Genomic DNA, 144,179 nt, shown 5'->3' on the forward strand with positions numbered 1-144,179 from the left:
TTCTTGAGTAGTAAATCTGTGATGATAAGCTGTGTTTATAACCCACTTAGCTTTGTAAACTAAAACTGGGTACACTGTAAGATTTTAAAGTTAATAATTTGGGGAAGATTCCACAGTAAATTAATTACAACAGACTCATAAGCAAAGCTGCAAAGTTATTGCTTGAATTATGTGACTTCTAAGCAAAGTTTAACTTTTACATTTCCAGTACTTTACCTTACTGACCTTTCGTATGATTGTTTTCTAATGGAGAACCTTGTCACAAAACATTAAAATTAAGTCTTGTTCAATGGCAGCTGCAAAAGATGATTTGCCCTTTTGTGAAATTCTACACAATTTATACACAGCCTCACTGACCTTTCTGTAGCATAACTGATATGTGACTTCTCTGACATTTAAAAATCAAGGTACCAACAATAACAGTCTGACTGAACCATACCTCCTATTGAAAGCTCTTTATCATGTAAAATGTTAAGCAAAAATTAAGTGAGGAATTACAAATACATATGAATATTAGAGTAACTCTACTGCAGTGCCCAAGGAAGGAATTTAATCCTTTGCTCTTTGGCATCCACACTTAAAAAAATGTTTTAAATTTGAAAAACAACTATCAGGTGCAGTCCATAAAAGGAAGTTTCAAATACACTGGTTCCTCTGCAAATGCAGGGCATGTCCTTTGGGTTGGAAGGAGGAGGAAGAGAAGTAGCTCTGTACACCACTGTAAATTGAGGAGGTTGAAGTAGGCGATTCATTTGAGAAAAAGGATGTCTACAAAGATTTTTAGAAGTTCTCTGACTTAACAGAAACATCAAATTTCTCTAAATGTACAACAGTTGGGCTGTTCACAGCATTTATAAATGAAAAAAACCTGAAATAGGCTGGCTTGCATTATTTACTTCTCTTTCATTGGCAATAGATACATGAAATCCTTCCTGATTTGTTTTATTTGTTATCCTAGAGGCTGGGTCAGGCAGGAAAACACAATCTGCTCTAAAACTCACCGTCCATTCATTTTCTGAGAATATTATATATCCCTTGTGTATTCCATGAGTGTGTGTAACCTTCAATCCGTTCTCCAATAGTAACATAAAATAAAGAACAGGACTATGGTTCGTATACAACCTTTTAAAAAAAGGAAGAAGAGAGAAAGAAAATAAATTTAACATTTGGGCAGTTATTGCATCATTAAAAAATCCCCAAACCCTTATTGATTCATTATTATCTCGTGAGGATACAAAGCAAAAACCAGAAGCACAGATATTGTATCTAATTTACTTTGAGAGTTTTATTGCAATCTATTTTCACAATTTCATATGAAGACTTTTTGTTAATAATGTTCTTCTCATCTGCTTCTCTACCTGACGCTCATGTAAGTTAACAATTGGATGGTTTCCTCCTGATTTTTAAATTGCAAGCATCCAGTTATTTTAGCTTTGAGCCAATTCTGTACTTCAGAATATTCAATCTTGCTGACATAAGTTAAAAATGCAGAATTCTTATTGCATAATTTATTAAAATGTTTAGAAACATGATACAATTCAATGTGACACTGGAATACTAACTCAAAGTATCACATTTTCATTAAAAATGTGCACAGTTGCCAATACAAAGAGTCTTGATCTGTTAAAATATTTTCTTTTAAATAAACAGCTAAGGATAAAAAAAAATTATTGTGGCACTTCAGTAAATGAGATTTTCCTTTTTTTTATTGCATATTATAATGCTCAAATCAACACACGTTCATTACAGGGGATATGCTTGCAATCGTATCTTATTTGCAGGGCAAATCATCTCAAACTTTCAAAAGCAGCTCATGTCAGGGTGTCAGTCGTTTGGGATCCCGTGGGAACATGGAGGTCTGACGAACGTTATGCAGCCCCAGGTACAGCATGGTTACTCTTTCCAGCCCTACAACAAATGAAAAAACCCCATCAGTATAGTCTGCCTTTTGTTCAAAACTCTTTAAGAAGCTAAAGGTACTTTATACCTACAGGCAGCCTCACGCAGTAGTGTGACCAAAGACTGATGCGCATGCATTAGCACATCCAACTACAGAAAGGAGCTAGAACCAGAAATTACGGATTTTACGTACAGTGCTTTCTGCCACGATACAGGCTTCATCTGGAACACGTATCAATAAGCAATGGTACTCGAGACTCAACCCTGCTCTGAATCGCTTCAGACTCTCAAGAAAGATGGTGTAGAAAATTGAAATGGGAAGCGGGTAATGGGGAGAACTGTACCTTGAATACAGTAACAGAATTATAATCCAAACCAGCCTTAACAGATTCAGAGGCGTTAAGTGCTATAAGCAACTACAGTAAAAAATAGGGAAGTTCATCCCAAGCCGTATGCAGTACGAAAATGTAGATTCAGCAATACGTACCCATGTAACTATCTACTGATATCTTTATGATAATGAATATTTCAATGGTCATTATGTTCTTTCTTCCTGAACTCTTAGAGGTTATGTGTGTACTGTGGAACATGGAAGGATCTCCTAATCCACTGGGCTACATACGCACCCCAGCCCTGCGGAGATGAAACCCAGATGCATACTAGTTTTCACGCACTGCCCTCCTAGGTTAAGGTTTCCATCTGAAACAGCCGGTTTTATTATCCCTGCATCTCCTGTTTGGCTGGTATGCAGAAAAGATGTAGCTTCAGCTTCCTTGATGTCAGTTCTGACTGGCCTAAATGATTTTGGACCATCTGCAAATGCTGCATCTCTGCTGCTCACAAGTACTGCACGATCATCCACGCTTACATCTTGTAGGTATTTCAAAACAGTTGTCTCAATAGCATATCGCAGATCTAATGCATTTACTGAAGGCATACTTATGATTTTGTTCTGAGAACACGCTGAGAATGTACTAAATATACTTCACAAAAGTAAGGCAAGCACAGAAAGACCAAATCAAAGAAGTCACGTTTATTGAACAGGACCTACAAAGTCTCCTACTACCATACGCATGAACATATTTCATCCTGCTAATGAAAGCAATGTGCATAACTATAAATTGTTATCATTAAGATGCCTAAAATCTTTTTTTTCATTTTAATATGTAAAATACTCACACCCAAGACACGAAGCCTCAGCACCTTCAATGAAGCAATTAGCATCAGCCAAACCGATCAGTGACATTCAGTCAAATCACTGAACAAGACAGAAGCAATCCCTTCTCCTCACTGCAGAACAGCTTCATCAAATGCACTAAGAGACCAGTGCCTTCTGGTATTAGTAGGCTATGATAAATCCATACATAATACAGTATTTTCTTGCCTCCTTACATTTTCCTCATTGGTCAAATTTAAAAGTGATGTGCCTGGCTAATAAAGCAGCATTTCTTCTTCTTTCACCTACTTTTTAAACTTGCCAGACTGTGCCATTAATATTTTGCCTATTTATTTTATGATAATGATTACATTTTAGCTTTAGATACATAGAGCCCCACTCATTTACCTAACAAGGCTACTACTCTGAATTTTACATTGAACCCTGCTTGAGACTGAGCAGTTTAAATTAAGCTCAGGCTAACACAGAACAAAATAAAATACAGATACTTACCTATTCCACCACCTGCGTGTGGAGGTGCACCAAAACGAAAGGAATCGATATAAGCCTTTATTTTCTCCAAATCTAGAGAGGAAAAGATACGTTTCTGACTTGCTCAGTGAACCCCAAGCCAAACATACAAACGACTAGACAACTGCAAACACAACAAAAAAATTACGAATTTAACTTACATACTAACAGTGGGGATTTACTCATTAAACGTATAAATTATCCAGGAGTATCTAGAAATTATGACTATAACAGTTTTGTTTTATAACTTTGTTAATAACTTAATCAGGGAAGAAATTTGAGAATTGAGTAAGAGCTAGGCCCAACTGTTTATTGCAACTTACGGAAAATGGTGACTTCTTGAATAAACTGCAGTGAGAAAGCAAAGATTTAGCAACTATTTTTCCATCTTGCTACAGTGGGAGCTACTCCTTTTTTGCTACTGCCTACCTGCCACTTCACTTGGCCATTCACTGAAAGTATAAATTTAATCTACATTTTACTCTTGGGTTCTCCACCTGATTTACTCTTTTACCCTTCTATAATTAGCTGGCCTTGTCCCCGCTGAGTCTTTTGGGTTTTTTTAAATTTCACCAAGGGAGACTTCTTATTTGCTCTCAGTTCAGTGTTTAAGAAAGACAGTCAACCAAGACTCTGCTAGAGTACTCTGTAAAGAGAGTACAGAGAGGCAGAACTGAATGAGACTTGTTTGTCTACCCTCACTCTGTTGAAGGTATTTCCTGCATTACATTCTCTAAAGTCCTCGGAAACAATTCCTTTTCATCAAGGTGTTGCTGGGAAACCAACTAGTTTCTTAATACCACCACTCTAGATTAAAATGGTTAAACAGAATTAGATGAATTAGCATTAAGAATGAAACAGTACTGTGAGTCTGCCACATAACAAATTCTGCCCCAAATTCTTCCTCTTAAGGAAAGAAATGCAATCATGATTTATATTCTTTTAAATTCAGCTTCATCTTGTTTGACTTATTACCGATGCCGTGATGCTGTGCTCTTTCTGTCAGCAGCTGAGGATCGTGAATTCTCTGAGCTCCAGACAAGATCTCTTCCCCTCTCATGAACATATCATAAGAGTTGGAGTTTTTCTGGAAAAACAAAGATGAGTTTGTTTCCTACCTACAGTTGCTCCATCCTTAGATGGCACATATATGCCTCTCGATAGCTTCACTTATGAGATCCAAAGCTGTGCAGTAGGAATACAACGTATTTGCAGTCTGCCCGGGAATTACAGCCCTTTGGCTCCTCTAATTAGATTGGAGTTGATTTAAAAAACAAGTTCATCCAAACACCCTTTGAAAAAACATTACACTTGCATAGAGTTATCCCAGCAAAAGATGCTCTAAGGATATTTACCCTGGATTTAGGAATAAACTGGGGAATTTCTAACATTGTAAAAAAGCCTGTTTTCTGTTACAGTGTCTGTTGCCCTGGAAGAATGTTTTTGCCTCTTTTCAGCGATGGCAGCAGTGCTATGACCATGGAGATCTCTTCATAAAGCTCTCCCAATTTTAGCTAGATTTGTTTCTTTCTGGTATGTTTTCACCAGTGAAAAGTAACTGTAAACATTTTACAAGTCACGTAACACAGATCTAATCTTGTTATCGGAATTTTAATTATAACAGCAGATCATATAAATATAGCTTATCTATTATTTTGTCAAGTTATCCCTACATGGAATAATTTAAACTACAAAAAAACCCCATAGACAACAACAAAGAATTTTACTTACAGGGTTTACTGGGTCTGGCATTGTATAAAAAGGCCTCACAGCAAGAGGATATTTGTCAAGAATATAGAAGTCCGTGTCATACTGAAAGAAGGTAATTTAAAACAGTTAATACAACAGAAAATAATGTAAAGAACAAATTAAAGAGGAAGACCCAACCAGTGAATCTGTGAAATATAATAAAAAAAGATCTCCCTATAACTTTCCACAAATTTCATAGCATTATCTTAAAGAATAAGTTATCGATACAAGTGGTGTACTATTTTTCAGTTTTCCAATACTACTTCTAGTGTAAACTTACAAATGTTTAGAAGCAAAATGTCTTGCTGTAGTAACAGGTACTTATTTTTTTTGCCAAAGATCTCATCTCCTCCTATAGATTTAGTAAGAATCTGGTTTGTTTTGTTTGGGTTTTTTTAATTATCGTAAGAACTGGTTTTGGAATGTACTATCCTGTTTGATGTACTCAGTGTAACAGATGATAGAAGTAAATATAAAAGATTGAAAATGGTTTGAAACAGCTTATTAATGACAAAGACAAAACTGTCAGTAGATTAAATAACCAGCAGCAAAATGGGAATGGAGTCAGATAATTAAAAAATGCTTATGCTAATCACAAACTTTTCACAATTTCTGCATGTTTTGAGATACTGTATTCTCAATCAGCGTGTAAAAAGTTGTTTTACGTGAAGCAGCCATTTATACCAACCCAATGGCTGCACAACATCAGGTTTCACATTCAATGACAAACTTATTTATTCTAAAATAATTGTTACCTTTTCCTTTACCAGGCGTCCCAGGAGCTTTTCATTAGGTGTGCTGAAAAAGATTATCACAATTAAAATTAAGTGATTTAAACTTGTACTGATTATATAGTTCATAAAGCTAAAAAGATTTCAAGTAACAGATCTGCTACATCCTATCCTTTATAAAATCTAGTACTTGTTTCTGAATGTTTTGGATTGCGCAGACAGAAATTTCAGAAATAAACTGTATTTATTTCTGTTCCTAAATATTTCATATTGGTCCTAGAAATCCCTTAAATTAACTGATACCTAAAGATATTCTTGCTCTTAGTATAACTACTTCCTAGTCACCATATTCCGCTTACTGAAGAATTGTGTACTCTATTTCCTTTGGCAGACACCTTGTGCAGAAACACCATTAAGCTGTTGCTGAGGAAATTACTTTGCTCTATCAAACTCTTACAATTGAAACTTCTGTGACGCACAGATCGTTTAACTGTAAAATCACACATTATCATAATGGCACTGGATATATTATGGGAAAGAACAGAAATGGTTTAATTTATTAAGTGTCTGTAGAAAAGTTCACATATAATTAGTTAAATAAACCCATCTTTCAGTAAATCAATGGGAATGCAATGACGATCGCTTACTCATTTGCCTGAGAGGTGGAAAGAAGAAATGGGAAGGTGTTACTGAAAAGAAAGACCTTAAGACTGAAGAATATTTTTGTTTAATCCTATTCAAAGACAAGTGACAATTCACATGAAGGACTGCAATTGTTAGAAAAACAAATGCTTCTTATCCTTAGAAGGTTCAAGTTACTCTCATTTTATGTTGTAAGTTATTTCCTTTTGGATTTCAGAGTGTGCATTTATAGTCTACGTTAGAAGAAAGGACTTTTTCATATCCATTCATTTATTTGTCAAGAGGTCTGGATATGAGTACTGTTTATTCCTCTAAAAGCTTGCGGTTCCTTCTTGAGGGCTGTCAGTTGCACAGTACAAAACTGACACTTTACTACCACTTTCTCAAGAGTCTGACACGTTTGTGTACTGACAAAGTACCTCAGATCTTCTTCATCACCCATCTCAACACCAGCCTCTCTAAGCATGGCCACAGCTTCGCGGTATTCCAGCCTCAGAGTTGGCTCCAAAAACTTAAATGGCTCACACGGGAACTGTTTGTTCACTGTCTGAATTTCGGTTTGGAATCTATATAGGAGGAAACAAGAACAGAAGCAAAATACAAAACAATCAGGAAATGTACTCTTCTTGCAATGATTTTGCCATGGCAATACAATTGTGCCACAAGAGGTCCCTCTTGCAACACAAAAAACTATTCTAAAGCCACTTCTGGAGAAATCCTGTACAATCCTAATGAAATGTTTCATGTAAGTTAATGCATCTACTTCAGTGATATACATGTTAATATTTTACTATTACTTCTGTTTTATTGCTTTTGTAAGAAATAATTGACTAGGTCAAATTTTCACAGTAAAGACATCAAGAAATCATCCCTTTGATTTGTAATATTTACCTAGGTTCTTCTTTGATTTGACTAATATCCTATTTCAAATATAAAAGAGAAATTTCCTTCTAGACAGATGAAAAGATTTGCATTTCTGCTGGCAAGATGGTCTAATTCGTAAGCAAATGAAAACCACTTCCTAAAGTTCTGGCCTGGCTTTTTAATGAATTAGACTGCGAATAATGGAAAATAATCTTTGCAGCTTTCATGGCAGAGATGCAGGCTGTTACAATAAATTTGGTTCAGGAAAACTTTCTTAGATAGTTAAGATTAATTTCAAAATATTACAATCAGTCTACCCATAGCGTCACAAAAAGAAGGACATTTTAAATTAATGATGGATCATTTCTATTAGGAATTCCATTCAACAGTAAACAAGTGCTCTCAGTGCAAGCTAGCAGACTCTAGGAGATGCAACTTGGGCTAAAGATCAACAGTTTGCTGGCCTATGGCTTGAATGAACTTTAAAAGCCAGGCACAAAGAAATAGTTAAGAGAAAAGCAAAAATGTTTGTTTTGAAGTTCTGTTGCAAATCAGATTACTAACGCTTATCAGACAAGCTGAGGATAAAATGCTCACCCATTTCATACCACAGTGCCAGAGATCTCAAACAAACGAAGTTGCTCATGAAATGGAAAATGCTCTCATTACCTTTCCTGAAGTCCCTTGAATATCTGCACCAAGGTATCTGCAATCTCATCTACCACTTCATGATAGTGATAGTTAAAAGCCATTTCAATATCCAGACCAACAAACTCAGTCAGGTGTCTGTGTGTATTGGAGTCCTCAGCTCTAAATACTGTAAAATTAAACAACAGAAATACTAACTGACCTGAAACTATCATTCGATTTTGAAAAATAACACTGACAATCAATCGCATCAGCATATGGATCAGGCAGACAATGTTGTCTTTAGACACGACAATTCTCACTGAAAAACAAAAAGAAAACTATCTCCCTCAGAGCATTATTTGTAACAACAGGGACAGCATTATTGTAGCTGTGGTGCTCAAAGGATACAAGACAGACAAGACTTGTAGAGAGGCCGTACCTCTTGTTAGACCAACCGACAGAAGTGGAAAAAACAGACAAGCTTTCAGGCACACCAGAACTTTCAGATTTGAAAACCACCTTTTTCAGAGGAAATGGACTTGTGCACGTGTGTGTGTTCTGGGTGATTTTTTTTTTCATATATATGAGTCTAATATAAACATGTCTTCCTATAAACCATGACTCATTTGTCAGCAATTAACAAGAAATTTAAGATCTTCTGAATCACTTGCATTTTTTTTTTTATTTTATAAGCTGTTACTGACTTGTTTTCCAGCATTTCCACCTTATCTTTAAACCTGTCTTTGAGGTCTTAGAAAAAAAAAATTCTGTATTACCACCTAAAGAGGCCATGTTCTATCAGCTTTTGAGAAAGAGAGAGCATGAGACTGGAAATTATTAATTTTTTATTGTTTACTGACAGCCCAGTTAAAAGTATGCATTTTCTAAATCAAGTTGTTTGGTGCATAGACAAAAGCAAGGGATAAGTATATGATAATATGCAATCTGATGTACATAAAACCTAGCTTGCCTGTTTTAACTGCTTTCTGCTGGGCAACTAAAGACAACTAGGCAACTACTGGGCACGGTTAACAGGAAACCATGGCTTCAGTAATCTCAGTGTTGTTCCATGTTTTACTAACTTCATCATATTATCAATTTCCAATCCAACTCAATTCTTTCTCCTCACAGGTAACAACAGACACTGGAGAAGGGTACTCAGCCCTTACTTTAGCATCTTAGTTTTGTTCCAGCAACTTCTCTGTTGACTTTACTCTCATTAGTCGCCCCAACTGAAATTTGTGTTTGGTAAGTGAAACTGTATTAAGTGAAACCATCCAAAGCTTTCAGCGTGCGTGTTATCTTATTTGTACCACAGCTGCTAAAAGCCATCACTGCACACTTCAGACTTCGGATAATCCAACGCTTTTCTTACCTGGTCCAACGCAGAAAACCTTTTCAAAGTCAGCACATATACACATCTGCTTGTACAGCTGTGGGGACTGAGCCAGGTAGGCACTGCTTTTGAAGTATGATACAGTAAACACATTGGCTCCTCCTTCACTGGCAGCTGAAAAGCAAATGCTTGCAGTAATTATTAAAATAAAAATGTGAAAAATAAATCAGAGGTACAACAATAGACTATTGCTCTTACATTTAGAGATCAGAAGGAGATTTTTCTTCAAAGCGTATTTCCATTAACGCTAAGGGAAGTTTTGCAGCTCTGTTTAAAACGTTACTATTCCCAGCTGCCCCTCACTTTTGAGAGGTAACGGCAGAGAATAGATGCTTGTACCACCACATCTACTTGCAGTCCAACATTTCTGTGGAAACCAATCTTTATCAGTGATGTAGGCTTCCAGGGGTTAAGTGCAGAGGATGAGATGAAAATGCATATCCTGTTTTGCCAAGACCATCCTCTCTAACTGAAGGCATAAATATCTCTCAGAGCCAAAACTAGATTTACCAGAGGACAGTTACCAAAGGTATACAGCTTTTTCTCAGTTTGAGGCAGTTTTCACAGGAGGTTACCTTGAGAGAATAGGAACCAAGAGCACATGCATTTCAATCCCTCACTGCAAACTGCCTACCAAACTATCAGCTGAGTCACTTTACCTTTCCATTTCCCAGTGTGGGATATGAGAGTTACAGTTGCCTAACTTGCTAACAAAAGCATGCCAGAGAGAAAGATTGGTTAATAATCTTTGAAAGTTCTAATGCTAAGTTAACTCTAAGCAAAGTACTTATTATTATTATTACTAACCATTCCACTGAGATTAATGTTTCTTTTCTCTCATTACTGCTACTGCCAATGAAATTCAGTGAATATTTACAGGGTTTTTTTTTAATACAGATAACTTCTAAAATCTCAAATCCTAGAACAGCTACCATATTTAAATTTGAAGTTTAGTAAGGATTACATCGCCTTAACTTAGTTATTTTTACAAAATATGATCTCATTCAAACAATAGGATGCTTGCTTGCTTGCTTTCAATGGTACACTGCGCAGTAAGAATAGCACACTTCCTCAAAGGTCCTACATAAATAAACTACTTGGGAGTCTTTAGTACTTCATGCTGTTTCAACTGTCTCTGTAGGAAAAAAAGTTATTTAATCTTATAGTTCAATGATACTTTCCATGTTGAAAGAATAGTTGCTTACATGTATTTTGTTAAAAATCCCTTTTTATCTCAGTCAAGAGCTGTCTTCAAAAATATAAAGCCAGAAGTATAAAATTCAGTAAGCAAAATGTAGGCATATAATGAATGCACATAGAGTGAGAATAATACAAATATTCTGCCCTACATTTTCCATGCCGTATGTCTTAGTGACCTCAAGAAAACCTCAAACACCAGTAAGACAGAAGAAAAGCATCCATCTGTACATCAAGTAATTTGACTTTTGAAAACAATACAACAGAACTAGAAATAAAATCTATGTTTACAGACTTTTAGTCAGGCTGCAGTTGTTATGCCACACTTTCAGAAAAATGACCTGCCACCTTCTATTCAGCCATACGCTCATTGCTAAAAAAGTGACATACTGTATATAATGGCATCATCTTTTATACCATGATAGGTTTGTTGTAACTTCTTTATGATGGAAGCTGCTTTTAATCTAAATTAGAGTGGAGGTTTTTTTGATACAGGGAATGGAACTGGCAGTGCTCAACATTCAGAACATTGATTTGAAGAACAATGCATATGATCAGACATCTGTATTTAACCAAATTAAAACCTTAAATGAACTGTAGAGTACATAAATCAGGTATATATAATATTTGCCTTCTTATTCTTTTAGCATCCAAAGCCAGGAGAAGAGTAAGAACAACTTTTGATACCTGCTAGAAGAAGTTTGCTATGCTGCATCTAAATTAGAAATAGAACTTCATCTTTTTTTGAATAAAAATCTACTACATTTTTGGCCGATAGGTATGCTGAGCAACTGGAAAAGAAGCAGACCTGTAGCTGCTGGGTCACACATACAATACCTGAAATGATTTTGGGAGTCTGAATTTCCACAAATCCCTTGCGAATAAGAGTTTCTCGGAAAAGCTGACAAATACCAGACTGAAGGCAGAAGATTGCCTGGCTAGTGGAGGTCTATAAGAAGAAGATAAAATAATGAATCCTAAGTTAGTTTTTCCTGACTCTGTTACTTTTTCTGGACAGCTGGATGGATGAATCTCTTCTCTTAGGAACACTTGCTTATTGTATTTGCCTAAACAGAGAAAAGTGCAAATCGGTGATTGTTTATTACACAAAAAGAAACAGCAAAGGAAACAAGAGAAACTCCTTGTTCCAATTTATGGCATATTCAGTTATAAAAGAGGCACTATGGTCAATTCTACATTTAAAGAATCACTGATTTATGAGATATGCTTCTGCAAATAAAGGTTTTATAGTAAGAAATTTAATAAAACCACTAAACCTATTAAAAAGCTTTCAGCACACTGAACTAGAACGGCCGCAGTAACATACAGTGCATGATAAAAGCAAAGCCCTAAATAACCTAGTAAGACAGAAATATTTGTTTCTATTAAAGACTACCAAATACAATGTTTTTCATGCAAAAAAACAGCCACTTGTTAACCATGTACAACGCTGCCACAAAAACATCTCAAAACCAAGGTCTAACCTCCCAGCTTTTAAAACAGTTCACATAACAACTGATCATATCAACTGCAGTTCTTCTGTCTTTTCAAAATTTACTCCAAAAGTAAATTTAGCTGAAAAGCTGAAAACAAAAGTAGATTTAGCTGAATTGATCATCTTCATCATTTTGTTTATGTACGTGACACAGTTAAGGCATTAGCTGGTTAGCAAATACCTACACTCTTAACACTCTTGGGCTTTAGTGCGAAGAAAAAAAAACCCTTAGTGAATGCTGAAAACACTGTGATATGTCAACACCGAACCCATATCTGATTTTGTGCCTGCAGCGTTTAGACCTGACAGTTAGCAACCTAGAAGCGTATATAAAACCTAACGAATTCTTGCAAACAACAAAGAGAACGGTTCTTTACGACAAACTGCGTCATAGCACTGTTTACTTCTCCTTTCTGAAAGGTACCCAACTTTTCAGTTAGACTAAGAAGAGCCTTGTGGGCTTTTTCACATGACTCCTACCAAACCACAAAACAAAAAACCCCCAACCAAAACAAATTATCTAAGCACCCAAATTTAGACAGTCAGTCAGTAGATATGCTGAAATAAAGCTACGTCCATCATCTCTGCAAGATAAAGATATCACTTCACTGAAAAAATAAACGAGAAAACTGTAATAATACTGCAGATCTGCAGTAATTTGGAGTTACTTGCAATTTTAGCTGACCGATAACATATCTCAGGAGTGTAAGTGGTTGAGACTAGTACATAATAGCTAGCAGCTCTCACTGTCTGATAGCATTAACCACAGTCGCTACTCCCACTACTTTCAAAATGAAGGAAATGAGGTTTTGAGCAACAGTTACAAAAGTACCCTCAAAACTTTTTCACCTTTTTTACGTGGGTCTCCCAGAATCAGACATATGCTAAGACTTCGCCTGAGTTCTGGGCATAATTTGGCAGTGTTACAACAAAGCACTACAATGATTCAAAGAGATATTTTATTTTATTATTTTTTTTCTTAACCATCTCCTACTTAGAAGGTGAAAGACATTTTCCAAGAGATGACAACTTAAACAGTCACATTTGGGCTTACCAACACAGTTTTGATAAACTGGACAAATTTCTAAAAATGCTAAGAGATAAAATGTGTGACATTTATTTAAAGCGGGATGGTAACAACGCCTCTCCTACCCTTCAGATGAACCATCACCAGTTTCATGCCAGAGCAGGTAAGAATGCAGTTCTAAATCATACAGTCCTAGGAAAAGGAAAAATGGTTGCTAAACCCAATCTGAAAGCAATTGCTTGGTCTGACCTAAAAGCAAGCACAGAAGCACAGCCAGTTAATAATGAACACAGTTCTCCACTAACAACAGTAACAGGTAGTAACTCCTCCTGGTTTTAGTGAGGATGCAGAGCAAAGACTCTGTCTTCCTAATCCCATTGATAATGATAAATTATGCTTAAAAAGTAGTATTTATGAAAGCAGCCAAATTCACAGATCTGGATACTGAAGCTTTTATTTAACTACAGACCAAGGAAAGAACAAGCAGCAATTCTCAAATTAGATCTGACAAGACCACTCTCCTTTCTACCTAAGGTAGCTGAATTGCAGTGCCCATCCATTCAGAGACTGCCAACAAGGATAACTGTTGAGAATTTGTGACGCTGCAGTCTCCTTGTAAGAATTAAACAGGCCAGCAAGACATTTGAGATAACCTCCTAAAGAACTGCAACCGCCAACGTGCAGTGGAGTCAAATGGGTGACCTCAAAAAGTTTTATGTGCCACTACAACTTTCCAAAGATTTTAAAGATGATTCTGTATCTACACATGGACCAAAACTTTTCAGATTTAATTACATCCTTTGCATTGGTATAATGTTTAGGACAAAAAGAGAGTGAATTTATCTGAAAATAATTTAAGCTGCTGTCTTGTCTTTATCTGAGATGCTGGTATGTATATTACCCCATTTGGTACAATGGTAGGTAACAGTTACCATTTGAGCTATCACACTTGGGTACAACACAGCAAACTAAAGACAGAGACAGCTGTCAGAATGAATTAATTTTTACTTTTGCCTTAAAAAAGATTTTGCCATGGCATTCTTTTCCTTTTATGCTAATAGGAACTCTTCCACATACATACTGACAAAGTATCTTACTTGAGACTATGGCAAAGCCAGTAAATATTCCTTCAAGAGTTAAGCAGAAACAGAAACAAACTTAAGTCACTTAAATGCTGTTGCAGTTAACAGGGTTAATGTTTTAACTTGGTCTGCAGAGTTGATTTTACAAGAAAACTCATTATTTTTAATAATCACCTTTGTTACAGACAGCAGAAAAAATGTTTTAGCTAACAATGCTGAAATATGAGTTTCGGTCAGAACCTCACTCTAATTTACCTGTGTGTTTATTATTTAACGCCACAAAGGAAAATATTAATAATAATAGAACAGAGCATATTTTACCACTATAAGCAAGATTATAAGAACAATTATCACATTACGTTCAGCACAAACTGCAGTGTGTCATCTCAAACCAGGACGCAGTTAGAATAATGGCTGCGTGCGTGTTGCCAGAGACCAACAAATGTGTTTCCACAGAATTGAGGGCAGTTAACACCTCATGTGATCATATCTCAAAGAGGTGCGACTGAGGCACAGACCTGCAAAGCTGCGAACTTTTCTTTTTACTCTCAGATCAGCCGTACAATTTGTTCCACGCTCACCTCAGTTTTGCTTTTCTGTTTGCCTGCTATAACTACCCATCTTCCACCACGAACAATCACTAAATACACAAAGTAGGCTAGATAAAAAGGGAAAATAATGTATTCAATATTCTTTTAAGTAATATACACTATTTTAAATAATGCAAATAATTTTCCAATTCCTGTACTATATATATGAGAAATGAAGGTTTTGCTAGGAAATAGGATTTATGTTAAATAACAATTTTTTAACCCCAAAGTGACTGAAGTAAAATTTTATTCACATTTCAGTGTTACTTATAGCATAAGAAGATATAAATATGAAGTTTGTGGTCTAAACAACTGGGACTGTGTTAAGTCTTCAGTACCAAATCACTACCCAAATAAAATAAACTGTACACCTGCTTGTTCATTATAGCTTGAATTCAGTCAGGAAAAAACACAGCTTTTGCAATGAGTAAATTGAATTCAACACAATGAAATCAAGCTTGAAGTAATCAAGTATTCTGAAAAAAACTGCATTAAGATCAGTGTACAGTTGGATTATCATATAATATAGTCTGACATCCATAAACTACTAAAAATACAGTTTAATGTTTACGCTCTACCCTGAGCAGTTTAAACAGGATAATATTGACCCTAAAAAGACTATGCTTTGTCTCACTGAGCTGTGCATTAGCAGGCACAATTACAGCACCAGGACTGCAAAATGCATATAATTCAAGTCAAATCTGGACAGATACTGTTAAGATAAAAACCCTGCTGGACATCAAAAATAAGCCAGAGCAAGGACATCAGTCAGGTCCATTGTTAAAACTGGATGAATCTGAACTGATTTTTTCTTCAAAGGAAGACAAACTGAGAAGCAAAACCTAAAAAATCTGTGCTTCACTTGTCTTTCAAGATGAAGATGAACTTCATCGTTCATCTACCACAGATCTTCATGAAATATGGTTTCTGTAGGTGTTTTTACAGACATAGAAAATCTACACATCACTGAATACTTCAGTTAAACTTAAGAACAGCAGAAAAATAAAGATTTTAAAACACAATCAGTGTTCCAGTTGGCCTTTTTTAATTGTTCCGATAAAGGAACAGTAAATCAAACATCTCTAGAATCAACTGGTTCGACTTTCATTAAGCTATCATGAAAAATACTTAGGTCAACAGTGGTTTCCTCATGGTCACCTCTGGTTATGTGAAAGAAAATCTGGTCTAGACAAGGACACTTCTTTCATCTTACCAGCTCTCTTGTCTCTACACCCCCAATTTTTCTAGGCCACAAGTATGTGATCTGCGTTTTATGAGTTAACCCATCAGGAACAGATTCATTCTTCCTCAGTCATCATTCCTTGGAAAGGATTTTTAAAACCTCTCCACCCTAAACAATCACCATTTTCCCTCCACACATCAGAATAACAACTACAGCAATACCTTGCGATCTTGGCATTTACGTACTTCCCACCCCTAACATCAAAATAAACTACTAGATACCTCTGGGAGATCTTTGACAGCAACCAAAATGCAAGGTTGTTAAAAAATACAGTGCACTATTCAGTCTATTTTCACATGTACACACGAATGGAAGTCTTGCAATCTTTGTAGAATACTTTGCACATTCCATCTCCACTAATGTAATTTCCTTATTATTAATTGCACTCCTATTGCATCATAATCGAACTCTCCTTGCTATACATCATAGCTGGATGGAGTGATGCTATTTTTGGAAATCCAGTCCCTTTCACTCATGCAATAACTGAGTTTCACAGCTCCACTTTATCATGATTTGGTCCTATGCAATGAACTCATTGGTTAATCACTACTTAAAATTAGTTAAACTACTTAACTACTTTGAAGACCGTATTTAAATAAAATTAAAAAATAATTTTAGTTACACGCTAAGGACTTTTTTTTAGTCTGAGTCTAGCCAAGATCTATGCATTTAGTTTGTTAAATCTTTCTCCAAAAAAATATTATCTCTGGTTTTGATGTTTGATGACCTCCTTCTTCCTTGAAAAACTGGGGCACTGAGGAAACCAGAACTAGATGGTGCGCATATCTGTGGCTGGACTTCCTCCCACACTTCTAGGAACAGATCATCTCAGCATCTCTGTTGGGACTATTCTATTAACATTTCTTCCCGGCTGCCCATCATTTGCTTTTCCTAGAAGGAAGAGGTAAGGGAGAGCAGACGCTAACAATGGCTTCAGATACCTCTCTGAGCTTTTAACACATCATGTCTTCTAATCCTCCTTAGAACATGCCTACTTACGCACTGCATTTGGAACACTAGGGGCTCTCTGAAGTCCCATTTGTACTACAGCTCCAGTCTATGCAGGCAAATAACTGAAAATCAACTACTACTTTTGGGTTGGTGTTTTTTTCAGTTATTTTGAAGGACAAACTGCCTTCATGTCCCTGCTCTTGTGATTCCGCTGCATGCAGTCTTTATGATGTGCACATACATATATACATACGTATTCTCACTGGGATTTTCTCTTTCTCCATTAAATACCTTTCCTGCTTATTTAGCTCTCCCTTTTAAAAAACAGGCCAAAGTAACACATAATTATGTAGAATCTTCTTTTGCACAAGCAAAGCTCCTGCAGAACAAACAAAGCAAATTTATGAATAGGCTTGAGCCTACTGTTCCACACAGTAAGCTGCTTTTGTTCTGAAACAAATAATGAAAAGTGCAACAGTAAAGGCACACAGAAAGGTGACACAGTCAGAGACAGAAACTTTTCCCGTCCATAGGAGGAAGGCAAGATAGATACCTAAGCCTAATCAAGGGAAAGCTGTGGCCAGATTACATCCAGACACAGGTACATGCAGAGGGCGAAACATAAGGCATTGAAGTACGGAGATTTGACATTTCATCCCTCCATGAATTTTGTAAAGAGTTAACCTGAACTCCTGTTCAGCATGAAATAGCTGTTTAGCCCCACATTGCGGCACCTGTTGGAGCTGCGGAGAAAAACAGCTTCTGCAGAAGGCAGAGTTGAGGTTCAGACCTAGAAACAAGGTGCCAAACATTGCTGAATAAACGATACACCAACAATGGTTGGGACGTATAAGTTAGAAAAGGTTATAGCAGCATCCACTTAGCTCACCAGCTGTACCCTTCAAGCAGAACACTGACAACTAATTTTCTGTTACTGTACTAGCAGAAGTATGTAAGAAGTATTGGGAGAGTCCTGCTGGACTACTGAATGTGTACAGGGATGGAAGAATTTTAGCCCACCCCTTTCTGTTCCATCTCTTATGTATATTCTGGCATTACAGTCTTCCTTCCTTTTCCTATATGCCTTAGGTTTTACCCTGCAGATGCCCTCATCTGAATTACAGCCAAGAATACTTTCATGCCATTACTTTCAGCTAGTATTTTTAACTGTTATTTCCCTTTGTGTTATTATTTCTCTGTTCTGTTTGGAGTTCATGGCTCTTTTCAGTTTATTATACAAGTATTTCATGAATTTAATGGGTTTTCTTAAGTTTCTCTGGAATGCTGTTGAATAATTTTCTTCACCACCAGAAGTTCCAGTAAAACTTGCACTTTGAGCATCCCAGAGTTCTCCCTTCGATTTAGTACACTGCCTTACCACTACCATAAGTCAATGATCATTTAAATGTTTTTCACTTTCAACCATTAGTATAGAATTCTTTTCATCAAAGGCTTAATTTAAGACACAGATGAAGAGACCAATATGATGAGATACTGAGTAACCTGAAAAGTAACCAGGAATTGATGTTGCTCAGTATTATTGAGCATATATTGACATAAGGTCAAGTTAAAAGCAATTAACTTTGGTCCAAGTAAAACAATTTGCAGAAGTAGTTTTAGTTGCTGAAATAAGGAGATCAGATGTTCAAACGCTTTAAGCATCTCAGTGACAGAACTTTTCCAAATTTTCCAATAAATAACTGACTTTTTTGTTTTATTTCTCAGGTCTGTAGAATGATTTACTGAGAAACTGCCATTATCAGAAGGCTGAAGGCAGTACTAGATACACCATAAAAATGAGCTAAGCACACTCTTAATTCAAGGAAAAGTTAATCAAAATTTTATTGTGGAGAGCCAAATATGGGAAAAGACCAGAAAGCCTCATGACAGTATGAACAGTTAGTTACTTACACACTTAGTGTTAGTTGCTGTTGAATTAAAAAAGAAGAACATTTCTGTAAGTGATTTAGTAGATACTTTTTTGCTGCTGATCAGAAAGAGTAAATATTTGGAAGGTTATGAATTCACAGATGTCTGTGCCTCTACGACTTGGATGAAGAAAGATGTTTCAGAAAAAAAAAGATATTAATGCTGTGGAAGAAACAAAGAGAATGAGATTGGTATCATGGCCTGGTACAATTTCATTTGCGAGACACGCATTGCAGCACCTCAATTACACGTTAAATTCAAAACTTCCACCCTATACTTCAAAATTGCGCTCTTAGTGCAGTTTTTGGGTATCAGAGACTACATCTGAGAATAAATGTTGTCTCTAAATTGTCCCTATTCAGTCACTTTTGACTTCTGGAAATAAAAAAGCCCAGATGTACATGGCCACGTGCCAAATCCTACATGTTCACCTTTACACTACTAATCCATGTTCTTTGATTAATGCCAGGAAAGGTGAACATTTAGGATTAAAAAACCTTGTGTTTTCACAATGTCACTCACAAATAGAAAAATATGTTGTTGATTTTTCCTGTGGCCAACAACACACTTCCATCAAATCCACAACTTTTATTGCTTCATTAGAAAGATGAAGAATAAACACTTGCAGGCAAGCATGCAACACAGCACGTTCCTTACCCTCAGATCAATGACTCTGTTGTCCAGTCTTGTATCTTGGTTTACAGTAGCTCTTCCATCCTAAACAGTTGTGCAAAAATACATTATGAATACATACACCTCCAAAAAAAACCCCAAAACCAAACAACAAACCAAAATCAATGGAGAAAAACATCCTTTGGCTAAAAGCCAAGGGCTACTTCTAAGTTCAGTAGAATTTCTAGATGATTCTAGAAAGAACATACAGCAAATTGGCAGCATAGCAAAGCTTAAGGTGTCACTTCTCCCACCGGTCACAGGCAGAACCGAACTGTTCCAGAAGACACACACACAAGACTGCAAACCGTATGGGTTTTGACCTACTGTAGTTCAGCAGACATGAAAGCTATACAAATTTTTAACACAGTTCTGGAAAACGTAAAGGAAGTAAAATGCAAGCCTAACAGACCCTCAAAATCACTGTGTTAAGGAAGTTGCCTGGCTTTCATGCTTTTGTTCAATTACAAAGAAAATAAAAAGTATTTGAGCATGCAAAGTTTTCACCTCCTCTCCTTCCACTTCTGGTCGAACAGCATCATCCAGCTGTAAGGGCAGTCGGGGTTCAGCTAAACTGATCACATAGATCTGAAATTGAGAAAGGAACAGAAATAGCATAAGACTCAGCTCAAAAGGAGGTGTGATTTACAAAAGGATATTTCTGGCATAGACTTGAAACAGTGTTTGCATACGCTGCTAGCTGTAAAACTGTGATTTTATTCAAACACTTGAGATGCATGGGTGCATTCTCATTAGAATACTGGAAATACTTAGTTCTTATTTTCCTTTTGAAAGATTAAAAATGTCCTTTTTTCTTCTGGGAAGCATCGAATTGAGCAAGTAAACACTGCCTGAGGGGCAAGCCTATTGGCATCAACGCCAGACCTGAAACTACTAGATTTCATAGAGTTTTAGGTTCCAATTCCAGCAACATCATCCTGTTCATCTCATTGTTGTTGTATTATTTATCATCTGATTATATTTGAAAGAGCCATTTCAGATTGAAAATTTGAGATACCTAAAATACAATCAGAGAATGAAAATCACCTTGCCTTGCAGTCTAGTCATAGGTGTAGTGAATTTGATATTCTTTCAGAAAAATTAAGCATGTGATTAATCTGCACATATATTAAAACACGTTTCTTCAAAATCTGCAGATTTTCCCAATGCTGTTAGCTAAAATTTACTTTACTGCTCTAACTATAATAGCCATTGTACTCTACTCTTGAGGTGACTGTGTTTCAGCTGTATTGTAGGCACACGTTTTGGTTGAAAACCTTTAGAAGGAAAGGATATTACATAAAGGTTTAAGTACGCTTTCTATTTAAACAAATTATAAAGTTGCACTTCCTCCAGCCCTGCAGCACAAGCTACAGGAATTTTAGATTTCAAGAGCTTCCATATTAAGCCAGTGCCTTACTTTTGCTGAGAATTATGCATTCCATTCCATTGTACTAAGCTGGATATTGTAACTTTCTGATAAAGAAGAAACTTCTGACTTGCACTTAAAAAGAAGCAGACTTTTTATTACAGGATCTGCTGCAGTAAAGAAACAAAAACTAGAATTACAAGCATTCCTAGACAAATTATTCCAGTGAGATACTTTATTTTACTTGGTACTGTAATTCAAATGGCAGATAAAAATAGGAAATTCTAAAAATCAGATCTCTTAGAATCAGAAATGTTTCATGCTTACGTATGATACACAGAAATTTGTAGTTTAAAGCAGTTTATTTCTCTGGTATGGGACTGCTTATAACAAAATTTATCTATGTAGATAGACAGACAGCCAAGACACATAATCTCCCAAACAATTAACCATTTGCTCAAAAATTTACCCTTTGAACGTGAAGCTCAACATCTTGCTGAGTACAGCCTCCGATTTTCTGATGTGCTTTCCTCACAACGCCTTCTACATCCACAATGCTCTCTTTGTTGATGCTGTCAATAGAGATAGCATAGGAGGCTTACTAAATTTCATCGCACACTGCAGACTCAGTACTGAGCACCAGGACATTCATGTACTGTATGGACTGATGGAACTACAAAACATTAGGTAAAGTTACTTATTACACAGATAATAACCGAGTAATTAAGGACTTCGCTAAAATATTTCCAGCCACAATAAATTCGAGCTGGGATGGAAGACTTGTGAGGGAAAGAATTATGATTAAGCTTAGTGCTCATTCCTTCTTTGTGTGTGTATACATAAGCTGACAAGTTGCATAGTTCTTTTTCTAGGCCACATACACTCTTGTATGTGTTGGCTGATGCAATTATCTGAAAGATGTGTCTTAACCAGCAGAACAACAAACTGAAAGGAAGTCCTAGGTCTGGAGGGGAAAATCAAAACTGACTGAGCTTGTTTAAACTACATGACTTGTTACTGAAAGACGCAAGATGCTTGGAAGTCATTTCTCTACAACAGGGGATATTTTAATTGCTCTCCGCTAACAGTCACTAATAGTGCATTAAAACACCATATAACATCTTGAAAGTCATCCAGAAATAAGATATAAAGTACGCGTGCTGTAAGCAAACAATAACAAAAGCCTCAAGGGTCATAGGTGAGAAAATAATTTGTACGAGCAGTTTTTATTTAGGCATTTAAGGTACCGGACTTTAAAACAGTAATTTTCTACAGACGATCTCACCCCCACTAGAAATGCATTTTCGCTCTGTCTCTTTGCTAGCCTGCTTACAAAAAGCCAAAGATCAGAAACCATTTCTTTAATTTTTATGGAAAAATAACTGTTACGACTAACTAAGACTGAAAAGCACTTTATGTACATCGCTTGACCACATAAGCCCTTGGAAAGCAGGAAAGTAGCGGGCCCACAATTTAACTGCAAATGATAAGAGGACTTCGTCAGACAAGCCAGCCACTACTGATCTCGGTAAAACAAAGAGCAATTAACAGTCTTCAAGTTCACAAGTTTGGCCCCTCTCCATGCCCACAAAACCTAACCCACAAAACCCATACAGCTAAGTTGGAGGGTGGTGAGATAAATATTTATATGCACAGGAGGTGTTACTGAGAGGCAGTAACCCCTAGTTAAAGGAGGTACAGACAGAGTACAAGCAGGTACAGCTGATAGTAACTATAGTACTAATCACTTCCACCTGCATCAGTTTACCTATCATCGCCTAGAGTAAGTCTACCTAAGAGCTGTGAAGAAAATCTAGGTATTCCAGCCCTACAGTCTTTTTGTACAGCTACAATAAAACCACATGAGAAACTTATTAGCATTTAGAAGTTTCTCTTTAGAAATATCTGTGTTTCGAATTAGTCATTGTCTCACATTTTTAAAGTAGGATTTACCCAGCTAAACAATTAAGTTTATCTTTTTAGTTGATAAGCAAGACTTAGCTTCCTTCTCTGATAAAGCCCCAGTGATGTGGCCCAGAAGCAGCTGAGGTACAAATCACCAAGGGCTGCCAACTACGACTGCTTGCTTGCCCTGCTCTCTGCTATTCCTGAAGTAACCGTATCAGCCCTAAGAAAAGCTAGACGGATCTTTGGTCTAACCTAAGACAAACTTCTTAATATTATAAAGCTGAGCTCAAATTTAAGTTATCCAACAGAATTTTTGAATAAAAATGATCAAAATTTTGAAAAATCTGATAATATTAAAGTAACAGTGGAAAATTCAAGCATCAAAATGCTCAAAACCTACCAGCATAAGTTAAGTAAATTACAACTAACTAAAAAAAAAGCCAAATCGGAGCATTTTAATTGATTACACTATTTCTTTGATGGTAATACTTTCAGGTGATAGAACTCATTGGCAGCTGCTCTGAAAGTTACACAGAGCATGAGCATGATGCTTCATATGCTTGACTTGCTTAACCATTAGGTAATTCCACGTACTACATAAAATTTGTGAATATTATGCTTTTCCGGTACAGTTACACTTTAAAAGAGCTACAGTTGCACAAATCAGTATGACAAACAAATGACTAAATTTGTACAAAGCAGAGGTCGACAGCAGGCTTTAAGTAAGAATTCATTTAGTTAAGGGTGAGCCTCCATTCACCTCCATTATTTAAGCAGAGGCAACAAATTCAAGAAAGACAAGGAGAAACGACACTAGGTACTTAGAAGTATACTCTCTTACAAATGATTCTGTTTAAAACTCCTTAAAAAGACTGAGGCAGCAATACAATGCTTTGGATCCAAGAGAATGTGATGACAAGAACCGCACAGAGAATACAGATCATGCTAAAATAGTATTTGGCGTAAAATTCCCTTTGCTTTTCCAAAAAGTGAATGTTTAAAAGAATAAAAGTTTTACTCTTATGCTAACTTTTTTTTCCCCCTAAACAGTTCTCCTCTGTTTTTCCTTTTTCATGTCAACATTTTGCCGAATGCCCAGAAAACACTACTAATGACATGAATGCCAGTGTCTTCATAGGCAATATGTTTCTAATCTGCTGAATAAAAGCCCTCTTACTAATAACTGCAAATACTGTTTTAAATTGTTTTAAACTTCCGGAAGCAAATTCTCTGCACCGTGAGAAAGAAAATAATAGTTAAATGTAAATGTGTTGTATGATGGATTCATAATCAGATTACGGATCCCATGGCTGAGAACTGGTGTTAGTGAAGTCATTACAGAGTTTTGATCAGAACATGCACAGAATTCAAGACATGCAAAATGGTACCAGCTTAAAAATACAGGAAGAAACTGACTTTTACATCATTGTAACTGTAATATTGCTTTGCAAACTTGCATAACAGAACCTTAAAACCTTGCACTTTGTGATTAAATGTACTTTTTCTCTCTTTCTCTTTGCAATTAAAATGGTAAGTTTCTTGGTCTGGGGCAAACTTTAAAATCGTAAAAACCCTTAGCCATTAAATTTGCCATAACTCTAAGATGTATTTCAACTCAGTTCCTGCCTATGTAGATCCCTGTATCCAAATATGCCCGGGCACACAAAAGCACTACAAAATTTTCTACTGCATATGATGATCTTTGTATTTACAAACATTCATCATTAACTTTCATTTGATAATTGGAAAATATGCTTTTGCTCATTCAGACTATATATCTAATCTGGTGTGGAAGTAAAAACTCGTGTTTTGAGTTCTGTTTGAACTGTGCTCACCAAGATCTAGTGCTGGGAAAACCTGAAGTCCATAACATAGTGCATCAAATGGAAACCACAGAAACCTAGAAGGTGCTGCTTTGATCCCAACAGGTAATTCCAAGAATGTTACCGAAAGGGTAATTTCAGTTCAAGTTACAAGAAGAAACAAGATGCTTTAATTAAATGCTGGTAACTACAGCAAAGCGTTCTCTGCAGCAGCAGCACTAAGTAACCTAGGTAATTTTTTGATAAAATTCCCCTGGGTAACAAAAAAACCCCAAACCAACCAAAAAAAGTGAACAACTAGCAGAAAAACATGCCAAAGCATTTCCATTAAAGACAACAATATTTCTATCTGTAACTAATATTACAAAGGACTAGAAACTAAATTAGGATGCATGATGCATTAAGAAAAGACAAATGACATCTTTATATTGTTTAATCCTTAAAGGAGCTATTGTAGTAATAGATTCATAAAGTCCAATGCTAAAAAATTCCCCCATATAGCAAACTGCTTCTTTATATGTAATGTTCCTTCCAAAGAAATCAAGACTATAATTACTAAAATGTCCACTAGATGCCTTATGTCCCTCTTAATTATCTGCATGTCTATTAGCCAAGACTTTCTCTTTTAACCACAGGATTGCATTATTGCAGTCTGTATGACAACACCTTTCATCAACAGCTTGATGTTGCAAGCTGAACCCCATGGGGGCCTCCCCAAGTGAATCACAATCAACATTTTCTTGACCAAAAGTCTGAAGAATTGGAAGAAACTTAGTTATTTATAGGCTTTAAATAGAATATGTTTTACTTAATGGAAGCATCTATACTTGTTCAGATGTTTTCTTGTTTATTCTTCAACACTGTCTTCTGTAAGCAGACTGCACAAATTATTATATTAATGCATTATTAAATCTAAAAATAGTAAATAGTTTTCATTAAACATAATAATCAACGATCCCTTATCTGAACGTCGGTGAAAGCTGAAGGCAATAGTTTACTTAGAAAAAAATGAGTTCACTTTGTAAAGAGTTGAAAATATAAACATTTTATACTCAACTCAGTAAGAGCAACAGTAATACTGGCTGCACAAGTACAGTAAGGACCCATTAAGCCCTCTAAAAGGGGAGGTAACTGACATTGTATACATGAAGGCCAGGTAAACACCTATTCTGATTCTCTTAATTCTAAAAATATAATAATCTGTTTCCTGTACCAACATTCTAACACCCGGATGAACCTGGGTATCTTCTGGGGAAAAAAAGCCTATCTTCTTTTAAAGATTTTAAGTAACAAAATCTGCTGCACATTTTTAATCATTTTCATTGAAAAAAATTCCACTTTATTTCCCTTATGAGTTTACTTAGCTTCACCATCTGTTCATTGCATCTTGTCCTACCTTTGTATCTGCAAAGCAAAGAACCCTACACTAGAGGACCATCAGATTGGGATTTAAATTACTTAGTAATTTCTCCTGGATAGAATAGAGAGTTTTCTTTAGTCTATAGGAAGACAGATTTGCCTGACCACATATCATTTCATCTTGCAGCTTCACTATCAACCTTTTCCATTTGACATATATTCAGACCCAAAGACAACAAAAATGGACAAAATATTCCAGAAATGGTGTAATGACTGACATATATTACATTAACAGCATTTTATTTCTCCTTTTCAAAACTCAAGAGATCTCTTAGCATAGTAGGTAAGAGAACTGCATGGACTCCTGTTAAGTCAGTTATTTATCTATCATGATCTCACATTTCCCATCACTTACTTTACTGCATATTAATCCTGAACATATACAAAATCTGAACTAATGAGCACAAAGGTACAAACTCACACTGAAAAACATCAAAGTGATTATTCTAAATGAACCCTGGTTACTATATAATCCTACCCCCTAGTTTACCATTCCAATTTCTGTCACCAGTAAACTTAACACCCGCGATCTGACATTTTCTTCAAGATCATTGATATAAAAATTAAATAGAAATGCATAAAGAAAATATTTCTGTAATATCCAGCAGTTTTGCTGGCATCACCAGTTTATCTAGCTGATGAACTTATGTGTATTTTCCTACATTGTGAAGTATTTTCATACAGGTTTACCCATTTTTGTATTTTTTTTAATCTCTTTTCTGGATTTTCATTCTCTAGCCTACTATAAAGAGCCACCAAGTTACTTCCTGAGGAAGGGTACGTTGGGCAGCTAAATTAGAATCTGTGAACCACCTCTCCCCACTGCTGTATCATAACACATCATGTGGCTACGGCAGTGGGGAAGCGGGGGGAAAAAGCTCAATGCTGGTATAAAAAAAAAAGAGAAAGAAAACCAAAACTGGCCACACCCTATACTTTATGGAAAAAAAAGAGGGTTGATAAATTACTAATCTTACCACTTGACACCTCTGCTGGCTGAAAGAGATACTTAACTCTCTTTTATACAGCATCCCTTGAAGCACCAGGCTGAATATTTTTTTTCTGATGAAAGACATAAGAACTCCACAGCTGCCAATCCAGTGTCTCGACTGGCTCTATGTTGTTGGCTATGTATGTTTTGAAAGTTCAAGTAGAAACTTTTCATGGCTAAACTCACAGAAATTTCTTTGTAAAACTGAGTTAAACCTGTATTAAGTATCTTTCACTAAAGAGAACTCACATTCTTATGATAATGGAGACAATTGGTGTTGCTAGACCACAGAAGGTTATGAAAGTTCTTGGTTTCCATGTGCCAATATATAAAAGAGGAACTGGTTTGTTTATTATTTATGAAAATTTGTACAAAAAATGCTCATGATTTAATCAGTTTTCTCATTAAAAATTCAAGATCCAGAATTTCACAAACTATTTTAAAAAAAGTTTTGGACCCAGTATTAAAATATGAGACAGTAGCACATTAAAAATAACGTTTATGTACTAGCAATGAAAAAGCTTAGTTTAAAAATGTAATTGAAATGAAAGGTATTAAGTTAAATGTTTTCTTCAATAAATGTGTATTGCCTCTTTTAACGTGTAGGAAAACAAGAGGAGATGATAAAAAAAGACACTGAGAAAGGCAGAGCAACACTACAGTTATTTTTAGACATCTAAGACCAGCCTCATCGGCTAGTAATAATGGCACTATTCCACAACAGCTGAAAACTGGCAGGAAAGTGACTGCAGACAAGGCACGTAGTGTTGCTGTGCTTCAGGTGTTACTGAGACAGTGACCACGAGTGCACCCAGAAGCCAAGGAACAGCAGCAGCCTCCGAAGGACAAGAGGCAGCTGCAATGGTGATATCAGACAAAACTGTAGAAGATAAAACATCGGAAAAAGTGAGAGCACGGCAGGATATTAATAAAATAGGTTTGTTGGTGAGAAGGAATTGTGAGAAGATGATTGCACTAATGGTGTTAAAAAAACACAAAAGCAAACTCCCAAAAGAAGACCCAGAAGGCAGAGAAAGCTCTATCATTCAAAGCACATGACGATAAGCATGTAAGCACTTCAGAAGCACAAATAACAAGGAAAACATGCATGCTATAAATTATAGAGGCTGAAGTATCAGGATTTAGCTAGATCATGCTAAAGCATAGTACATAAAAAAATCACAAAAAGGAGCAGAATGAAAAGTCAAAACACAATACAAACATTTTGAGCCTGGCTACTCAGAGGAAATCAGGTCTGTCACATCAAGAAAAGGGGGGAGATGACAGGGAGCTGAAAAGAACCTAAGGATGAGGTTCCATCTGATTTAACATCTCACTGCTGCCGGAAGAGAAAGGAGCTTTGGCCTCTACTCTTTCCAGATAACCTTTTCCACTGTTTACTACTCCTTGTTATCTCTGGACCTCCATGACCTAGTTTAAATCACTAACCTGACGGAAAACTAACCGAGTAAAAAAAGAATAGTGAATAAAAAAGTCACAGAAGGCTTCTAAGTGACAGAGTCAGCACATGGAAGAAAAGAGTGAGGACCAACTTCGCTCTCATGAGCTCCTAACAACTGAACTCTGCCACTCATGAAATGTAAGAAATTCAGTTGTGGAGGAAAGAACCATGAAGAAAACTGAATCAGAGAGATGCTGGAGAGAACTGGAGAATAGGAGAGTGAGCATCACAGCTATCTGCATTGTTTTGCTGTTCTGTAGTGCAAGTTTGTCGAGAGAGTACAGGCAGACTGTTGGTAGGTTAGAGGGAGATGAACTGGGGAACAAGTAGATTATACACTTAATTCTTTTCAAAGATTTTAAGCGCTGGAGAGAACAAACTATTTCATGAAGAAACAGAACACTCCACTTTGGCTCACAAACACCTGTAAACAGCATGCTTCACACTGGCACTGCCAACACCAAGCACCGCCAAATGACAAACACTGCTGGTTCTGTTTTCCCGTTGCCTTGAACCTCATCAGCAGAAGCATTATCCCAACCTTCTTAACTTGGCTTCTGGAAGTCTATACTATAATGAATCCCTCCTCTCCCTGGCATATTGAAGGTTGAAGGCTGTATCACTTTTGCAGCTAATTAGTGGGGGCTCCCTTCCCAGGAATGAGACTACTGCCAAGAACTACACAGAAACAACTCAAGTGCCACATGTCAAACATATTATTGCACTGAATTGATCCGCATTTCTATTTGTGAACAAGGAGATATACATGATAAAAAGCTCTACTATAAAAACACCTTTGTCATGCAAGCATATTTAGTACTGGACAACCTGAAAGCACAATCTTGAGGCAAGTAGCAGGTGAAGGTAATTTTTTATCTTCAAGAACAAAACAAACGAAATAACTGAATTTGCTGCAACAAACACCTGTTTAATTGGCAAGTCTATTACCAACAAAAAATATTTTAACTAGTAACTTTAATCTCTCATTAAACACTCTAGTGCCAAAAATAAGGTGTAAATTAAGATTAATTCAGCGCACAGAAGCTACTCTTTATTTCTTCAACTCAGTAAACCACTTATAATATGGAACTTCTTCACACCAGTTCTAGCTATAAAACGTATTACTACACTGCACATCTTGTAAAGAAAAACTCTGAACATGTGCAGACACACACAAACACCACAGACAAAACGAAGTGTCCCATTAAGCTCAGCTTGCCAGACTTTTTGTTAGCCAGCTTGAAAGTAAATGTAGGTTGTCTATGGCAAGAGAATGCTGCTTCAGCAGTTCAGAATGAATTTCAAGCCTGTTCTCTACTTTATCTTTTGTCAGTGTAATGTATTCAATGCAATAGTGAGCTGACAATTTAAATAACTACATTTTAAAACAAACGAAGCATTGATGTTAATGTGTGAAAATGGTCCCAACCCCTGGGAGTCCTGGTTCCCACCATTGTTTACTCTGACAACAGGATATAATTGCTTACTTACTTGGCAGCAAACTTTACCATCTGCTTGCTTGCATGCTGTCCCACAGCCACAAGAGCCTGGATATTAAACTGCTGCTGACGCAGGACTAAGAAACACTGCTTCCCTGAATACAAAGGAAAACAACACAGGTGTATTAAGGACAAGTTACTCGAGGTCTTTGTGAATGAGAAAAAATGCTTTACTACTTTAATATTAAGCTGAGCTTTTAAGGGTGGGGGCGTGTCTCTCTGTCCTTTGCTGTCCCCCCTGCCCCCAAATAGCTACATCAAACTAGTCAGCTCTGCATGTCCACACACACACCCCAAACACTGAGATAAATCAAGTAATTCTGCCTTACATCTATAAGCATGTGAATGGACATTTTCTAAAAATAACAATAAGCCTTCCAACATAAATAATAGGTAGACAAACCAGAAACCAGAAATCTTAACGTTAAAAACATCTATTATTCTTCAATTGCAAGAAGAAAATTGTACTTTCCCTTGTTGCTTTGCTCACAACTACTTCAAGTCTACATTATTTTACAAGAAGTTTTTTCTCATCTTCTCAAATTAAAGCTGTAGAGTTCACTTTACAAAGCTGCTCTGAGAGAAACAGGCTTGATTTTGCACCACAGGGACTAAATCAACAATGCTCATTCTATAATACACTGCGCATTCAAAATGAAGAGGAACAAAAGGAGTATTGATTCTGGTGAATGACAAGAACCTAAAAGACCCAAGTAAAAATTCCTGTAAGAGCAATTTATTCATGAACAGCTTTGGGAAAAAGAAGTTAATAGAAATTAATAATAATTTACAAAGAACATAATGCACTTTGTTGACTTTTAAAACGGGTATTTCCAAGTCAACAAAACTCTTTCTAGTCTGTTTAGCTGACAGTTATAATCACTTCATATTTCTCCTCACATCTCTAATAATCATTTACTCCTAAACTTACACTTAAGGAAATAACAGTGATTTTAAACACTTCTTCCTCAGAGAGAGAAATTAACAACAAACACTTCATTGTTGTACCAGTATCCGATAAAATGCATCAATACAATTTTAATTCCAAGTTCTGACTCATAACATTTCCATTAAAATGGTGAGAATAGGAAGAAGCCAGAAGCTTTGTTATAGATAGCTATTTCCCAGTTATTGTTGACTTAGATTATAAAACATTAGAATCAACATATATCTCACTTGAACATTGACACTAAAAAGCCAGTTGCAGTTTTCATTTGTAATTATGTAGATTACCATTCCTGACACATAACTGCAGATAATTTAAACAGTATCAGAAGATAAATGCAGAACATTTGACACACAATCTGATGGAAAGAAAAGCAAACATATAAAGCCACTACAAAATATTATTAAAAATTAACATTGCAATTGTTGGAAATAACTAACCTTGTCCTATGATTGTGATTTCAGAAATGCAACAAAATTAATTCCATATTTTCAGAAAGCAGAATACACATATTTCCGTATTCCAGAGGCTGTGACATCTAAGTAAAGAAGCTAATATGGTATAAGTGTATGTATTTCTTGCAGGCAAACATTAAGCCACAAATTTAAATTAGAAAAGTACAGGCTTCAGATATTAGATAGAGCCTTCAGTGGTATACATGTCTGTGTTTCAGATCCAGCAAGTCAACAAACAAAGCACAATTTTTCCATAGGACACAACATGCTAAGTTTCTTTGGAGAAGCTAGGCGTATCTTTGACATCTCAATATTTCTTACTTACAATGTGGTTTGACAGAGTATTTCTTAGCGTGCTGGTTTTGGCTGGGGTAGAGTTAATTTTCTTCATAGTTGCGAGTATGGGACTATGTTTTGGATTTGTGCTGGCAACAGTGTTGATAACACAGGGATGTTTTCATTATCGCCCAGCAGGGCAATATTTGCACAGAGTCAAGGTCTTTTCTGCTCCTCACACCGCCCTACCAGCGAGCAGCCGGGGGGTGCACAATAAGTTGGGAGGAGACACAGCCAGGACAGCTGACCGCAACTGACCAAAGGGATATTCCATACCATAGGACATCATGCTCAATATATAAGGCTGGGGAAGAAGAACGAAGCGGGGGAACATTCAGAGTTATGGCGTTTTATGTTCCCAAGTAACTGTGACGCATGATGGGGCCCTGCTTTCCTGGAGCTGGTTGAACACCTGCCTGCTGATGGGAAGCTGTGAATGAATTCCTTGTTTTGCTTTGCTTGCGTATGCAGCTTTTGCTTTACCTATTAAACTGTCTTTATCTCAACCCATGAGTTTTCTCACTTTTACCCTTCCAATTCTCTCCCCCATCCCACCAGTGGGGAGCGAGTGAGCGGCTGCATGGTGCTTAGTTGCTGGCTGGGGCTAAACCATGACACCTAGAAAACAGTATTTGTCTCCATAATTTCAGTCACAAATAATTTAGCAAAATAGGACTGAAGTTTCAGCAATGATGTATTAAGTGTTCAAACAAAAAACACACAGCTGAAGACAGCTACAATGTCACTCAACTATACATATTTAAGGGGAAGATAGTGAAATAAATGGAGGGACCAGCTATCACACTAATCAGAAACAAAAGTTTGGCACTTGTTCTTAATCCCAAACACTTGAAGTCTCTGAAGTATCTGCATTATAAAAAGGACTCAAATCATGAGTAAAAGTAGTTGTTTTCATGAGGAAAGAGGATGTTTTGTGGAATATAACCATTTCTAATCACACAGAAGATAAGTGATCAAACAAACCTCACTGATAGGAATAGTTAAAATATCAGTTACAAAGATTGTAGGAGGAAACAACTTTTCCCAAAAGAGCTGAAGGCGTGCAAAATAAAGTATCAAAAAGACAAGCCTTAATCAAATCTAGTTCATGATTAGATGCCTTTCCAGATCAAGAGACGGAAAAAAGGAAGCATGAGAGTGAGAAAAAAATGCGGATTATGGCATGTTCTCCATGTGTTCCAAAATACTGACATGGTATTTAAGTGAAAAGCATAAGACCAATTTTACTCACATTCAACAGTAAACTACTCTTAAGTTTCTATAAAACAAACCAATACTGTGTCCCACAAAAATGCCTAAAAAGATGAAAAGTTTCAAAAGAAATTTGGTTAAAAAGGTCTGACTCAGCCTAATGGAAGGAACTTTTAGCCACTGAATAAATCAGACACCACACAGAGAATCCCATCAAAAGTAAGCACACAAAACCAAACAGGAATCCATTTCCTTTCTTAGATGTAAGTACCAAATGACGTAAGACCTTATGAGAAAAAAGGACGTAAGGGAGGAATTTGCATAAAGAGTAAAAAATGTTTGGTCATATAAATTAATACATTGCTAGTTAGACATCTCCCAGCAAAGAGAAAACTTTCTATGGTTTATTATAAAATTTCATCCAGTATTTAAATTGCTCTTGGTGGTACTCTTATTTTCAGACATACTATTTTGATGTTTTATAAACCTTTGCATTCATAAACCAAAACCAAGTTCAGGTCTAACATAATGTGCAAGTCCCAGCTGCCTGGCAGAGCCCAGACTGATTTCCCAACTGCTTTTCAATAATAAACGCGATCAGTAGCTCAGGCTGCTTTAAAATAAGGCCAGAAATAACATTTATTCAATCTACGATGAAAACCACAAGGCCCCAAGCACTTTAATTTTAGTACAACCCACAGAAATTCCCAACACCCCATTCTTTACACATCCTTCAGTTAATTTCCATTCGGCTTCATGAGTGGCTTGCTATATGAGACAGCTGGATTCTCCAGTTGTTCACATTTTGGGTTTTTTGGTTTACTGGTCAGAACTAGACAGGGTTAAATAGAGGATATGTTGGTTATTTAGGAGTCATATTCAAGCTTCTGAGAAAAACTAAAGCTATTTTTGTGTAAGATTTTCCTGTTTCCTGCAAGACTTTCCTTTCCATAACAGTAGGAATAGCACCACGATGTGTGTGGGAAAGGCTAATTATTACTTTTTACTCTGAAACATTTGCTTTTCTTGTAAGATTCTTTCCCCCAAAGCTTAAGTAAACACGCATATGGCATTTCCTAGCAGCATTCCCTGGATGTCAGAATTGCTCCGTGTTGTCAGACCAACAGGGAACCAGAAGAACAATCAATAAATTGAGAACACTTCATGCCCATAATCAAATCCTTTTGCTTTCATTCTTCAGGTTGTGTTAAAAGAGTTTTGAAAATAAGCACTGTGATTTCATTAAAAAGAATAGTCTTTCCTGAGGTCAAAGGTGAAGGATGACAAATGGCTTCTTGTAAGTTAATATTGCCATGTTACATACGTGTTACCTTGATTGAAGTCAAGGCGTATGTCATGCAAAATATCATGTATAAATGCAATACAGAGACAGTAATAAACAACCATTGACCTTTATGTTTTTTTAAAGTCTGCATAGACACCTGTCCTTAGTATACTAAATTCTGTTAATAGTCTGAACTCGTCCTACAATTGCAAAAGAAAATACCATAAGGATACGCTTATTTGTATACTGATAGTAACATTTAAATTAAATAGAGCGTCTCCTGTCTGAATAACTTCAAGCTGTAATGACCAAGGCTTTCACAGCTTTTGGGGTTGACAATTTCTATACATAGCACAGAGAGACACTACAGAACTACTGAGGAATTCACAGAGGGCTCCTTAAATTTAAAGATTCTAATACAAATTAAAAAGTACATTACATATATATATTTAAATGCAGTTCCTTATTTTACTGACTGCAGTACAGACACTCATTAAGAGGGACGTTTTTTAAGAAAATGAAGCCTCAAAAAGAGGAATGAATCTGCTATCTGTGACAATATTCTGTACTGGATTCTCATCCCTAATTTGCATTATTCCCAATTCTAAGACCACTGTTAAATTTCATCTGTGATGATAATTTCTTTATGCTCTTTTCTTTCAACTCTTGGGAAGACAAAGTATTTATATCTCACCACAGAGCTGCCAAACACAACTGAAATCAGTACAACAGTTGTCAGCAACTGAGGTCAACTGAAAAGGCCAAAGCCTATTTAAGTTTGCATATGGCGAACTGATCTCCAGAGAGAACTTCTGATTCCAGGGAAGAAATCTGGCTGTCAGACAGCCAAGTATGACAGCCCACACTACTGAGAACCTATAAAAGGATTCTCCCTTTGTCTTGTTAAAGAAAGATATGTTTCTTATTTTAAGTTCAAATTTCTATAATCAGATACTTGTAACTGGAAGTAAAAATACTGAAATTTTAACGCAGATTTTTGTTTCCTGTCGAAGAAAAGGTGTAGTGAAAATATTCATACTCAGCAGAATAAATATGGACTGTCTGACAACTGATACATTTATAATAGAAGTACATTTTACAGTAGAAGCTTGTAACGGTTTTATCTCACAACCATTAACGTTCAAAGGAGAATGACTATAGTATTTTTAAATTCCTATTATTTACAATTGTCCACACATTATTTAATAATATGATAAAACCAAAATTCACTTTTACTACAATGTAATAGTAATACCCGATTCCCACTCAACTGAAAATAAAATTTCCTTTTCCCCCCTTGGGAAGAGAGGTGGAAAAAAGAGAAAATAACCAGTCAAAGTGAACACTGAGTAATCAGGTGACAAAGTCTTCTTTTAGTAAGTATTGTATGCAAGACATAACTAACAGGTCATGAAGCCAAAATAAACATTCAGGTCATACTAAAAATACAAGGAAATAAAAATAAAAACCCTGGAGGCATCTCACCTTTAGCTCTGCTTGTATGAATTCTGCCACGAACCCAAACCACTTCATCAGCCTTCTCCACTGTCAAGTCTTTTATTCGAATCAAAACTCTATCTGAATTATAGAAAAAAGAACACATTTTAAAATGGTTTTGATTTTTTTGGAGCAAAACATTTTTCACTTTGAACTCCAAATACATTTTCTATGATTGATAAAATTTATAATAAATCCAAAACAGTAGATTTTGTATCTACAGCATAACAGATGTACTGAAAACACACAAGATCCCATTTCCTTTCTCAGTGAATTGTACTTGATCAAGTAGTTTTAAATTGGTTCAAGCTTATTGTTTGACTTATATAGCAGGGTCAAACTGCACTAAAACAAAAGCAAGACTTACTGTAGTTCATGGATGGCAGAACCCAGCATGACTACACTATTATTGATAGGACTTCACTATGCTGCACTGTACTACCTGCACTTACTAGTGTGAATTTCTGCTAGCTAAGGCATGTCTGCGCTGCTCCACTGTGCAACGTGAAAGTTGGTATGTGGAACACACGAAAACAAAGGCTCAGAGGTGACATGACTATTCTCTGTATCTACTTAAGTAGGCTGAATATCACTGTAAAATAATTATTTAAAACAAAGAAGAGAAAGAAACCACAAATAAATGTGCATTAGAAACATAAAAGCAATAGCATTTTGGAGAAACAGGAGTATTACTGTGTAAAACCAGTAAAATTTATTTTAAAGGAGAATCTCTTTGACAACCTGATCAAGAACGACTATCATTGTAGGAGCCAGGATTCATCAGAAAGAACCCTTCAAAGTACACAAGAAAGCTAAGTAACAATAGGAATGCATGATTTGGAAAGGACGATTTTGGATAGTAAAGGAAAAAAAAAAATTATCAACGAAAATATTTTTAAATAAATCAGGACTTTAAAAATTGTATACAACCATTATGCTGGCTGCATGCCACTATTCCTTGAAATGTACTTGTTTAATCGTATTTTTCTGTAGATTTTTGGCCAACTGTATTTTTGCATGGTCTCAAACCATGCAACATAAGAAACATTTCTTGTAACATCTACAAATCAGTTAAAGGTATACATAGCATTGCATAGAATCTCAACAGTTCTAACAGCTACATGTACTCATTTACAGTTTGCATGTGGTTAAAAACACTGCTTATTAGGCAAAAAAAAAATCTTCACAGGAGATATTGATCCTTATGAATCTCTTCCAACGCGAGACATTCTCTGATTCTATTCTATGATTCTACGATATGTAACAAGCAAATTCACTCTCTCTGTCTTTCACCACAGACTTCTCCCTTGTTTCAAAATAACATTAAATTTACTAAGACACTTCCACTCTAGACTTTTCCTGCCAGAACTTTTCCCAAGTTTGCCTACCGCAGGTTACCATCTGCTCTTCTGGACTCCTTCCCTCTGTCTCTGAATACCAGTCACAGCTTGCCCTCCAAGCCTATTATTTGGCACTGGGAATTTTAGGGGGTTGAAAATGTTTATTAGCTTATGCTCAGGGCAATGTAGTGTTTTCTTCACAGACACACATCAAAACCAGAACAGAATGAATGTGCACGGAGAAGCATGATAGGAAATTGACTCAAGTATATTAATAATATATGTGTGTGTGTGCATGTGCACGCGCACTGGGAAAGGGAGAAAGGGGAATAAAGATGTTATCACTTGCCAGCAATTTCTGATGTTCAAACTTTATCAGTATAGTACTATAGGAAACATGCAACCAGCACAACTCATAAGCTTTAGCATTTCTAAGAGTTTGATATTCAGATGGTTAAAATTACCTCAGTCAACTTAAAACTGTATTGTTAGAAACTTAAAACATTTTCCAGGCACAAGCATAAAGACAGAATGAGGTGTTACCCTTTTTATGGATCCTTAGTGTTTCAGGAACCATCTGCATTAGATAAATATTTTTAAGTGTCTTTTGGATACAGAATGGTTCATGTTTCATCAAGACTAAACAAGACACCTTTAACACAAAAATTTGTATATGGTATGAATTTTTGAAAACTATTTCACCTTTCATAAAAAAGGTAATAAAACAATATCCAAAAAAGAGACATCATAAAGTCATTTTTTCCAACAGCAGATCACAGAATGGCTGAAGTTGGAAGGGACCTCTGGAGGCCATCTGGTCCAAGCCCCTGCTCAAGCAGGGCCACTACAGCCAGTTGTCCAAGATCACATTCTGATGGTTTTTTTAATATCTCCATGGAGGGAGACTCCACAACCTCTTTGGGCCACCTGTGCCAGCGCTTGGTCACCTTCACAGTAAAAAAATGTTTCATGATGTTCAGAGGGAACATCCTGTGTTTCTGTTTGTGCCAGTCGCCTCTGGTCCTGTCCATGTGCTCCACTGAAGAGAGCTAGATGTAGCAACTGCTACATCACTTTATTTCCCTCCTTCAACACTTCCCAAATCTAGTCTTCTTTTCCTCTCATTTCTAAGATGCCAGTAGTTCATAATAATGTCTACATTTATTAGTGTAAGCAATCATTTGTCACTCATTTTCTCTTGTCCAGCCAACACACTGTAGCTCAAATCTTCCCTCTGTACTCTCATATATCATTTCACCTGGAATTCCTTTCAGTTCATCTGTCTCTCTTCCATGATAAAAATTAAGCTTCTTGCTCTCACCTTTAGGGTCCTCCCACCACATTCTTCAGACTACCACCTACTTGTTCTTTCACAAATGTAAGCTATACTTACATTTCTGTCTTTGTGCCACATAAACACAGACAAATAATGCAAAAATAAAAGATGTTTTAAACTGTGCTACAGTTGCAGTGAAGACAAGGGAACAAAGATTTTAAACAAAGTTCAAACAAAACACTCTGTATGTCTGAAATTACACTTACAGCTCCAATTCAATACTCATGCTATCTCACCTTCATTGCCACTCTGAATCATGTTTAAGGGGAAACTTTTTGTTTCCTTCATGTATAGCACAATCTCTTCTTTTCAACGTACTAAATACCATTATCTTTCTCTCAGAACTCAAACCTCTTCTAAACATGGGAAGAGAGGATAAAAACCCAAAAAGCTGTGTGGGTTATGCAAGACAAAATCACTTTTCCACCCCCAGACCTCCATTCCCCACCTGTCACATCAGCCTGTTTACTGAGTTCATTTATCTTGCATCATGGAGTTTTGAACAGTATGATCAATATTTCTGCTCTCTCTGTGAAGTGCCAGCATTTGAAAAAGAGAAGATAAGTTTAGTAAAAAAAGCTGAATGCCAAAAGCAGTATAAGATGAAAGCAGCTTCCAGGGAGGGAAGATGAAAGTAATGGGGCTGAAGGGAGAAAGAGGGAAAGGCAAATAGAGTTTTACTAGCAATCATAGCCTCAAGCGGGCAGGAAGGACTATAAGACATGATGTAACTGGAAGCGAAAACATCAGATAGCCAGGGCAGCCAGCATTAGCAGAAGAAAGACTGAAGTGGGCCAAGAATGAAGGCACAGGTGTGTGTGAGATCAGCAGAGCAGGGTGGAGCATCTATGCAACAGCTTTGTAAACATGTGAAAAGAGTTTTAATTTGCCTGCAGAGGAACAAGAATCTATGAGTATGGCAAAAGGACAATAAGCCTATCCCTTGGAAAAGGAGAATAATTTGTTCTGATCATTCTAAGCTTTTTAACTTCCCATGTCCAGCCAGTGTCCTCAGGACAGTGCAGCTACTACAGCAAGCCTAAAACCAACAGTGCTGCAGACATCCAACTGAGCTCCTACCCACGTCTGTGCTGTCTGTATTGTCTGTTAGCTCCAGTTACCAGACGGTATGTGGATCTGCACGTGTCATACCACAATTCATTATTCAGACTTAGGAATGGCACGTACCCACACAGACTTCAGAAATAAACAAAATTAATACACTACAAACAGATGGGAACATCCGCATTTGTGCTCCCCCGCCACCCCCTGCACCAAGCAGTAGTTCCTCCAAGACACTCAATGCAAGCAGAATACTTTGGGGAAAAGCAGATGCTACTGATACCAAGTGATGACTTCAACCTCCCGTGAATCCTTTGATAAGAGCTCTTCCTGGCAGGAACTACTGAATCTTTAAATAAGAGGGCATTAGTCTCAAGGAAGGGACTAGGCTGATCTTCAACTTTTTTATTGTAGGCCTTTCGGTTTTTGTTACCTAATTTTGGTGCTCTGGATAACCCTCTTCTAAAAAATGGAACAGCAGGAGTATTGTAGGTTGTTATTTTAAGCCCAATGGAAAACCTACTCAATCCTGTCCATACACTGCCTGAGACTTTTTTTTTAAACAAGGATTGAGGATCAAGGGGACAACAGATCTAACTACCGCACTCAGCCTTTTTCATATCATTTTGTGAGGCTTCTCAACATATGTTTTCTCCATAGTACTTTTGAGTATTTCTTTTGAATACAAGAAAGTTGGCAGCATAGACTTTCTCCATGAGAACAGAATTTGATGCACCATCTCTTTACGGTTACGCCATTTCTTTACGGTGAGGGTGACAAAGCACTGGAACAGGCTGCCCAGGGAGGTTGTGGAGTCCCCTTCTCTGGAGATTTTCAAGACTCGTCTGGATGCAGTCCTGAGTGATGTGCTCTAGGCAATCCTGCTTTAGCAGGGGAGTTGGACTAGATGATCTCTAGAGGTCCCTTCCAACTCTGAAGATTCTGTGATCTCAATCTGCCAGCTTGGGTCTCCCACACAGTTTTTTGCTACGGGGTGTGGAACTGGCAGAGGAAACACAGCTTGCAGAAATTCTAATGAGCCAGAAAGTGAGTACAGAAGAGTGCAGGAAGAGGAGGTCCAACAGGGCAATCTTGCAGCCTGCAGTGAGACGTGCATGTTAACCAGTCAGATGCTAACTTGGAGAAGTTACATTTTTCTTAATATTATACCTTTTAGGTTGCGACTGCTTCTCCTCCTGGCTTTTATCAGGAATAGTGTGGCCAGCATGACTAGGGCAGTGATCATCTCCCTGTACTCAGCATTGGTGATGCTGCACCTTGAATACTGCGTTCAGTTTTGGGCCCCTCACTACAAGAAAGACATTAAGGTGCTGGAGCACATCCGCAGAAGGGCAACAAAGAACTGGTGAAGTGAAGGGTCCAGAGCACAAGTCTTATGATGAGCGGCTGAGGGAACCAGGGTTGTTTAAGCTCGAGAAAAGGAGGCTGAGGGGAGACCTTATCACTTTCTACAACTACTTGAAAGCAAGTTGTAGAGAGGTAGGCGTCAGTCTCTTCTGCCAAGTAACAAGCGATAGGACAAGAGGAAATGGCCTCAAGTTGCATGGGGGAAGGTTTCGATTGGATATTAGGAAAAATTTCTTCACCAAAAGGGTTGTCAAGCATTGGAACAGGCTCTCCAGAGAAAGCCACGTGGCTGAGTCCCCATCCCTGGAGGTATTTAAAAGATGGGTAGATGTAGTGCTGAGGGACATGGTTTAGTGGTGGACTCAGCCATGCTAGGTTGACGGTTGGACTTGATGATCTTAAAGGTCTTTTCCAACCTAAATGATTCTATGATTCTATGGCTGCAGACCAATTTATGGATTGTTACGTGGTTAAACATAACTGTGGATGGCTGTGTTCCTGCCCCTTCCAGCAGCCATCAGACCTGTAGTCAACTTCTTTCACTTTGCTAACCGGCTAAACAAGTTGTTATTATTAGCACGTTGAAATGGATCAGCAGACGACCCAGCATCAGGAAGAGGGAGACCACAGCATCCAGCAGCTGGGCAAGCTTACAATGTGATTTCAACTTTAGTTCCCTTTCTTTGACAGTTAGTATGTATTTTATTCAATAATGACTGAATAGAGTCTCAAGTGATTTTCTTGTCCTGTTACATTCTTCACATAATGTTCCCCTTTGGTATGATTGCTTTTGTGGCTCCTCCTTTTCACTACATTCTGCATTTCCCTTCCTAAGGGAGGTCAACCAAAACAACCATTCAGAGGAGAGAAAAATCACCTTATGACAGATGATGTTCCTTTTTTACATTTCACTATGAAGAAGTTACAAGAAGCCAGTCTATTACCTTCCCTCGTTCCTGTTTCATGCACTGAATAATATGAAGATTAATATTTCTTGGGATGTTGGCCTGGGAGATTGTTCTCTAGCTGACAAGTCTTTCTGAATCCCAATTCCCTATCAGTAGAAAATGAGGATTTCCCAAATCCACAATGGTGTGAATAATGATAAAATCCATAAATATTAATATATAATATTAATGGATTTGGTGCTTACATGCAGGAGTAATGAAGGCTGCAAAAGCAGACAGATATCCTACCCAGAGAGAGACCTGTTGAAGTAAACCATAGCAGAACTTACTCCAACCAAACAAAAAATCTTGACATCTCAGGACTCGGTACATTATAAATAATAATAATTTAATCCAAAAAGTCAAGCCTGCAGTGATGGACACAGACAGAAACTGACACACTGTGTAGAGCGTGGTTCAGGCAAGGACAAAGACTGAGATTCCATAACCTCTCCAGACCCAGCTCCAATATCCAACCACACTCATGATTTTTTTTCCTTCTATCTAATCAGAATTTCCTGTGTTCCAACTTGTGCCCATGACTTCCTGTACAATTACCACACACCTTCAAGAGTCTGCCTTTATCTTCTCTACACCCTTCCATTAAGTACCTTTAAACTGTAATAAGATTACCTCCCAGCTTCCTCTTCTCCAGGCTGAACAAGGCCAGCTTCCCCCAGCCTCTCCTCAGAGATTCTGTGCTCCAGTCCCCTGAGCAAATTGGTAGCTCTCCATTGGACTGGCACCAAAATGTTACCGTCTTCCTTGCACTGGAGAGCCCAAAAGTGGACATTCCAAATGCAGCCTCATGACTGCCAAGCGTATTCAAATAAAGGGAAAGAATGGCAGCAGGATTTGAATGAAAAAGTTTGGTAAATGATTTCTCAAACAAGTACTGAAGATATAATATACTTCTTTTTTCCTTCTCCACCCCCCCTCATTTTTTAAAAAACTTTTTTTGTTTTTTTTAACTGACCTGGTTTCTCTTGGGATTGTATCATTGATGACACTCCATATCTTTCCTTAGCATAATCCTAAAATGGAGGTGAGAAACATATATCAAAGAAGCATACATAAAAAGATGAACGAAATCATTAGAGAGTTAACTGAGGTAATACAGAAGAATCAGCTATAATATTAAAGTCAAGAAATTGTGGTTTAGACTCTTAGAGATACACAAGTGAGAGTGTGTATCTCCTTACAGTGTGCCCTGTAAGGAGAAAAAAAATCCAACAGCAAACATGCATTAGGATCATTATTTGCAACACAGTAGTTTGTGTGAATACCTCTATAAAGAGCCTACTCCTGAAAAAAAAAAAATGAGACCTACCGAAGCAGATCCATTGCTAACTATTTCCTTCCCATATTGAGGCACACTAAGAAACCCAGCAGATCGCCTGACTGAATACAAACACAATCTCTTAGGCAAGACACAGGGGGATGTGGCCTTTTCATCCAAAAAAAGATCACAATTCTGGTTTCCCAACTAAGCCAACTCATTTCCAAATAAAAAAAGCTTTGGCTTATTTATGTTATTCTATTCAATATATGAACCTAAGTTAATTCTAAATACTTTACTTTGGGGGAGGTGTGGTGTATTCATTTCTCTGCTTTTGATGAATCGTGGCCTATGTAATTTTACAGAAGCCACCTATACTCAGAATCCCTTAGTGCTGATGCATTTTTGGCCTTTCAACCGCCAGCAAATTTTATTTTATAACAAAATGAAGTGATGCTCGTTATTAATACTTTTTGTTTGTCTCCTGAAGAAATACTGGCCTACAGTCTTTCAGCACTGATCCGTGATCTTCATGTACAAGACAGACACACCTGCCAGGTCAGCAGGAGCCACCAGTGCCCCTGCAGAAGTGGCCTGCTGTGGAGCAGCTGCCCAGATGTTTCTGTAGGGAACTGACACTGGGAAAGGGGACGGGGACAGGCCTGTGCCGTTTCTCATCGCTCAGGCAGGGCCTCCTCCACCCGCACACGCGGAGCTGGCACTGCAGCGGGGCTCTGCAAGCGCTGTGTGACTGGAGAGGGGCTAAGACCTTTCTTCAGTGAATCACGGACTGACCGGGCCCAGCGAAGGGGGGGGGTGGACAGGCAGGGCAATAGCAAAAGGCAGCTCTGCCCTTGGACCCGGCCAACACCCCGCCACCCCTCAGGCCGGCCCTCCCCACCCCGCTGCCGCCTGCCCCCTCAGCGCCGGCCCCTCGGGCGGCTCCAAGCCCGCGCTAGGCCAGACCCTGCCCCTTCCCCCTCTCGGCACGGGCAGTCTCGACGCCGCGCCCGCCCGCCCCCTCCCTCCCTGCGGAGACCCACATCAGACGCCGACGACTCTTCGCTCTCCGGGCGGCGGTCCTGGCCCTGGCCCTGGCCCTGGCCGCGGCTGGCAGCGCTCGGCATCTTGCTGCGACCCCTCACCGCTCGGCTCGGCTCGGCTCGGCCCGGCCCGGCCCGGCCACGCCGCTTCCGCCCGCCCGCCTCTCGCGAGAGTGCCGCGACGCCCGGACTATCGCGAGAGTTGGGCCGCCACCTCAGCGCGGGCTTCTCCGCCCCCCCCCGCCCCCGCCCCCGCCCCCGCCGCGCGAGGGCTGAGGTTGGTGTCGCTTCCCGCCCTGCCACAGGCGAGGCTGCGGTTTTGCCGCCCCCCTCCTCGCCTCGGGGGGCGAGCAGCGGCCGAAGCGGTCATTTTCGCCAAACTGCCACCGTCCCGGTGAGGCTCAGCGCCCCCAGCCCTGCCCTGACGCGGAGGGGAAAGCTGCCGTGCCGCGGCGGAGGTGTGCTGGGCTGGGCTGGGCTGGGCTGGGCCGGGCCGGGCCGCGGGTGGGTTTGGTCCCGGCTGACACTGCTTTGCAATCCAGCATGTTACGGCCTGAGGTAACATGTTGGACTGCGATGTGTCTAACTAACGTGCTTGGCTCAGCTTGGTAGCCCAACCAAAGTGCACTTGTGTTCTATCTTGACAGTAAACTTGGCTTGCCAGTGCTTATCCTTACAGGGAAGTGATTGTCCCCCTGTGCTCGGCACTGGTGAGGCCCCACCTCGAGTGCTGTGTCCAGTTTTGGGCCCCTCACTACAAGAAGGACATTGAGGTGCTGGAGTGGGTCCAGAGAAGGGCAATGGAGCTGGTGAGGGGTCTGGAGCACAAGTCTTTTGAGGAGCGGCTGAGGGAGCTGGGGTTGTTCAGCCTGGAGAAAAGGAGGCTGAGGGGAGACCTTCTCGCTCTCTACAACTGCCTGAAAGGAGATTGTAGAGAGGTGGGGGTCAGTCTCTTCTGCCAAGTAACACGCAATAGGACAAGAGGGAACTGCCTCAAGTTGCACCAGGGAAGGTTTAGATTGGATATTGGGAAAAATTTCTTCACTGAAAGGGTTGTCAAGCATCGGAACAGGCTGCCCAGGGAAGTGGTGGAATCATCATCCCTGGAGTTATTTAAAAGACGTGTAGATGTGGTGCTTAGTGACATGGTTTATTGATGGTTTTTGTCGGGGTTAGATTGATGGTTGGACTCAATGATCTTAAGGGTCTTTTCCAACCTAGACAATTCTATGATTCTGTATCCTGACAGCAGTTTAGTCTCCTGTCCCCTTGCCAATCCCACTGTTTATTATTAGTTAGCTAAAACCTAAAGTAGATCTGGTAATTTGGGGAGAATTAACATTATTGCAAATCCAGGTGTTTCCCTGCAGCTGAGTGCTTAAATCAATGCTACAGTATTGAGGCCAGGCTTTGCTGCAGGTGCCAACTTTCAAATGGCAGAAATCAAAGTTGCAAGCAGCTGCTGAATCCTATGGCCGTAGGTTGTTTATTCTGTGCAGGATGAGAAGAAGGAGTTAGCTGTCCTGATTTAAATTGCAGTTCTGAATTTTCACATTTGACTAACTAATCCCTCTTGTGGTATCGATTAGAGCTCTTGGTTTCCTGTCTTACCGTTGTTTGTTTTACAGCACTTTGTACTGCACTGGTTCAGCATCTCTTCTCATGGGAATCCCCTTGCAAAGTTCCCCTTCTGCCTCTGTCTCAGAGAATTATGCACTTCACCATAAGACCGCATAGCTTTCACAAAGTCCTTCTCATGCAAAGGACTATTGCAAAGAATTACGATCCAGTAACAGAGAAGGCAAATCACAGTCAGTTTTCATACCTACTCACCACAAGAAACAAAGTTCTGGTAGTAGGGTATCGTGTGGTGTACTTAAATGCTAATGTAACGGTAACAAAAACATGTGGATTTCTTACAGTGTGTCAGTTGTCTTTTCTGTTACCTGTCACTTAGAACACAAGCCCGCGCAGAACCACTGCTGAACCTTAACTAACAGACAGATGCAAATCGCGTGCCTCACCGCGGAGTAGACAGTACCATCTGTACGACAGAATGCTCTGTAATTCTCGGCATTTCACTGACTTTGCTGCGAAATTCAATCAAAACAAACCAACCCTGTAACCCTTATTTTTATGCTGGGAGCCTTCCAATAGTGAATAGCATAATGAGTATTTCCTCTGGGGCAAGTAAGCTGAAGGTGGTTCTGAAGGAAAAACCCTTTTAATATAATTAAGGTATTAACTGAAAACAAAGTATGGCAATTTAAAGGGCACTGTAGCTAATTATTCCATTGCCCAACTTTCAGAAGAAGCATTTTCCAGAGTTCATGGTCTCAGGTAATTTGTCCAGAATCCCTTTGTCTTGCAATGCAGAAACAGGGTTTTTTGAACAAAATTTTACAATACACTGAAAATAGAAAGATAAATTAATTTTAGGAAGAATTACTGACTAATTATTTCATATTTGGTTAAATAAACCCCTCAAAATTCTCCAAAATTTAATTTGGGTCTGCAGCAAAAATTTATTTTTCTATATCTATCTCACTAAACTTATTACAAATCTTCTGTTAAGAAAGCAAAATACTAGTGCAGATGATGTAGCTCATCTGCTGCCCCTTCTGTTTCATTGCACTATTATTGAAAATCATGTAATTGGGGCAGTACCTGCAGTGAACCTTAGAGTGATAAGTATGAGCAAAGCTGGTGCTGGGCCTGGGTGGGAGATGGAGGGGCCGGGGGACCTGCCGGGCGGCCAGCGCTGTCCCCTGGGCCTTCACCGAGGATTACCAAATGGAAATGACATCATGCACAGCCAATCGGGGAGGGCCCAGGGGTCCAGCTGGATGGAAGCCATATTCCACTTAAGTAACAAGACATGACATACCATGTGCTAATGCTAAATAATTTATCCCTCAGGCATATAGTGAATTGCAAAGCCAAGCTGAGGCCTGGTCAACAGTTTGTAGTTTAAATTAAAATTGGCTTTTCCATCTTAAAGGGAGGGAGGGGGTTGTCAACTGTTGTGATCAAAAGTGGAATGCAGAAATCTGGGGTCTTCTCTTCTCTTCTCTTCTCTTTTCTCTTCTCTTCTCTTTTCTCTCTTCTCTTTCTATTTATCATGCAGGAAATATCTTAGAGCAAGTCTTAAGTCACTGTGAATAAAGATATCCAACATATTTGTGAAACTTAGGCGTTAGCACCTGTAATACCCTAAACTGAAGCTACTCCAAAATTTGGTCATATGTGTATTCATGTTACAAATGTTATATGGGCGTCTCCATAGCAGAGTTGTAAATATGTCTCATTAGGAATCCAGAGGCATTTGCTTCTGCTTACACTAAAGATCACGCCCAGTCAGCCTCTCTTCTGGATGGTTTGAACTAGCAGTTCACAGAGGCTGGATATGATGTTAACCACAGCATTTCATTGCCCGCTGTTGGCTACTGGAACTCACAGCGTAGCCTTTCCAACACAGTGGTCCAGCTAAGCTGGGCCAAACCTTTGACATACTTTTGTTAAAATACAGTGCTGATTTCACTTAAGAGCTGGGTGCCACAATATGCTAAAGAACGCTTCCGCTGAAACCACGAGAAGTTGATTGTAGTCAGCACCTTCCATGGTATATCCTTACGTAGAACTTTACAAAAATGGTGGCTCAAATATTCTTTAATCTTCCAGTGTACTATTGATCAAGAAATGAACAGTTAAAATATACAGCATGTTGCTGTGAAGGAGATAGGAATTGCATTTAAATTATTTTAGGATAAGAAATTAAAAGGACCTCTGGCTTATGGAATAAGTGAGGATATATTTACTTAGTCTCTACATGTTTGGCTAGTTAAAACCTGGAGAGCATGAAGTGGTACAGAGTTAAAAGGAGCATGTGGAAAAAAATACAAAACAAATTGGTAGTGTCTCTGAAAGGTCTTCAGGGAATTCAGCTTTATTGCCACAATAGTACACTTCCCAGTATGCAATTACTTGTTGTCATGGAAAGGGATTTTGAAGATTTCTCTTATTTTGGATGCTGCAAAGCAAGCTTAATTTAAGTAAGAGGTTGCATTTTATTTTTCCTTTCCGTATTTGTTTGCTTATCTAGGTTCTTGTATGATTGTCAGGCCAGTGTCCAAATTCCCTGTAGATAACAAAAAGAGAAAAAAAAAACCACTGAAAATATGCAGCAGCAGCTAAAAAATGAATATGTTACTTATTTTTTAAGTTATGTAAGTTCATGGTGTGCATTCAGTGATAGGGAAAGCTCTTCTATTAATAATTTTCAACCTTGGCAAAAATGCATATTTGTAATTGATCATTCTTTTTTTACTCAAACATTTGTACAATGAGTAACAAAGCCTTTGCATCTAAATCCAACTAGGAACAGAATTTGGCAAATCTAATTCCTTCCTGGATTTTCGCAGCTCTACTTCCTTTAGGAAGTTTTTAGTCAATGGGAAACAAAGGCTTATTGAAAGGATTAAAGTTACAACTATTCTCTTTGTTTTAGAGCTTCAATCACGGTTTTCCTCTAGTAAACAACATTTGCAATTAATAAAACTTCTAAAAAAACAGGAACTTTGGGGAAGTACGTGCTTATGATAAGTGGCAGGATTTCTTTTAACAGAACTCTATACAAAGGTGTAGTCTTTTTAAGTTAAGACAATGATAACAATTGAGTTTCTCAATGCATTTTAAAAGTGTTCCTTCTGATAAACACAAGACAACATGCTGTACAGTCAGGGATGGGCGATACATTTAAATGGGATATATCTTGTCAACAGTTTATTGTGTCCCAAAATGATTTTAAATAGCTGCGAACAACTCACATTTCATATCATGCATAAACCTAGTAATCATGTCTTACACAATGAAATATCTACGCCCATTGGACATACAGTACTGCATATATTTATGAACTATTACCCATAAATTGTTTATTGTTTCCTTTATATGATGCTTGAAAGGGATTTGGATAGCAGTTATCTGAGCATGAATAAGAACACACGGAATATTTAATCTTTGTAATTTATCTTTTACCGTTCTTATGTCATGAAATATTTTATGAATATTTTCATGTTTATGTCAGCTATATTTTTCTTACTCGCTTTATGTGTTTACTCCCAAGGAATTATCTCCTGTCAGAGGTAAACTGAGGGAAACATCGGGACATTGTTGATGGCCCTCCCTGGAGGGCAGTGTGGAGCTGCGGGATGGTTGGGACTGACTGTTGCAGGAGACATTTCATAAACAGCTCAACTGTTGTTCTCACCCAAGCGTCCAGTTCTTTTTCTTGGGTGGCTTATGTCCAAAGGGTGCTGAAAACAGCAATCTGGAGAATAAAGGATCTGTAGTTCTGTCTGGCCCCTTAAGTGCAAGCATATTGTTGTTTCCTACGTGCCATTCTCATTTACAAAAAGCATCTTAAGCCATTGTATCTTCCTGTGAAGTGAGAGTATCTTTGCGAACCTCTAACGCAGAGTCAACTTACGGTGAAGTTATAAACCTTTAGAAACAGAAGGGTTTAATGGGTATCCTGACTCAGACTTTATTTCAGCATCAGGAACAGTGCTCTGTTATCAGTAGAATGTGACTCATGCACCAACATAAATCTGATCTTTGTGATCATCCATTAAGAGTAAGTGTTTTTTATTGCTGTCTGAAACAAACAAGAAACAGAGACGAGTCATCTAAATGATTAAATGTGACACAGAGGATGTTAAGTACTATTTTTCAGACATTTTCCTGCAGCAATCATGAGCTATTTTGTAAATAAAAGTGTGTTACTTATTAAGGGTGTTACACCAGACACTCTGCATGTATAGATTGAATCAGGCTGTGAAGATAGTCACTTACAAATTTGTAGGTTAGTGTAAATGGACAGACTGATTCCTAGAGGAAATAAGCGTTAGCATGAGAACAACAGCTGAAGTAAAATCCCATAAGCCAGGAAAAACAGCTACACAATTACACTAACAGGTGGTTGGTTTCAAAACAAATTTCAAGGTCTGACAGCTCTGTGCACCTGCTTTGAGCTGATTTCTTTTAAGGACTTGGATTTGGCATGAACCATTGATAAAAACCATAATTCTTTGTGTCTGAGAAAAGTCATCATTACCATATAGTGATGATAAACTACTAAAGGCTGCTAAAAGTAGTACTCAGCCAAAAGGTAATATGGGTCATTCTGCACACTCTGTCATTATAGCTCAAACTTTTCTCTACCAGAGAGCTTCAGGCAAACGCCGTCAGGATCAAACCTCTCCTTCTGTAAACTGAGATAATTCCATCTCACCAGGGTGGTGCGATTTGAACTAGGTACGACTCCAGCCTTTGCCTTCACCATCATAAGAAAAATCAAATTTTATTTGATAGCGGATTTTGACAAAGATATTCAACAAATTATTTTATAAAGGTTGTACTCTGTCTTCTAAATTTCTTTTAATTATTAAAATTTAATTTGGGGAGGATTGTTCTTTGCTTAGATTTGTTCTCAGTTTATAGGCATTTTTCTTGAGCCTTGGACAAAAGAAGGATGGTCATTTTCATTTTGGGGGGAGAACCCCATGCTTTTGTCATTTAAACGTCTGTACTGCTTGTCCTTTATGGATGGCTCCCACATATCAGTAAAAAATAGTATAAATTTTGAATTTGATCAGAACAGATTGATAAATGTTTCTACAGAATTGAGATTTTCAGAACAGTCTAAATACCTAGAAAATCAAGTTCCTCTAATTTTCAGGTAGTAGGATTATATACAGTGCCAAGTTTATCACATCTCTGTAAGATTTGGGCCTTCATTTTGAACACCTCACTTTGGAAACGTAACGTGTTTTTATGTGATGCAATCCTGAGTTCTAGAAATGTGTTTTGTTAGTTTCTTCTAGAGGGAGCAGGAAGAATATCATGCCAATTTTCAACTTCAAGCAACTGGTGTGATTAAATGATATGCGTACCTACAGCCTAGTGCGTTCTGGGAACACCAGTATGATCTGCACACGATGCAAACTGCAGCTACTTTCCACTGGTGTACTTCCTCTCTCCTCTTGTCTGTTGAGCAAAACTTGTCAGCATTTATAAACTTTATGGTGTTCAAGATTGTAGGGAGTGCACACAGAACTGCTGGTTTAGTTCTTTAGTCTACATTTTGCTGCTTTTTGTAAGACATAAAATGATAAGTAAATGGTTCACAGCCAGTACCAGAGAAACATATAAACAGGATGATTAACGTGGTATATCCCATCTGCTTTTTACAAATGAAAATGCAAATCTACATCATAACAGGTTTTTGTTTTAGCTGTCCTTCGTTCAAAATGACTAAATACATTACCTGACAGCAGGGTTGGGGTTTTTTTTTGCTGAAGACTGTTTCTCAGACCTTGATAGATTACTCCTTTTTTTGGATTGTTGAGGACATTCCTGTTAATTTTGCTTGGCTGCTGTATGATTTAACTATGTGATTGTCAAGGTCTTTCTGTTAGTTTTTCCATATTTTTGTATTTATATTCTAGATTCCATGATCTGTAGACTTGAACCCATCTAGTGGAAAATAAGATATGAAAGATACTAAGCTACACCACGTGGAACAGACTTAAAATGTACATCTTTCAGTTTGCTGTATCAGTTATCTAGGTTTGCAGTGGTTTTGCCTTTGCTGCAGTTATTCAGCTAATAAAGACTTGGGTGCCCTTTTTTTTTTGATTGTCAACTTAAAACACACTAGCACAAATCCAAAACCTCATCTGCTTTCCTTGACGAGGAGGAGTTAGCAAAGCTGAGCATTAGGTTCAAGAACTGGGTGCAAGGTTTTATCACTTGAAGGATCAAGCTACAGAAAAAAAAAATTAGAGATCATGTGGGTGAAGAACCTGAGGATCTGCAAAATTTCCCTAATAAATATCTAACAGCAAACCAGGGACAATAGTCTTTTCTAGCAGTGAGAAGTACCACAGTACTGTCTTAAAGTACTTAAAGAGACTGGCTGCCCACAGTACTGTCTTAAAGATTAGGTTCTGTGGTAATCTGCATTTACACCAAATTAAGTTCAATGTGAAGCTGCACCCTCAGACTGAACTACCCCTATGAATGCACCCCTGTCCATTTCAAAGTCATCCAGGTTAGCAAAGCTCTGACATTTGTTTAATCTAACCTGGCTGACCATACTTGAAATGCTCCTGTGAACAGACGGCATAGGTAAGGGTTATCAGTTTCCACTGAAGGGCAGTGTGATGAACAATTGAGAAAGAGACAGTGGGCAGTAGTTTGTGTGGGACAGCTGTTTGCAAAGGCATGATTGTCTAACAGTGTGAATCATTCTGAGAAGATGTGCATCTTTCTGCATTTGGAGACTACCACTATGCTTACTGCACTGCTGTGACTAACAGTTTCTTTATCCAGTATGAAGGATGCTTAGGGTTGTGTTATATTCTAATATATCATTAGATTTCAACCTGCTATGGAGTGATCCTTTGTCACTTTCTTAGAATGCGGCTCTAAGCTTTTCAGAAGGTCAGGACATCTCAGAACTTAGCTTTGAATGCTTTTTTCAGAGACCTGACTGTTGAAGAGTGCTCAGATTTTAAACTGAAAGATTTGACCCACTTTGGAGAGGAAGAAGAACAAATAGAACTGGAAGTGGAAAGGTCACCTTTAATAGCACATGAACTGCTTCTTAACAGGCTTTACAATTGCTTTGTTTCTTCCTCTCCTAGTGCTGTAAACATGACTAGCCAAAGGAAGACCTTAGAAAACAACTCAAGGAAGCTATGAAGTCTGTTGAGAAAGCAAAGAAGCCAGCTGGACCCGGTTAGTGTTAAACACAACATTTTCTAATACTTGTAGTGGAAATAATTTCTCCACATTTCTCAGTAGCTACGCATCACATATTTTGAACTGGTACAGTGAAGCAAGTGAGGGCATTCTCATACAGAAAGCTTACTTTTTAATGCATAATAATAGGCTGGGTTCTATTTGTGCTCTTCCTAAATCCCTGGTAAATAGACAGATGATTAATCCAAGGTTGAACAGAAGAGGAACATTTTAATACATCCTTTTTGCACTTAGACTTTAGCTACTGGACTTTTTGCTAAAAGAGACCCTCTATTTTTTCTTGATTTGGGCACAATTACTAGAAAAAGCACTTGTGTCAATGAGTTGAGAAATATGTGGGTTTGTTACGTAATGTCAAAATTCTCAGCCTTTTGCTTAGGAGGCTGTATTGTTTAGTGGGAATGTTGAATTGCTAGTGGTTTATGATATTTTATATTTGAAGAATCAAGGAGATGGGATAATATTGACAAGTCATAGGTTAAACTTCTTAGTGAGAATAAGTTTGTAGATATCAAACCTAACTCTTCTTAGTTTGTGATGTCTAAAAAAGGTGTTGGGACTAGGAGGTACGGTTGATGAATGTGGGTGGTATATCTATGTCTGTAATTTGAAGTAACCATCATGTATTTTCAGAGTACCTATTACCAAGGTCACTGTAAGGTTATGTGGCATCCATGATCCCTGTCCCTCCTTTCCTAATTGTGCATAAGTAGAAGGATGAGTTGCTCAAACAGCATGCAGTTCCTTTGTTGTCCAGGGTGGTCTGCACAAGCGTTTGCACTATGTGCGGTGCACAGTGGGAGGACTTGGTTATTTCCTGGCTTCCTGATCGCTTTCCTTTTCCTTTTGTTCCTCCACTGGGCAGCCTGCGTTGGTCTCCACAGTGTATTAAAACTTGCTTGCAGACAAACATGGTCATTTGGTACCTGTCAAAGAATGGCAGCAGGGGCAGGTGTTCCTTTGTCATTATGTTCTACCTCTTGCCACAGTATTTAATCTCTCTCCCTCAGTATTTCGCTGCCTCCCATTTGAGGTCTAAGAGACTTCTCTGATGTAAATCAAAGGATGTTTTCTTTTCCTGTTATGTCTTCAAGAGCTCAATTCTTCTTGAATACACTGACTCCCATTTGTAAATAGTAATTCTATCTCCATGGTTGGTTAGGTTATTGAACTAGATTTCTCATTCCGCACTTCATTTTTATTTTCAGTAAAGCAACTTATGGCTCTTTACATTAGGAATCAAGGGAAGTTTTTGCTGGAATATGTTTGCAAGCTGAAATGTTTCTGACAGGAAAAACAAAATTCTCACCTCTGTTAAGGGCTGGGATATATTTAGAATATAGTTTTATCTTTGTGCAGAATAATTGATCTCAAATTGGAGGGAAATTTGAATTCTGAGGTGGCATCAAGTGAAATTTAAGTCATATATATGCACAGCATGAGCAATAGAAAATGGTTCTTTACAAGAGACAGTAAAACTGAAGAGGTAAGAAGAGGGACAATGCAGATTTTGCGAAGGGAATACAAAACAAAAACCTTTTGTGTGATCAGTGTAACAAACAAGAATAATAAAAGAAACATAAAGTGGCAAACAAGAAAGGATTAAAAAAATTCAGTTATACTCGCTGAGCTGATTGATCTAGAGTTGCCTTTGTATCACTTGCCTTGTACTTTGAAACTGAAGTACATTAAACTACAAAAAAGAGAAAAATGCTAATAAACTAGATTTGACTTTGAATGTTTGAGCTGTGAAATGCCTTTGTTTCATGTATTTATTTGTTTGTGATGTTATCTACAAGTGGTGACTGATTTCTTCCTGTACAATATCCATTCACGACAACTAAAGAGGGATGGGACATTCAACCTTTGTCTTTGCAGTGAGAAAATAAGTTGTGCATGCAAAGAGAACAGACTATTTACCTTATTGCTGTGTCTGTCCCTGTGCTTCTATATGAAGCTCTCGGCCTTTTTAAGTTATAAATGTCATACAATATTTTCTAGAGTAGGTTGAATAACATTTTAAATTATGGTCTAGTGATAAAAGTTAAAGCTGGAAATTGAGGTTGACATAGAATAGCAAAGGAAAATAATCTCATTTTAACTGACTCTCTAGGTGGTACAGTGTTCTACAGAATCACTGAGCCATTACTTGATCTCTAATTGTCCTTCATTTTCCTGTGCATTCCTGATAGTGCAGGATATAAATTGTGTCTGTACTATATTTCTGCAGCTAACTTGTAAGGAATCAAATTTTTAAATTGTTGCATAGAGCTCCTCAGACACCTCTACAATTTCAGACAATAAAAGCTTCTAAAATTTAGGGGGTTTGGAATCACCCATCTCTTCTGAGAAACAGTGTTGCTATTTTGAAGGCTTTTTGGTTGATTCCAACTCCAGGACACTTTTTCTGTGCAATGTACTGCTTCAAGCTCATGGATTTGTAATTAGGGAAACCAAATTCATAAGGCTGTTCACCATTTAAAGTGTCACAGTTCAATCTTAAGAGACAGTTCATTACAGCAATAGTATTTCTTTGTCTTCACTACAGTTACAAAAAGTGATTTCTATATGTTGTTCTTACTTGATTCAACTGAAGCCACGGTCCCATCATGAACCCTGTAGCTTTCTTCTGTTCTGCTTTCTTTGTCACAAGTGACTTTCTACTTAGGTGGTTAATTGTAGGCTTGCTTTGGAAGAGTGTTGGTTCTGGCTTACTGTCTTAAAAGCGGTGGCCTTAAACTGAACAGGATATAGCCCAGAATCACTTGAAAACCTATTGCTTCCAGTAGCCTTAAGGAGGCTCATAAAAATATGGCATAAGCTCTGAAGAGAGAAATGGAGAGATCTGATTATGAATGGGAAGAAGAACTTTCTCTCCAGAGCAAGTGATTAAGCTTCATGTCTCCATTTCCAAAACCACCTCCAACAACCAAACAAGATCAGAATGATCTCTAGGATTTGCTTTAGCTATTACAATCAATGTTTTAGTTTCCTGTAGTTTTCCATTGAATAGCAAAAAATGTCTATGTTATATTTATAAAATTAATCTTCTTTTTTTCCTTCATTGTGATCTTTTCCTCATCTCAGTTGGGTTTCCCCCTCTCTCTTTTCTCCTATGTCTCTTTCTTGAAATTCCTCTCTTGATTTTCTGAGTTTGTTTCTCAGGAATTCTCTTGAGCAAAAGTACAGTCAAATAGATTAATTTTTTTAAAAAATATTTTTTAAATATTTTTTCTTCCCTTCATAGTCTTTATATGTTTTAGCCAGTTTGGAGTGGTATTACGTTTAAATATATGCATCATTAGTGAAGATCTGTGCGTGTACAACTGAGAGCAGAATTGGCTTAAAGTCTGCTTCAAAAGGAAATTGAGTAGGATCCTGCAATCCCAACCTGTTTCCCTTTCCAACAGCAATGAGCTGAATCAGAAGGGAACTAATGAATTCTGGTCGATTTCCTTCAGTGCACCAAAGCTCTTTAAACATATACTGAAGAAGGGAAATGAAGTAGGATTAGTCCATTTCCCTTTGAAGCCAGCTGTGTGTTCACAGTGCAAGTACTGGAACATTATTTCACTTGCCACTTTCTGGCTGTGGGCCAAACTGTAGTATCATCTTGAATTGATGCAAGATCCGAAAATACATAGAGAAACACATAGACTGCCTCTGGACAGTGAGTAAGAAATTGGTATCCATATGGCGAATTGGCTTGTGTTGATATTCTTCAGTTCTTTACCTGTTTGGCAAGGGAACACCTAATTTATTTATTTTTTCATTAGCTTTGCCATGGCCATAAGCACTTCTGTTGCCTTATTTTCCCTTTTAGATTGGCTTCAAGTGGGAGTGTGGATTTTTAATGTAACATTAAGACATTTTGTTGTTTCTTTAGTTCTATTAAGTTGTCTTTTTGAGGGAGAAAAGTCCCACATGTTTCATCTTATACAGAATGTGTTTGGGGAGGAAGGATGTTTGAAGAGTTGTATAATACTGAAAGTTGCGTATGTGTGACTCATGCAAGTACTATTGTTCTGCCTGTATATAGCACCTTTCTTTCCAGAAGGTCTCAAAACATTTTGTAAATAATGTGATTGCCTAGCACGTGAAACTCTCAGGGACTGAAATATCCTTTTGCTCCAGGAGGATGAGACTTCACCATTCTATTTGCATTTAGTGTTGCAGAACTATGGCTACCACACAGTTGAACAGTTCTGATCCTTTGTGTAGGAGATAAGCAAAAGATATGGAAAAGATAGCCAGAATCTTATCCACAGCACTAGACACATAAAGTACACTGGAACAAAAAGTGCAATCTCACAAGTACTGTGCCATTGGGAAGAAATGGAACATTTGGGCTGGGACCTTTTTTCTACAGAGATATTGGATCTCTGTGTCTTGCAGAGTCTTTCTTGTAATGTGTCCACATACGCTGCCCCTGGTCATATCTGTTACAGGGCACCTGCAATTCCCATGTTTTTCCATGCCACTGTGGTTTTTCCCTGTTTAATTACAGCACATTACTGAAGGCACAAACTAAGCTGACAAATGTGCTGCCCTGATGGTATAAACGAGGCCGAACCAGGCATTTACTGGTATGGCAGTGTCAGTTGGAGGTTATAAGTTTTTCACAGTTTGTGTTGACGTAGCTGTGCTGGCAGAAATTTGTAGTGTAGTGCTGACTCTGGGGATCAGTGGGTGAAGATTCTTGACTGCCCTTAAAGTAGATGCACACTAACCAAATTAGGGATTTGTAGATTAGGACTGGGACTTCAGACTTGGTCCAGAAGCGAGAGGAGGATCAGCGGAATACCCAGAGCACCAGAGCAATATTAGGCTGTCAGACTGAATACAGCGCAGCTTCTCTCTGAGGTTCACGTTTGCTTGCAGGTTGAGCGAGCTGCTGAGTTGGTACCAGAACTGACAAAAGACAACTAACATAAGCAACCCTTGTGTTAAAAAACATGCTAAGAGTAAATTTAAGAAAGCTGGCAATAAATATAAGGAAACTTGCATCTTACTCTGACTGTTTTTTACCTAATGATAATACTGTCTGTAAAAGACAGTGAATGATTGTGATTGCAGTGCTAAATTCAAACCACAAAATCTGAATCTGTATGGGCCTGCCTTTTGAGAAGATTAGGCAGTCCAAAACTAAATCCATGGATAAAGCAGTGATCTTTCTTCAGGCTGTGGAAAAACCAAAGGAATTTCTTAGTTTGCTGTTCTTTGTTCTGAGGAAAGCACAGTGAAAAGAGGGAAAACAAGAAAGGCTATGCTTGCATTCCTAAAGAGGCCTTTAAAAAAAAAAAAAACACCACCCAGGCAATGAAGAGTCAGGTAGGAAAAGATGAATGACCTTGAGAATTTACATGCGAAACTGCCCTTATGGGAGAGCTACAGGAAAGCTTAACAAGATCTCCACAAGTACTATTAACTCAGCCAAAAGCTAACAGAAAATTGTCAGTATTCTACAAAGCCTAGTGAACAGTCCCAAACGCAGGCATGCAGATTAGACATGCATGACTTCTGGGGGCCCTGAGATGGAAGGGGATGCACCCGATCGGGAGAGCGGGGAAAAAACAAACAACAAAAAAAAGTGCAGAGAATTCAGTACTCCCTAACCCTCTACTCTGGAGATGTTCCCTTTTGTATCTAAGACAAGAGAGGTAGAAATTAGGCCACAGCATCACTGGAGCAGACGGGCAGGCTCTGTCTGTGCAGCAGCAGCATGTGCTTCTTTTCAGGGAGTTGCTCGGCAACGGAATGCTGTCCGCCTGAGTAACTGCAGGAGCCCATTGAAACCCACCGGCGGGCAGAGGGAGGGAGAGAAAGGAAGAAAGAAAGGAGGAGGGGGGAGAGTGAGCTCACCATTTTAGAAATTTCTGGCAGCAAAGTGAGGGCACTGAGAATGAAAAAGGGAAAACAAACTAGGAAAGGAGAGAAAAACTCTTGCTATTCAACAGAAACTCTCTGCAGAGATGTCTAATTGTATTTCATACATGCCAGAGAGGGATCTCATTTCATTGATTTTATAGAACGTGTGAGGATGCTCACACCCAAAGAATATATTACTTCTAATATGTAGAATATACATGCTTCTGAAAAGCAGAAAGTGCTTGTGGAGAGCTGAATGCCCGTACACAACCTTACTGCAGGTAATGAGAGACATCTTCCAATGCAACTACTTGCCTTGTATCACACTCCAGGTGACCGGGCTTTCAGGCCAGTGAGCTCAGCTGCTCTTAGCCCAGCGGGACAGGGCATGTGAGCTCCTATAATGACGTCATTAAACGCTGTGCCGGGGACTGACTCTTTTATAGTCACCAACAATTAAATTGCATCGTTGTGCCAAATGACTAATTTCTGTTAGTGTGGGAATTAGTTAAATATCACTTCATCTGGGATTTTAAAGAACCTAAGGGAGTCAAGTGTTTAACTCTCACTGAATTTCAATTGCATATCTCCCAGGGAAAATTAATGAGCTGAGTCCTAAGAAGACTTGCTGTTTCCAAAGGAGCTTAAATTTATTGTTTGTTGTCCAAGTCTCTTTTTCCTCTCATTTATAGATATGGAGTATTCATTTTTACGTTCAGAAATATTTATCAGAAATTTAAGTTATTAATGATTTGGAAATTTGGAGTCCTTGCTCTATGGAACAAGCTTTCAAATGATTCCAAATAAATTCTGTTGTCAGAGTTGTTAAGTAAATAGCTGTGGAGATGTACATCTTGACTACTTTAAGAGTTAGCAGTTCACTGAACTAAATGGTTAATTCTCTGGGAAGTCAAGATCAGATTCAGGAAATGAGCACTGAAACAGCCTTCACTGGAGGCTGTTGCAGTATGCTTTCTTAGTGAAAACTCAAGCCTGGAGAAAATACTAGAATTAGTTAAATATCCAAACAGGAAATGCTGTATTAAATCAGACCAATATTCCATCTGATATGAAGCCAATTTTTGACAGTTTCCAGAAGCACAGGGAAGTATATTATGAATAATTTTGAAAAGGATTGCCTGTAAAGGGAGTCTCTTTCAAACTGTAATCTATTGATGATAGGATTATTTTTTTAAATGTAAGGGTTCAAGAAAATATATATCAATATGATTGGTCATTGTAGGAACTCTAGAAGAGCTGTAAGTCCCTACAGAAAAATGCATCTATTATAAGTTCGAATTATTTTTCTATGGTGAACAATTTCTATGGTGCCTGCTGCCAGGAGCTCTGCTCACATGAAGTTGTTCAGCCACCTTTGGTTTTCCTCTAGGTATTTATAGGAAGTAGTATGAATGTGCTTAATATATTCACATGAATTGGACAGTCATTATTGTACAGGAGACTGATGAGATATTGGGAACTGAATCCATGCTCCAAGAATATGGATATGCTGTCATACTGTCCTGTTGTGTGAAGGCCACTGTTCTGCAGCAGCCAGCCACTTCTGAATTTCAGGAACAATGCTAACAGATTCAGGTGGAAGCAGCATGGATCTTTTCTCAGTTACAGAATTGGTTGATGTTTTATGGTGAGAGCACAGGAAACTCTCTTTGCAAAAAATACCCAAAGTACTGCGAATAATATTTCCATTCTATCTGAAAAAATCTGTCCTATGAGGTAATAAACCTAGACAATTACATTTCTTTTGCATCACACAGCATGAAAAGAAGCTATAATAAAATAAAATATAGATAAAGGAAATAATTTTGTTTCCTTTGGAAATCAGAATGTAAACTGTTTTTTTTTGTTGCCTTTTAATAACTGTTGTGATCTTTTTAGAAACAAGTTAGAATGTCTGGGGAGAATTAACTATCCAGATAATGGGTGGTTTTTACAGTTACAGCTGTATCTTATTGGGCAATGAAAGAAGCAAATCTTTTGGGATTAAACATCCGATGTGCTGTCCCTGTCATACTTTAATTCAAAAGTGTAGTCTTCTGGGGTATTTTTTAGATTCTATCTTGCTGCTGTCATCAAGCATATCATTCCTATTATTCTCAGTTCACTGGCTTGCGCAAGAAACACTTTTTCTCCCAAAGCCCAGGAAATGGGCCATGTTGATTGTTCATCAGAGAATGCAACTGAAGTTTAGCTTTGTGTTTGACTGCAAGAGAATTTTCTGTAATCAAAAACTGTGTATCCATTCTGTGTCTGAAAGTACGGTCAGAAATTCCCAGGTTTTCCAGGATATGTAATTATTTCAGCCATTCTGATACAATAAGACTGGGCTCAGTCTTTGCTTTTCTCTTATCAGATTTACCATACTCTACAATACAATAAACGCCCACACAAAAAACAATGTTAAAATAAGGTTAAGGTGAGGACATATACTCACAAAGGAAGGAAGTTCTGAAATACTGTTTTCATTAAAATCTTCACTCAACAAGCAGAATGTTATCAAAAGATGAAGGGTCTGTGGCTGAGGACTGGAAGTATCCTAAAATTTTTACTACTGTGGTATGATCTTTATTGTACAAAATGATTCTTCGGTGATCTGCTCCATCTTGATAATCCCATCCACTATCAAAATGAATGAAAAGTTATTGCAGTAGATTAGTTGCAATACTTACTGCTGTGTATTTTTATGCATCAGTAGTTTTTTTCTTTGATGTCTGTAGAGACACCATTTAAAGCTGAGAGCCTATGTTCAAATCTGAAATTCTCCGCCTTTTACAAAACTCCTCTGATCATCCTGTTAGGTATTTTAAGCTCTGAAGTGCCACCTTGATTTGAAGGCTGCACTGTCAATTGTTAGTCTAACTTTTACAGACCAACATTCAGCTTTGTCGAGACATAGATTTCCAAGCACATTAACTCAATTTCATTCGGACATCACAAAAAATGTCTTTGATACAAATCTAGTTCACTTTGATGAGGTTTCCATAGATTCCACAAATATGTCTTGACACCTAGATTTTTTTTCTTTATTGACTCCCTCTTATGCTTGCCTTCATTTTGGCATGGTATCATTCCTACAATATAATTTAAAAATCACCTAGATAAATTTGAGGAATTTCACGCTGTTTTGTCTGAGATTACTTTACTGGACATCCACAGTGTATTTGAAATAGTATACCATATTCCAGTGGCAAAATAGTATCAGAAATGTAAATAATAATTTTCAATATGTTTTTTCCTATGATATTTGCTATCAAGAGACAGAATTTTTCAATTAATTTAATATAATTGGCCAGTAAGTATATTGTGATGATAAAATAGAGTCAACTGGTAGTAAATATATGTCAAGCAAAGACTACAGTTTGATAATTCCAGTAATGAAGTTGTATGGAAGTATCAGGAGGAAGCTGTAATGACCAGCATCAAAAAGTCACACCTTTTGCAAATGTTCTGTACCTTCAAATGAATAATGAACAAAAATATGTGGTGTTCATTGAGCTATCTGAACAGTGTAGGAGGAGTTGTGATCTTTTTTTCAGAAGGTTCATACGTACAGGAGACAAACTGTTAACTGTATTAAAACAGTTTCCATGGATTTTCTTGCTACTGTCACTCTTGAGTGATTTTATTCTGGAATAAGAATGTCCATACGTAGAGGGTTTGCATTTTTGGAATTTTTAAGTAATTTTGCTACTTCGAACATACATTATATCTTATTTGTATAAGCAATTTTAGGCAAGGCCTTACCTTTTATCAAGATACCATTCCAGTATATGCAAGTTTTTATTGCAAGTCGTTATGGAAAGCTATGGTACAAGGCAGAATATATTCAGTTTAAAAATTCTGTAGAAAAGTCCAAGGTTGCGTGTATGTTTGTAATCCTGTACTCAAGATACTGCTGCTGTGAGGACCTCTGTGTTTTTTCTCATTTTACTGTTGATCTTTTTTTTCTGTTTGTTTCTGTTTCTTTCTCTTTCCCCCTCTATTTTTAATTTTTCCTCATGTTAGGCAATAAAATCAATGCACGTCCTGGTGTGAGGCAAAACAGAACCAATTTTCTTTTCAGTTGGTGGTGTGACCAGTCCAGCCCAAACCACAACAGTAAATTAACAGAAAAAAACTTATAAGGTAAAAGATGAACAGATTTTCAGTCATAGTGAGCATTTTAGTTATTGTGAATTGAGATATGTTTCTTGAAATGAACATAATTAACTGTCAAAATATGATGGCTATGAGGTTAAGAACAAATCTGATTTAATTTATTCTGTATATAGGTACCGATCCTTTGTTGTCTAAGTTATCATAGCTGATGACTTGTTGAACTGTGATGTATTACTCCAGCTGGGGAGTGGCCAGTGTAAGAATATCGATGGATCAGTTGTTCAGTTTTTCTTTAATTTTATAAGTTTTTCCCCTAGTTTTTCCTTGATTTTATTCTTCCATGTTTTCCTCTGTCTTTTTCTCATCTATGTGGTTATTTAGGGTACGATCACAGTGTTTATAGGGTTGTTTAATATAATACATGTTTTCACATTTAGTTTAGTATAAAATTTACATATGTTTGGCAGTGCTGTGTCAAATGGGAATAAATCCTAAGGAGGTGCCCCTTACTTAACCCAGTGTCTTGTGTTATCCAAAGAATAACTTCAAAGCTGATTATTTTACCAAGAGGCACCACACAGGGCAACCCTTTGATTTTCTTTTTTACTGCTCACAAGCTCTGATAAAACAAATTAAAATAAAATTTTTCAAAGACGACTTCTTTATATTTTTAGTTGCCACAATAAAAGAGATCACCTCCACATTTTTGGGTGTGCTGTAAAGCACTTTGCTGTTGAGCTAGTGTGATTACCATTTGCACATTCCTTAGTTTAAAGGAAAAAAGAAAGCTTTATAACATGGAGCCTGTATTACACAGCCCTGTCATTGTGTTTAACGTGATTCAGTACTGCAGCTGTTTATTCCCTTTTTTCTTTTCTCTGACAACAGTTTAAGATTATTTTGGTTAAAGTGAAATCATGTTCCTGTTACTCGCCTATGTTATAAAAATCCTACCATATTTGAAAGTGTCATCAGTTCCACAAATGTTTGAAATTGTTTTGAGAATTTAATAGATATGAGCAGATGGGTTCCCAGTTTCAGTCCCTATAGTGAAAGATGTGTACTGCTGAGAACCTGCCTTTAAATAATGACTATACCATATGTTGTTGTAAAGAAACATTAAGGTTTGGCAAACTGTTTAAAAAAACACTTTGTATCATTCAACCTCTTATTTTAAGATTACCAAAGGTATCTCAAAACATGGCACAAGTGATTTAAATCAAACACTTTAGTAGTGCTGATGAGCGTTTAACCTGGTATGTCCTGAACAGCTATGTGGGTAATTGAGAAAGACTTAGAAAATTGTTAGTGCTATATCAAGTTGTATGTTGGCAAATCATTTAACTGGGTTGTCCTGAAGTTTTGTTTGATATGTGAGAACGTAGCCATCTCACACTGGTTTTATCATGAATGCGGGAAGTAATGGTTATTAGGGCCTGGGAATCCTGTTAAAACATATACTTGAATTAACATGTTACCACTGACAGTAGCTTACTTTGTTAGCAAAGGAAAAAGCTTGCAGTATTCAGGTATTAGAAGTATTAAAAAGGCAAAAGGTATGGTAAAAATTAATGTGTTCAAAAGTGAAAGAAAAGGTGAAGTCAACAAGCGATCCTTTAGTGCATTAGAAGTAACCACACGCTTAACATGTGAACTCTGTTAATTTACAACAGTTGGAAGCAGCAAATAAGAGAACATAAAGTCAAGGCTTGTATGAAGAAGTAATATCTTTTACTAGAAAAATTACTTAAGTGAAATAACAGCTGGATTTTCTGGGGTATAAACTCTTATTTAAGCCTGAAGTAAAGCAACTACCGAATATATTGTTTTGTCTAGTAAAAATATTAACTATCCCTATACATCTTAAATCACTTATATGCACAGATTGTCATAGTTGTGGCATCGTTGCTACTAGAAACATAATATACTTGTGAAAAGAACTTTTTTTTTTTCCTAGTTAGCCTCCATTCTGCTTCACAAAGTGATTCCTGAGCTTTCTGGGAGGGAACTCAGATACACAAAAAGTGCAGAGTCAGTAGTAGTGCCATATACCATAAAATCCCAGTTGAAGTGGTATGCTTTGAGATAGAGACCCTTAGATGCAGCTTGCATGGAATTACCATCACATTCCATTAGATATGTTCCAAATCTGTGGCCACAGTGTTTGCTAGAGACTGTTCCTGAAGACTCTGCTTCTGTAGTCTACAGCTGAACACGCATCCTCCAAGGCTGAGCGCTTGATAACCTGATATAGTTTTAAGTAACATTTTGTAGTCTTCACATGGGGAAAACAGCAATTGTAATTAATATTTGGTATTTTGAACCCTGTTCTGAAGTCCTTAGTAAGTTCTTAAATTTTATTTCTCTACATATCGAAGATAATGTGGTAAGATCAATGGTGTGCCCTGTCAATCTTTTCAGATAGAGAATTGACTCCCTCATTTAGGCTGAATGAGCAGTTGGGTTGAATGAAGTCTAGTGAGAACATGCTGGCTGTACAGTTTTTGCATTCTGGCTAACTCTCTAGGGTTTTTTTAAATTTTATCATTGCTTACTAAGATATTTAAACCAATGTAACTCTGCAGTATAAATACAGTTATTCTTTTATAATATGTAATAAGTATGACTTTTGAGTTGGAGTTGAAAGTTTTTCTAAGATGTCAGTAATAATTAGGTGGTAAAGGAATGCATGTTTAATGATGTAATAATGTGATGTGACATATGGATGGTACAAGCGCATCCATAGTAGTAGTGGTGTAGCTGTGGTGACCTGAGAGTATAGAAGTACAAGCAAGGCAAGGCTTCCAGGAGGAGGCAAAGTCTTGTTACATCAGTTTTTCAGCTGGAGAAATCAATAAGCTTTTGAGAATGCAGGACAGAAAGAGACATGAAGTAGAAGTAGCAAATGTCAAACTGTATTCTGTTTGGGAATAAATGCTTTGATAACTGAAATTACTTAATTATGTTAAACAGTTTGAAGGAAAAAAGGTGGCAAGCACTGCTGCAGCACAGGGAGAGATGGAAAACTCATTAGTCACTGGGAGACTGAAGGATGATGATGGAAAACTACAATAAAGGGAAAGTTTAGAAGCAACTACTAAAAAGAAAAAAGCTAATCTATTGAGATAGAGAGTTTAGTATAAACAAAACCACAACTGCGATCTTCCAAAGTAATCCTGTGAATTTTAGTAATTCCTTGTGGGTTTGTGTCAGGACAGACTTTATCCACCAACATCTTGCCAGACTGTGATTTACTATCTTTAATGTAATTGTCTTCACATTTGTATTTAAAGTAACTAGGTTCTTTCTTTGTTCTTTCATTTCCTTAAATTGAATGTTTTCTCCCTTTAAGTGTGACGCACTTGTTCTTTTATTTGGTGAGAGAATCAAAGCAACTCAGACAGATTGCATAGCATTGTTTCTAATCAAATGAAAGTAGATAACGCTGTAGTTTGAAAGTGAAACCCAGCAGCAGTTCCAATGAAAACAAATCTCATTAAGTGTAACTATTTTTTCTATTTATATTGCCTTGTTTTCCATCTCCTTGCAAATTGCTGTTTCTTCCTTCTTCTTTTGTAGTTCTAACAAACCAAAATGAAACTAAACATGCTTTGATTGCATTTACAACATCATCCAAAAAATTCAGTGATTCTCATATCATATGAAAGGTGCATGCTCTATTTTTTTAAAGACTCAGTTATGTGAACTTTGCAGAAAGTTTGTTGTTTGGTATTACCAATACTTCTTCTGTAACAAATTTGTCTGAAATACTTTCAAAGGAAGATACCTTATAAAATTTCAAAAGAAGACATGGTTGGAGTCCTATTGAAGTGTTTCCTGTAACAATATGATTCTCAAACAAGTGTTGATTATTAAATGCCTTTGTTAGTGTATACATTTTATTTTTAGTAATGATGAATGTAGATGTTTACAAAGCTTCTCTTTTTGCCTGTGAAGTGTCCTACCAAAATGGAATACAGTTCCACTGTGAAGCAGAGAACAAGACATATGATTAGCATTGGTCACTTGTTACTGCAAAAATCCCACTGAAAATCTGCTTCTAAGAAATTATATTTCACATTACTAATACTATACATGTTTATTATGAAATTAATAGTATGAAAAATAATAGTCTGATTTGCCAATATGTATTGTAACAAAGAAATAAATACCTAAACTAGTTTTAAAAGTGGCACTTGTAATTGTTTGTGAATGCTAGCATTTGCATGCAGCGTACTTGTATATGTAAAACCAGAAACGTATGTGTTCTAATCATACCTGTACCTGCAAAAGAGGTTTAATATGTAAACATGCAAGTAGATAATTTGAAAGGACAATTTATCATGTAGCTCAGTACTTCTAATATCCAAAGGAGGTGAAGACAGTGAGAATTCTGTAGTGTTAATTCATTAAGCATTTATCTGAAAAGTGTTTCTGTGAAAATAAATGGGTTGTATATTTAATTGACTCATAACATTTCATATTGAATGTACTTAGTTTACAGTAGACATTCAAGAATGGAAGAGCTAAGATTTTTGTGTGCATGTTTAAAAAATAATTTCTTCTCAACAAACTGGGTTCTTCCGGATCAGGTGATGCATGAACTACCAGTTCCTGAATAACAGCAGTTTTATGAAAGGTATAAAATATACTAAAGTCATCATCCCTGATTCTAAACAGTGAAACATACACTTCTGTAACCAACTGCGTTTTTTAAAGGAGAACGTAGAGAAGTGCTTACGATAAAATGTGCGGTAAAATTTTCCAAAAATATTGTTTAAAAAAATAAATTGTCTTAGCAATTTGGAAGGGAAGGGAAGGGAAGGGATCATTGCAGATTAAAGATGTTATAAATTAGAATACTTATGTGCTCTGGAAATTTAAGGAGGGAAAGGAAGAAAGAGGGTGGGACAGTGGGACTATTTACTAAGTAAATCAGATTAGAGGATAGTAAGATCAAAATTAAAGCATGGTTTCATAACTAGTAGACAGAAAACTTTGGAAATCAAAACTACCATAATTTCAAACAAGATATGGAGATGACACTTGGACATTTAATGTTGAAAAAGAACCAATAATAAATGGAAAATAAAGAAAACTCCTAAACACCAGCATTTTTCACATTCACAGAAATCACAGAATGGTTGACAGAAATCACAGAATGGAAGACATCTCTGGAGACTGTCTAGTCCAAAGTCTCTGCTCAAAACAGGGTCAACTAGAGCAGGTTGCCCAGGGCTGTGTCCAGTTGGGTTTTGAGTATCTCCAAGGATGGAGCCTCCACTGCTTCCCTGTGCAGCCTGTTCCATTTTGTTACCACCTTCACTGTGAAAAATATTTTTTTCTTATGGTTAAATGGAATTTCCTGTATTTCCATTTGTTCTCATCAAGAAACTAAACTAAACTAAACACTAAACCAATTGACAGTCCTAAACACTGTGTTTTCAGTAAGGAATGATTAATTTCTTTTTCCTACACTGTCTTATATAATATTGGATTTTGAGCATAAAATTACTTTTTCCTTATGTAGAAGAATTTGACCTTTTGAGGAAAAATCTGAAAATTTCTGTGCAGAAATGTTTTTTGGTCAGCTGCCACTGAATAATAGCAACCTTTTGAGTGATTGCTGTAAAATACTTTTTATGAGACGAAAGCTACTGACCTACATAATAGGTTTTACTTGTAAAATTCATACGAGTCTCACCTCTGTCAGTATTGCGAGGGTGTAAGTGGCTAAGGGTGACCACTGCCTTAAGATTTGGATCTCCTATCAATTAATTTTAGTTTGAATAATTGCTTGCTCTGGACATCTGGCATGATTACTTCTATCACATTGCTTTTGTCTCTGTTTCCACCAGACATCTGCTCTACAGACGTTGTTTTCATTGCCAAAAAAGTCTAGAAAACCTGAGTTTGTCTCAGCTAGACAACAGACTATAGACAAAATCTTAGTGAACATAAATCAGTTTGTGGTTTCCATAATGTTTTTAGCTCATTATATTTGACCTGCTAATTTAGCTAAAACTATAAATTGTGTCATTTATACTAAGATTTCTATCCAACTAAGAAGCGCTCATTTTTCTTAATTGTCTATCAGTTGTATATTTTGCCAAGTGCAACTCATCACTAGGTCGTAGTGTCCTAAAGACACTATGAAACAACAAAAACTCTTTCTCTAACATTGGCAAAAGGCCATTGTCACAAAGATGTTGCAAGAAGACTTCACTTCTGAGTACTGATAATAAAGAATATTCCTTCATTTGCTGGATACTGACCACCTGATGATTACTTTTATTATAATTTTGTATTTCCGTTATGTAGAATACTAGCATACTGATGTATTTGAAAGCTGTGTAAAATAAATTATCATCTTATTGATTCTGCTTTTATTTAAAATTATTCCTTTTACTGTCTACTGCAAAAAATCAAATAATATGTTACAAATTACGTGGCTTTACAAGTCCAGTTTTGGAGTTAGACAAATGTAAGTCTCTTCACAGTTCTAAATTGGTAACTGAAATAGACATTCAGACCTGAATGCTGTGCATATTAGCAATATGCAGTATTTCTTCCTCAATGTGGGTATTCAATTGTCTGGAAGAAGTTGCTGAAAAAGGAAGAAAATCTCATTGTATTTTCACATATCAAATTTACTTGACTATGTCTAATTATATCGTGCTTGACTGTCAGCGGAAAAACTGCTTGGGTAATCTTTTTCAAGAGCATAATAAAAAAAGCAAAGGAAAAAAACAGCAATACTGGGGGGATTTTTTTGTCCCTATTCTCTTTGCTGTGATTGTGATGTTTCCCTTTTAGGAACTTCTGGTTGTTTCCATTTTTTTAATTGTAGCTTTGTGCTAAAATACTTCATTTTCTAACTTCTCCATTTTGCTTTACCCACTCAGAGTTTCCCATGCCAAACTGCTTTTACTAGGACAATCCTGTGACAGTTCAAATTCTAAAAAATTCTAAAAAAATTTTGAAAGGATGTATTTATAGTCTGAACCTGAAATGTTGTGGCATCTTCCACTGCCTCGTGTAAGACACTTAAAATATAGCTCTCTTTTCCACTATATTTACTTGAATCTGTATACTCCACAGCTGTTGCCTTCACAGTGGACCTTCCAAATGAAGTAGCTGCTCATATAATTTAGGAGCCACAGAGTGTCTTCTGGTCTATATCAGAGAAAAGGAGTTTTACAGTCTTTATTTTCCAGTATCAAAAGAAGAAAACAGGCTAGGGAGCCATCTCAGACTTTAGTTGAATGCTTTTATTGTCAAATTCAAGCTCAGGATGATGATGCTGTTAACAATATCATTATTTCAAAGGGTTAACTCACTTTTCTCTCTTAATCTTAATTTATTTCCACATTATAATTCATTTCATAGGAAATTTCTTCGCTTTGTTGCAACCCAGTATCACTGTTTGTACAGGGTTGTGCTGTTTAATATTTCTATTACCTTGAGGGTTAATATCTAAGGTTCTTGCAGTGGCAGTTGCTCATACTAAGTTATTTTCTATCCTTATCTTAGTAGCTGGCAGGTGAAATGTTTTACAAACTCCACAGTCTATTTTGCACTTCTAAACTCTTTAAGACTCACGGGCAATATCTAACAGTCTCTTCTGAATTGCAGGCCATGATGTATATGTAACCACCCATCTTGATTTTATTTCTACCAGATCTTATGTGCTGGAATCAATTCCAAATGTTAGGATCTATCATTCAAAAGGTGGAGTCTTGTTCTGTCACATCACAGAAGACCTACTTAGCTTTGGGAACCACTGCTTTCCCTTGAAAGTTTTGCATATAAGCATATGCGTATAAATCTGACGGAACTGTGCATCTCCAGTGGATGTGATGAACACAAAGTCTCCAGGAGTCAAATTTTTCAGTAGGTAATGGAAAAACCCACACAGTGTTAGCAAGGGAATGTTCTGTTATCTTCTTCAGTTGGGTACACTTCTCTTGGTTCTGGCATTTGGATGGTCTATGACACAAGATCTCTCCTGACGGTAGCAGTCTACATACAGGTTTATGAAATTTGGAATACTTTTCTCCTTTTTAGCAGAGGTTGTAACAGTAACAGATTTGTTATAACAGATTTTTGGGTAACTTGAGAGTGATCTCCTTCTCTTCAGGACCTAAAAGAAAAGCCACTCTTCCTGTGGCAGACTCAGACTGTCTTCTAGGTTCTTGGTATGCATATGCCAGCTGCTGAGGGGGAAAGTTGCTTATGTCTTCAGCTCTGCCTGGTGGTCATCCGGAAGATAAAGCACAATGTAAACAAGGTAATGACAATAAGCCAGGGTTGGCCAAAGCTGTTCTGTTCCTGAATTTGTTCCAGCTCTTGGGGGAGTCATGCAAAACCTTGTCTTAGTTTCCAGACTTACTTTCACATTATCTCCACCTCCATTGGAAGGCTGTATGCCAATTTTTCTTATGTTTAGTGCATGCTGGCTCTTCTCTAGTAGGACCTAGATTCCTTTCAGCTATTACAAATGATATCTGATGGCCATATATATTCCCAGAGGGCTGTGTTCTCAGTATGGAGTTTGGCCACATCCCAGTCTCAGCCAAGGACTCTGGTCCACATAATTATGGATGATTTTCTAAATTTGAAAAATAGGGAGAATCTCCATTAGTTAGTTAGCTGGCCAGCTTTTTCTGCCACGTGTCGTCTTAACGATGAATAGTCTGTGTTTTTCCTTCCTGTAATCCAGAAGTTCCTAATATTCCAATTGTGGATTCCCAATGTGAAAATAAAATGGATTTACATCCTTCATTGGGAGAGCTGTTCGAGCCGCGAGCTTGTTGATGACAACTTCTTCTTTTTATCAACAGTAATATTAATTATGCCTTTTACGTCGTCCAAAAGTCATGGTAGAAATTTAAGCCATGTTTCTTCCTACTCAACCTTTTATCCTGGCAGAATCTCTCGAAATTCCTTCTTAGTTCACGGTAAATCATTATTTCTGGTTAAGTCAAAAGATTATTTTAACTGAGTTTTTCCAAAAGTATACTCTTGAAAAGCTGAGGGACTGCTTCCTGCTGTAGACTTTGAATGCCACGTTTTTGTTTAAAGAGACAAAAACGTTGTCGTCTCTAGGAGCCCCTTTAAAATGTTGGAGCTGAAAGCAACTGAAGGATGGTGAGTACAGTTATGCTTTTGTGTCTGTGTATGTGCAGAAAGCTGTCATTAGGTCAAGCATGTTCTCCTGATACTACGGTGACAAAAAGGCCTCCAAGGTTTTGAATACCTGGTGTTTACACAAACAATTTGAAGAAGTAGTTGGGCAGTAGATGTAAAAGGAAACAAATTCCACTTATGAGGGCCAGAGGTGCTGGAGCCCAAGTTCATAGAGAAGTTGGTTTGCTTATGTACATGTAGGCAAGCTTGTTTTTCTTTTGCTTTCTTCCACTGGTATAAAATCTTGCTGTATTAAACATGACAGTAAATGGAAGAATGTGATAATGTCCTTGGCACTTCTAAATGCATTGTCTTTGTTTGTATGCTATCTCTAATCTTACTTGTGATAAGGTGTCACAGTTTGGACTTTTGTATGCAAAATAGCTAATTAAAGACATGCTTTCCTTTTTCCACTTGTATGCTGACATTTTCAGTTTTCACACTTACACGTGTAACTGATTGTTTCTAACACTTTGATCAGCAAACAGCACCTAATCTCCATAAGTTTGTTTGTAGGAAGAACTATAAGAATAATTAGAAATTTTCATGCTGCTGAAGTAAAATATTTTTGAGGTAAGTATAATGTACTTGTCATGACTGAAGTTTGCAGTACATTTTCTCCTGGGGTAAAATGTCTTCTGTCTCTGTATCTCTGGTCTTGGCAGTACTCTTAATGTTCTTTGTTTTCACCTTCAGGACCAAAATATTGGAATTTATCTTCTCATACCGGTCTTTCATACTGGCTTTCCCTTCTTGTTGAGCAGTCTGCCTGTCGTCATCCCTGTGCTGTTGGCTATGGGCACTGTGTGCTCCCACGGTCTGTAGCTATGTATTAGTCTCCGCTGTGATAATTATTGTAGTTGAGGCTTTTGCATGTCCCTAGATCACTGAGAATACATTTTTAGAAGTGGCTGGTGATTGAGGGTGCATATCTAGACATTTCTTTCAGAGATGCTGAATTTATTGGGGCTGAAAGTGAGACACACTTGCTGAATCTGGACAGTCCAAATAAGTCCAACTAAAGAAAAACCCTCGATTCCTATTGTCCAAAGTAGGAGGACAGCAATCATGCCACAGTCCCACTACAGGAATGCAGTTCTGCCGTCAGTCTCAGCTTCATTAGCTTTTCATCTAGTGCCAAATCTGAAGCAGAACTGCCTTCCTGCTTTCTGTGCTTTCTCATGAAATTGCTTCATCCTCTCTCAGAGAACTCACAAACCCCGTCTCTACATTGCTAACTTTTTTTAGCTGTTTAAAAAAAATATATAAATAAAGCCTCTCTGGTTTCATGCAGCTCTGGAGTTGCAACATTGTACAACACACTTTCAATACCTTTCTGTCTTGTAGTAAGTTACTTCTTCTCTTGATTGTTCCTACAAAATGCTGGGTGTTCAGACCTGTAGTGTCTAAGAATTTAGACATCCTGCTGATCTCAGTAGGACTTTTCAAATTCAAGAAACCTGAACATAAGAAAAACTTCACTGGGTCAGCCAAAGGTTTGTCTGAATCAGTGACTTGTCATCTTGGCACTGACCAACATCAGAGTACAGGAAGGAGTATAAGAAGATAGTAAGTATATAGTGATATTTCTTTCCAAGCCTCCAGTCATTTTCAGAGCAGCAACTTCTTAAGCCAGATGTAGCCTCTTTGCATTTAATTGTCCATGCTGGATTTTCTGCCATTAATTTTGTAATATCCCTTTTCGTATCCCTATAAACTTTTAGCATCTTTTAGTTCTACAGATTAACTATATATCATGAGACAATACCTCCTTGTGTTGGTCTTGAACCTGATGCCCCTTAGTTTTTATGTCAGCATGATTGTACACTCATCTATTTATCTTCTTCATACTGCAAAAACCGATTGGTCTATCTGTCTGTCTGTCTAGATGCTGTAGACTCACGTATATGTTTTTGTTCCTCATATAGAATCCATTCCATAACTGTGGTGCACATAAACATATGTGATGAATAGAAATCATTATGTTGGCATCTTGCTAGACTGAACAGCAAAATAAACAATTAATTGATTAAATGTCTGAATCCTGGTAAACATTTTATATTCCTGGATTCCAACCTTTTTTGTTTTTTTTAATTTGAATCTTTAAATTTTTGGTCATAGTTCTTTAATTTGTAAAATGTGAATTGCATGCAGTTTATCACTTCAGTGTTCAACATCCAACAGATATATTGAGATAGAAATCAGGTGGACTTTCAAGATAATACAAATGCTACTAAGTATTAATATTTTCTTATCTCTGAACTTTCTGGTCTGTCTATCTACCTTACTGGGATTACTCACCACTTACTTACCATTCTTTTATCTCATTAATGGGTTCAGCCATTATCTTCCCTTCTCTTAGCCTGCAAGTTAGCTCTTTTAGCCTAACACTGGTTAGTTTTTTGAATAAGCAGTTTGTTAATATGCCACTCCTTTGTCTCCATAAGCTGTTCTTGTGACTATATGTGCACCAATGTAAACAACTGGTAATATTTGTTTATGTAAGATAGAAATTGTCTCAAAATTGTTATTAATGCGGGGACGGGGGGGAAATGCGCTTTCTTTGAGGGATCTGTAGACATGAAAATGAATTTGTCACATAGACCGCAGCAGAGTAAGCACAGAGGTGTCATCCAGTGCTTGTGGGAGGATGCAAGCTGCTTGACTCATTCAGTACTCAAGACCAGTCATTGTATACGAGTAAGCTACAGCAAAGCCCCTTGGAGACAAATACCTTGTCTGTGTGATGGAGAATCAAATAATGCAGCAAAAAGTTCCCAGGAGGAAAACATGAAGCTAGGAGAAAGAAAAAGAGAAAATTACAGAAAGGTATTAATAGGAAAGAAGTTTTTCCCTTGGTTCTTTTTTGAAGAACTTCACTTTTTAGACACATGTGGCTGAATGCTTTTAGGAAGTTCTAACATATTTTATTCTCCCCTCATCTCTTTGCTGTTCATTCCTTTTTAGTACATTTCTTTTTTCACCTTTTCCTTTCTACCTTACTCTTTACTCCCGTCATTTAGCCATTGATTGCTTTATATTTACCTTCTCTTCTTTTGGATCAGTTATTAAAAGTAAGCAACTATTTTTGATGTCTCATTGGCACTTTCAGAAGCTTTCTTCTTGCCTCCCAGTTTCTGGTTATAGAAGCATGACAGTTGCGAAACCAGTATATAAATAATGGAATCTGTATGTTTGTATATTTGATGAATATATAATATTCAGTTCCCATAATTAAGGCAACTGAAAAAGTTTTTAACATATAAATAAAAAATGCTGTCTGCAGTTTAAACTTACAAAGCTGCACACAGGCAGCTTCAGAACAGCCACCAGCAGAGGTGCCAACAACAGAATCAGATATCACTGCTGGGGAAAAAATACATTCCTGAGTTTGACATCTGGGTTCTGCAGCTGGAGTGACTAGAAGAAGAAAGGGAAACAGTAGAGACTGTCATCAAAAGGAGGTAGTGGTGCCAAGTGAGCATGGAAATTACATACAGATGCCACTTTTTTTACTTAAGACAAATAGCTCAACTATATAAAAAAACAACAGCAACAACATCCAAAGATGTGCTTAGAAGTGCCTGATGGGTAAAAAAGCATTGCTTTTTGTCAATGTAACTGGCTTATAACTGGAGATGTGAGATTTTGAAGTTGAGTTTATAGTTGAATACATTTTAAAATTTGAACAAATACTCTCAAAAGCTTTTTTAATGTATAAAAAGGCAAAGAACAAACTTGGTGTCTTCCAACTGTTTTCTGAATAACTCATTGTTTTAAATTTCCAGCCTGATACTTCACTTTCCCTACATATAACTCTTGCTCAGCACATCAGTTAACCACACAGGACCCACTGTAATGGCTCTTCTGAGAAGCCCCAACTATCTGACACAAAAAATAATCAGAATTACTGAGGTAGCTGTGATGGCAGTAGAAAAGAATGGAGAAAATCAGCATGCAAGAGACGCTGCATTAGTGTCCTGATCCCAAGCCTGTCAATCCACTCAGATTCTCCACTGATTTTAGCAGGTGTTTGAATAAAGTTCTAGTCTAATGTTCTTCATTTCTGTTCAGAGGATAGGTCAGGGTGTGGTAACTGGGATGAGTGGGTATTATAAGATTTGCTAGAGAGAAACTTTGTGCCTTAGTTCTGCCTTTTAAGATTGCAGGAAAGTGGTACTTTCATTGAACCATTCTGTTCTGCCTCAAAAGTTTGATTATTAATGATTTTAGTGAAAAATGTTATAATGGGATCCATTTATGCATATAATCTTCACTATACCTTGCTTTTACTTCTAAATCATATATCATATCTGAATTGATGATCGTATTTGCCTGTATATAAAACCCCTGAAATCAGTTGTCGGAGGGACTGCTGTTTTTCATGCCTTTGTGGCTAGGGTTAGTGTCATAAATCCTGCCCCCTTTTTTTTTTTAAATTTAATATATTTTATTTTACTTCATCTCTTTTGTGTACCTATTAGGCATGCTCTGCTTCCTGTCTTTCTTTCAGTCAAAATACAGCTTTCCTAGAACCATGTGATTTAAGCATCTCAACAGAGAAATAATGTGTTTTCACAAATAAAATGGAAAAAAAGTAATCCAGGCTTTAAGGTGTTTTAGGAGTTGCTTGGCTTATTAATGTGAACTTCAAGGGAAGAGAGATAATCAGGTATATCCACTAACACGTATGTAGTGCTGTCTGATGTGTAATATCTGCTGTGAATACAAAAATATTGTGTGCCCTCTATTTTGAGGAAACCGTGCAGTATGGGCAATAAGAAAACAAGAAGAGCAATAGCATAAAAACTCATTAGGGATGCTCTGACTAGAAAAAGTACCAGCAACAGCTTTAACTAGACCGTAAGTGGAGAAGACACTTGATAATGCTATAGAGATAAAGAAGAATGAGGAGGAAGATTGTTGGTCTCAGAAATTTTGTAATGGGATAAAAAGCTATTCCACTTTGAGATTTAAAAATAATCTGTCTTGGAAATAGTTGAAAGCCACCCATCAAGTGTTAACTGTCTTGATATAAATTAATGGTCTAAATCTATTGTACAATGGAAAGATCTCCATATGCTGGAACCTGTTATACTCTGTTGATAACCTCATCAGGAAAGCTGTATAATCTAGGGGTCCTAAGGATTTTCCCTTGTTTACAGAGGTAGTCCCAGGACAGCTGAAACGTCCTCAGTGCTGCAGTTGTTCCAGAAACGTGTACAGGTTGTACAGACTTCAGGAGCATCAAACAGGCATCTTCTACAGCACTAAGTCAACCTTAATTACTAAAACTGTGTTATGCAATGATATCTGATTTTAGAAATAGAGTATTTAAGGCTTCTCTTTCTGTTACCAGACCTTCAGCATCTGCAAGGAGATTATGGGCTACTTTACTAAGAAGAATAAATGGGAATGCAGAATAAATGGGAGTAAGCAATGGCATAGGTGGTTTTGAAATTCTGTCTACTGATATACTTGAGGAAAGGTGATGTAGTTTGGCAGCTAAATATCTTCTTCACTGAAGGGCACTTTACATAATATACTACAAAGGAAAGGAAAAAAGCTTGAACCCACATCAATCCTATGCAAACAAGACCCTGTCTTGTTTAGCTTGTATTATAACTTGCTGTCTTGGTGCTATCTGAAGCAGCATCAATGGGTCTTGCTACCATTTGGGAAACCTGTGTGTGTTTCAGTCACACATTGTTCTTGCAGGATTTCCTTAGGCTAAGCTGCAGAAGTGAAAGAGCTCCATTTAAGAGAGTCTGTGAATAACTAGGAAATGAGCATCAAACTAGGCATTATCTGAAGATGTTTGTTAACATGCAGGATGTTCCTTAAGGCCTCTATCTTGAATGAGAAGAGTTTTTATTCAGGATTGCTTTTTGAAAAAGCAAGAGTTCTTTTGCATGCATGTCACTATGGGCCCTACTCAGGCAAAGAACGCTATTTGATGCTCTTGGCACATGTCTGCTTCTCTAGTTTCCTTGGATATGCTGCTATATGCAGCCTTATTTGGAAGAAGATTATACCTTTTCAGTAGTGAGAATGGGCACAATTTACGACCTTGCATACTTGCCTATAAACTACTCATTTTCTATTGCAAAGTTGTGACTTACATCACAAATCAAAACTGGATCTTTACTGAGGGATCTCTAGAGGAAAAAAATATTGTGGTGGAGAGAAGGCTCTGCACTTTCACTAGATCAACTGTGACTGTCCCTTATCTTGATCAAATGCTAAATTTCATATCTAGCTGAGAAAAAGGAAATAGCTTTGTATAGGCAGAAGGCTCCACTTTGTAGGAAATGTTAGGCAAAATGATTTTTTATTATACACTGTAATGACAAGCAGCTGGAGAAGCAAATTTTAGAAGGGTTCCACCTGAAAAGTACATCCATGGAAAAAAAAGAAATCTAAGTTTTCCTATCAAAATATATGATTCTGACCCAAAGTATAATCAGCTGGATTTGTGTGTGTATGCCTGTGTGCTTGCATGTATGATGGTTTGAAGACAAACCATCTATTTTTCCAGAGGAATGTTCTTATTTGAGGCCTTGCCTACAAAATTTACACTAATGAAACAAAATCTAGGTGGTTATACTGGTGTAATTTTCTGTAATATTGACAGAATCTCACAAACAGCTTAAGAGAAGAGAGAAGAATTAACCTTTAGACTGTAAAATCCTTAAACTGTGAAAGCCATCCGCTAAAAAGTCACAAAGGCATAAAGTATAACCTTGTTAATTCAAAGACAAAAGGGATCCATTCATACATTCAGTCTTGTATAAGCATTATCCTCATCTCTAGGGAAGCAAAGTCTTAGAAGAATATACATGCTATATTCATGTTTATCTAATTAATGTATAGAGAGATTCCTAACTCAGCAGACAGTTTTTGTATACCAAAGTCAAAGGTCCTAGCATATGTCAGCCTTCTTACACAGATGTTATGCATTTGATATCTAATAAATAATTAAACATTGGATTAAGCAAAGCTCCACAGAATATAGATTTGGCCTATTTAATATTTGGAAAGGTACTTATTTTTGACAAACAAAAATAATTTAGATACAACAATGATTTTAATAAGGCAAGGTGAGTTTGTTGTGAAACCTGTACTGTATATGATGATACCTGCAGTTCAAAAACAATAGAAGTGTGGCTGAAGTGCAGCTACGCCAGCATATGTGAACTAATTTCTCATCCTTTCCAAGTCATAAACAATTAACTGTTTGTCTTCCATAAACCCTGACTGTCTATTGTAATGTAATGGAACAAAAACAAAGCGTCTGGAAAGAAAGTAATTATAATTAAATTAGTCTTTCCAATTAGAGGAAATGGTGGGCCTTTCCCTTGATTTAGAGTTATAATAATCATTTGTAATCTGGTTTAAAAGGGGCTTATGGTTGCATTCATAAAACTGAGAGACAGTAGGATTGACGTGACCTCTTAGGTATCTAAAGAAATTATAGGCCTACAGAGGTAAGCATATATCATTAAGTCTTGAGCTGAGAGCTTTTTTTATTTCTACTGACCTTTGGTTGGATTAAGTCCAGTCATCAGAAAATAATTCCATTTCAAGCAGCTGAGAGTTATTATCAGGTTTTGCTGATTCAGGATTAAGTGTACCTCAGTGGCTGAAGAGCTCGTTAGGATGGGCTGTCTGTCCGCTTATGGAGTTTGTGAAAAGAGTGAGGAGGAAAAAATGTAGCTGTATTATTTCTGGTGTACAGCTTGTATTATTGGGGTATGAATATCATCTGCAGCTCTTATTTTGTAAACGTGGGACAGAGTTCTATAGTGTTATAGACTCCATTTACTGACAGCTAGGTTCACAATACAAATTTAAATTTCTACAAATAATGTGGACACTTAAATCTAAACATAAATCTTGAAAAGGTTTTGTTGATTTCTAGTAGATCTACCTACCTAAATATCTAATGTACAGAGCCATTTCAGACTTGATAGTGCCAAACGACAAAGTATGGCCTGCCTAACCCCCAGCAGAAGTCATAAAAAAAGCACTTCTCAGCTTTTTTTAAAGGACAGTGCTTACTCCTAGAGGTGCTTTTTTAAACCCACGCTTAATCCTATAGAAAACACTGAAGAGCAGGAGGAGGAGCCCTCTTGCAAAAACAATGTTCCTTGTCAAGGGACATCGGTGCGAAAGCTCGGGTTTCCTTGCAGTCTGAGAGAGTGCACTCTCTCCTGGGAGGGTGCTTAATCGCCATGCTGTTGTATTTGGTGGGGTGCTTTTGTCTTGCGAGTCCTTTTGAGAATGTTTAACTTTGCATAAATAAATATTCACTGAGTCAGAGAGAGATTAATTCTATAGCCCAGTGTTCAGGACAGTCAGGATGGATAAAGGGACAGGTAATCACAGCTGCTTCTCTGGCTGCATTGATTTCTGAACTCGGTTAATATCACCATGCACTGTACCACTGTCAGCTCGGTCAGTGTAATCTCACCATTTCAATACCATGTTCCAGTTCAAGTAGACGTACCTCAATTTTCCTTGCAGGGCATGGCTTATAGAGAACATAATGTCCCCAGTTTGGCTGGCAACTGGAAGGGTACATGTAAAGTGTGTGATACTAAGAGGATTTTAAAATGGATTGCCTTTATAAACTGAAGGTGTTCTAAAGAGATACAAAAATCTTTGTTACGATTTTTAGTTGTTACTGAAACTGGTAAATGAATGAACAAGATCTCTTTCAAACACCTGGGTAGCAGAATGGTGCTTAAATATCACAGACAAAGGATCTTGTATCCTTCATCTGTCACAGTTTTTATTACAGAGTCCCCACAAAGTGCTTGATGAGGGGACAAAGTTTCTTAATAATCCCTCTGTAGTAGCTTGTAGGAAGAAGCAAGAATGAGTAGATTCAAGGATTCGTGGCTCTGTCGACTGTTTATTCTCTGGGCTGAAGTATGGTTAGACTGGTGGGTTGGTGTACACTACACTGAATATTCATGCAGTTGACAGGCTCTCCCCTTCATTGCAGAGTATTCAAAGAGCCATATAGCTCCACGCATTCAGACTGTACAATCTGAGCGTATTTAGTTTGGCTTCAACATAACTGGGCTGACTACAGTTCTTCGGTGGAACTAAGGTTGCATTTGAGGCAGGGATCTATATGTTTTTTCCTAAGCCGATTTCACACCAAGAGACAATTTCTTCTTTCCATAGTTGATAGGTTCATTATAAGGAGAAAGTCACAGGATAATACTTAAACTAAATGCTTTGACTTTTCTTAATGGGAAGCCCTGACAAAATTTAGTGGTTGTTAAATAGGAGAAAACCTGCTCTCTACTTTTCAAGGATTTTGCTTTTAAAAGTCATCACATTGAAAAAGTCCTGTGGACTGTATATATGAATGTAGTTTTACAGTGTGTCTTAACAAATAGCTACATTAAATCTGATGAACAATACAGGTTATAATCAAGAACATGATTAATCACGCTATTACAGGTCTCTCCAGTTTAAAATATTGCTATTTGAGACCTCTTTCTTGAGCTTTGTTTCAGGGAAATGTCCTCTGCAGGAGCATGGTCGTGCAGTCAAGAGGTAATCATATTATGGTTAGGGAGGAAGGAGGGCTCACTTACCTTAGAGAGGGGTATTCTCTCCATACCTTTTCAACCTCTTTCCCTCTACCTGAGAACTGGTTTATGTTTGTTTAACAGTTTGGATGTTTACCTAAGGAAGTTTTGACAAGATAGCAAAACTGGCCTAACAACTTGGGAACTTGCTGCTCCCAAAAGACAAGGTCCCACTTCTTTGCTCCCCCAACAGCTCCCAGGTGCATGATTCCACCCTCACTCTTGCAATTGCTCTGGTTTTTGACTTAGCGAGCCAGTTCATTTCACTGTGCTGGCTGAAATCACTTTATTTTGTTGGTTCATTTTCTGTGGCTGGTGGGCTTCACAAATACAGGGAGTCAAGTTAAGAGCCATGTTTGTCTCTCTGCTCGGTTTTTTATCTTGGATGCAGTCAGCCCTCTTTCTGAGCTGACTAACTTAATTAAAATGGTATAAAATAAATGAGGAAAAAAAGATACTGTCTATCCAATTAGTCAATTAAGTCTGTTGAAAAGAAAACGTGAACAATTCAATAGATAATGCACAGCAGGAGTCAGGTCCGCACAACTAAGAATTGGAGAGTATTGAGGATATCAAATGAAAGGATTAACAGAGGAAGGGAGGGAGGCTGAAGACCTTCCCAGCAGAGAAAGTCAGATTGCTTCAAATTCCTGTGAAACTCCAGTCTTCAAGAGCTGAACTGGCTTGCCGAGGAGTCACATGAGTAGCAGAGGTTGAGAGATAAAGAGTAAAGGAGAGAAGGAAGGGGACTGTGAGGTGTGAGACTATCCTTTTTGGCCCTGCTGATTAGTAGATCAGCTCAGTCACCTTGTGTCAGTGCATTATTAGTGCCCAGCTCCATGCAGGTTAGCATTATTAAAGAATCTCCACAATGGGGCTGGGAGAAAGAGAGCAAGCAAAGGGGGTGAGGGGCTTGACCTGAAGGGCCATGGAAAAGAAGGTAGTAAATACTAAGCGGTAAGAGAGGGCAGGAACTCATTAAATCTACTTTGCTGTCAAGTAAAATCTAACATGAAACCATGCCCTCGTACAATAATCCCTTCTTCCCTTTTATTCATGTTAGAGACACTAACTTCTCTTACCAGTGCATTCCTGTACCGAGTTCCAACAGTGCACTTAACACTTGTATAGAAGATGTAATTCCTCCCTCCCCCAAAGGGCAGGAATAATAGATTTCAGGCCTGCAATGAACCTAATATTGACAAGACACGTCTATTGCTGTCACATTAAAATGTGTCTATAAAAAAATAGAATTATTCTGTTACTTTCCACAGATTTTAGACATGGAGTTGCTCTGTGGAAACTGAGGTCCCAGTTGCATCTTCTACTATCAAGCATTCCAACATTTCTCTCTTTGGTGAACTCATGTAGACAGACTTAGCAGAATGAGTGTTTTTACAGATATTTAAAACATTAGATATTTTCCCCAAGGAAAAGAAAGCAAATATTGGCCTAAGAGGGGGCAGTATTGAAAAGGAGTAAACACAAGAAAGGTGACAAGTGGGATGTCCAATAAAAGGTTGAGTAATTGTGAAAGGAGAGTTAAGGAAAGATGTTCTATATGAACTTTTCAGGTTTATTTTGTATTACGTCTGTTGAGGAGTGTTGTGCTTACCTTTGGCAAGGCGATACATTAGGAGTATTACTAGTGATAATTATTGCTGTCTGGTCTGATTGTAGCCTTGCAGAGTGCGTCAGTGGTGAGAGCAAATTTATGCACAGCCCACGTTCTTGTAGCTGTGTTGGCATCAGTGATGGCACTGACAAGCAGGTAAGGAGCCCCCTCAGCCGTTCTCATCCAGACCTCTCTTTGGGAGATTGGCCCGATTACGGAGTGCTGAATAGGAAAGAACCAAGAAAGTAAACAAATGTGTGCTGTGATTGCACTTTAAGAAACTTGAGAATAAAACCAACCTTTGAGTTTAAACTTTTCATACGATATAGAAGTAATTTATCTTTTGGCTAAAGAAAAGCAGATGTTGGAAGGGAAATGCACATGAGAAGACATAGAAAATGTTGTGAAGGCTGTATTTTTTCTTTGGAAAGTCTCTCTATTTTTTCTTACTTGTCCAGGGTATTGTGTGTAGCCTTAACAGAACAGAGTGATTAAAGATTCTATAAAGCTGTATTTTTAAAGGAAAAGTCAAGTAGAATACAAACTGTGAGAATAGTAGAAACAAAAAGCAGCATCAACAGCGAAAAACCCCAAACCAAAACCAAACCAAACCAGAAGCCAAAGAACTCTTCACAGTGTAACCCTTCAAAAAAATCCCTCATAATTTCTACGTAGTTTGACATGTTTGTGTGGTGAGAAGCTGTTCCTGGTATGAATTCCAAAAGATAAGGATATTTAAAATGCTGACCTATTTCTTTCAAACACTATGCCACTGAAGACAAATTACTGTCAGACTGTTCATAGCCGGGTATGCAAAGTCTGCATGCCTTCAGTAAGAGAAAACCATTTTGCTGAAAATTTATTTCTGTTATGTTCAGCAGAACAATTCCACCTGCTCCATACTGAAAGATTTAATTTCTTGTAGATCTCTGACTGCGGCTGAAATCAGAGGAACACATAATCTTCATCTGTAATTGATTTGGGCTATAAGTTTATACACTTTAGGAAGCACAATTCTTTAGGTTCCCTGCTGTCTCTGAATTCAGTGGGAGTTTGTCAGTGAAGCCCTCTGTCCTTTTAAGAAAACAGTAATTTTAATCAATACCTACTACATTTGTAATGAATCCTGACTCCTCTGAAGTCAGTAGTAGCAGTGCTGGAGCCTGGATCACTTGTATCAACAATTGAAAATGGTGCTTATAATCCATATTTTTATATATATGTAGATATACTTATGTTAAAAATATATATAAATAAAAACAAAGTATGCTTATAATCAACTGCTATTAAAATATCTTTTAAAAAACAGTAAGCATAGTTTTATTGTATGTCCTGTTAGAACTAGAATGGTGGGAAGATAGTAACAGAGTTAATGTTAAAACAAATGATCTTTAAACTTCATCCTGTTAAAGACTAAAGATTTTCAGAGAAAATTGAAACAGTGCCAGAAAATTTATTGCATAAAGAGAAAATATATTAAGAAATCTATACCTTCTTTATAAGAAATAATCCCAGCATTTGTGTAACTTCAATTGACACGTGATTTATGGCTGTGAAAAAGAGTCTGTATAGCTCTTTCGAAACATAAAGTGAGGGAGTGGCATCCTTTGAGCAAAAACTCTGGTGCCCTATCTGCTTAAGTGTTTCCTAAGTTTCAGCACTATGAGAATATGAGAATACTCCATTGTTAGGGGATTTTGGAGGCATGCCTGGATCAAGGAAGTACTTCCTCGTCATGCTGTTTCCTTTCCCAAACAATATAAAAAATGGCCTTTTCAACCAAACTTCTAGAGGTGGTCACTTTGTACATTGTCCAACTAGAGCTCAACCATCACAAGATAAACCATTCATTTGTATGAATGGCTCCATGTTATTACTGCTACTTCCTTTTTATTTTCATAGTGATTTTGTTTTGATTTATGTATATGCATAGAAGTTGAACCCCCTGTGTAATGATTGTGTCATAAAACTAGCCAAGAGAAAACAAGAAACTCCTTACTCACTGCCCTTGATAGCCTGCATACATTAGATCTGACACCCTCGCTACCACCACTCAGCTTTTCACGTGCTCCTCTAACATGGACCCTGTACAACCTGATTAGACAGAGTAAAAATATACCATACCAATAGTGGATTATAGTGTAATTTTATCCCACTGCTTTAAGTATTCTAACCTTACTTCCAAACAGCATTTCAGAGGAAGCAAAAGTAAGTTCGTGTACATGTTCTGTTCTTGGCTTAGCCTTGCATGATCCAAAGGATTTCTCACTAATCTTAAGCACTCAAAATGTGTGCATTATAGTATTAGGTGAATATCCGTGTTTTAGCCCAGCATTGCTGTTAGCACATTGTAACAACCATGGCAAAATACTTAGTGCCTGAATCCTGTGGAAAGAGTCTTTGTAAATACATTATAACATATTTAATGTCTGTGTAAATGTATTATAAATCTTCTAAATTACCATGTACCATTTTTAACTGTTTTGTAACCAATACTCACTGGTACTCACATTTGGTTTCTGTTCTGTATCTTGAGTTGCATATTTAAAATTACTTGGGCACAGCTATTATTTTATGACACCCAGAAAATGCTGAGACTATGCATTGTGTATGTCTTGAAGAATGTCGGAAGAATGTTGTGATTATTCAGTATACTGGAGAGGAATAATTTGGAAAAAGACTTGGAAAGTCTCTTCGAAAACTTTGAAGAGTTCTTGATGTATGTGGACTTGTCCAATGTATAAATCACAAAATTAGGTCTATTCACCTTTGTCACTGAATTTAGACTTTGAGAAATACACTTACTGGGACTACTTTTGATACACAAAGATGGAAAAAAGTCACAGCTCAACAAAAATCATCTTAAAGGTGATTTGTTTTAAAAGGGAATAAATCCATATTTATAACCAACATGGTATATTTGGAATAGCTCAGTGGCTTTGAGAGAAACTTGCCTGATTTTCTCTAACTTACTCAGAGGTAAAAGGACAGAACTGGATTTATAATTTCTTACTATGTTTCCTCATGACAACTTAATTCATTTTGCAAATATTTGCTCTGTAAAGAGTACAAATATATGTTATATTCATATTTATGGATACATAAAGTTATTTAAAGATAAATACATGTGGCTTTTGACTCATTTTCCTTGCTGGAGCAAAACCCCAATGATCTTGCAACTCCTTTTCAGGATGTCCTTCTGTCCATAGTTTCACTAATTCCCCTGAAAACAAAGGCAGTTTTATAAAACTAATGTAGGTCTCATCCTTCAGGGGCATGGGTTATGTTTTAATTTTGCTAATTTATTTTCTACACAAATGCTTTCTGTTGTTTGTTTAAAGTGTCCTTTTAGCGGTCTTTGGCAGTAACATGGACTGCTGAGTTTATTTTGTCTTGCACCCTCTTTCCTGCTAACTCTCTGCTTGAGCTAACAGTTGGCTGACTGTGAAGTATAATGGGAATAATCTAAGTTAATGCTAAAGGGCTCTAAACATATCCTCAACAAATAAGCATCAGTTTGTTGATAGCCAATAAGTACTTTATAAGTGCAATTAAATCACAGTGATTGATTGGGCTGGGGTGGAAATCAGAATCATTTAGAACAACAAATTCTTCACGGGGAAACCCTCACTAAATTAAGAAAACACACAAATGAACAACAAAAACAAACCATTTAAGAAGCTCTGCTCCTATACCATGTTTTCCTCATTTCTCAACTCTGTTAAGGAGAAACAACTTGATGAAAGTGAGACCTTTTTTTTTTTGAGAATGCATCTTTTCTGTTGTTAATTTATGTCATATTGAGTGAAGATCTACTGTAGAGTTGAACTAAATGTTTTGTTGCTAAGAGAGGGGATCTGCTTCCTCCTCCTTTTATCTCACTTTTCTCTCCCTCTGCCTGGCTCCAGGTTACAGGGTCTTGCACTTTTGTAGTGCTTGTTGGATTCCTCATTAAGCTCATTCAATTCACTAAATTGCTGGAAAATTATTTTTTTTTTCTGCCAGGTTAGTTTTGTGCTGGTTCAGCAAACTGAGTCAGCTCGCCATAGAATCTGATGACTACTACTGCCATTGCAAGGGCAAAAGTGTGCAGGATGCAGCCACGGTTGCAGCCTCGCAGCTGGAGAGAAGGAGGGAGGTTGAAAACAGAAAGGTCTTGTATTTATGAAAATATCTAAAATAAAACATGCAATTTAACATATAGCTTAACATAGGGGTACATGCTCCACAAAATCACTAGGGTGCTGTGCTTCTGGAAACACATTTCTGGGTAATATTGAAATATCCATGTTGCTTATTTCAGTTCTGTGTGACTAGTAGGTATTCTCTGGGGTTTTTTTTTTTACTTTTTTTTGACTTCTAAACTGTTAATTATATATAGATCAGTAACAATTGTGTTTGTGTTTTTTTTAATGTGGGAACATACAAATATTCTCAATAGCTCTACCTCGGGTATTCATTACTTTTGAATGCACTCTACTAACATGAAGATATGACTAACTTAGATAAATAAGATTTCAACATTAATTATTAGGAATTCTGTAGTCTAACTTGTTCCTACTAAAAAAATATTTTTAAAAAGAACTGGTATACATTCTGGATTTTTAAAAAGAGTGTTAAGAAATTTATATTATCTTCAGAAAATCTGGATGTAAACAGGATAGGGAAAGCTCCAAGAGAAAAGACACTTACCTTCCACAGAGGAGATACACCAATAACTATTTCTAGTCCAAATGCCATGTCAAATAGCAAAATGGCTTTGATTCAGCTACTTTTGATTACTATTAAGATGTGAAACTTAGTTTAGAAGAACAGCAAAAGGCAGAAGAAATGTAGGACTGACTTTATATGCATGGCATAAAGGCTAGTCACATGCAGTAATATGTTTGACTCCTAAGAGGCTGTAAACTTTTAGCAATTGCTTAAATAGATTTGGTTTCATTTGTAGATATTTTGCCCTCTAAAAGTTCTTTGTTTAAAGTGCTAGTTTAAGTCATTCTAAAGATAATGTTAACTGGAGTAAATGTATTCTGGTGAAAAAAACAAATGACTTGGAACTCGCAGGTGTCAACTGAATAATCAGTATGTACTGAAACTCATTTTCCTGCTTTTCATACAAGAGCCCTGCAATTTTCAAAGAAATTATTGTGCACTGAGAATTGTAAATAAAAGCATTGAGAAAAACATTTAACTAGAAATAAAAATACCACTCAAAATAACTTTTTGTCATATACTTTTATTTACCTTGAACAGAAAATTTTGCAAACCATCAATTACTGAGAATGGGGGGAAAAAACCCTAGCATGTAACAGAGGAGGCTTTGGTTATAAGTGCCATTTCTACAGCAGAGTTAAGCTATTGTAAACCAAACATCTTGTAGTAAGGTAAAATTCTCCAGCCAAAGTTTTTAAGGATTTAACAGCAACACCGAAAACATATACATATAAAACAACAGAGAAATATTTTCTAAACTTTTAACAGTCACTTGCTACAATCCGGAAGTGTTTAGTTCACATATCTATACATACAGACAAGCACTAAAACTTTTGTGAACTAACCACTTGTCCACAGGACCTGCCTAGACAGTTTGTCATCGATACGAAAGTTTTTTTTATATAAATAAGTCAATTAAACTTCACAGAGACTAAAAGAAACAATATAAAATTCCAACTGTAAATAAATCTGTACATTATGGTCAGTCTTGTTTTTCTGAAACTTTGCGCAACTTTAAAGTGTCTATTTATAAAATGGTGCCAAGGAGCAGTGTTAGCTGGAATGGAAACTTGAAGACTCGGACTCTGTAGAAACAGAAGAATGTCCCCCACGTTTGCCTTTTGAAAGAATCTTGAGGCTTGATCCTCTGCTAACTGATGTCAAGGCGTTTTGTGCTGATGTTTTGAATTTGGCACCCAGGAAGGCATACAGAATTGGATTCAGGCAACAGTGGAAGAATGCCAGGGCTTCGGTAATGGAGATCCATTTATGCACTATCGTCTCCAAGCTGCAACGATGTCTGATGACTCCGAGCAAGATGAATGTGTCGATGCTGATGCCAATGTAATATGGCAGCCAGCAGGCAAAGAAGGCGAGGATGAGGATGACTGTTGTCTTCAAGGCTTTGCGCTTCTGGTGGCCTTTTGAATGTGACAGCTTAGATATTATAATACAGTAGCACGTCAGGATTATTAGACCAGGCAAGACAAGTCCTACCAAGATATGCTGAAATCTGAAAGAAATCAGCCAGTTTTCATGGGGGTACATGCGATCACATAGATACTTTCCTTCTACTTCACTAGTACTGGCAAAAATGATATCAGGCACCGTCAAAAGCACAGCTGGTAGCCATACGCCTACATACACCACCTTCTCAGCCAACAGCTTTCGTGGTCGCTGGCTGTTGGTAGCGTGGACTATTGCCAGGTAACGATCTAAACTTATGAAGGCCAAAATCAGGACACTGCTATAGAGGTTGACTGTGTAAATGACATGAACTGCCTTACACAGAACGTTCCCAAAGTACCAGCTTATGGCCGCATCCACAGACCAGAATGGCAAGGTGATGACGAAAAGGAGGTCAGCCACAGAGAGGTGCAGCCTGTATTTATCAGTCATGCTTCTTTGTTTCTTCTGGTAGCCCATAACAACAATAACCAATCCATTGCCGATTATTCCTGTTAGGAAGATGATGGAGTAGATCGTTGGCAAGAAGATCCGGTTGAAATCGGCATTCTCATGCTGAAAGCATGGCTCTCCGTAGTCTCCATAGTCACCTGAACCAATCTCATCCGTGCCATTATCAGAAAATTCAATGATTAACCCGGAGGACAGCTAAAAAATGAAAAAAAATTAGATGTTAGGTATTCTGCAAAAGCTTACTCTGTGTGACTGACAGTATGTTATGAGTTGCCTGAACAGTCACCATCACCATGAATAGGAAAACTTTTTGAAAACCAGATGGGAAAATAGAATTTATATTTTTATATATATATAAAAAATATACAGCAAATAAGAACAAGTTAAAAAACCTCCTTTGTCTTTCTCTAAGGAGTAAAATCTTGTAACTAAGGACAGAGAATGAAAGTGGAAAGAAAGATAATGGTGACTCCCAGAAATATGTTTGGTTCTGATCACTTTGATGCTCTAATTGGATACATGGAAGAGCCCAGAAGTGCTGGATATGAGAGGTTGCTCTGTGCAGAATATCACCCATGCCATTTAATTCTTACAACAGGGAGCTATAAAAAAAAATTGACAGAAAATATGCTGCTCCAAAGTCCCTCCTCATTAAGGGGATGGGGTCAAGGAGAAATAGTGAAGGTACCCTCGGCTGATGTAATAAAGGATAAATAATAGGAAGAATTCCCTGCTGAGAAGCAACTGACAACTCCACACAGAGAGACAAGAAAGAAAAATCCACCCCAAAGCCCATAAAGAAAAGAAAGGACGAGGTGACCTTAAGCAGGGGAACTCAAACCCCATGGAGGGCCATCAGGACCAGCCACGTTCCCCTCCCTTTGTCCCCCCCCGGCGGTGGCGGGGCCCTGCCGAGCTGCAGCCAGGCTGCCAAAGCTGCCAAACTGAGCGCAGCAGTGGAAAAAGGAAGCGAAATTCTGGTGAGGGCATGAAAGCGCATCAGGAAACCACCAACGGTTTTGGCCACCGCGCTGAAAAGCAAATGCAGGCGGGCGAGTGCCACCTGGCTACGTGCAACTAATTCCTCCGTTTTTCAGATTTTGGTTTTCGTGCCCTCTATAGGGTGAACCCCTGACCCCGGGGATGCGCCCCGAATGTCCCGCAGCACTTCACATGCGGGTGCACCAGCTCCAATGCGGGCACTAACTGCGGATTAAAGTTGGAACTTGCCAAAGATCTCCCGTTTTGGTCCCAACTACTTTCAAAACCCCGCGGCAGAAGAGCGGGCCCCGGAAGAGCGGGACGCCGCCGCGATTCGGCTGGACGGGCCGGAGCGTCCGCTCCCCGCCGCTCCCAGCCCCAGCGAGATTAGGGCGGGCACCGGGGCAGAGATGCCATTCCCGGGAGCCAAATCACTCCAAACTTCCTCGCTTCTTTCTCCCCCTTCATCATCCCCGTGGCTCCAACTGCTCTACCGGCGTTTGTCAGCCCAGAAAGGCGCCACATGTCACCGCAACTGACGGCCAAGCAGCAAAGCCCGAGGAAAGAAGCGGGAGTCCGGCAGCGGCTGCAGCCGCAGCGAGGTCCGAAGCGCTGCGGCCAGAGCCGGCGGCGGCGGGGGGTCAGGGCCGAGCCCTGCCCGTTTGCGCCCCGCAGACCCCCGGCCGTTCGGCGGGCGGGCAAGCGGGAGGTGGCGCCCGGCCCCGCGCCCCCCGGCCCCCGGCCCCGCTCCCCGGGGCGATCCCCGCCGGGGGCACCTTTGTTTGCAAACAGGGCGCACATGGGCGAGCGCGGCGGGCAGCTCCCGGCACTTACATCCAGGCTGTCGAGGCTGTTGTCCATGCTCTGAGCCATCTAACGGTTCTGGGCTATCGACTGCTTGTTGTTGTTGTTGCCGCCGCCGCGCCTCTCCCCGCGCCGTCACCAGCAGCTGCACCAAACACACGCCCCGGCTCTTCTGGCGGGACGCGGCTCTTATAAGTTCCCCGGCTACCCCCCCCCGCCCCCGGCTCCTCCCCGGCGGGTGTCACCGGGCTCCGGGCGGGCGCCTCCGACCGCTCTTTGTCTGCGGCGCCGGGGCATGGGAACTGCACTTGCCCAAAATGCCCGCGGGGGCGTTGCTCCTCACAGGGGCATTTGCCACCCTCCGATTGATGTGTTCGTACAAGCGGGCTTTTGAATTTCCTCTCAAGAAAGTGCTTTGAAGTGTGTTGTCGGGCCCCGTGTTGCCATGGGTACCCCCGGCGAGCTCCGGGTGAAGTCACTGGTCCAGGAATCGTGATGTAGGAGGAAGAGGAGAGGTCCTGCACACCCTTCAAAATACAGTCATCTCAGCCCTCGGAGCTGTCTCTCATCCCTGCTGTGGAGAGAGTGTACTGGGAGAGGCAGAAGTAAGGGGATGGTCCTCAGTGAGGGACGAGAGGTTCAGAGGTTCTGCAGACCTTTCAGGGGCTGCAAGATGAGGTGAGCTGCAGGTGAACTCCTCTGGCGTCTGTGGTTTTGGGTGAGAAGTCTGATAGGGAGATGCAGGTGCTTCCTCAGCGTGTCTGAGATACGATGATGGTTCATTGTCCCAAAAGGCTTTGAAACACTACAAGAAATATGTTAAGGAAACAATCGAAATCAGGAAGAAAATTAAACATTGTCAAAATAACGGTGCTGCCAACTTCCTTTAAAACCATGGATTTGCATGCTCAATGTCTTGTCATCAAAAAATAGCAAACCTCTCTATTTGCCCACTAATATCAGGAACACTGCTTGTCTTTCTCCTTAGTCTCAAGCTTGGTAAATTAAGTTTTTTAAATGTGAAGTGTGAATATCTTTAGTAATGATCTGTTTCCAGTACTTGGGTAATTTAAAAAAAAAAAAAAAAGAAAAAAGATAAGCAGCTGAAATTGTATATGTAGGATAAAACTAGCAATAATAAAATAGGCTTGCAAGGGAAAACCAACCCAAATATAAAGAAAAATAAAACAGAATCATGGATTTCCTTTGCAGTTGTCTCTGGGGTCTCAATACTGTTGATATTCATGCAGGTAAACTAATTTGCAGAGAAGATTTTTATTAGAATAGTGTGTCATTTTTGGCCCCCCTGGTTTCACAAATCACACCATAGTGAGTATCTATGTTGGGAATAGTTGATTCAGTTATATAGATTTAGTCTTTACTGTTGGAATTTGGAGTGCAAAGAAGAAGAAGGGAGAAGGGTGTTCTTTATGTAATAACAATATGCTCAAATTACCCTGTAGCCTCAAGGGATGAATAAAACGAAAGTTTGACAAAAGTTTTATTCCTAAATGCCCCTATTACCAGTTTACGTGCTCTGAGTTAGCCACCAGTTTTAGATGCAAAGATTATTTCCAGGTATTTGACAAGAGTCACACTCTTACTCTTCCCCTAAAAGTTCTAGAACTCCTCCTGCACTACAGTGAGTATGAGTTTGGTTATGATTAATAACACTGATTATTTTTGTTAAAAACGTGTGTAAGGTATGACTTATGACATGATTACCTTCGTTAACTACATCATAATTTGATAGCAATTCATGTTTTGTTAGCAGGTCTGGAATATCATATACAAGTTGCATTAAAAGCAAGCTTTAATTGGTTATAACTCAGGAATTGGCAGTCTTCGGAAAACTCAATATCTACTTTGAGCTTATATCCAGAAAAATTTGAGAGGGTTTCTGTGCTAGAATTCTACAGAAATAACAAATCTTCTACTGCATCCCCATTTTTCAATACTTACATGACCATAATTCTACTCTGCTAAACTTCTTTAAAAACAAGTGTGACAAAATTATAATTATTGCTATTCGTCCCTTATTTTCCATAGAATCTGTGATGTCTTCGTTACTTTCTAGACTTACAAATAGGAAAATACATGCCAAAGTAACGTGCAGCCCAGCGTTAGATCACCAGGAAGATAAATGAGCAGATGAGGGAATTTTTTATATATGGATGAGTAGGATCATGTCTATAGGATCATCTTTCGCTTTTTCACTTACTGAGGATGCCCAGCTCATGGCACCCGCAACTGCCGTGCAGTTTTTGCTGAAAGGCTCTCCAGCCTACTGAACTTACAAACATGTGAACCAGATTTTCAGAAATACGCTTATTGAACAGGTGCTAAAAAACCAATCACGACATGGAGCTGCATATACGGGAGATGAACTTTTAGGAAAAATTGGATCCTACCTTGCCAGAAAATCATATGGGTGAGAGGTGTATTTTTATGGAGAACATCTTAGAGGCGCACAGAAGTTTAAACACTGCTCCTTCTCTATGTATGCATTGCAGGACATTAAAATATCCTTGTAGTGCAGATGGCTTGTGGCAATGGTTGCAGATGAGCAAAAAACCCCATATGTACATGAACTCTAGAGATACTTGACAAGTTTGAGAGTTGGTTGGTTATTTATTGGGGTAGATATCATGGAGTGCATTGACATGTGGGGTATCGATGCACAGAACTGGAAGTGTAATTACAGCCCAAGTAGGTAAATGTTATCACACCTCCATTTTACTGTGCAGGTAGACGCATAACAGCAAAGCATATTATGTGAAAATTGATTTAATTAATTAATAAGATAGGGGACAGTGACATTGTATTCATAGATAGTATAAGAAAGTCAGACCTGAGGAATGATCTAGTTCCATGGAATAGCCCTGAAGCGTGGTAGTGCTGAGTGGTGGGAAATTTGGGGACTGACACCCTATCTGATGAGATGTCACTGAAATGTGTTTGGAGGAAGGTCCTCTAAAACTGTCGTTCACACTGCTGTTTTGTTATCTGACCTCTTTTGTTTCTCCTATCAGAAAATCCATGTGAAAACTTCCTTTGTTGCACAGAGGACCATCGAGGGCAAGTTAATGATTTCCAAAGTGATAAAAGAAAGGAGCTGTTTCTGCAGAGCATGTAAATCAGAGCTAGCTACAAATCTTCTTAAGACAGAGCTAGCAAATAGCAATTTCCAAGCTTATGTTTTGCATTACATGTTTTTCTGGTCACAGAATTACTGTGAAAATCAGACCCTTCCTAAGGCATGTATGTAATACGTGCCCTCTGAGATTCAAAATCCTACATGTTCTTATACTGTTATGCAAACAACACAATTCCTCAAGTTGTGAATCATTAACCTACTTTTTTGTCTCCTAAAAAAAGATATGAATGCTGGTCATGCAAGAGCAAAATAGTTTCTAATAAACCTTTCTAATGGGAAAAGTACCACTTTGATTCAATATCCACAGAAATTGAAAAATAAATTTCACTTTATTTAACTATTTTAAATTACTTAATTTGAAGGCTTCACAAGCATCTTTAACAAAGTAAACTTCTAGCTAATAAAAGATTGAGGACACCATTGTCTGTGGGTGACACCTAACACAAAGGAGATAGGATCCCTCATTTATGTAATATATAAATACGGCTGTAATGTAATAATTACAATGGTATTAATAAAATATTCCTTATTTTTTACTGTTAATCCTTTCAGGACACATAGATGATTGTATCTTAAAAATACATAACCAGCAATAGTGCTGAAATTACTGTACTACATAGTAGGAAATTAATAATTTTCAAATATTCACTGATTTTCTCTGTATGTGTCAATTCCTGTACTGGAAGGCTTCTGAAAGTGGGGGGAGCGTCTTCTAAAACATAACAGAGAATGCGCTCAGTATTTGCAAGACATTACCTTCGAGTAGTGGATTTTTCTATCCTAAAAAATACTCCAGGGAACTGATGTTGTGGACTTGCTTGCCTCTAGGTGAAAAGTGGTTTCCTTATAAAACTGTAATGTTTATTACCATATGCTGGATTGACTGCATGACAAATGGGTCTTCAGGCGGACCAAAGTTGTATACATAGAGAGGAAAAGGATATACCCTGCCTTTTCCATCTGATCTTTCTGTTGAAGTGGGAAAGGTATCAATCTCCCGCCTGTTAGAATGGTTACAAGCGATTTGCTGGAGTTGGGTTTCAGTTAATGGCTTGCTTTGCTCTTGGTTCTCAGAGCTCCCTGTCTCCATCTCTTTCTGCCTGTGCTGCAGTGGAACAAGCCTACCGACTGTTACCCCGGTCCTGGAAGGAGAGTGTCTGCCCACTTTCTGGGCAGGGTGCCACCTAAATTTACTGATTTGAAAGCAGAAAGACAAAATAAAATCTGCAAAGGAGCAGGACATATCTTTCAGTTGGTAGCATGTTACATTACCACAGGAATAAGTCCCTCTATGAAAAGAATGATACTTGAATATCAGAAGAAAATTAAAAGAAAAGCCTTACATCAGCATAAGGCAACAAAAGTGTTGGCATCAAAGACAGATTTCTTTATGGTTCCTTGCTTTTAACAAGGAGAATTTGTTTTGTTTCCTTAAAGCATTGCCACAAGGCCAAGATGTCTAAAGTCAGCACAGAAAAGTCAGCAGGAAAAAAAAGTGCTGTCCTCTAAAAGGAATCATAGTCACTCTTGTGTTTTAATCCCACCTCCATCTGTGGCCTGCAGCAAATCACTTAACCCTTCTGACTGTGTTCACCCAACTGTAAAATGGGGATAACAATACCTACTTACCTACCTCAGAGGAGAGTTGTAGGGATTAATTGGTTGATGTTTGCAAGGCACTTTGAAGACAGCAAGTGCTTATTTTAGAGCCTGTTGAAATTATTGGTGACACTGATCAGCTAAAATTCAAAGGGGACCAAACTCATTAAGGTTCTGATCTTCTTCCTCCATTTGGCTATGTTTATGGGTTAGCAAATCTCACTGCATGCGGACAGTTTATTGTTTGTTTGGAAGCAGAGTAGACTAAAAAGATGCTTTGAACAACTTTGTTAATCCTTTTAACAAACATGTCTTCATTTGCATATCACTGAAGCTGAAGGTTTTATCTTTGATGATTATATAGCAGAACACTTCTGGAGACACGTTGAAGTGGTTTTTTTCCAGACTTGCGGTCAGATCAGAATTATGAAAACAAACTAAAACCTACCTAATTATATCACAAGTAATTTCTTTACTATAACCAGGCAGGATTTCGGCTTTCATAGCATTCAGATAGATTTCTGCTTAGCTGTGAGATGTGTTTCTTATGATATTAGAGATATGGTTTAGTGATGGTTTTTGTCAGAGTTAGGTTGATGGTTGGACTAGATGACTGAAAGGTCCCTTACAACCTAGGCAATTCTATGATTCTGTGATTCTACGTTCTTTTATGCTGTAAAATTCCATCAAAAACTTGCTGGCAGTTCAGTTTGCATTAATAAGGACAGGATTTCCTTCTGTAGGACCATGCTAAACTCCTGTTTTAAGAGCATATGGAGAAAATTAGAAAATCTAGTTCAGATATTCATATATACATGTATGCAGTTTCACAATTTCATGATTTCTTAGTACATAGCTTTAGAAATACAGTTATGTCTGTGACTGTGCATCACTTCTCCAGTGTAAACAGAACATCGCTACTTGGAGACTAATAGACTGAACAGGGCCCTGAGCCACCTGGTCTAGCTTTGAACCCAGAGGTTCCTTCCAACCGGAATTATTCTATGACTCAAAATAGGTCCATCAGACCATGTGCTCGTGCCTCTCCTACTAGCAGTGCCCAGAGTCGCCTGGATCAAAACACATCCACTTACGCGTGTGTACATTAAGCCCGTGTGCTCTACACAATGGAAATAGCATTTTGATGTTGTGTTTCCACCCTGACAGTTTTTGATCAGTCTTTTGTTGAAATGGCGTCTGTGGAACTGTGTGCTTGGGATGTAGCAAAGCATGCTAGCATGTGCCATATTTTCTTTATCCTTTTCACACATTTCTTCTAATTCCTTTCTTTGGATGCGGTAGTAGGTATTGATTTTTCACGTTGTGAGTGTCTGAGCTTGCTGAAATAATTTCTTTAGCTGATTTGCCCCCTTGTTTTGTGTCAAAAATGTGGCACTGAAAGCAAAGTAGGAGAAACAACTCTTCCTGTTTAGCTCAGTTTAGCAGTCTGAAGCTCACAAATGTTTTAGTTTTGTTGCAACAGCTTTGAAATAAAGTCTGTACATGTGGGTGCTGAACCTCAGCTTGCATACTCGTTTTTGAATCTGCATGCCAGGGATTGCTCCTGTCTCTGCTTCCTCCCAAAATTGGTGGCTGAATCTGTTGTTCATCACTGCCCGAATTCAGTGATGTGCATTCCCATCATTTGTTTCTTTTGGTTATCCCACTATTTCCCTGAAAATTCACTTTAGAATTGCAATCGTGGTTTTACTGCTGGAAGCAGTATGCCATTGAGATATTGCCTTTTTTCAGGAGGTGCAGGAGTAAGACTGGGTTTACGTTTTTGAGTCAGTGCTTCCTACTTGGGTAATATAATTGAGAGCATTTACTCGTTAACTGTCCATCGGTTTGGTGTCTGTTGAAAACATGACCCAACATTTCTAAAACAACCAAAAAAATCTCCATTAAATGTTGCCATATTTTCAGTGTTGCAGTCGAGCCCTCAATATACAGTACTTGCTTAAATACCATGAATAAGTACACATATACAGGTATATCCAGTTATTTATAGTCTAAGATAAGAATGTAGATAGAGAGCTGTAGGAATATGGCAGGTATGTTCCTTTCTCTGTTCATTAATTGCCAGTGAAATGAGCATGTTATTACGCACTTATTATTTTCAGCTGATTGGTTATGAATGGTGATATTTGCTCTTGCTGTTTTCAAAATTTGGTAGGATTTAGGGCCTAATCTTTGTAAATAATCACTGAGGTCACACGGTACAATTTCTTCTCAGTCATTAGGTGACCAACCTCTATGAAAGCAGAACTGCTTGAAGAAGTGATTGGGATGTTGAACCTCTGTTGCTGATTTAATGGGGAGGCAAATATAATTTTACTGCGTAAAGAGTGCTCCAGCCACGTGATATAAAGAGCTGATCTCTTACAACTGAACTTGCTAAGCTTTCATCTTGCTGGGTCAAATTCATTTTTAGAAAGTGGAACAGACATCTTTGGACAAACTTTATGCTGAACCAGGCATCATTCACATCATTTCCATAATGTCTGGAATGAAGACGTTGCAACATCATGGCATGTGCTCTGGCTGATCTGACAGAAAAGTGATAGCGTGCTAACACCTGATCCAGATCAGGTCTATACAGTTGGATGATTTAACAAAAATCTGTTGTATAACATGGAACTGTGGAGCCTTCACCTCTACAAGAGAAAGTGAGGCAGAATCCTTAAGGAGCATAAAGAATAGAAGATGAGCATTTTAGAAAATAAAAAGCATTAAAAATCTCTTCCTGCCTTTTCCATTTTCATAAGGAGAACTGCATTTGGCTTGTACATGGACCTTAATGTGAAATAGCTGTGTTCCTCTCTGACAGGGAGAGAGGAACTTACCAACCAAACTCAGTTCAGCTCTCTTTTTTCACTGTCTCACCAGATGATTGCACACATAGGAGAAGCATCTAGAAAATTTGTTGTCATGAATTTTTGTTCATGTGTGCATGTTTGTTCACGCTTCAGTGTACCTAGTTATGCATCAGCATACGTTTTAAAAACGTCTTCCCCAAACGTATGCATAAACAGCGAACAGGTGAGTAAGTATTAGTGAAGTAAGAAAAAATGCCATCCAAGCAAACTGTTGTCTGTGTTTAGCTATATCATTACCCTCCAAGGTGCAGCTGAACAGAAGTACGGGGAGTGTGGAAGCTTCAGTACTTAGAAGTGACTGTTCCAATTTGTCTTAATATACACTTCAAACTTTCTCCATTAGAACTGCAGCCTGCGATCCTGTTCCTTCGTTCATGAGTTCAGTGCAACTGAACATGGGGAGACAGACTTCAGTCTTGAAATACTCACTTTATAAATGAATTTGTTATTTTAGGAATTTGCCATTATTTTAAGTAGCTGGTTCTGTATTTCTGAGGTTATTTTTCAGTACTGAGTGAATACTGTGAAAAACATACAGGAGGGGAGTTCTAAAAATATTTCTAGGTTACAGTCTGTATTCAGGACAGTCTGTACTAAGTGCCATTTTATCTTTTTTTTTTTTTTAACTTATAAAAACAGGAAGAAGCTTTGCTACTTCTGAGGACCCTGATAAATGTCTCTACCTGTCTTTTTCTAGAAAGATCTCTTCAGGTGCCAAGCAAGGGTCACTGTAACCATGGATACTTATACTCCATTTTCCCCTTGGGTTTCTGTGAAAAACTTGGTATGATGCCCAGTTTAAACCGCATTTTATGTTAGGTAATCATAGGCTCAGTCTGTTCTTGGGTATTGTGGTTTTAAGTTTTCAACGGTTGCTCTGTGGTTTGAAAGCTGTGTTTTTTATTCCCTCTTCTTTTCTAAGCAAAGAATCTGTTAAAGCAAAGTCGCTTGATAACAATTATTCCACCAAAATAAAGTCTTTTGGGATGGATTGGTTGTTGCGTGGTTTAAAACTGAAACCAAACTAACAAACCACTTTAGCATCGTGTTCAATACAAAATACATTACATTTTACTGAATTTGGAAATTCAGTAACTTTACTGGAATTTGTCAAAATGCACTTAGGAATTAGAAGAGACTTGATTTGTTTTTTACATGTATCTTACAAGTCAGTCTTAGAAAGATTTCTAAATGTGTTTTAGTGAAAAGTGGAATCCTCCTCTGCTGCTTTGATATAGATCTATAAAAAGGATCTAAGTCTAGTGGAAGGAGCAGTGTAATTCAGATGAGGGGAGAAACTAATTATAGATTTTTCTCACCTTTCAAAAACATTGGAGGCGTTGAGTAAGTGTACAAAGGCGAAGGTACCTAATATGAATGAGTATGAATGTGTATATAGAAATGGAAACTGCCCTGCTGGATGTGGAAGCAAAGCTCAAGAAGTGCCATGTGATCAGATCAGAAGAACCATATCAGCTCCATCAACTTCTGAAAGAACTGTGTGAAATGAGAAGTCTTGAAACAGTTAGGTTTTAATAAATCTGTCAAAACCAGGGCAAAGTCATGTGACTATTGAACGGCAAATGCACGGCCTACATTTAAAAAGAATAACACAGGCTACTCTTGCTTCAGTTGTCTTATTGGCATGCAAAGCTTTGGAACAACCTCTGGTGGGATGAATATTTGAAGTGTGGAATGAAAGGGAAAATGGAGCAAAAAGGAAGTTGAATTTATAAAAGTATATTGTAGTAGGACTACTCAATAGCTTTAATTGATAATTCATTTTCTAGGCAAAGGAAATAGAGTAGATTCCACTTGTCTGGACCTCGGTAAAGCACTTCATATGATGCTGTTTGAGTGTTGACGAGATTAGTTGGTTAAGTTAGACTCTGTGGGAACTAATACAATATACCTAATATGAATGAGGAAGTTTATAAAGGGAAATAACAATGATGACACTGAAAGGGAAATAGTAGGCTGCAGGAAAGCAATCAGTAGAGCTCTTCAAGGTTCATCGTTGGAACCAGTTACGCTTACTATTTTGCATTAGCTTTGTGACAAAAAGTAGTAAGCTACTGAAATTCACTACTAGTGGAAAATGAGGTGTCACTGTTGAAACTGGGATATCCTCAGATATGACAGGAGGGAGAGAAACATAAATATATCAGCCAATTGCAGAATGAGTCTGAATTTCTCATATACAGCTGAGAAAGAGATGTCTTTGCTTGTTGAATGTATCAAGTGGGGTACACTTAATGGAGAAAGAAGTACCATTGCTGCCGTACAGAGCACTGGAAAGGTGTCTTCTGAAATATTTTTTACAATTCTTAACAAGAAAAATAAATTCAAATGGAATAGGTGCAGAGAAGGATGACTGGCGTGAAGTGTGGAATGGAGAGCTGCTCCTGCAAGAGGAGACTGAAAGAGCTTCTTTTCCTTAGTTCACAAAATGAATGTTGAAAGGGACAATGAAGCAGGATAGTAGACATCTGAAAAGGAAAAGAAATACTTGGACCAGTATTAGTACACCACTGACTGGAATGTAATACCATGGTGAACACACATTGTAAAAACATGGAAAAGTTTTTAACTGTCAGAGGAACAAGCTTTAGGAACAGTTTCTCAATAAAAAAGAATTTTAAGCAATTGACTGCTTTGACTGATTTGTTGCGACTTGTTGACCCTAGTTCAGTCCCATTATTCTAGGTTCTGATCTAAAAGGCTGTTCCTTTGATAGCTGCAATGTTTGTGAAAGTTAAAATATCACATACCTGATGATCACAGAATCTAAGCATTTGTGTAACTTTTATACTACGCATTTTTGTTAAATTCAAGAGTTTATGTCCCTTTCTTTATGATTTCAGGTGCTATTAGGGTAGCAAGATTGATTTTATGTGAGATGGAGATAAATGCTGAGAAAGTACCCTTCTGGTGCCTAAAGACAAAGTAGTATTGAGTAGTTCATAAAATCCTGATTTTGCTCTAAGAGAGAAGCAATTTTCAGCCACAAATGTCAGATTTTAGTGTCCAAGCCATGAATCTATGCCAGAGCTGGTGAGTAAGTCTCCGTTGACCAATACAGCGACTGTACTGCTTGTGTCAAGTGTAAGTATTTGCACTTTGAAAACACAGATCTTAGAGTAACATATAAAATCAGTCACGTTCTGTACTGCTGTTTATCACAAAAAACCCATCAAAATAATTTATTCAGTAGTTCCTGACTCTGTAAGAACCACTATTGTAGAGAAGATTTGAGAATAGCCAGTCACAACCAAAGTGTTAGTCTTTGAATACTAGTCAAACACAAACAATTCAAATCTTACGAACAAGGAGACGGAAGAGCCTTTTCATCATCTGTCTGTCTTATTGCCGGTGGAAGGTGGTTTCCTATAAGAAAGGTAGCAATCAAAGGCAAGAAGAGGCAAGTAAAAGCAAAATGTAAACATACAGAGCCAAAATTTAGGGGTTAGGAGGAGGTCAGTGCCTGAAACGGTAGAAGCAAAGTTTAATTGTGTTCTTAGACTTCGATTTTTTAATTAGTACTCCACTGAGGGAAAGGCTGCAGTCTAAGCAGCAAATGCTTTGGGTGCATTATGTTAGACATTAGAGAATACAACCGCAATCACAAATCCTTTGGAAAGTTGGTTTTGTTAATTATTGGAATGGTAGCTTGGGTGCTACCAGAATATGTCTTTTCATGTTAAATGTTCTGTAGAATTTGAATGTGCATTTGTGTCTGTTCTTATAAATTGGATGTACACAATGAAATTGAAGTAATGAAATAAAGAACACAAGTTGTCTGTACGTCTAGGTAATGTCTAATTGATTGCAAAGCAAAACCTGTGCAACTTGTTACACTCCAATCAGGGACAGATGGACAAGAAATGGCAGTGAGTGTTTAACTGGCCTCATGCCTATTCTTTGTTCTAAAGCCCCTGAAAAGACTCTTAGTTCTGGGTAACAAAACACTGGCAAGTCTGCCTGGGATTCTTTGTAATATTCATCACATGGAAACCAATTTCCATACGGGTAAATTCCTTCTCAGAGAGAGAGCTTGTGAGCAGGGCCCCCAGAATTAAACTAGAAAGGGAGTTAATTTAGTGGTAAAGCATAAAGGGGAAATGTGAAAATAAGGCTGTATATACAATGCTTGTATGTGTAATAATGAAATAAAGCCTTATGTACAATCATCTCAGAATAGCACGTCCAACAGAAATATCATACAAGAAATAACAGAAGGATCAATATCAGCTCAATTATTTACTTGTAAGTGATAATAACAGAAATATAATCTCTCTAGGAGCCAGTTGAATTTATGCATCTGGGTTTTCAAAAAAGTAATGAAAGGAGTATGGAGCCGAGCACAATCTGGATCCCGGTGTTGTTCTCGAGGTGCAGAAATCACCTTGAAGTTAACAGCTTTTTATTTGTGGGATGAAGGCTGCTTTGGGAAAAGTTACATTAAACAGTGAAGAGAGTGAGGAGTAGCAAAGAAGGAAAGATGAACAATAAGTTCAGAAGGAGCAAACAAATAGGAACAGAGACAGTAAGGTCATGGAGGGACAAGAGCATGAAAAGATGGTGACAGATGAAGTTGATAGTCCCTCTTTTTTATTTTCATTTGTCACAAAACCAAAGAAAAGCAACCTTATCCTGGTGGATAGGAAGAGGTGAAGATTTCTCAGCCAAAGAGCAGGTCTGTTTGAATTGCTGCAGGCTGAGCAGAATGACAAATGAAAATGCAGAGGGAAGTGGGGGCCTTAGGGGAAATTTGTCCTAGCTCAGTAAGGACAGGGATAGTACCAGATTCACAGAAACTTATTTATCATCCAAGGAAAAAAGACAAGAGAAAGCAGAGAAAATAATGGACTTACTTACTTAAATTTTATTTCTGTGAGAAATATTTTAAATACAAATAGACAGATAAAAAGTTCTTTGGTAATACATGTTGGTGCATTTGTGCAGAAAGCAACGCAGTGCCAGTGGAAGTGTAAGACTGGGGGCTTTCAAAACAGGAAAACCTATTTTATTCCTAGTGCAAGTAGAGCACAACGAAATAAAGTCAAATATGTATTACTTTATAATTTCCATCTCTTGCTTTTAAATAGCAAATCTCTTTATCGGTTTGCCCACCATATTATTAAAACATTTAAAATGTATTTTTATCTCTATCAAATAGCAATTTTCTTTCTACTACTATTAAACAGGAAACCTTTGTGGATTGCTCCTCTGGTTTCTTGCACGCATACACAAGTACACATTCACATATACACACACACATTTTATGACCCTTGAACTGTGAAATGATGCAGAGGGGACAACTCTCTTTTTAATTGTAACAGTGGACAACCTGTAGTATATTCTCCACTGAACCACATGACAAAGATCCTCCCAGGACCAAAATTATCACCACAACAGCTCACCAAAACAGCATTTTTTCCTGTTCTGATTCCAGGAATTCCATAGATGGAGGGCTTTATTTTTTGTACAGTAGTGCTATAACAGCCCCCAGGGTCCCACCAGTCTCATTCCTAACCATGAGGACCTACCTACGGAATAAAAAGAGTTTATTTAGTTCTTTCCCTGCAGTAGTCAACAGAGTGTCATTTAGGTCGAAGTGTAAGATGGGGCCACTTGTCCATTAGGAAGTGGAATGAAACCACTAATTCACTTTGTGTAGACTACAAAACAGCTGCCAGACAGTAATAATTTTCAGTCAGTGCTGACCTGGGGTAGATTTAACAAGTGACCTAGAAATGAAAAGCTTGGTAGGCAACTGCAAATCCCCTGAGTTATTTGAAACGGCACGCTTCTAAAAGATTTAGAAATGTATAATTTAGTAAGGGACAGACAGTATGTTTTAATTAATATGCTTGTATTTTTTGAGGTTGGATTTTCTTTTACTGTCATTTATATCAGTAAAGAATGTATGTCAAATACTATTTCATAGGAATAGTTATGTTTTGTATCAACTTTGCATGAAATTAAATTAACTCATGAACAGGAAAGTGATACAGAATCAAACTCTTGGAGTGCATATTTCCATTTATGAAAATGAGTGAAAATGCTAAGAGTAAATGGAGTGCATTTTGAAATCTTTGGTTGTCCCTGTCAGGGGAGGTACCCAGGACCGGGTAATGAGACTCGTTTCAGGGCAAGGGCATGGGCAAAAAAGGCTGACACTCTTAGGTTTTGAACAGACATGAATAACAGGGGGGTAAATTATAAAATAATGAATGGTCTAGAGAAAATAGAGGAGGAGCTTATTGTCTTTCAATTTTCCAAGACTAAAATAAGGGGACAGTCAATGAACTTAAAATAGTGGTGACCTATTGCTCCTTTGGCTGAGGAAGCCACCCAGCTGGGGTGCCTGAGTACCACTAGCAGAGGGAGGTCAGTGGCCAGGCGTGTTGTTTGTGCTGCTATGATTTTCAGATCACTGACGCTAAAAATGTGTAGGGATTCCATAATGAAGATGCTAATATGAATATTGCATATATCCGGAGCTGTTAACAATCAGTAATATCTGCTTCCATAGTTTCAGGCAGAAAAGGGATAGATGATTGTTCACTTTTTTTTTTTTTTCTGGTAGGGTTAATTTAGGGTTTTAATTCCCTAAATTGGTTCATTGTGGAATCGGAGCCCATACAAAGGAAGTGGTGGGATTACATTGCTAAGATCAAGACTGACATTAGTGGGACAAGCCATGAGATATTCTTACCAGTAATGTGAAAATGCATTTTTAGAGATCCGTGGAAAATGTAGTGGCTGGCATGGGGGGAAAAGAAAACATTTGTCAACTGGGTGGGGGAAAAGAGGGAGTTGGTTTTTTTACTGCTGGCCACTGTCAAATGAAGGATACTGTGTAATATACGCTAGGGTCTAATGCAGTGTGGAAATTCCCATATTTCTATTGACGTAAACCACATCATTTTAATTTACCTAGAGAGGATCTACACTCCAATCCTTGCTACATAGAACTTGTCAGTTGGGACTCCAGGGTTTTATTAATGGCTCTGTCTTTCATGCGCTGGATGACTCCAGGCAAGCCATTTAACCGCCACTGCATCAGCTTAATGCTTTTTAAAAAAGAAGATAACAGTGTGTGTACTTGAATCCAAGAAAGCCTTGAATATTAGAGGATCTCATATCATATGTGTCATGTTAGGAAATATGCATAAGTTAATGTTTCTTAAGTTAGGTTTTTGGGGTTTTTTCGAAAGCAAAACAAAACAACAAACCAAACAGCTCTGGTTTTGATCTGTTGATAAAGGTGACCTCAAATTACCTTACATTGACTATGATAATACTGTGCCTAAGAATGGAGGAGAGACTATTGGTGTGGCCTGCTTGGCCTTCTGTCACAGATGCAAAGTTGCCATATATTACCTCACAGTTATTACAAGGCATTGCTCCCCAAAGACTGACCATGCACATCTTTTACCCCTACTAAATCAAGGTGATCTGTTGTCTTATTCCGTGGCTGTCATGGTGCTATCTACTCATTTTCTGAAACTGTAATGTGTACAAAATATTTTTCTTTTACTTCCAGCCAGCAAGAAACTTTGAGCCATATTGTTTTGGGCTGTTTGATGGAAATACTGAGTTTTGCAGTTTTCCCCGTAGATGCTGAGGTTGTTGACCTCTATTGAAAGAGTTTGTGGGATAGCTGCTGAGCCATTTTTGTCTTCTGCACACCTAAATTTTGCTCTTGATGTTGACAGTTTCATAGTTCCAGTAGGATAGAGCTGTCATCAAGGGAAGTTGAGATCACACAGCATGAAATGGTCCCTCATTTAAAAGACACTGAAGGAGAGTTTCGGACATGGAGTACAAATACTTTAACCTAACTGAATGCCCCCAATGAGAAGAATGAAGAGGACTGAACATGCAGATGATGATGGTCTTGCAGTGGTTTGCACTGGTTTGAAGATGTAAAGAAATATGCTTCTAAACGTTGATTACACATGTAGGCCCAGAAAATTGGATTCCTCAGATCATTAGTCTATGAATTTCTGTAGTAAAGTTTTAATGAATTGAAGAACAATTCTTTTACTGATCAAGGTGGAAAAGGTTTTAGTAGCCATGAATTCATAGATAGGACATACTACACCTTTTACTTAGGTGTGTATTTTGGTTTCAATATAGAATCTCTGCAATCCAAATAGAAATGTGTTTATCTGGGGTTAGAAGGAGTGTTTTCCTGGACTAAGTTAACAAGCTAGAGCGGAATAAATTTGTAGCTAAGGCAGAAACTCCCTTTTTTGCAGTATACATCCAAACTGAATGACTTCAATATTAATAGTGCCCATCTACAGTTGTCTGCAAAGCGGGTTACCTATGAGTTGGTTAGGGAGAAATTCTGAGGCTTCTCATTAAAAAGAAACATGGGATATTCCCTCAAAAATTTAAATGAATTAAAAAATAATGAGGACCAATAAACAGAGCAGGGCTTTGCAGAGTGAGGATTTTCAACTGGCATAAGCTGACACAGAAATTTAGAAATGTATGTCAGTCAACCAAGGTAACTGCTGTGTGCAACTTTAACATTTATTTCCCAGAAGCAGTGAGCAATCAGGGAAAGCAGTAAGAAATCTTGACTTCTCATTCACTGACCTGAAAACTAACTAGTTCTGATGTATTGTGATTAGTTAAGTACAGGGTAACAAAATGCTTTAAATAAATATTGGCTATCAACTAATATTCATATCTTTAGGTATTTATGGTGATATTTAGAATGCTCAATGAGTACCAGATGCAGAAGAGATTCTATTTAAATGGAGGATGCATGATCTTGGGAAACTTTCAGTGCATGAATTAATATACTCTGTAAAACTCCATTTTTCAGTTTATGGTAAATTATCTTGACATGAACAGCAATGAATTCAGAATATAGTTTAATGAACTGGACCATGGGTTAGCATCTCTTCTCTTAAACCCTGAAAATGAAGAAACATCAAAACAATGACTTCTGATAATCCCCTCAAATAAAGCTTAAATTCCTGAAGTGATTCCTTTGCTGAAGTAGCTGCTTTGTGTAACAACGAGCCTTGTACAAAGGCTCCCTGGGGCAGAAAGACAGGCAGGATGCAAGCTTGAAAGTTTGCTGGCCCAGTCAAGATTTTTTATAGCCTTGGGCTACATGGCACCAGTTAATTTGGGGAACTGTTTAACTGACTTTAGTTTATACAATGTTCCTCTCTCTGTGTTTGTGAAAGCTCTTGGCTGTACCAGTTGGCATCCCCATAGTGCTAGGTGTAGTAACTAGAAAGTTGAAATCAGTGAATCGGTGATGCAAGTACAAGTATGGGCAAGTAGAATGAAAACAAAGAAGTGAAATCTAGTTTTTGAGTAATTTTCCTTTTCCTCTTGCAATAGTTGGCATGATTTCTGTCCAAAGCAGTATCTACCTACCACTGACTACTCAACACTGCAGCTCCACAGTAAAACCCCTTGTTCCTACCCCTCAGTCCTTCATCCTGTGAAATCCCCCCCAACTTACCATTTCATTCTGAAAGCAGAAGGAACTACACATTGTACCAAAATGTTTCCTAAACGTCCAGTATTTAGTAAATACATCTATATTGTTAAATGGATTTTTATATAGAACTGGGACCCACCAAAGTTTTCTTTTGTTTGTGATGTTCCCCTGTTTGTATCTCTCAGAGGTCTGAAGAACACAGTAAAATGTGATGTTTATAAGCATCTTTTGTAACGGAGAGTTACTTTATTTGAAAGCTTGCACCACATGTGACCAGTGACCATTTTATGAACACTCTGCAACTTGAATACAGCAAATGAAAACAGGAGGGATGGCTCATATCGTATGTTTCTAACGGCAGAGTTCTGAACTCAAATTGGAAATGACAGAGCAAAGTTAAAATGTAAAAAAATGAGTAACATCTTACAAGAGCATAGATAATATATTGTATTTTATAAACGTACAAACTAATAATTCTGATCTTTATTATAACTTTAATCTATTGTCTTGCTAAAAGGAGGTCTGTTGCATTCTTGAGAGTAGAGATTTGAAATGGAGAGAGAGCTGCAGTGAACAGGCTCTGCTTTCCTATCCTTAACAATCGCAGACCTGCAGGCCTTGCTCATCTCTAAAACTAAAGCCCTAACATGGTATGCCAGGAGAGGAGAAAATGCCAGAGATGGCCCCCGGTTTCTGTGCTTCATGGTGGGTATCTTTTGTTCATTGACATGATCAAAAGGCAGCTGGTGATAAAATTGATCCCAAAGCTCCCACACAGTACCCTGGCACCTTTTCTGGGTCTTACCTCAAGGCTTTCCTGTGTTTGGTTTTGACTTTGTATGAAAAGTGATTTGGACTTACCTCTTGAGCTGAGTATTTCTTGGTGTAATTTATATTAAAAATATTCATGGGTGGTTTTTTCTCTGAACAATAGTAGAAACAAATTTCATACAATCAATTCTCTGTCAGAGAAATCTTTGTTCAAATAACATTTCCTCTTTCCAAAAAGATGCTTTTTTTTTTTTTTTGCCTCTGTTTTTCAAAGGCATAAGAGGCATCTAGTCAAAACCAATCTGCTTCCTTATGGGAACACATCCAGCTCAGTCTTTTCACTGTATAATGCCTTCCTGCCACACTCTTACCTAGGAATGCTTTGAACCACGTTACGTATCTGTACGGTCATAGCAGATATTTTGAGCTGTAGTTTCTTCTTTACTTTTATGGAGACAACAGAAGAGGTGAATGGTTTAGTTGATCCAGTTGCTTGGGTTCCTCCAGAATTTCAGTGGTGAATATATATTGCAAAGCTAGCTAGAGTAATAACTAGTGCTTTCATTAACTTTGCTTGAAACCTGACTGGTTCGGTACTTTAATAGAGTTCCTTCAGTGTGGTTGTAAGCAGTGTACCTAATCTTACACAAACCCCCTGATTTCGTATCTGTGAGATACATCCCCGGAAATCTTAGCACCATACATAAGCAGATGCAGTGTGAGCAAGAGCACAGCAGTTCAAGTAGTTTTTGTGGAGTGGGTGCTCTCCTTTAAGCTACTAGATTGATTAGAAGGAAGTAACTCAATTCCAGAGAACTTGAATTACATGACAATGCACGCTTTAAAACAGCTTTGGTGAGAGCACTTGCACAGCAAACTATACAGCTAATGCAGGCTCCACAAGCAAGTCTTTCCTTTTTTCTCTCTTATTTAAAAAAGAAGACATTAAATTCAAGAGGTGACACTGATCTTTACATCCACACACATGAAAACTTTTGGAAAAGTTTGAGTTTTACAAAAGCATCTGTATACCTACTAAAGCCACCTGTTTGCTTCAAATGCTTGGGGGCTTAGGAGCAATGGTGCGGTTTTCTATTCTGTTTCTTTTCCTGTGAAACCATTACCATATATTTTTAAAATGCTTAAGGTAACTCAGCTTGTCTATGTGGCGGATATAGTGTAGCTTTTTGAACCATAAGTTTTCCTTATTCTGACTTGGTAATGTTGACTTTAAACCTTCGTTTTTAATCTACGCAAGGCTTTTTACATTTACTATTACATTTTACATACAGCCTAGGAAGTATGGTCTTCATGTGTACAGTGCTTTAAGCTACGCTTTCTTTTTAAGGCATTTGCTCTGTGAGCTATAGTGTTCATGATTGCATCATTTATTGCATGTTTTATAGCAATTATTTCATTAACAATCAGAATAGCTAGTAGTTCCAGTGGGACAACAAGAATAATGATACATTAATAGAGAATGAAATATGTATTTTTTGTATCAAGAACATTTTAAATAGTTAACTGTATAGCTGTTTCAGATACAGGCAGCAAATGGGAGGGTGTACAATAATTACTGAAGCCGGTAAGAGATTTCAGATATTGCAGGCCTAACATGTAAGAGCTCTGAACAAGAACCTACATTCCAGCAACATTTCCTATTGCAAGATTTCCAAGATTTTGATGAGAGCTCAGAACAAAAGCTGCTCTGTTCCTCCTGGGGTTTACGTCAACCGGTTGTCTTATTATTCCTGATACTTTGCCAATCATATTGTACGCTTTGAGAAGGGGATGAAAAAGCAGCTTTTCTCCTTTAAAGAGATTTAAACTTCAAAATCTTGTTACTGTGACTATTAATTGCAGAAGGGACAGGCTGAAATGCCAGCTATAGAGTACAGTAAAGGTACTGCTGACAACATTTTTACAAGATTCCACCTAATGGCATTTCTGTAGGATGACCTTAAGGTTATAGATGTTCCCATAAATTTTAGATTTTTTTTTTATAGATAGGAGTGGGGTACAATGGATGGGAGGATGGGATTAGAAACAAATCCAGTATGATGAGCAATCTTTATTTTCTAGTTTTCTTCTGTTTTCTATCATTTTGGAAATTCTGAGTGCTTGGATTTACAAACTTGGAATTATTTTTAACACATTTTTGATGCAAATATATTTAATTTGGTTGTTTGCAACAGCCTTAAACATTAAAGCAGTACAAAGAGGTACAATGGTCTATACATTAACTGTGCTCCAATAGAGTATGCCAAGGGACTGAAGTCCTGGGAACTGCAGCTATTTTTTTTAGGGGAATGTGCTTTTGTACTTGTATCTGTAGAATAATTTTGTCTTAATAGAAAAGCATGATTTTTATTTGCATTGTATTGTGCTTATAAGTATCCTGTAACACAAGTTTCACAGTGATACAGAATAATTTTGCTTGGAAATCTGTTTCCAGCTCTTGATCTGCATTTTAAAATTTCATTTCTAAACTAGTCCTGCAGTCTCTTTGCTGGGACATTTCCCCAGAACATTTCCCAGAGAGTAACTGGGATTGTGTCCACAGATGCACAATTACACACAGTCCTTAAATTAGTAATGAGTCAAGCCAAATAGGCTAATAAGAAAAGCAGCAAGATTCCCTGGTAGCCAAATGGCCTGTACACTGTACATCAAACACATTTATGTCTTGTCTTAGAAGTCATGGATAAAACGCATGTTTTGAAATGTTTGTTAGAGAAAACAATGATCTTCTAGCTTAATGGTAAAGAAGAGGTCAGGTACCTTTCAAAAGTCTCCTTCACTAGTAGTTTTTCTTCTGTTTTCTGTGCTACTGGAGCGATCAAGAAATCTTGACCTATCCATAGGCCTTTGTTTGAGTTTTCCATAGGTTAAATTTCTCAGGACCTTGCCAGGTTATTTCATCAGTATTTTCTTGAAAGACATTTTTTGCAGTCATTAGCTAACGTTCACTTAATCAGGCCTTCTATTTAAAGAGTCTTTTGGGGAATGAAACTCCACTGATTTCTTCCATTTTTTAAATCAGATTTTTAAGCCACTTTTGATAGCTTTACTAAGGCAAAATCGCCACTGAACATGCTCAACACAAAGTAAGTAATTCTGGATTCAACTATATTTTCTTAACTCAATGCTTCAGAATTGCATTTATTATCATCATTAATGCTACCAGTCTTGATTGTCCTATAAGGTCATAATTTGTAACAAAAGATGATCTTTCAAAAGCCCAGCTCCATGCATAACATAGTCTGAGCCAGTGTCAACTGAAGTGGAGAAGATTTCAGTGATTTTGATCTGATGTGAGAAAATTGTTCTCAAGTTTTCTGCATACGGGCATTTAGAATTGTTAGTATATTATCTGAGACATGCTCGAAATTTTAGCATTTTTAAGTGAGAAAACTATCAAATAGTTGTCACAATGAGCCCATCGGGAGACCCCAGGAAACCTGAGCCATTAGAGTCTGACTTTCACTCAGCTTATGTCAATTTTTCAAATTGGGTTACTAGTACTGCCCAGAGTCAGAAATGAAACTGAAAGCTGGCTCGTGGGAGAAACAGTCATGTGGAGTCAAATCTCTTTTTCCCAGGACCTAAACCAAAACCCGTGTTTAAGTGCTGAACTATGAAGATAGTTTTCCCCAAGAAAAGTTCTATGGGTAACAGGAGGGGAGACAGATCCACAGACCACTAACAGAGCTGCAAATATCACCTTGGCCAAAGAGCTGCTAATATCACCATTGCATCTACTTGCTGATTTATGACAGTGTTTTCAATAGCAGTTGCTTATTTAATGCATATTCTCTTTTTTTATATATATATTTTTTTTTTTTACAGCTTCTTTTTTTTCTGTAGAGACTATGTTCTTTTATAATATGCATTTTCTATGTAACATATAGCAAGATACTTCTTAAGGTGGACAGATTCTGATAACTGTACAAAATAGATTGTTTTACTATCTGATATACCAAATACCCCTAAGGATCAACAAAAGTTAAACAAATCTCAGTGGGGTGCCCCACCAGTAGTCACAAGGCTGATGTTTTCATAGCGGATAGCAAAATCATGTATGTAAGACCATGGAAGTATTAACACAATTTTAAGAATAACTGAAGTCTTGATATTATACTTTTCAAGTCTACACTGTTGTATAAAATACTAGAAGCAAGCAAAGAAATTGGTTTATTACTGCAATAAATTAACCTAAGAGAAAGACTTAGAAGCCATGGGTCTGAATCATAACGTTGGTATTAATGATACAGGAAGATGGTGTTCCTTGTGTAATACTGCAAGTTTCTAAAATATGAAATGTCATGCTTGCTCCGTATTTCATAGATGGGAGATAAATGGAACTACATAGCATGAAATGTGAGGGACTAACAGAATCTGTTACAAGCACTTCGTAAAATTATAAAGGTTAAAAAATGTTATCACAGTACAGAAGATTAATCATAATTAAGTCTAGGGAAAATGAGGTATTTGCAGAGTTTATTTCATTACATTGACCTTTTTATTATACACTGCTTAGAAAGCGTTGTTGAGGACTGGCAGAGGGCATGTTGCAGCAAACAAAATCAAAGGGAAAGGTTTTGCTTTGAGACCTTATTCAGTAGAGAAAAAGTGTATTGATAGTATCGAACTCTTATGTATCATTTTATTTGTTTATATACAAATGCTCTGAGAAGAAAACCATTATCTCTGTTTTACAGATTATGAGATGGAGGCACAGAGATTTACCTAACAGTGTCCTATTGAAGATTATGAAGTCAAGAACAGAACCGAGAGGAGACTAGATCTCTTTATCTCCATCTCAGGACAAGACAAAAGGTACCTATTGATGTATTTCTAAGTGGCTATGTTAACTGTCATATGTGACTCTCTCCAAAAATGAATTAAATTATTTCTTAATTGCATAGCAGTCTTCTATGTTGTAAATTTTGATAGCATTAATTGTACTGGTGCAATTAACTACGGGCAATTTTACTTAAGCAATAAACCAGGTTCCAATTCCATTGAGTTTGATAGGAGTCTTTAGGGGACTGTTGGTATGGGGTCAAGTAAACCTCCTCCTCCTATTTTTGTTATTATTATAGTTGCTCTTTGTTTGGGTAGTGTCTGCAATGTTCTGGGCAATTTCCCAACATAAAAGAAGGCAATATTTCCTTCCCTAAGAGGTTACATGATAAAAAAACAGACAAAAAAATAAAGAGTAGAAAAGGTCAGAATAGAAACCATTAGTGTTTTAGCATCTTGTCACATTTAGTGAGTTTACTGAGTCGCTGAGTAACCTCCAAGAACCCCAGTCTGGCCATAATCAACCTAAAAGAAGGCTCATCCCATTTTTAATAATTTAACCTGTTTGTGTGCAGATGACTGTTGCCCATTCTTTACAAAGTAATCTTTTTTTGCCCCAGCTGTTGATTTGGGAAGATACCGTGCAAAACCTAATGTTTAAATAGAGTTTAGGTTTACAACTGCTACTGCTGGTGAACCACTCTCAGCTGCTGCTTTGTGCATAGAACTATAATCGACACATACTGGGTGATTTTTTTAATGTATGAATGGGTGCTAAGGTATTAAAAATACAAATGAAGGCACAGAGGTAAAGCTACACATACAAGCAATTGTTAATAATCCAGTTAATAATAACAGTACAAAAGAATAGCACAGTAAGAAGTCAAATATTAGAGATTAGTAATGGGACAGATTGTCGAAGGCTCAGTTCAAATTGAGTTTAAGTCTGTATCAACCAAATGTTACTGTTTGATTGTTTTTCACAAATCCTCTAAAAAAGACATTTACTTGTCTTAATTTGTATGCCTACATCATGAAAATGATGACTGCAATAAAAATCTTGTTTTAGCAGACTTCATAGATGCCCTTATTTACTGTTCACTGCATGTGGAGACTTGCAAACTCTTAATAACTCTTCTTGGGGGATTCCACCTGCATATAGACCTCATCAGATGGGTTACCATCCTTACGAGCGCTATACTTAGATTAAGAAAAATGTGTGTTTGTAAAATGCAAGCATCAGAACAGGGCCAAAAAGTACAGCGATTACACTTCTGAGCCTGATGTTTTCTGGAAATTCAGAACTCAGCCGAATATTTTCATATTATTAATTAATTTCTTTTTATCTAGGGTGATGTTAGTTATCCATATTACCTGTCTGTTCTCTAATGTAAGCATTAAAGCTCTTCATAACTGTATAAGTTAATTAGAGCAACCTATTTTTTCCACATTATTCTATTGCTGTATCTTTAGCTGCCATAGAAGGTACACTTTCTCTGTTACAACACACATTAGATGATAGCTAAAACCAGAAGCAGCAAGAAATAAACATCAGAAAGGAACAGTATGCTTATTATCACCATACCGCCCAGATAAAATCTAACAAACACGGAAGACTGGAAAAGGGGAAAGAAGATCTTCCTAATTGCTTTACAAGCAGGGTTAGCAAAAAATACCTGATTAAAAAAAAATACAAATTAAATAACTCCAATGCCAGTTTAAAAATGCATAAAGATTTAAAACAATCAAATAAGAAAAATAGTAAAGAAAAACAAAAATGACAACATTTTGATGATTATTTTTTCCTTCGATTATGTTTCTCATGTAAGCTACGTATTTGTAGATTTGAGATACATTTCTCAAAATGAGTGTTTTGCTATAATTTGTTTCATTTTAACTGTTCACTTCTGTACGTTAGAATCTGTATAGACTAGGGGGTTTTCTAAACCGGAATAAAAGTTGTTCTTTTAAAACACTGTATTTGCCTGTAACAAACTGCCAGTTATTTTGTACTATCTTACTTCTTGCTCAGTTATTCATAATTATATATTTTTTTCAACTCACTTTCTGTCCAACGCTGGGGTTTCACAAACAATTTGTGTGAGGGTTAACTGTAGATTGTCACTAAAAGGGGTGTTTTCAACTCTTTTGAAACTGGCTGAAAACGAAGTATTTTCAGTGTTAGTTTTCAGTAGGATCAGTGAGCTGATCTTGTTTATCCTTTGGCTGTATGATCTCTAGAGCCCACACAAGGGAAGTGGTGGGAACACGCAGCTGGAGATAAAAGGAAGTTGGATTGCCCTGTTCAGGAGCAGTGCAGTCTTAGATCAGCTTAAATTGACTGTGAAATCTCACTTTTAGTAGAGGGGGAAATTTGCTGATTTACAGAGCAAGAACATTTGCACTAATGTCTGATTTCTGTCTTACATGGGTTTAAATTTACAGTAATTTTACTGAAGCAAGCAGACTTAAACGTAGTAGGGAAGTGCTAGGAATATTTTTTAAATTAGGAAAATTGTTATACCCATCAAAAGAAACAAGTTAATTTGTTCAGTAATATATAAAACAGCTTTTTGATTCCTTTCGTTTCAGCATTTACAGGCTTCCCATTTATGCCCAGGTTCTGATGGGGCTGTGGGATCTGCCCAGGCTGACTTCTCCCTTAATCCATTTACTTAAAAAATCAAAAAACAAACGTGGAAATGTGTTTAGCAACTTTCCCGATGCCAGTCTGTACATCTGTCAAAATGGATCTTCTTATAGTGGTTCTGTCTGTCCTCTGCTGACTCTTCCTTGCCATAGAAATTTGCTGTTGGAGGTGAACATTACTGTATTTTTTATTTCAGTAGATAGGTCTTACTGACTTACCGTCAGAGCACAGGGGACACTAATAGCCCTTAATGGCCCTTACCAGCATCCATGGGACCTCCACCACCCAACCCAAGGCAGAGGACCCCACTTCAGCCCCCCAGGGCCATCGGTCCTTGCACCAGTGATGCTGTAAGGTGACAGCCTCCAGCCCCACCATAGCCCTGCCCTGCCCAGCCATGGGCACCGCTGAGCCACGTCCACTCGTGGGCTGATGTCCCAGCCTGACCTCAGTCCTTGCCCCACTTGCTTGGGGCTCTGGGATGTCCCCAGCTGCCCCCCAGCCTGTCCCGCTCCCTCGTGGGGATGGTGAGACAGGCCCTGTCTGGTGCTTTTAAGTAATTTTAACCGTTGTAAAGCAGGCAGGAGTTTCAGCTATTCAACTGTATCGTAAATCAATATCGATCACATTAAAAAATGGATATTCTGCTTCTTGTCCCTTGTTTTTTAATTTTGACGTCTCACGCTTCTTCTGGAGAGATCTGTTTTCATAGTAATTTTGTATGAGACTAAATGTATATTTATTACACTTATTAAATGTGCCCCAAATTACCATTGGCCAATCAATAACCATCTGATACAACTATTTCTATCAGAAAAGAAATTAAATTGATAAGTGGGCAATCTCTGTGGTCAGTAAAGTTTAATATTTAATGAAATTATTGAAATGTTCTTGCTGTGGTATTGGTTTTCTTATTAAAAGTTCCTGTTAGAAGCATAATTTATGCTTGGGTTTCTCTTTACACCTAAAATATATTTGTGCACTTTATCTTAGAAAAGATTTTGCACGACATCGATATTTCACATAGATGTCTAGCTTGAGTAGTCTGAGATTTCTTTGTGTTGTTTAATGGGGGAAAATCCTTTGTCTGTCACTCATCTTTGAAACAGAAGCAACACTTGAGTGAGAGCTTCCCTGTCACCTTCTCGTGTCTCCTTTTGTTTATCTGACACCGTTGTGAGACATTTGGAACCCTCCAGCTCAATATAAAACATTTGCTTGGCAGGTTGGGCCTCCTCCTTTGATGGATACAGCACATGCGAAGAAGAGTTGTTGGACACATCTGATCTTGTCGTATATTCCTGGGGAGCTTAGCTTGTCTGATTTAACAACTTTTAAAAAAATTCTTCTCCATGTCCTTGAGAAAGAGCAGCTCCAAACTCTGTCTACTGAAAGCATGTCAGTCTCAAATCAGAGCAAAATAACATACTCCTGCTGTTGTCTAAGCGTTGTTGTTAAATATTTAGTACTTCACATTTCTGCTCGTTCTCTCTGTTTTCTGAGTGGTCTTTGCTGGGATTTGAAGCCAGCTGTGAAGTGTGCTTTGTGCTCTACATATGGCCAGGAATAGCCCATTCCATTCCAGATACAACAGCAGAAGCAAGACCTCTGCTTTTCTGTAGTTCACAAAGACTATTATTTGAATGTTTGTACAATTTTATTGTGGGGAAGGATACAGAGACAAATAAAATAAGGAAGACTATTTGAGGTCAAAAACTTCAAAAAATTCAGTGGTGCATATATGTACTTGGACGTTTATTCATTTAACATAAGGGAAAAAGTTGGACAAAGCTGCTCAATTAATTAAAAATGCCATCAGATTTTATTTTCATTATGATTTATACAGATGCACACCCAAAATTTCCACTATTATTGCTCAGTGCATGGAAAAGTACCTATTCCCACTATTTTGAGTAGGCAAATCTATAGCTGGCCTCTTGCAAATCACTTTTTTCTACTATAAAGATTTACGTTTTGCCTGAGAGTATTCTTCAAGCCATATGAACTGCTGTATTCCAGTTCATGGAGAGCAGCATTTTGAGAGACTGGGGAACATATCAGTAAAATGCACGAAGAACTTGTTTGCACATCTGCTAGTTATTGAATTGCTCCATTTGGTCAAGTGATGGACAGGGATGTTTTTATAGTTTGAAGGTGCTGGGCTCAAATCATGCTAGCTCGTGGAAAAAAACCATGTGATTTTCCTTTTGAGTTGAAAAAGGGGTGGTCTACCCTGTTAGCCCTGTCCTTCATGGGAAGTGTGCTGTATCACAGGGCTGGGGCTTTCTTACAGGAGTTTGCAGGCACCAGGACGTGGGGGCTGAGGTGGGAGGACTGGGCACAGATGAATTTTCTTGCCACTGAATGACCCAAGGCTTAGAGTGAGAAGTAACTGCAGGTGGCCCAACAGCATTGTCTGCTGCACCCACTGAATTGAAATCTGAACTTGCTGTTGAGATGGGATTTGTTTTGATAGTTTGTACGTTAGAGATAGCAGACTAATATTAATTGCTTTTTTGAAATACCAAAAAATCTGACAGCCACCAATGGTCTAAAGTGAATGTATGCAAATGCATGTGCATTTGTACGGATAAATAATAAGCCATACTGTATGTGCACGCTTGAGGATAGATAATAAATCTTACTACATGATGTAACTATCTGTATGTGGTATTTTAGTGTGTACGTATATGTGCAAAAGCCTGCCCTTAACTAACTGAATGTATGTCTAAGCCATCCTGCTCGTGTATGAGAGGAAACCAAACTTCAATATTCATACAGAGTTCTATATGCAATGACTGCAAACCTCTAAGACAACTTTAATAACAAAGAGATCTAGAATCTACTATCCGTGTACCTATCAGTACGGAACCAAGACTCTTTGCAGTGTAATGTTGACACAACATTTACCTTTGTGTTATATGTCCTATGCACTTACTGCATACAGATCTCTAGAATTACAAAATCAAGATTAGAAAATGTGCAGAATACTAGAATAGAATTAGAATTCCTAATTTAAGTAGCAAAAAGAGCTTTTTTTGTTTGTTTGTTTTCCTGAAGCGATGTTTAGTAACCTATCATCACAACTGAACGCAGAGAATAATAATTATTTGCCGTTCCTAAACACTTCTAATGTCTTCATGCCAAATCAGGTAAGGTACAGAACGTTCTGTATTAATTCTCACTGATCTAATCTGGGACACAGATAAGGCATATTTGACTGATTCTGTAAACCTTCACTATGAAGACGAAAGATGAGTCTGCGGAGAAGAATGAGCAAATTCAAATTGCAAATTCAGGAAACAGTATTGCAACTTAAATTACTTGAGTGAGGAAACAAATTGAGGCTGTGTCACAATTTAGGTTGCAAAATGTAAAAACACCAAAAATAAGTAAAAATAAACCTGTCATTAAATCCATTTATTCATTTTGACACTTCTTTTCATTTTTTCCCCCCAAGACGGTAGACTTTTTTACCTTAAGTGCAATTGTGTAGAAGAAAAGTTTAAAGCACTGTAAATATATCAGAAAAGTTTTACAGAAACCACAGAAACTCTACTAAATACATTTATTGAAGAATGCAGATCTAGCATTTCATTAGTATAAACTGAGTTGCGCTGAATACTTGACTGAGCTGTTTTCCAGCATATTCATTTACCTTTATACTGTCCGCAGATGTGGTGATAGCCACAAAATTCTGTCCCTAGATCTTCAGTTTGTTTCACATTTTAAGCTCAGCCTGAACACTTGGAGCTTTAAAATGATTGCTGGTCTTTGAATATCCAACGTAAGAATATTGTGTTTGCTTTTCAGAGATTTGCACATCTGTATTTTCACTACAGATCAGTGTGCATGCAGGTGCAAGTTTATCTCACACTTTACATTGGCTCACGACTGCCTTGTGTTACTCCAGCACGCTATTGCATCATGGAACAAAGCGGTTCAGTAATTGCCCGAGCAAAATTAATAGTAAATGGTGGCAGTAAAAGCGCCTTTGAGGAATAAGTCCATCATTTTAAGATTAGTATACAAAGTTTCAGAATGCAAAATGCTAGATTATCTCCAAAGTGCAGACCTTATCCTATGGGCCTCTTAATTTTTCATTTACAAAATATCGATGACAAAGGGAACTTCAGTTACTGTTATTATAGTTTTTGCCCTTCCTTTAAGTGATTTGACATCTGTTGTGAATAAAATTGTTAATAATGATGATGGCATGCGATGATGGCCTTTGTGTCATCCAGTAATTATTAGCAGAAAGAAAGCTTTTGGAAAACTTTTGGATTCATGTGGTTTGTAGTATTGGTAGCTGTCAGGTGAATTGACAGTACTTTTCCAGGGTTTCAAATGTCAAAATATTATTCTTTTTTTTTTTAATACAGAAATTGCCAAAACTAAGATGAAAAGCGGTATTCAATAAAAAGGAATTTTTTTAAAAAATCCTGTATTTTATTTCCTGTTTAAGTTTCCCCTTTCTCTTATGTTGCAATTTAAAAGAGTTTATCCACATGCTTAAACAGAAATTAATTCAACAAGATATATTGTGTATGTAGGTGCTGAAGCCCCCTTGCCTTCAGTAGGTCATTAGTGCATGTGTAAGCTGAGCACTGACTTGGTTCAGAATAGTAGAAAGATTGCCACTCTTTTAATAAGCTATAATATTTTTTTGAGATCCATTGTAATAAAGAAGGCAAAAGAATAAACAGAAGTTGTTGAAAAGCAAAAAGGCAAACAAGATGAAAAAGGAACTTCAGAGAAAAAGTCCTCTGAGCAAGATTTGTGGAAAATACCAAAGTTGTTTATGTGGTAAAATAAAGTATTAGATCAGCTGTGATACAATGCGGATGTGTGACAACAAAAATCTTACCTTCTCAGAAAATGTTGTGTCTGCAGACTATAGTGCCTTTAGTTCTGCAGAGAAACAGTATTTTATATAGGTCATATAGGGTGCAGTAAATATTAACCCTTTTTTCTCTATAGACATAATGAGGATAATAGTTATTTTTGGAGAGAGAGGCAGAAATTAGCTTTGATGTTTTTGAGCACAAGGCTGTGGGACAGATCAAAGCAAATGGAAGTTGGTTACAGAACACAAGGATGCAGAGGAGTCATAAAATTAAGTTGGAATACATAGCTGGTGATTGGACAGATTACCCTGGCAGGAGCCTAGGGATGAATTATATTCCCAGAGAAATTAGGTGTAGATGAAATGAAATGAAAACCTTCCACGATTTCCTGCAGGGTGGAATTAGGAAAATTTGAGTGTAACTGCTGCAACACTGGTGCAGAATCAAGCTCCTGGTTATAGGGATCTGTGCAGATCTAGATCATGGCTCTGGCAACCACCAGCTGCTCCAGTGTAAATCTCTCAGGACTCCATTTGCCTCACCGGCATTATTCCTGATTTGCAGAGCTGGCACCCACGGTAGGTGTTAGACTTTCTTCTGTACTGGCTTATTCTGTCTCTAAAATGAAAACGTCCCTCAGCTGTAGGCAAATATACTTGTCTATAGACAGTTTGCGTAGAAATAGGGTCCCAGAAGGTGACAGCAATAGACCAAGTAGAGTTGCTGGGGAAATCGTTGGGGAGCTCTGATGCAAACAGGATGTGATATGTTTCTGGATGGGTTCTGTAAAGACTTGCTCTGAGCCCGTGGAAGCCTCTAGAGATCAAAAGTGCCAAAAAGCAGGTCCCTAGAGAAGTAAAAAGTGCTTTACGAGAGAGTGTCAGGGGACCAGAAGAAAGTGCCTGATGGAGCAGGGACTCTAGCAGTGTCCTGGGAGCTGAGAGGGAACTAAAATCAGGTTTATGAAACCAAAGAAAAAAGATAATCAAAGCCCAGGGCTTTTGAATGGACTAGTTAACAGAACCTCAGGCAGTTAGGCATCCTGTTAGAGTTAGTGTTCAGTTTATAGTGTACATATAATGTTTATGAAAATGTACGCGGATGGATTAGCTCCTTGGAACGCTGTTGGTAATTTATCAACAATTCTTTGCTCTGTTTTTCTATAAACATTTATATTATCAGTTCTTTTATATTTTATGCCTCACAATGACATTTGGCTTTGCCAAATGTATCTCAGAGGAACTTTATTATTTTTGTATTGTTTGTGGTATGAGCATGAACTTTGACTTCCTGCCTTCCAATTTAGTTTGGTGTCTAGCTTTTTGCTGTCTGGGTCACTCATGTTACAGCTGGAGCTTCCTGTTTTCAAACCCATATCAGCCAACCATGTAAACCTGAGGGTCAGCTCGTTCAGAAATGATGCATGATTCCAGTCACTTGTTTGCTGAAATAAATTAGATTTACGTAATGAAAGCTGTCAGGTGCTGTATCAATCTTCTGCACTAGTCAAAGTACTTCCTTATTTACAATTCTTGTTTCTTGATGCGCAACTCAGACGCTTAAAAATACTTACATTATTTCACTTAGAGGACAACTGAAAACTTCTTTCAGGCAAAACTCCTATTGGATGTTGTGAGCCTGATAGAAAAAGTAATTAATAATGAAATTTCATTTGGAGTCAAAGGGTATTTTATGTGTAAAATCTTGGGTGAAATAGTAAGCATTTGGGTCTAATTGTATACTCTGTATCTGCAAGTAAGGATGTCCATCTGTGTATGTGTATTATCCCCTCTATCTGGAAGAGAGTGGAGGGACATCCCTGGGTCCACACCATCCTGAAATCTAGGCCTTCCAAGATAGATTTTATTAGGAAATAGGAAATGCTGTGCCCTGACTCTAAATAAAGAAACTCCACAGTTTCTGTAAGTACGACTTGGATGGGTCAGCGTGAGCTCCCCAGATGCATTTCAGCAAGAGTGGAAATGGCAGGGCAGATGGCATTTTGGAGAAAGGGTCCCCACAGGGGGTTCGTCTGGAGATTTGTTCACTTTGTGCTATTCTGGGGGTTCTGGAAGGCAAGGCACTTTGCCTCTTTTTGGCTGAGAGTGCTAGATTTTCTCAAAGTAGCTTTCTGGTGCTATTATTTCTAAAATAACAGCACCATTGCCAAACGCAAGTGTAAGCTTCTCCTCCCTTGCCCATAAGGCAGCCTTCAAAGCATCATGAGATTTGCTGAAATCGTGAGATTTGAAGCTACCATACTTACGAAGTTTTTTTTATTAGACTTCTTGTTTTTGCGTCTTCAGGGTACACCCAAGTCACATGGGCAAGCTTTCCTCCAAAAAGGTCACATGCTGACCCAGAATTACATCAGCTGAGGCCTGAAGAAAAACATGCAGATACATTAGGTGCAATAAAATCCTGAGAGTTAGCAACACTTCAGTAGATGGAGTGCAGTCAAAACTGGCTCGCTCTTCCTTTTCTGATTCAGCATGAGTTCTGAATAACTTTTATTAAATCTGAAGACTGTTTGCTCTGCAGCAAAGGAAAGTACGTATTCATCTGTGCTGTGTTTGGTTAATTAGTTCCCCAGAAGAGATGACTACTAATTTCAAAAGAAAAAGCATTTGGAACAATTAGTTGTTGCTTTTATTTACAATTAAGAAACCTTCGCAGAGCTCTGCCAATGTAAAATGGTCGTTAAGTGCATTGAAATTACATTTAAGCTTCAGCAATGTAAGAAGAATAATTTCCACTGAATTGTCTTTCATTTTACAGTTACTGATCACAGCTAAGGAGCTGTTTATGTTTGGCCAACTATTTTGCCTGAGCAAAATGCGTATACCTTCTTCACATCCAACACATTAATTGCCAATGCAAAGTATCTCCTAATCAGTGTACTTACCTCTCTTACGTTTTTAAAAAATGAATTTATCTGATTTATAATAATATGATGTGAGTTTCAGCTCAGACAAATTCAGATTGTCAAAGCAACTGTTGCACTGAGAGTGTGAGTAGTACTAATGGAAATAACTGGGTCACAGATGACCATCAGGGAATCAGAAAATTGAGATTTTCTTTTACTTAATATTCATTATATATAATTGAGAGCTTTGTGCATCTTTGAGCTGGACGCTGTCACCTCACATCTGAGTTTTATATTTTTATATTCATAACTTTTAAATTCCAACAGTTTTCCTACCGGTTCGTTTTGTTTGTGTGAACCTACAAGAAATTAAAAAGTTGAACTTTATCTTGTAACTTTTAAAGGAGAGTGCATTGGTGGCAGGTTAGAATTCTCTCTCCAGGAGTGGACGTGTTGGTGGTTTGTTCTAGAGAGACTCAGGACTCCTCTGTCCCGGGAGGCCCTTCCCACCATGTATTAATCCAGGTGCATTGTGTCTATTACGCAAAACTCATTTTCCCTCTCAGCGTGATCCCTGGGAGAAAGCGTGTTCGCCGGGAATTCATCTGTCGAGCTTTTAATATGCAAACATATACATCTGTCCGTACACACACACATCCACAAACACAGAGAGATGCAGACACACAGAGGTACGCACAGTGATCTTTCTTTGTTTTAGAGAAAACAAAGTCAGACAAGTGCAACATAAACATGAAGAAGACAGCACATTTTCCTTCTTGAGGGAATTAATTCTGGAGGCCTGTGTCAGCGATTCAGAATATTCTTACTCTAGTACAGATGAGTAAGCGTCCTCATGATGCAAGTTCTGAGGTTTCTAAACAATGAAATTGTCAACCACAGTCTTTACCCTAGAGGTGTATAAAATAATTTATACATCTTGATAGCAAACTGGGGAGCACTATATGGTTAAAAAAAGGATCTTGAACTTTATTCATCATTCTGCTGGATGTCAGGGTAGGACACGTTTAATACTTGCATGACAGTGTGTTTCAGAGAACACGTGTTGCTATATTTTGAATTGTGAGCATTTCCTGCGGGTCAGCACCTTCGTGCTCAGTTGTTATAATCTAGTTGGTAGGTGACAGAAAGCAGCCTCTCGGGTCTGATCCTAGAGGAGGATCACATCGGGTGTATCTATATTTAGTGTACTGGAGGCGTTCTTTTTAGCTGTGGGTTTTCTGTGTCTGTATTTGAGTGGTGCAGTCTAGAGTCTCTGCACTACCGGCGTGCAGGAAGCAGTTTCACAACTGATGGAAACCAAGGTGAAGTCGCACACTAAGCACCAAGCAGACAGCAACACTTAGAAAGTGGATGCAAGGTACCTCCTCAAGAGGAAAGTGCATCTTCTCTGAGGATGGTCCCCCACCAATTTGCTTTCTGCACGTTGCATTTTGTTAGTAGCAGGAACATCACAGTGGTGATAGGACTGGTGAATTCAGGGCTGACTACAGTCCAGTTTATAGGCAGGTACCGAAGTGTTCCTAGATCTTTGCCTTTGGACAGCTTTTTAAGGAGAATTTACTACGTGCTTGTCAGGATTAAAGGTGAGGGTCTGGTAGAGTCAAGGTGATAAGAGCTAGACTGGCCAAAACGTCTGTCTATTTTTAGTGGATTGGACTTGGTGAGACTTACATTCTGTTATGGGATACACGTAACTATTGTATCCCATAACAGAAATGGTTGTTCTCAGATGGGAAAGTCTGTAACCTGTTCACGATCAGCTGGCACTATTGCCATGTAAGACATTGAATAGTGATAGAGGTATGACCAGTACAGCATCCAAATGGTTACCTAGGCTGACACCACTGATGAACACATTAGGAGTCCCTCATCTGTTCTGTGGTAACATATATATTTTTCTTTAAAGGTCTTCGGTAGCATTTGTACTAGGAACAGTGTTTTATTTAGATTAACACTGTAACTGATTAATTACATAAAGTATTCCCTAGTTCTGTAGACTGCTGCAGAACTTGTGTTGATAGTAAAGTGGCACTGAGTTCCTTATCTTCCTTTTATTCCAGCATTATAGTGGTCTCCCATGCAAATTAATTTTCAGCCCTTACCTAATTAAAGCTCAAATTTATTAACTCAGACAAGACGTCTGAGAAATTGGGACCTTCAAGCTGCAGTGGTAATTTCCTAATGCTACCACCTTACTACAGCAGAAATTATATATTCTCTTAATTTTCCCTTCAGGAATCCTCAGTAACCTCTAAGAGCTCTCTAACTGCCGTGAAGTTTCATTTGAAACACTGAGTCTTACTTGTAATTCAGGCGGCTCAGGCTTCTCCTCTGTCGTGATTTTACCCAATAGCGATGCAGCTTCTCCAGGTACCGAATGAGTAAAAGCATGAGCTCCAGCGGCTGCAGGAAATGTTCTGCAGTTAAATATTTTTTTTGTGTCTGTTTCTGTCTTCAGAGATTACATGTGATAACAAAAGATTTTTTAAAACCCCTTTCCTTGTTTCTTGGATAACCACAAGAAAGTAAAGGGACAGATATTTGAAGGGGGTGAGAAATGAAAAGAACAGTACTAGGTAGCACCCAGTTCTGGATATTGATTTAGCCCCACTTTAAATGCAGCACTTGACTACAGAAAGCCTGCTGCCAGCTGAATTTCTACTTAAGGCAGATTCTCTACAAACTTCCTCATATTCAGTTCATGTGAGGAGGGAAAGCAGCTGGAACTCGTGCACTTTACTGAGTAGACAAGTCCCGTGTGCTGGAGCCAGGGAGTATCCTGGATTTAATCTGGGCTCAAGATTCTGACTCATTTCGTGACCCCGAGCAAGTCATTTGACCTTCTTGATCTTCTGCCAGCTCAGATGGAAAATTAGGTAAAAAGCAAAGACTGCAGTGGAAATTTGTTTCTGTATCTGCACTGGATAGATGAAATGAAATGAGTAACCGTACAGGTGTTTCCCTGCACTTACACCATTGATACCAATGGGAGTTATAGCAGGATTTAAACAAAAGACAGAAAACAGCAAATGTTTGGCATTTTTTCTTCTGAACATAGTCTTTCATAATATGTAGGTTCACTGGATCAACCCGTTACAAATACGTTAAAATAACGCGGTTCAATGTGCTGTGATTACGAAGGTGCCATCCACGAGGAACGTGATGGATTGTGATAGTCACAATCATTTTTTTCTGCTCTTATATTTCTCCTTGGTCCTTGGCTTTAGCACGGCATTTGATAGCACTCACTTCCACTTGTCCTGCCTTGAACAGAAGAGCCCTTGAAGTTCATAAACCGCTATGGAAGATCCCACGCAATGGGTAGAACGGGTTCTCACTGTCACAATCGCAGGGTGTTATTGCTGCTTCTGCTGCTATCGCACACTGGGCCTTGGTTTTTATCTTACCTATCTATAAAGTGTTTGCAATGAGACATTCTCTAATATATTGAAATTAGCAGTACTTGGAAATCCTAAGATCAAATACCCAATTAAAAACCCCAAAGTTTATTTTTGTTTTGAAAAAAAAATTTGTTACTTGTAAAAGTGTGATGAAAGCGATGGCTGTAATAATGTTCAGATTGGGTTTTTAGTGCCTTCAGGAGAGAAGATCAGAAAAAGACATGGTACAATTAAAAAGAGAAGGGAATAAAGAACATGGTAGAGCCTGAGAAGGAATTGAAAACAGATAAAAAGAAAAGTTTGACGTTATATTCCTTCTCCGCCCACGTTCCCAAAGCTCCTTTAAAAATTGACATTCTGGAAAAGATTGCTACAGTTCTGGTTACATCACAGGCCACTTGATCAAGCTTGTTATGATGTCACCACAGCCTCAAAATTATTTCAAGTCTTGTTACTCACACTGTTTTTATCATTTTTCATTATGTATAACTGCTACATTTAAAACTGTAAACACCAACTGTAAATTTGTTTGACCTTCCACTAAGAATTCAAGAGTGACTGACTGAGTCCCAGTTGCAGTTTTATTGCATTGTTTTATTTTTATTACCATGCTATGGAAAACATGTTCGTATTACTGAAATCCATCTGAGAGAGATCTTATTACCTGAAAAAAAATTTTTTTTGATCTTTATACATCAAAGGTAATCCTTTTCAAGTCTACAATTGGTTTAGGGCCAGCCACGTGAATGCCACTTTTATACTTGTTTTCTAAGAATGTCTATGTTAGAAACCCCCCCCCCTTCCTCAGTGCCTTACAGTTTACATGATTTTTGTTTTTCTCTTTAAAAATGTATAACGATATAATAATTATATTTCTTTTCCACTGGTGCCAAGCAGACTTTAAAGCATTGAGTGGGAGTAAGGAAATTTTATTTGCATTGTTATTAAGTCTGGGACATTTTCCCTATTTAGCATTAAAGAATTATTTTCTCATGTATTTTTTCCAGTTAGAATGTGAGCTTGAAATTATTTTGGATTTTTTGGCTCTGGACATCTATTGTCTCTGGTGAACTTCGGCCTGATGCAAGCTCCCTGCAGTATAGGCGAGATAAAATCTGAACCTCGAACTAAATCCTATCCTCCATAAACGCCTGTCTTTGAAATAGAAGTAAAACTTTCATCTGAGCTTCTGAGAGGAGTGTTTGAAAACAGGACTGAGTTCTGAATTTCATGGCCTGATCCTGTCGTGCTGATTTGAATTGTCCTATAGTTACACTGCAGTTGTTTTGATTAGGGTAGTAAAGGAAACTGTTTCTGATTCAGTCTGATTCATCATGCCCAGACTTCTTTCTCATGACTGATTAAACAAAACACCATTTATTGTGTGTGCTGGTTACTATGGTAACCAGAAATGCTGAACATCAATGAAACTGATTAGAAATTGTGATTCTTTATATTCAGAAACATATCTTTTGTGTGGAGACTTTCTTATAAGTTTGGATTCATGAGTTAGCTTTGGGAAAGCCATCTCTAAATTTGCTCCCACCAATATCTAGGGACATAGGTGCACACAAGTAATTTGTATGTGCAAATTAGCATTTTGTGAAGAAGCAAACAAAGGCAAATCATTTGTTTAAGATGGGGATCTGGGAAGCCTGAGCTCTTTCCCAGATTCAAACACAAACATCTTGTTTGGCCTTGGACCTTGGCACATAAAGAATTTTTTTTAAAAGGCCCGTACTTTTGGATACTTCTGCTTTCGGGCACATTAGGTACCTTAAGCATGTTTTTTTCAGATATTCTGAATACCTGTGATTTTAGTTGACATCTGTGAGAAACTTTAGTTGTTTCCCACTCTTAACGTCTTAATGCAAGGCAATATAGCATAAATACTTTGTTTTCATGTAATAGCCCACTGTGCGGAACATTTTTTCACTTCCCTTTTCTGGACCATTGATGAGATTTTCTTAAAATAAGAAGGAAGATGTTGTTTGCTTCTGTCAATAGGTTCCAATTGCTAGGTTTGTTTAGCGCTGTCCTTTTCAAACATGCAACGTATGAACTGATCAGACCCTTTTCATTTATGAATGGTTATACATAATGGATGTCATTTGACATGAAGATTATAGCAGGATGAATCTAACTTCAGAAATTAATCTGGTTTGGCCTGAATCAATTGTGTGGAAAGAGAAGCAGCTTTGATCTTGCCCCATGTAACAGTATTCAGTGAATTTTACTATTCCTGTAGGTGCACCTGCTTGGGCCTTGGAAGAGGATGCTAAAATGTATGCAGAAGTTGTCCTTGCACTTACCTGTGAAAGGATATATCCCTGTTTCTTATCCACGTCTGGACTGAGATTCCATTCTTTTTCCCTCTGTTTACCTGGATGCTTCAGGGACAGGCATTAGCTCCGAATACCTTAGCCCTTATAAACTCCTAATAGACAAGTTCAGAGAAATTAAATATGAACGTGGTCTGGCTAGACTGTGATGCAGAGAAGTTTAATATTGCCAAAGTCTGAAACATTAATGCAGTGGGTTCAGGGAGAGGTATCTGAGATTTTTTTTCCCCCACAAAGAGACACGAAATGAGCTAGCATGAAGAATGAATTTACAAATTCCCTATAGAATGTGATTTGTCCTGGCCATCGGGAGGTCACTGGTAGGGCAGTGTAGGTAGGATTAGAGATGGAGACTTGGCTTGATGATTTATTTTTAGTTTGAAACCAATATCACTTTTCTGTTATAGTGCTCAGTTGCAGTCCATGACAGATGGGAAGAATCCACAGCCATTTGAACTGCTTATAATATTTCAGCATTTACCACTGGAACCTTGTAGTTCATTGGGTGTTATTTTAGAGAGAAGTGATTAATACAAAAAAATAACATAAATCAAATCTCCTTTCTCTTTCTTTCTTCCCTCTCTCCCCTCTCTTCTCTCTTTCCCTCTTTCTTTCTTTCTCTCTCTCTCTTTCCCCTTTTCTTCTTTGGAAGGGCTCCAAGAGATACATTAGGAAATCTAATGCCAAATGCCAACAAAGACTGAACTACTATCAGGATAAGACTTTTAAATGTGTTTTTGTTAGAACATAAAAAGGGCATACAAACTAAAGATTTTTTTTATTTTACTGGATTACAGATAAAATGCTGAATACCCAAGTCACGTCAATCAGACATTGAGGTTTTTGAAAGAATTCCACTTGACTTTAATAATTGTGTAACAGCTTTTTATCCAAAGCTTTGTTTAAAATAAAGCTTGGGAATTTGACACCCAGACATGTTTGTTCCAATCAACTTATAATAGAAGTGTTTCAGACTCCTTAACTGCAGATGCCCGTGAACTTTAAAAGGTGATGAAGGATTGTTAGACACACAATGAGATTCAAGGAAGTGATTTTATTCTACTTTATTTGAGAAAATGATCCAAAATATGGCAGAGGAGCTGATGGTAGGATTCAGGACTCTTGACTCGGTTCAGCACCATAACTTTGGAAGGCACCGCTTCATTATCCCTGTACTCCATGGTAACACTAACTTCAGCAAAAACTCTTACAAGAGTGAACTTGTATTTGCCAACATTCTTTTGCTATTGATGCTTACAAATTAATAAAAGCATTAACAAGTTACAGACTATTCTTTATCATTGTCTCTACTGTTAACCTCTCCCAGAAGATGATGAAAGCTGGAAGGACTGCCAGATAACAGCCTGGAACTTGTTTGACCGTCCAGGAATTAGTATCCTAAATAGGAAAAATTCCTCTATTCCTTTAATAAACATAAATTACAATGTGGTGAGTGAGATACTACGTGACAATGCTAAAATGCAGGAAGTGTCCAGGGAGGTGGGTTCAAGTCTCAGTTATGGAATGGGCACTTTTATGGCCTTCTTGGATACGAAGCTACATCATACCCCACACAGTGGAAAGATTAGGTAGGAAAAGGTTATGTAGGAAAATTGCTTAATTTTGGTGTACCGGCAGCAATAATCATACAAGAATGAATGTGGGATGATATCTTCAGACCCTGCCTAAAGTTGCTGTCTCTTTTGTAAAACTACTTATCAGACCGGCTAAGATTATAAGACTTAATTAGCGCATAGCAGGTGTGGATGAAAACCTAGGACACCATGCTTAGGAACAAGGGATGGGTGAATAGGCGAGTCACAGTGGCAATCCTGAAATTCACTGAAAACAGAGGGATTTGATGGTGCCACTAATGTGTCTAACTTCTGCTAATGCCACTAATACTTTCTCTGTGGGTCAGCTATTCTGTTTGTGCCTTTCTCCACTGTAGTGTACTGACAACTGAGCTTAGGCTACCATACCCGTTTGCTGGCCTTGGTGGGAATACTCAGCTGGCTGCAGACAGCTACGAGGTGTTGCTGCCAAAGATATGGGGAGAGATTTATCTTGTAAAACAAATTCTGCCCGTTTCATATAAAAATCTTTCTCTGCCAAAGGCTTATATAAACTCCAAAGCTAATCAGTACTGCAAAACAAGTGGTCTTGAGTAGACAGCAATTAAGGAATTAGGGGGTTTCTCTAAAAGGGAAAGTCCTTTGCAGTAAAAGAGGTGCCATGAAAGTGACAAAGTGATTATGTGGCTTCTTTGGTGTTGAAAGGAAATGCTAGTCAAAGTGGCTCCAAGGCCCAGCAGGTGGGTTCCCCACCTGAATGGTCCCTGGAACATGTGGCTGCACCTCAGAACAAAAGGAACTGAACGTAAACAGTTTTGGATGGGCTCACAGACAGAGTCTGAGCCATGAGATAAAATATTGAAAGAAAAGAGTCAAGATGTAAACGCAGTTTTAAGGAGGAAGATGTTTTGGACTAGGATGGAAAAAAGGTAAACTGAGAATTGTTAAAGGGAACTGTAAATAAAAGATTTATTTAAGATTAAGACAATTTAAAGATTCAGTGTCCTCTGGCTGGTCCTTTGTCTCTTGAAAGAAATCACTTCTCAAGATGCTACAGACCAGCTGATCAGTACAATGAGAATTCATTAACAGAAACACAAACCTTTCTTATTAATGCTAACCCACTTTTTGTCCCGTGCTTTGGGGACATTACAGGATCTAAGTCCATCAGTGACAGAAGGGAGGGAACTTTCATAGAATCGTAGAATACCAGGTTGGAAGGGACCTCAAGGATCATGTGGTCCAGCCTTTCTTAGCAAAAAGGTTTATAAGAATGGGACAAAAAGCAGGTGTGTGACGGACTGCGGAACTACGTCCTTCTTGTTATAAATAAACTCATCTAATTTATTTTGTCCCTTTCTTGTAATTTTTGTTCACGATAATTTAGTTTTTCTCTTCTCATTTTCTGTATTTGACCTAAGGCAAAGCATGATATCGGCCTGAGTATCTGATCTGCTTGCTGTTGGACATTGGAATTAGAGATGAACAAAAGCCCTACTCTGTCATAAACTATAACTAATTATATTGTTTTTTATGCTCTGGTTTTGCCTGCCTCATTTGATTCCCTATATATCTGTGTCTCTATTTCACACCTCTGTATTCTTTTCCATTCTTTCCATGTTTCTCCCCTTTTTTGCCACTCTCGTTACGGTGGTGATTTCTGTCTGGTGGACAGCTGTCCACCAGGAACTAGTTTCACCCCCCAATTTGCTTCTCAGTTGCCCAGTTGTAGTGACTTTCAGTCACTAGTGACCTGGATCCCATTCATACCTTTGACCTGAGCTCAATGCTTTTTTCTGTAATGGGCTCTGATTAGCTGCTGACAGAGGCAGGGAGGAGAAACTACAAATCCTTCTATTGTGAAACAGAGTCTGACCTTCCATTCACTGAAGTCAGTGATTCCCAGGGAATCAGGATTGGGTCCAAAGTCTTGAAAGAAGCTTAAGCTATTTAAATTTTCATGTGTAGCAACAGAAATGGCATTCTTGGCTCTCTAAATTATAGCTTTCACAAGGCCAACGCTGCTGTTCATTCTCGCTTGCCATACTGTCTTAGTTATGAATTCATCATGTTTGAGACCCTAAAACACAGAGTCAAACAATGCCACTTACAATGATCCAGAGTCCTCATTACCTTCCTTCTTTAGCTATGGGAGGCTGGGCTTGCATACATCATCCTAAAACTATTTACCCAAAGCCATGAAAACTGCTGGAATTGTGCTTTGCCTCTGCTATACAAAGTACACTTTTTAATAGGCATGGGTCAAAAGCAAATTGACTTTTTAGAGGGAAACAGGCTGCTCCTCAAAAACTATTAGGGATTCTGTCATCTGGAATATCCCTGTCCTGTTGACCTTATTTACAGATTTCATGAAAAATACAGCATCATAACATTGATATATAGACCCTCTAGCATTCAATTTCTTTAAAGGATGCCTCCATATGAAATAAGGATGCTGGTCATGAATCCACGCATGCTGAGGCAATACTAATGAGGCTAAGCACTGTGGAATACCTTGCACACAAAGGCTTTTTTAAAATGTAGTCATACACTTTGGAAATAAAGCAATTTGGCATCTTACTATAGCTACAAATGAGGTTGTATTATAGGAGGGGGAGTCGGGTAATAGAAGTGACAGTTGTGGAGTGTTATTGACAGCTTTTTTTGTAACTGCAAAATGGGTCTGCATTTATCCACATTGTCCAAGCTCTGGTCTTCTTTAGGAGTAAAACACAACCATAGGACGGTTACATTTCATTGGGTCTGTTGGAATAATACTTTGTCATAAGCAATTAAAACATCTTTTATTATTATTTTTATGCTTTTTAGTATGATAATCATGCACGCAAACATAATTCAAATGCTCCGAGGACCATACAAAGCAAGTAGGTGAGATAGACACAAGGCAGGTGTTATAAAAGTTGAAGGAACAATTTGAGGGCGAGGAAAAAATGCTGGATTTTTTGAGAGGGAGAAAGTAGGTGGGCTCCATTAGAAGTCTGCACAGTGGAAAGTAAAAGGAAAAGCACTGGAAGGAGACAAATAAAGGAAGATTATTTTAACAGCTATGGATGAGGACCCTAGCTGAGGTGTAGAGAAAGTGAGGGAGACTAGAGGAAATAATCAGGAAGAAAAAAAGTCAGTAGAAATATAAGAAATTCTTTCTGGATACCCAGACATCCCTGGTTTGGCTGGTTTGGATCTGATGTTTATCTGGCCGTTCTCTGGACTCTGTCACATTGTGCGCAGTGAGGGGAGGTGCCGCCTGCCCACTGCCCGGTGCAGTTTTGGGCTGGGATTGCTGGATGAGGGCTGGCACCAGTTTGCCCCAGCGTGTGATACTGCAGTGTTGTGCTGTCTGATGAGAGGCTCAGCGATAGCAGAAAGCAGAGCCATGACCCCTGACAGCGACTGCCTGCAGCAATCCAAATCGTGGGCAGAGATGAGAACATCTCCTAAGCTCAAGGAATTGCAGTGGAATGTTTAGGCCAAAGCATGAAGACAGATATTAGAAATGTTCTTTAGTTAGTATAAGGGTAGAGATTGTACTTGCATGGATTACTAGATGGGAGGCACAAGTAACCTATTAAGATTTATTAGGGAGTTATTGAGCAAAGGGGAACTCAGAGATATGAAACACAGGGGAGGAGGACACACAGACAAATGAAAGAGAACGGCTGAGCACCAACAGTATGCCTGGGATTGAGCCTTCGTTAATCAGCAGTCACCGTTTAGAGCGAAGAGATCAGGATTCCTTAAAGATTCGGTGTGAACTCTAGGGAAGATTCAAGAGAGGTGAAAACACTGAGCTTAGAAATGTGCGTAATCACGCGTTATTTTGTCTAGAACTGCAAATGGCAGTTGCTCTTGGGAACCTGTGGGAAAGAATAGACTTGAAACAAACAGGCTTGGGATTCCTGGGCCTATTGCTGATAAGGGATGGTAAACTGAGAACCTGTGGTCCAAAAGATCAGCCAAACAACGGGCGTCTGCTGATGCTTAGACAAATCTGAATGGACATGGGGAAGCCAAGGGAGTGCCCCGTTAAAGGGGTTCTGCCAGGCTTGTGACTTCTCCATTTGTTTTTAGTGTCTCCGACTTCTCTCTTATTTAAACAAACTTAGCAAGAAGGCCTGGAAAGGCTGGAAGTGTTTATTCTGCTAATCTTTCCTGCAATTTCAGGGAATTCTGTACTTGTCTGGAATGCTCTAATGCTGTTTGTGATCTTTGGGTCACAATACAATGGCAATCATGGTAAAATGATAGTATTTATGCATGTGAACATATGGTCATCTTTACGATGTATGTATGTCATTAACATAACGACAGCAAAATACTATGGGGATTATCTAATTATCTTTCAGAATATCAATTTTTTCTCTTTTAAGTTGAAATGTGGGTGCTTTTTTACATAAATTGGTATCAGTCTGTAAAAGCTATGCTGTATCTTGCAAAGAAAACAATTTATCAGTGTGACATGATTCATCATATTTCAGCATTCAGATGCACAAGGGATCACATATACAAAGACATTCCATAGTGCTTTCTAATAAAGTAAAATAAAATAAAATAAAAGACAACTGTGTTTATGTGATACAAAATTGTCTTTTGCCTGCGAGGATAAAGTTATCAGGAATAGAGATCTTTAGACTGAAACAAGTATGTTCATTTAGCTTTCATAACCTTGACCGGCAGTGCCTTTTGTGTCTGGCCTATAGAAATTTATAGCAAGTGTTGCATGTACTTTTAGCCTGCATTTTTTGTATGATCAATAGATCAGAATTGAATGATAGTAGTAGCTTAGAGTCAGCAATTCAGTTTAATAGACAGCTTATGAAATTATGCACAACCTTATAGGCCTTTAAAACAATGTTAAAAATCAATTTGATGTTTGGCAAACACTCAGCGTAGCTCTGTCAATACGAGGTGACACACTGAGGTCATGCCGTAGCAAATTCTGCTCTCAGGTGGTCATGTAATGAAAAAATAACGCCATTAAAATCAGCGGGGTGACTAACTTTACAACAGTGCGTAATGGGGCAGGATGTGGCTTTTATGGGAAGAGTCTCTTCCCGTTGGAGTTGAGGAGTTAGGTGCCAGATACAGACTACTGACATGAATGGAGTTTAGATTTTCTCTGACGGGTAGAGGCCTACCATTTTTGCTCACAAAAATGTCTAAGCAGCGTATCTATATGTCAACACATATACATTGATTATATATACGGATATATTGGGTTAGTTTGTAAGCAATCACTCTTCTAATAAATTTTAAAAATGTGTTCTGTACAACATCATTGCTTACTGAACATTTGACACCTGATTCTCATTTGTCTCCTCCAAATTCTATAAGACAACGCAAGTCCTCATATATGAGGGTGCTCTGTGAAGCATAAATATGCTGTTTCGAAGAAAGGAAACAAATCCTGGGACAAATCTCCGTCTTCTGTAAGCATTGTGCTCACATGTAGTGGTTGGCATATTTTAAGCAGGTAAAATTAACCTCCAGTCATGAAAGTTCGCTTCTGCCCTTAATACATATGTGCTTTTCTATACATGCCAATAGAGTCAACTCCTATAGGTGTTCGTGTGTCTACCTTAGTTAAAATGAGTGTTATTTTTCTGAGATAAGTAAACTTTGGATATGACTGCCAGCCATTCTCAACTTGTGCGACCAGAGAAGATAGTGAAGGACCCCGTGTAACAGGAGACATACGACATGTTACAGAATTTCATCCTGAATGACTGATTGGTTTTCATGGTGATTTTTTCAGTGGATTTCTACATTTGATGAAAGTGTTTGGGCTTGAAAATTTCCAGCTGTTTATTTTCATCTGGAGGAGTTTTAACAATTAGTGGATAGAAATTTCAAGGCTGTAACTGACCAGTGTCCTTTTTTTTTTTGAAATAAATTAGTTAAACTTGTGGCTTATGATAATTACAGCTCATCATATGAAATGATATTTATGGGAGCTAATCTGTCTTAATCACTTGTAACAGAAGGCACTTTGTTGAGAGAATTGAGCAGGACTTCAGAACAATTAATTTCACCTTCAGCTGTATAAAGGGGAAAACCAAGTAAGTTCTACGTGTTTCTGGTTTAGTTTTCTCCAAGACTGAAAACTAAATCATTATTACTGCTATTAGACCATATTTATACCTTATCATTTTATGTCAAGGAACAGCAAGAGCCTGCTACCACTCAAGGGAAGGTGAGCCTCTTGCCAAGGGTGACCTCCATGGTGGCAGTGCTCTCACTGCTCCATGCACAGTCCTACAGGGTCTGACCATGGTGTCAGGAGCTGGTAATAGAGTCCATCAAAAGCCCCAGACAAGGCAAGCAGTAAACCAGGTCCAGGGTCCATCCAGGGAGCCCAGTCAGGGATGAAAGGAGACAAGGACAGAGACAAGACTGGAGGCAAGGCTGCAACATGACAGACTGAGAGAGTTGGGGTTGTTCAGTCTGGAGAAAAGAAGACTCGGAGGAGACCTTATAGTGGCCTACCAGTATCTTCAGGGGGCCTACAAGAAAGCTGGTGAGGGACTTTTTAGGATGTCGGGTAATGGTAGGACTAGAGGGAATGGATTAAAACTAGAGATGGGGCGATTCAGACTGGACGTTAAGAAGAAGTTCTTCACCAAGAGGGTGGTGAGACACTGGCACAGGTTGCCCAGAGAGGTGGTGGAAGCCCCATCCCTGGAAGTTTTTAAGGCCAGGCTGGACGGGGCTTTGAGCAACCTGGTCTCGTGGGAGGTGTCCCTGCCCATGGCAGGGGGGTTGGAACTGGATGATCTTTAAGGTCCCTTCCAACCCTGACAATTCTATGATTCTATGATTCTAACATGGGTCCAAATTCCAACCAGGAGATGAGGGCAAAGACAGGACTTGGAGACAATCTATAACATACATCTGAAGCATGCATGCAGCCAACATGGAGGTCCAAGGTGCAGCCAGGAGGCAGGCCTGGAGGCAAGCATACCTACAAAATAGTTCAGGCAGGGTCTGAAAGCCTGCACTTAAGTGGAGCCCCTGGGCCCAGGGGCAGGGGAGTGGGTCCCCACTGAGGTGGGTCAGGGCCATTAAGACCTTTTAGTGCCTGCAGATCCCTGGCATTTTAGAAAAGATAGTCTTTTCACTGAAGAGCTTTGTCTACAAGAGAAAAATACTGGGAGTTAAAAAAAGAAATTGTGCACCTCAGCTTCTCAGTGTGTCCTAGTAGCACAGGTTATCACTGTCTTTGCAGAGGCAAAATTAAGTAATCATTTAACTAGTATTTTAAATGTTTTTCATAGGAGGAATCACAATGTAACAGCGGAGTTGAGAGAATAACTGGAAAGCCTATAATGGTGTTTTAAAATTTTGTACCTCTAGTATGTGATTGCTAGCAAAGCTCTGAAAATAGATGACAGAATTTGAAGCTGCTCCACAGTAATTTTTGAATATTATATATTAACCCATATGTTATTGTATTAACCCAGTGTGTTTGTCTAGAAGGCAGGGGGAGGATGAAGAAGCAGGAAAAAAGAAATTATTGCTGAGAAGTCCCTTATCTGGAGCCCACACTTGAAAGCTATAGAGGGACAATAGTTGAGCCATTGGTTTTGAGAACTTTGTCTTAATCTCCTGCTGAGTTTACAGTACTGGTTTTATCTAGGAAGGGCAAACCCTGAGAACACAGAAGAATAACCCCCTTGTGACTCTGGGTGTTTAAATGGGATTCTTCCTCAGAAAAGAGCTTGGTGTTTTGTTGGGGGCGACAGGCTGACATGTGCAATGTTTGAAAAAATAAAGCCTGCCCATCCTAATGGGTAATGCAGTGAGCCTTTGACAAAGATGAAATAGAAATGTCTCCAGCTTTTCAGAATCTCATTTTTTTTAATGACTGCTTTGATTCTACAGTTAAATAATGAATGTTTTTACTTTCAGGAGCTGTTTTGTCAATATATGTGCCTGTCAGTATGTCATTGACTCTGAAGTGGGACTAAACAGGCTGTTAACAACTGACCTAATGCATATATCGCTGATTCCTGTTAAACAGAACATGTCTAACTGAATAATATTATCCATTCAAAATATCAGGTCAGTGTTTATTCCAGTTTAGTTAATCAGGGCTGGGTAAAGACACACTGTGTCTGTGAATGATGACCTTAGCACAAACGGGGAGATTACTACTGTCTCGTGCCTCCTAGGTCCACTTCCAAGTAAATCCTTCTGTATAAACTTATTTCTGTTCTTGGTTGTTGTACTCCAGACTTAATGGTATAATGCATCATTCAGTATATGCTCTCTGGTTTTTGTATTGCAAACATTAGAAGTGAGAAGAAATTCACTGCAGTGTTTTATACTAAACACTTTGTTACCACTCATGGGAACTGTTTAAGCCTAATTTATGAACTACTATGTGACAAATTTTGTAAAGCTGTGAAATTAAATTAAACAAATACAACTGTTTACTTGGTAATTATTTACCATATAATTTCCATACCACTCTATGGTACATTGCAATTAAGTGATCAATAGTGACTATGAGTGCCAGGAGCACTCCATTATATCCGTGGCCTGCAAATAAGCTGTTACCAAATGAAATGAGCTAAACTGCACAGAAAATACTGAAGGTACCGATCCACACCACAGGTGGGTAATGCACTCATCGTACAGCCTGGCTACATGCTTATTTCTGTCTATACATTCAGAAAGATAATGCTACTATTTCATTTATCCCAAGTGCTGTATGGGCCTGTACGCTGAGAAGCCCATATGATAGATGGCATAGGTAGATCAGTTCAAAAGAGAAACATATTGTAGCTCTGAATTACACTGTTTATATTCCCAGAGAATTCAGCTTTGTAACTCATTAGGAGAAGGAGTCCTTGTTTCCAAAGTTATTCACTGAGAAACTAACAGCCAGCGAATTTCTTTGTCACTAAGCAGTGGAGTACAGGAGTTAGGGGCCTCTTGCGTAGGCTTCACATGCCTGGTAGAGAATTCTCCTCTGCCTGGCTCGAGTACATGGGAAGCACTGATATTCCTGCCTCCCTATCAAGGAGAGATGGATGAGGGTGGCAGAAGGTATTGCAGCTTTGTATTTGTGCAGCCATTGCACAGTAGAGGGCAAAAGTGGAATTTCTCATTCAGTGTCCTGCTGGTTGTTGGATTCAGTCTTCATCCATTTATTACCGACGTCAGTGGTTCCTACTGTGGCAATGTGGCAGGTATGGTGATGGAACCTCTACGAACTTGGCCTAACTTCTCCCCTGAATTCAAACTCAGGAAAAGATTCATCTGCAAACTCCTGGAAGGAAGGACAAAGATGGTAGCGTGCCAGTCAAGTGAATCGTAGCATGAGAGGTTATGCTTGGAGTTTTGCTACTAACCTTCCATTGGAGTAGGACCAGGAGCCTTTTTAAGAAGTCTGACGCTTTGTAGCACGGGGAGGCCAATGAAATATTTCTCCTGGCTAAAAACTGATTGAATATTTGGAATAAAGGGAATGGTAGCTTAGAAGGAGAATTTCCATGGCTTTCGAACTATACATCAATAAGTTACTTGCGGTTTCTTCTCGTTGTTTACATAACTGGTATTTTCAAATGTCTCTCTTTGTCGATTTCTGGCATTGAAATATGAGTAGGGGCATGACAATAGAAAGTGAAAAGGCACATTCCCCAGTTTTTGGGTACATTATTCCATGAATCGCTTTTGTCGTTGCACATGACCAATTGACCTTTGAAACTGTGTCAGAAATAACTCCGCATCTTGATGGATGACACTGACCTTAATAACAAAAAGAAAGTAAAAAATGCAGCGGCTTTTCTCTGTAATCACCATGGACTGCTGGCTGTCAGGCTCAGACTTTCCTTATTGTTCTTCTCATTTACAAGCCAGACAGCATTACAATGGTTTTTACTTATTGGCTAGCACAAGAGCTAATGTGCGACGGGGTGGCGCAGTGCAGCAGCCAGAACTTCATGGTGTTAGCAGAGAGGGAAAGGAACTCGAGAGCATTCTTTAGATATACAGCAGGGACTCTGCAGACAGGAGTGTTACAGTCTGTTGTGGTAAACTGTGTTTTACCAACTTTATTTCTCCTGAAAAAAAAAAAAAAAAAGGCTTTCAAACACTGTAGTGATAAACAGAGCGCTTACACCTAGCAGCATTCACAGATGAAGATACTTTTGCCTCCTGATAACACACAATATATGCGTTATCATTGTGTGCATATTCCATTAAGAAACAGACCTGGATTAGATTCTTGTGGACAGATTATGGAATGTTGCCTTTGTATTCATGACTGAAATGGAATAATAGGATTTACCCGATTCAGAGATCAGGCCTTGTTTAAAAGAACAGACAAACCAAGAATGGGAACACAAACCTTTTGTATCAATCCAAATAGGGAAAAAAAAATAAATAGAATGGCCCCAGCTTCTATAATACTTTTGTCCTTATGTGTCATGATACAAGTGACTTTTATTATCGTTAAAAAAAATAGAATCTTCTATGCAACCATTCAGTTGAAAATGCCGTAATTTAAAAATATTGATTAAAAATGAGGTAAGTAATAATACAATGTGTGGAGTTAATGAGAGAAGTGCTATATTGCTTTGATAGATCTTTTGTCCCTCTAGGTTTAGGAAGCAGACAATATTCGCGCTACACAATTTACTAACCTTGTCTAAAGAAGTGAGCCCAAAATGGTGAGTCCTTACCCTAGTGTTTAACAAAGGCCATTGTGAATCTATTCCAGTTGGGTACTTTTCCAGATTTCATGCCCATTAAAGCATCAATTACCTCTGACATTTCTATCAGTCTCCTAATAAGTTTGCACTTACTAGATTTCCAGAAATCATGAGCAAATTAATCCAGGCATTAATCAGACTGCAGAGGGAATAACTTAAAAAAGGAGAAAAAAAGATCAGTATAATTTATGATAATAGATTTTCAAATAAATTGCTTCCTTTGGTTAATAACTTGTTCTCTTGTGACTACATACTTGAAATTACACTGGAAGTTGTTTTTCTGACTAGATCAATTAGTTAATGTTTACACAGCACTTTGAAGATGTAAAGCACTATGTACATGCAGACTTGTTGTTATTATTGCTGGATCGGTCGATAATCTACCAGGCTTACAGTCCTCTTTGTAAAGCACATTTAACGACTGTCCAGTTACCTTTAGCCATCCTGCAGAAGGGTTTGTTTCCTCTTTCTTTTTCATATTTTTAGAGGACCTTCAGTTACGTTGGTGGGTTTTCAGTTGGGGGGCTTCTGTTTTATAATACTGAATAGCCACTTCATTGTACTGAAAAGACCCAGGAGGTAGACAGGCTAAAGTTATTATTACCTATTATTACTTATTATTGCCTCAATTAACAGGTTTAAAAGCCCACTGGACCTGGAATCAATGAGATCAGAAATGGAATAAATTAGTTCTATTTACTCTGTTTATTTTCCTCCCCCTGTATGACTGAATACCTCTCTCTTAACACAGGGATAGGGGTACACCTCAGTGAATTTCAAAATCATTTGAGTTTTGAAATGATAAGGATTAACTGCGTTGAAATAAACACTGTTTTCAAAGGGGCTTGTTTTGGGGATGCACAGCAGGGGACATTCTGCATTGTATGCTGAAGTCAAGTTAGTTATGGAGACACACAATGGGTAAGTAGTTAAGCTTCAGTCGAATTTAGGGGCTTGAAATACTCAAAGCTAGTGGGAGATTGGCTGTTTGCAAGGAAGCTCTCGGACACTAATCCAGTCATTCCTAACAAAGGGATGGAATCGC

At 38.1% G+C, this 144,179-nt stretch overlaps 2 protein-coding genes and 1 long non-coding RNA gene across 3 annotated transcripts; 1 reads left to right on the plus strand and 2 right to left on the minus strand.

The window, feature by feature from the left end:
* Nucleotides 1-1,260: 1,260 nt before the first annotated feature.
* Nucleotides 1,261-44,597, minus strand: DARS1 (aspartyl-tRNA synthetase 1). Its single transcript, XM_074596143.1, has 16 exons — nt 44,362-44,597; nt 43,016-43,073; nt 35,975-36,067; nt 30,248-30,350; nt 21,623-21,725; nt 20,292-20,372; nt 19,770-19,829; nt 11,633-11,744; nt 9,578-9,712; nt 8,242-8,389; nt 7,128-7,274; nt 6,091-6,133; nt 5,318-5,398; nt 4,562-4,673; nt 3,569-3,640; nt 1,261-1,908 (listed from the first exon to the last, which is right to left on the minus strand). Exons 1-16 carry the CDS (start codon nt 44,443-44,445, stop codon nt 1,817-1,819), a joined length of 1,524 nt encoding a protein of 507 aa, XP_074452244.1. The 5' UTR covers nt 44,446-44,597; the 3' UTR covers nt 1,261-1,816.
* An 18-nt stretch (nt 44,598-44,615) lies between these two features.
* On the plus strand, nt 44,616-120,765 carry LOC141746852 (uncharacterized). The gene is made up of 4 exons (XR_012588511.1): nt 44,616-44,819; nt 53,070-53,163; nt 114,613-114,730; nt 118,573-120,765. It is a non-coding gene; the product is annotated as an uncharacterized LOC141746852 (long non-coding RNA).
* On the minus strand, nt 88,803-92,172 carry CXCR4 (C-X-C motif chemokine receptor 4). Its single transcript, XM_074595869.1, has 2 exons — nt 92,035-92,172; nt 88,803-90,414 (listed from the first exon to the last, which is right to left on the minus strand). The coding sequence occupies exons 1-2, from the start codon at nt 92,071-92,073 to the stop codon at nt 89,353-89,355; spliced, it is 1,101 nt and encodes a 366-aa protein (XP_074451970.1). The 5' UTR covers nt 92,074-92,172; the 3' UTR covers nt 88,803-89,352.
* Nucleotides 120,766-144,179: the final 23,414 nt, after the last annotated feature.

The sequence above is a fragment of the Larus michahellis genome, chromosome 7, assembly GCF_964199755.1.
Source record: "Larus michahellis chromosome 7, bLarMic1.1, whole genome shotgun sequence".
Taxonomy (NCBI): domain Eukaryota; kingdom Metazoa; phylum Chordata; class Aves; order Charadriiformes; family Laridae; genus Larus; species Larus michahellis.

Excerpts from the sequence above, each read along its gene's own strand:
- DARS1 (XM_074596143.1), bottom strand. The coding sequence starts at position 44,445 with ATGCCGAGCGCTGCCAGCCGCGGCCAGGGCCAGGGCCAGGGCCAGGAC. Across the intron at positions 20,373-21,622 it reads TTGAGCTTCACGTTCAAAGG|ATCTATGTGATCAGTTTAGC; the intron begins GTAAATTTTTGA and ends TCTCAATTTCAG. Across the intron at positions 5,399-6,090 it reads GACGCCTGGTAAAGGAAAAG|TATGACACGGACTTCTATAT; the intron begins GTAACAATTATT and ends ACCTTCTTTCAG.
- CXCR4 (XM_074595869.1), bottom strand. The coding sequence starts at position 92,073 with ATGGCTCAGAGCATGGACAACAGCCTCGACAGCCTGGAT. Across the intron at positions 90,415-92,034 it reads ACAGCCTCGACAGCCTGGAT|CTGTCCTCCGGGTTAATCAT; the intron begins GTAAGTGCCGGG and ends TTCATTTTTTAG.